The following is a 144,179-nucleotide window of genomic DNA, read 5'->3' on the forward strand; positions in this document are numbered from 1 at the left end:
TAAAGTTGAGCTGTGCTCCTAGTGCATATAAGGTACTGTCCCAAGCTGCTTGTGTGGCTTTTGAGCCTCTGGAGTTTGGTGACTTGTTCCATAGTCCTGGGATAGCTCAACCTAGGATAGCTTGTGCCTATTGTTGGCTGGTTTCTGGGGCTGGTAGTTTGCCTTCTGCACTGGGAATGGAGACTCCACCACTGTACTACTGTATTACTATCCTTTCCTGATATCTTCTCTAACTGTACTGTCTTGAGCTGGAAAATTGTTTTATTCCATCTCTTGTAGGTATTACCCTTCCAGAATCTGTTCAGAGGCTTGATTTCAAGTTGTTTCAGAGATAAACTGGGAAAAATTCAAGCAAATTCCAATTTTCTCTTTGCCAACTTGACTCTATCTTAATTTTTAGTATTTATTCTTTTGAGATTGTAGCTCATTTTATGATTTTATTTTTCACATATTTTCAGAAATGTAATAAAATATAATTTTTCTTTTAAGAACTTTATATTGTTTCTTTTTTTAACCATAATTTTAAAGATAGTTATTTATGATTTTCATGACTTCTTCTTCAACCTATTCATTAATCAAGATGTCATTGTCTCATTTACTTAAATTTCCATTATTCATTATACTATTTATGATATTACATTTTGTAAGAGGACATAATACATCTCTTTGCATTCTAGAAAATGATTCATTTCTCAGTCACTTAGGCCTGTGATCAGGGCAGTGATTTGTTTCTGGGTTTTTTTTTTTTGGTATCCTAATGACTAGCACACATGTCTGGTGTATACACACACACATACACACACACACACACACACACACACACACTATACATGTTGAATAATTTGATTCCTTTATGACTTAACACATGATTTAGTTTTATTGAACAATCTGTTTTGCTCTTTATTTTCCTTTTTTAGTATCTTTTTATTTATTTTTTGGTGAGGCAGTTGGGGTTAAGTGACTTGCCCAAGGTCACACAGCTAGGTCACACACTAGCTATTGTATCTGAGGCCACATTTGAACTCAGGTCTTTCTGAGTTCAGGGCTCTATCTACTGGGCCATCTAGCTGCCCCAAGTATTTTTCTTTTTTTAAAAAAAATCTGTCATGTACTCAGCCTTGAGGGTAATACAAAAATTTATTGTGTTTTTATCCAATTTTCTTAGACACTTCACCATTTAGTGTACATATTTAACATCATTTTTCTTGTCTGTGATGCTTTCAACATTGTTTACTATTTCTAATAAAATTTCTATTTGAATTGTATGGTAGTGCATTTTGTTTTCATATTCATTCCTCCATTCTTTTCTTGTGGACTTTATTCATATTTAAATTTACACTTAATAGTTTTTCTTCCATTATATAGATGTATATACACCTGTCTATATTATACACAAAAATATGCATACATGTGTATATACATGTTGACTTTTGTTGACCACTCTATCCATAAGGTAGGTGTCTAACTTTTCTGATATTGACTCCAGGTCGCACTGATGGGGACTTAGGATTTGACCATTTAGGATATACTTTTACAAAGGAAGATTTATTTCCAAAATATATCAAGAATAAATATACAAATATTCCAACCTCCTCAATTTTGGCGGGAAGGAAAAAGGCATTAGGTGTTAAGGAACAGGTCAATTCTCCAAGAGGCTCCACAGCTATGGATCATAGCATCTGGAGGAGTTGCAAGGCAGGCTTTGCTGACACAAGTGTTTCAGACTGGGAATGAGATAAATTGGAGGCAGAGGGAAAAGGAGAGAGGTCAGAGAACAGCAATTGCCTCTCAGTCTTCTTGTATCATCCTCTCACAAGAGGAGATCCATTCTGGATTGGATCTCCAGCAGCCACTGTCAGGTGGCTCCCATGCATTTCATCAGCTCTCCCATGTATTCCAAAAATTAGGCTTACAGTTTAGTTCAATTCATAGCCTCAGTACCAACTTTCATATATAAAATAAATTATTGTATTCTGATATCTCATGGCTTCCCTGCTGGGGCTATATCCTGCCTCGAATTCTGTCTGCAAAACTGCCATGACTTGATTCAGGTACAAGGATTCCACTGCCTCTCTCTAGAACTTAAAAGGAAAAATGAACACACCCAAAACTTGCTTCATAGAGTCACAAGTCTTACAAGGAAGAGGGGAGAGGGATTTCTTCTCTGAATCCAATCAGTTCGAGGCATCCACTTTCTTAGAAGCTATTATGTGGGAAAGGGAGAGTTTGTTCCCCAGGCTAGTAGTTTAAAGACAGCCTGTTATGGGTATGCTACCAAAGGAAAGAAGCTAATCCTACCTTTGTTGTAGGGGAAGGCAGGGTGATTTTTTTCTTCCCATATAAGGAGGTGATAAAGCCCTGTTACATAAAAAACAAGTAGTTCCAATAGGTGAAAGTTAGGAAGGACAGCCTTTCACGAATGAGGGTGATAAAAAGAGCATAGCATAATTTGGAGTAATATATAATCAGGCTGAAATGAATCCTGGAATTGACTGTGGAGGACTTCAAATGTCAAACAAAGGAGTTAACAAACAAAACTCATTTTCTAGAAATGAGTCAATCATTAAGCACTTTGTAGTAAACCCTTCACTAAGATCTGAGGATACAAACATAAGCAAAACTACCTTCAAAGAATAGAAAGTAAGAGCATTTTTCTGGTTTTCCTCTTAAAATTGTGTCTTTAGAATTTTTTTTTTTTCAGTTTTCAAATTCTTCCTGAGCTGATTTCATTAAAAGAATTAAAAAAGTTATTAAGTGCTCTGATTTTTGGCATAATAGAAGTTTCTTAGTGAATAAAGTGCTAAGTTCAAATCTTACCTCTGATATATACAACTATGTATCCTTGGACAAGTCACTTAACCCTGTTTGCCCCATTTTCTAAATAAAATAAATAAAATGAGCAAACCACTCTAGTACCTTTGCCAAGAAAACATCAAATGGGGTCAGGAACAGTTGCATATGACTGAATCACAAAAAACTTTAGTGACTTGACAATTATTTTTTCCACTTTTCAGTTATCTAGTTTAGTGGCTAAACTAAGGGCTATAACCCCAAAATCCCCAACTCATTCTCAGCTTCATTTTTTTTGTATTACTTGCCTTGAATGGACAACAGAAAGTAACATCTCTATTTTTTTTTAATTTTATTTTTTATTATAGCTTTTTATATGCAAAACATATGCATGGGTAATTTTTCAACACTAACCCTTGCAAAAACTTCTGGTCCAACTTTTCCCCTCCTTCCCCACACCCACTCCCCTAGATGGCAGGTAGTCCCATATATGTTAAATACAATACATGTATACATACTTATACAGTTATCTTGTTGCACAGAAAAGATCAGATTTAGAAAGAAGGTAAAAATAACCTGAGAAGAAAAAACCAAAAATGCAAGCAAACAGTATTTTAGAAAGAGTGGAAATGTTATGTTGTGGTCCATATTTCCATATTTCCCAGTGTTCTTTCTCTGGGTGTAGCTGGTTCTGTTCATTACACATCAACTGTAACTGATTTGGATCTTCTCATTGTTGAAGAGAGCCTTGTCCATTAGAATTGACTCTCATACAGTATTGTGTTAGGTTCTTACTAAATGCTAATGAGACAATGAGATATTAGGTTCTTACTAAGTGCTAAGTCGGAACTTGACAATTCTCTAGTTCTGGCCTTTCCTGGGGAAGAGCTTGCATGCTTAAGAGGAGCAAGTTCATTGGTTGAAGTAATTCTTCCCAGAAGCCCTTGCATTATCCCATGCCCATTCTCTGGGAAGATAAAAGGGCAGCACTCCAGAGATAGGCAGTCTCTGTTCTAGGTCAGAGTTAGAATGGCTCTCTGGAGGAGAGGGAGTCTCTGCTCTAGACTAGACTTGAGGCAGCTCTCTGCAGGAAGGGAAATCACTTCTCTGGACCAGAGTTAACGGCAACTGTCTGGAGACAACGGTTCTCTACAGGAAGAAGAATCTGTCCGAGAGATTTGAGTTGACACAGCAGATCTCCTCCCAGAGAGCAATCAGCAGCTTCTGGAGACAACAGCACCTTACAAATTGGTGTCCACAACGTGGGGCAAGGACTTTTGCTTATCCTGACAAGGACTTATTCTGAGCCCTTCAGAGGAGCTAGACTGGACCATAGCAATTTGGATTTGTAATGTAAGAGGCTATCTTGAGCAAGTAAGAGCAAGTGAGAAAGCATCCAGGTAAGATTTATATCTTGCATGCCCACTCTCATGTGGACTTCCGGGTCCTATTTTTATAGAAATTCAAAGGTAGATTGCCTTCTAACCATGTTAGCCAATACTTCTTTATTTCACGCAGCCCAAGAATCTCATTCTAAATATCAGGCTGCTCAAGCTTTATGTTTGCAATTTGGAATAACAAAAGAGGAAGCTATGAGCATAGTAAAAGACTGTACAGCTTGCCTTCCTTTCCATGTTCCTACACTCCCTCCAGAGAAAAACCCTCATGGTTCAAGACCTAATGAAATTTGGCAAATGAATGTGACCCATTATAAATCTTTTGGTTGTCTGTTTTTTATCCATGTTGTAGTAGACACCTTTTCAGGACTGACTTTTGCAATAACAGCAGCAAAAGAAACTGCCCAAGTGGTCACTGAATTCCTTATAAAAGCTTTTGCAATTATGGGTGTGTCCCAAGCAATAAAAACAGATAATGGACCTGCATATACTTCTAAACATTTTGCACATTTTTGTGCATAGTATCAGATTTTACACACCACTGGCATACCTTTTAATCCTTAAGGACAAGCAATAGTAGAGAAGAGAAAGAGACATCAAAATGTTTCTCCAAAAACAAAAGAAAGGGGAACTCACAGGTAACCCTATAGAACTTTTAAATTTAGCTCTTTACACTATTAATTTTTTGATTTTTGATAAAGATGCACTGCTTCTGGCAGACAGATTTTATAAAAAAAAAAGATACAAACCTCGAAACAAAGGAGAAGACCTAAGAAATATCTGACGCTGAAAGAGCATGACTAATAATAGGACTGTTATAGAACTTTAAAACCCACAGGAATCATTGGATTCTCTGAGATATAAGGTTGTTGCAGGACTTCAAAATCTGCAGGAATCACTGGATTCCCTGACACATGAAGTAGTGGACAATAGCTTGATTTTTTACTATTTCTAGGACTTATGGTTATATATAATTCTTCATGTTGATTCATGTTGTTCGTATCATCATTACTAGCCTGTGTTACTATGTGCTTATGTAATACCTCCCATGTTGACAACTGACTCAAATGCGACCCTTCAGAAACCCACTAATCTGATTTGATTCCCCATTTCCCTTTGGTGTTTTCATCTCCCTTCCTGAATTGTCAGGGAGAACATGATCACCTTTTTTCATGGTGTTTTCAACCCCTTTTCTGAGAAGTCAGGGAGGCCATGACCACCTATATTGTAAAACAAAAAAAAGCAGGAAATGTAGAGTTGAAACTCTGTATGATTGATTTAAACAAGGTGTTAACTCAGTGGAATTGATAAGACAATGGTTATCTAGTTTAGCATGGTGATTAATAGTTCTCTGGTTCAGTATGATTGAATTAATCGAACAACAAATCGAACAATATAATGATTGGCTTATACTCAGTATGATGAATGGATTTAATTGTAATAGAATATTTAAGAGGCCAAAGTCAGATCTAGAGGGGCACTAGAATAGACTTGGGGAAGACAGAGGACTGGAGGCTGGGGCACAAGCTCCCAGACTTAGGGAGACTTCAAGAGAAAGACCATTGTGGTGATCCTCCTGCCTCCCCCACAGAAACCAAGACACATTCCAGAGGACCTCCAGAAAGCTAGCCAGGGCCCAAGGTAAGGAGACAAGACTGTTAAGGAGACAATAAAGACTTTTGGACTTTAACACCTGGCTATTCTCATGGTAATTACTCTGTTGAAACCAACCAGAATCTTAAAATCTCCTTTCCTGAGAAGTCAGGGAGGACGTGACCACTTGTATTCTAAAACAAAAGAAAGCAAGAGATGTAGAGAGGGCAGGAACTCTGAAAAGATGTACTTGAATCAAGGACAGCATGGTGATTGTGGTTGAGCACTTAGTGTGAGATAATGGTTGTCTATGGTGATGTATTGGTTGTACGGGCTCAGTATGTTGTAATGATGTAATTGTACTGAGATATTTAAGGGAGTCTCAGACACAGAAGACTGTCTCAGCCATAGCTCTCAGCCACAGACAGAGAAGACTTCATGTTACAGACTCCAGATTCCAGACTCCATCGAGTCCTTCACTTGCCCCCTTCACTTCTCCACCTAAAGACCAAGGACTCAGTCTGATCTTGAGGTCCTCCAGAAAGCTAGTTCGGACATTACAAGAGAACAATTACTTATGTTCGTGATTTGAGTTTTGCTTATATTTCTAGTATCACAATTAATTATTCACAGGCCTTGATCATCAGTTATCTAGTAAGTTTAGTGTCCTGTAATAGAGTGACTTCATGAGATCAGATTTCTGAAATTCAGAGAAAGGATGGGCATGAAGTCTATGGCCTAAGATTTTAAAAGGGAAATTAGATCAAGAAAGATTTCTAGGAAAAATTTTGACAATATAGTTAAAAATCTATTCTGATCATCAAGAAAAGGAGCAGAAGCCAATACAGTTGCATGGGAACTGTCTGCTAAACTGTGCTATTAAAAAAGTCTTGCTCTCTTTTTGTGGTGGCTAAGAATTAGAAACTGAGGGAATACCCATCAACTGGGGAATGGCTGAACAAATTGTGGCATATTAATATAATGGAATACTGTTGTGCTTATCATGAACAGGCAGATTTGAGAAAAACCTGAAAAGACTTATACACGAATAGATTCTGAATGAAGTAAGCAGTATCAAGAGAACATTATACATAGTAATTGCAACAGTGTGCTTTGATTGACTTAACTCTTCTTAGCAATAAAATGATCTAAGACAATTTCAAATGACTCATGATGAAAAATGTTATCCACATCCAGAGAAAGAATTATGGAATCTCAGATGATGAAATTGAAACTATATCCACTCATATGAAAGAGTGTTCCAAATCACTATTGATCAGAGAAATGCAAATTAAGACAACTCTGAGATACCACTACAAACCTGTCAGATTGGCTAAGATGACAGGAACAAATAATGATGAATGTTGGAGGGGATGTGGGAAAACTGGGACACTAATACATTGTTGGTGAAGTTGTGAAAGAATCCAGCCATTCTGGAGAGCAATTTGCCCAAAAAGTTATCAAACTGTGCATACCCTTTGACCCAGCATTGCTGCTACTGGGCTTATATCCCAAAGAAATACTAAAGAGCGGAAAGGGACCTGTATGTGCCAAAATGTTTGTGGCAGCTCTTTTTGTAGTAGCTAGAAACTGGAAGATGAACGGATGTCCATCAATTGGAGAATGGTTGGGTAAATTATGGTATATGAAGGTTATGGAATATTATTGCTCTGTAAGAAATGACCAGCAGGAGGAATACAGAGAGGCTTGGAGAGACTTACATCAACTGAAGCTGAGTGAAATGAATAGAACCAGAAGATCATTATACACTTCACAATGATACTGTATGAGGATGTATTCTGATGGAAGTGGATATCTTCAACATAAAGAAGATCCAACTCACTTCCACTTGATCAATGATGGACAGAGGTAGCTACACCCAGAGAAGGAACACTGGGAAGTGAATGTAAATTGTTAGCATTACTGTCTATCTACCCAGGTTACTTATACCTTCGGAATCTAATACTTAATGTGCAACAAGAAAATGGTATTTACACACATATATTGTATCTAGGTTATATTGTAACATATGTAAAATGTATGGGATTGCCTGTCATTGGGGGGAGGGAGTAGAGAAAGGGGGAGGGATAATTTGGAAAAATGAATACAAGGGATAATATTATAAAAAAAATTACTCATGCATATATACTGTGGAAAAAAATTCTAAAAAAAAAGCTTTAATTAAAAAATAAATAAAATAAAATAAAATAAATAAAATAAAGATGGAAAAAAAAGAATTATGGAATTTGAATGAATATTGAAGTATATACTCTTTTCCCTTTTGTTCTGATTTTTCTTTCACAACATGACTAATATGGAAATATGTTTAATATGATTTGCTTACTGTCTTGGGATAGAGGAAGGGAAGGAGAGGAAAAAAATTTGGAGCTCAAAATCTTATAAAAGGTAATGTTAAAAACTATCTTTACATGTAATTGGAAAAAGAATAAAATGCTAGAGGAACATAGGATAGTTTACCTCTCAGACCTGTGGAAGAGGAATGAATTTATGTCTAAAGAAGAACTAGAAATCATTACTGATCATAAAGTAGAAAACTTTGATTATATCAAATTGAAAAGTTTTTGTATAAACAAAACTAATGCAGATAAGATTAGAAGGGAAACAATAAACTGGGAAAACATTTTTATAGTCAAAGGTTCTGCTAAAGGCCTCATTTCCAAAATATATAGAGAATTGACTCTAATTTATAAGAAATCAAGCCATTCTCCAATTGATAAATGGTCAAAGGATATGAATAGACAATTCTCAGATGAAGAAATTGAAATTATTTCTAGCCTTACGAAAAGATGCTCCAAGTCATTATTAATCAGGGAAATGCAAATTAATCAACTCTGAGATACCACTACCACCTGTCAGATTGGCTATAATGACAGGGAAAGATAATGATGAATGTTGGAGGGGATGTGGGAAAACAGGGACACTGATACATTGTTGGTGGAATTGTGAATACATCCAGACATTCTGGAGAGCAATTTGGAACTATGCTCAAAAAGTTATCAAACTGTGCATACCCTTTGACCCAGGATGTTACTCCCAAAGAGATCTTAAAGAAGGGAAAGGGACCTGTATGTGCAAGGATGTTTGTGGCAGCCCTTTGTGTAGTGGCCAGAAACTGGAAACTGAGTGGATGCCCATCAATTGGGGAATGGCTGAATAAATTGTGGTATGTGAATATTATGGAATATTATTGTTCTGTAAGAAATGACCAACAGGATGATTTCAGAAAGGCCTGGAGAGACCTACATGAAATGATGCTGAGTTAAATGAGTAGGACCAGGAGATCGTTGTATACTTCAACAACAATACTATATGTTGATCAATTCTGATGGATGTGGCCATCTTCAACAATGAGATGAACCAAATCAGTTCCAATAGAGCAGTAATGAACTGAACTAGCTAACCCAGTAGAAGAACTGTGGGAGATGACTATGAACTATTACATAGAATTCCCAATCCCTCTTTTTGCCCACTGCATTTTTGATTTCCTTCACAGGCTAATTATATACTATTTCAAAGTCCTCTTATTTTTGTACAGCAAAATAACTGTTTGGACATGTATACATATATTGTATTTAACTTATACTTTAACATATTTAACATGTATTGGTCAACCTGCCATATGGGGAAAGGATGGGGAGAAGGAGGGAAAAGTTGGAACAAAATATTTTGCAATTGTCAATGCTGAAAAATTTACCATACATATACCTTGTAAATAAAAAGCTATAATAAAATAATAATAATAAAAATAAAAAGAAAATATCAAGTTCATTTTTGGTAAACATGACAATGAGAATGTCAAATGAAACAGTTTGCTTTTATTTAAAACAAAATGTATTTATACAGTTTTTAAAACAATAGGATATTGAACAATACTGGTAAACCACTTCTTGGATATTTTTTGGCTTATATAGGATTTGGAACTCTCTCATGAGCAACAAGGCAGATTGCAAGAGTGCAACAGGCTAGAAAATGCCAAATTCTGACATTATAGTGAAGGTCATTGTGGCATAATCAATACTAGCTATAACAAAATTATACTTAATTTTACAGACATAAAAAAACGAATTGTTATAATTAGTTTCTACCAAATTGATATACACGGTTTTAAAAGCATATAATTAATGGTGATACTTTAAATCTAAATCCTTTTCCCTAGCTAATCAGTGACACTAATTTTAAAAAACTGTACAATTTTATAAAATTTGTGTTTGTACATTAGTTATACAAAATGCATACTTCATAGACCTTTACTTCATATTATAAGGCAAAAGTTGTATATTTTAGGCAGATAGTAAATATGCTGGTGAATACTGCAAGTATTTCATACAATATGGTATAAGAATAAAAATAAAGAAAATGGAAAAGATTAAGAGAGATAAAATAGATATAATAGAATTAAACATCATCCTTCAAGTTCAAACACAACGACTCTTCCAAAATTTCAGGCCATTTAGGTAGCAATAAAATAAAGTCTAAAACATGCTACTTCTAAATATGAGGACAAATTTATTTATACAATAAAACACATGTGTTAAACATGTCTTTATATAGTTTAAGCCTGGATGGCATTACAGTAAATGGTTTGTATTATAATATGGCTAGCTTAAACTGATCAAATTTAATTTCTGATTGCTCATCACCTTCAATTTTATAGCTAAATGCAGTGTTTATCACATATTATTGTCCATGTATAGTATCATGATTGTAGATTAATGGATGTGCCTTTAGTATACATATTAAGTTCTGATAAGATTAAAAAAAAACTTTTCATGAAAAGAGATACATTTCAGTCTTATTTTATTAAGCAGCATATTCCAAATAACAGCTTTTAAAGTTAAATATTGATAATAGCTATGAGGTTTCATTACACAATATATTCAACTCACACCCAACCACTTGTAAGTTTGTAAAACATCTCTTCATCTAAGCTTTCATTTTGGTCTTTGGCACGCGTTGAGAGGAATATGTAGCCTCCAATGAACTCATGAACTACTTTGCAATCCACTTCAGTACAAATGAAAGACAATCGTACTTCATCAGCAAATTCTACTGTAACCTAGAACAAAAGATAAAAAAAGTTTTAAATAGCTTTGTTATATTCAAATAAAGCTATCCATTAATTCCAATTAATGGAATTTTCCATTAATTAATTCTAACAGCATCTTGATTTATCCTTCCTAATCTGTTTTAACTATAGCCATATAACTTTATTTGCCTGAAGCCAAGAAAAGTTATTGGTACTATTTTTTAAAAATTCTGAACTACATAATGCTGTTCAGTAACTACTAAATTGTGTCCTCTCTGTTTATTCTTTTTTATGTTTTGGGAAAAAAAATGAATACAAAAACATTTAGGTTATTAAATTTCAGCTTTCCAGGTCTTTGAATCTAATTTGGTGATTCAATTAATGAGAAAGTCTCTTGAAGTCTTGGGAGAAAATCTATTTCCTAAGTTCCACTTTACATTTGCTTTAGAAATTTAATCTTTAGGTGTCAAAATATCCTAGAAAGAAGAGCAGTAGAATAGCATTGCTAAGGATTCATAAGAAATCATACTGTGGCACTGAAGGATACTACTACTCTGAAACTAACTTTTCAAATTGTATTTTTACATAAATTGAATATATTTTTAAAATACACATTGTTAAGAGACTTATGAACTCTTGTTGATTTTAAAATACCAATGGATCCCAAATATCAAAGGACTCAGAGTGGTTATGATAGTTATTTTTATCTATTAAAATGGAGAGGAGGAAGAAATTAATCTGGACTATATTTTCATTGCTATAATAATTCACAGGTGAGGAAATTCCCCATATCAAGATGGGTTGGGACCTTCTCTTCAACTTATATTCTTAGTCACCTAGAGCTACAGTATCAAACTTAGAAAAAAAAAAAAGGGTCACTAAATCTATAAATAAGAATTCCTGTAAGCTATATAAACTAAGTTTTAAGGTATTTTTATTTTGTTAAATATTCCCTAATTACATTTTAATTTGGCTTAGACAATGCTCAGAAACATTGTGGGACTCAGAAAGCCTGTGAGTTGCATGTTTCATATTACTGACTTAGAGTACAGAGGTTAAGTGATTTGCTTAGAGTCACACAGACAGAGCATAGAAAACTTGAACTTATAATTTCTGTCTTTGAGGCATCTGTATTCTGTATCATTTGACAATAGAGTACATCTACATTTAAATGAATAGAATTCCTAAATCTCAAACAATGCCAAAAGATTTTTCCTTTATAATAAAAAAGAACTGAGATTTTTACACTTAAGGATATTGCAGTAACAGTCATGAGTATTTAACAAGTTTTTATACTTTACTCTACTTTCCTGCTACATGCATGAGAAAAAAAATTTACTCACCATTTTTATTTCCCAGTTTACATTCCACTGTTTCATATTGCTGAATCGCCAAGTTTTAATTGCATCTCCAGTGCTGGCATCCATCCTAATGAGTCTATTATAGGCAATACCAATCAGCTCTTCTTTTTTGCCCCCTTGAAACCTGTAACATTTGTTTGTATAAGCTCAAAATATCCATATAAAATATCTTATTTTCAGTTAGTAAATAGGCTTGAATAAGTGGACTGCTACTAATAACTTTAAACATTTTATTTTTGTAGGACTAAAGCAAAAATCCTATTTGAATAGAGTGAATTTCTATATACATAAATTCTGTAAAAACCACAGAAACATTATATTTTAATATGGCTTAAGGTTTCCCTGCCCTGAATATAAACAGGAAAGTCAAGAGAAGGTTTGGGAGAAATTTGGGGCATTTTGAGATGGCTAGGTGTCAGCTAGTGAGGTGAATCTGGAGGCCAGAAGGAAGAGAAAACTGGCTCTGTTGATAAATTTGGTAGTCATCTACATAGAAAAATGTTAGTTGAATCTCATGGAAACTAATGAGATCACTAAGAGAGCATGTCAATCAATAAACATTTATTTTAAATATCTGATTCCTCCAATTGCTTATAAAAACAACTTTAAACATTCATTTAAAAAAATGTTGGAGTCCTAAATTCTCTCTATTCCTCCCTTCTCCTCTCCCCTCCAGTAAATCATGTTGTGAAAGAAAACACAGACTAAAAAATTTCAAAACAAAATCCAAGAAATATAAAAAGAAAAATCATTCTTCAGTCTGAATTCAGACCCCATCAGTTCTTTCTCTGGAGATAGATAGCATTTTTCATTCTAAATCCTTGAGAATTGTGTTATATCATTGTTTTGCTGAATAAGTCATAGTTAACTCTTCAACAACAGTGCATTAGTGTCTCATTCCTCTATTCTTTCCATACTTGTCATTTTCCTTTTCTGTCATATTAGCCAATATGATGGATATGGAGTGGTAGCTCAGAATTGTTTTAATTTGCATTTCTCTAATAAATATTGATTTAGAGCATTTTTCTAATATGACCATACACAAACACACATATACAAAATTTGATTATTTTTTTGTGAAAAATGTCTGTTCAGGATCCAACCATTCTGGACAGCAGTATAGAATTATGCTCAAAAAGTTATCAAACTGTGCATACCCTTGGATCCAGCAGTGTGTCTACTGGGATTATATCCCAAAGAGAGATTAAGAGAGGGAAAGGGACCCACATGTGCAAAATGTTTGTGGCAGCTCTCTTGGTAGTGGCAAGCAACTGGAAAGTGAGTGGATGCCCATCAATTGGAGAATGGGAATAATTTATGGCATAGGAATGCTATGGAATACTATTGTTCTGTAACAAATGGCCAGCAGGATTGATTTCAGAAAGGCTTGGAGAGACCTATATGAACTGATTCAAAGTGAAATGAGCAGAACCAGGAGATCTTTATACATGGCAACAAAAGACTATATGATGATCAATTCTGACGGACATGGTTCTCTTCAACATTGAGATGATTCAAACTAGTTCCACTTATGCAGTGACAAAGAGAACCATCTACTCCCAGAGAGAGAACCATGAGAACAGAGTATGGAACACAACATAGCATTCTCACTCTCTCTGTTGTTATTTGCTTGCATTTGGTTTTTAATTTTCCTCTCCTCAGTTTTTCTTTTTCTTCCTTCTTGATGTGATTTTTCTTGCACAATCAGATAACTGTATAAATATGTATAAACATGTTGGATCTAAAATGTATTTCAACATATTTAACATGTACTGGACTACCTGCCAGATAGGGGAGGGGAAAATTTGGAGCAAAAGGTTATATAAAGGTCAATGTTGGAAAAATTACTCATGCATATGTCCTGTAAATAAAAAGCTTTAATTAATTAAAAAAAAAAGAAAAAAGAAAAATGTCTGTCTAAGCATTTATCAATTAGGGATAGCTCTGTTCTTTATAAATTTGACTTGGTTCTCTCTATAAGAAATAAAACTTTCGGGGCAGCTAGGTGGCGGAGCGGATAGAGTACCAGTGTTGAATTCAGGAGGACCCGAGTTCAAATCTGATCTCAGACACTTAACATTCCTAGCTGTGTGACCCTGGGCAAGTCACTTAACCCCAGCCTCAAGAAAACAAAACAAAACAAAAAAACAAAAAAAAGAAATAAAACTTTTATCAGTGACAGTTGCTCTAATTTTTTTCCAGAATTATGATTATGTATTTCCCTCTATCCCATCTCCCCAAGAATACTCTCTTGTTTCACCCTGTCCATCCTCAAAAGTATTTTGCTTCTGCCTACCACCTCCCCCAATCTATCCCTCTCTTTTATCAGTATATACTCCTTTTTTAATCCCCTTTCCCTTTAATTTTTCTGTAGGGTAAGATAAATTTTTATAACCAAATGAATATGTATGTTACTCTTTCTCTCTCAAGAGAGCAAGACTCATATATATTTCCTCATACCTCCACTATATTCTACTCCACAATGAAAGTTCTTTTGTACTTTTATATCAGATAAATTACCTATTCCACTCTCCTTTCCCCTTTTCCAAGTACATTCCTTTTTTTACTCCCTAATTTTATTTTTCATATAATTATGTCATCATATTAAATTCATACCTGTAATCTCTCTCTCTCTCTCTCTAGATATATATATATATATATATACTCCTAAACTATTCTCATAATGAGAAAGTTTTTAGGAGATACAAGTATTACCTTTCATGTAGGGATGTAAATAAAAAGTTTAACTTTATGACTTTAATATTGTCGTATTATAATTACTTATGAATTTTATTTGTGATTATTATTATGACATTGTTAACCTGATTATATCTCTTCCCTGTTTACTTTTTAAAAAATATTATTATAGCTTTTTATTTACAAAACATATGCATGGGTAATTTTTCAACATTGACCCTTGCAAAACTTTCTGTTCCAACTTTTCCCTTCCTTCCCCCCCACTCCCTCCCCTAGATGACAGGTAGTCCAATACATGTTAAACATGTTAAAGTATATGTTAAATACAAAATATGTATAAATATGTATACATATTTAGACAATTATCTTGCTGCACAAGAAAAATTCGATCTAGAAAGAAGGTTAAAAAAAAAAAAACCCAAGAAGGAAAACAAAAATGCAACCAAACAATAACAGAAAGAGTAGAAATGCTATGTTGTGGTCCACACTCATTTCCCATAGTTCTCTCTCTGGATGTAGCTGATTCTCTTCATTACTGAACAACTGTAACTGGTGTGGATCATCTCATTGTTGAAGAGATGCACATCCATCAGAATTGATCATCATATAGTATTGTTGTTGAAGTGTATAATGATCTCCTGATTCTGCTTTACTTAGTATCATTTCATGTAAGTCTCTCCAGGCCTCTCTGAAATCATCCTGCTGGACATTTCTTACAGAACAATATAATATTCCATAACATTCATAGACCACAATTTATTCAGCCATTATCCAATTGATGGGCATCCACTCAGTTTCCAGTTTCTAGCCACTAGAAAAAGGACTGCCACAAACATTTTTGCAGATATGGACCCCTTTCCCTTCTTTAAGATCTTTTTGGGATATATGTACAGTAGTAACATTGCTGGATCAAAGGTTATGCCCCTGTTAACTTTTTTATGCTTCTCTTGAGTCATATTTATTTGAAAGCCAATTTTTTCATTTAGCTTTGGTTTTTTCATCAGCAATGTTTTTGAAAGTCATCTGTTTCACTGAATGTCTACTTGTTCCCTTAAAAGATACTTAGGTTTTCTGGGTAGGTGATTCTTGGTTGTAATTCTGATTCCTAAGCCCTATGAAATATTGTATTCTAAGCCTTCCACTTATAATCCTTTAATGTAGAAACTGTCAAATATTGTATAACCTTATGATGGGCCCACAAAATCTAAACTGTTTATTTCTGGCTGCTTGTAATAATTTCTCTTTGTTCTGGGAACACTGGAAGTTGGCTATAATATTCCTGCCACCCGAAAACTGCTATTGTGGTCACTGATTCAATTGCCTAATAAGGCCTACTGCTGGTTTGCTGGGATGCTGCATATCCTGGTAAGAGTAAACATCTAATTGTCTTGGGCTGGAAAATTGTTTCACAATTTTATGGTTCTGATAGTCCAGGATTTGTTTTGAGGCTTATTTAAAATTATTCAGAGATGTTTAGGTGGGAATAGAGTGTTAGGCTCAGAGGAGTGCCTGCTTTTACTCCACCATCTTGGCTTCCCTCCCCCTCAATTTTTATTATATGTCTAGAATGTACCAAATATTGTGCTAAATGCTGGGGATACAAAGAAGGCCAAAGAACAGATCTTACTCTAGAGGAACATACAATTCTGTAAAGAAGACATGCAAATAAATAACTATGTATATAAATAAGCTAAAAACAAGTAGACATGATAATTGCATACAAAGAAGCTGATGAGAAAAGAGAGGATGTGGAGGGAAAAAAAAACAGCGCAAGATGAAAAACTGAGGTACAAATTCCCATGATCCCATCATCCTGCTAGCTATTATCCTATTATGTTTTCTATCCTTCTCAGCTAAACTCCTTGAGAAAATTATTTATATTAGGGACACTATACTTTACTCTTCTGACTTGCTTCTAATCCTTCAGCAATCTAAGCTTTTTGTCTCATCATTCAACCAAAACTGCTCTCTCCAAAGTTGCTAATGATCTTTTGTAATCATTTAGTTTTTATTTCACCTAAGTAACCTTTTATATTTTCCTTCCCCCTCCTATAGTCATCTCATATAACAAAAAAAATTTTTAAAGGGAAAATGAGGAAATGAAAAAAAAATTGGCAAAAATGATCATTATATTGAAATATGAAAAAAAAAAAAAAAAAGCAATGTTTCAAACCAAACTCTACATATGAGTAGAAAGAATTGTTTTCTGACTTTTTTTTGGGTCATGATTGTTGTTTTTAATTTTAGAGTAATCCCTTTCAATTCTTTTCTGGTGGTTCTTTCTATTTACATTGTTGGTATTTTGTATATTGTTTTCTTGGTTATGCTTACTTCACTCTGCATCAATTTATGTTCCTAGATTCTCTCTGTATTTCAGGCATAGTCATTGTTTCTTAGAGCAGGGCTTTTTTTTTTTTTTTTTTTCCTTTTACATCCACATACCACAATTTATTTAGTCATTTCTCAACTGATAGCATTTACTTTGTTTCCAGTTTTTTTCTACTATAAAAGTGCTATGTATTTATAAATATTTAGTACATATAGGAACTCCCTTTTTATCAATGATTTTTCTGGGATATATTCCTAGTAGTGAAATATTTTGAGTGAAAGTATATGGATAGTTTAGTCATTTTATTTGCATATTTCCAAAAGCAATTCATCAGACCAATGATCCTGTAACCACCTAATGACTGTCTCATTCTTTACCTTTTTTGAATCTTCTGCCCTTTTGAAACTGTTATTCCCTGTCTTTTCCTGAGTGCTCTCTTCTCTTTAGATTTTTATGACAGTTCACTTTTTGGTTCTCCTCCTACTTATCTTCTGCTTCTCAGTTTCCTTTGCTCAAATGGCATTCATATAACACATACAACTCATGAGTGTCCCCTCGGACACTTTTATTTTCCCTCTATCTCACCCATGGATTCAATTATCATCTCTTTAATGTTTCTCCTAATTCACATCATTAATTTATTTTTAGGCATCTCAAATTGAATAGTGAAAAACAGAATTCATTATATTTCCTTTCAAACCTTTACCTCTTCCCAATTTTCTTAATACTTGAGAGTACCACAAACCTCCCAGTTACCGTTGCTTGCAACCTCAATGTCATCCTTGACTTCTTGACCTCATTCATTCCATACAGCCAACATATTAAGCCCATACTCTTCTTATCTCAGCTACCACTCTGAAGTAGTCGGCTCAGATGCAACAAATATCTAACCAATCTCCTTATCTCAAGTCTATTCTTCAGAATGTGAACTTTTTGGGAGATGTGGATCTTTCTATTTCTCTTCTATCTATTTCTACAGGCATGCTGTGCCTGGTACATATCAAGCATTTAACCAATGTTTGTGGACCTGACTGGTTTAGGGGGTGGGATATACAAAGGAGAGTAAAGAGCAGTCAGAAATGGAGAACCATAAGAGCATCCGGCAGAGAAATAAAAAACTATGAAAACTAAGTGAAAGCTATCAATGTTAGTGCTTACAAGACTGTTGGTTATCTTAGAAAAGTTACTGTTGAATTTGGGGGGAGACTCCATAGGAATGAAAAGTAACAGGAATGTCAGGAAGTGGAAGCAAGAAATACCTTTTTTTTTTCCCCCTAATACTTTGGAAATGAAAAGGATCTGATACATGGAAGAATGCCTTGACTGGATTCTGGAGTCATATGAAAGTTTTAAAGTATGAAGAAGATATATTTATTGGCAGTAGAGAAGAAGTCAATATAGAAGGAAACAATGGAAATTAAAAAGAGAGGATGACAGGGAAAATCTGTTAGAGAAAGTGGTTTCAACAGCTCAAGTAGAAGGGATGAATTTTCAAGAAGGCCACCTCCTTTCTTAGAAACAATATGATAGAAAACAGAGAATGGTACATCCCATAGATATGGGATTAGCAAAAGATCATGCTATGGGACACTTCATATTTTTAGTACAAATTCATAATTTTAAAGTATACTGATACTGAGCAGAATTACTAACCTTGCAATAAAATGTGTGATGCCAAATTCTGGTAAAGACTGCCAAGCTTGAATAAATCTCATCTTGGCCTCTATAAGACTCATCTGAGCTACATTTTGATGAGCTTCCAGGATTCTTGCTGTAATCTGCATACAATTAAACATCACTTTACTACTGGTTATTGTTTATCTTTAAAGAATTACTGTCATGCTAAAAATATGCATAACAAGAATATAAACTTATTATGACATATTAATGATATAATAAAGACCCTTGATATTAATTTTTAACACTGAATTGCAGATATTACCCCACAACAAATATGAAAAATATTATGAGACATAGCTGCAGCTTGTGATGTCTATTATAAGAAAAAGTTTGACGATGCTTTTATGTAACATAAAAATATAATTCCATCCTACTAGGTGGTTTCTCAAAAGAATAAATTTGGCTTCAAAATGTAAGTATTGAATAAGATACTGCAATGAAAGTTTCTAGCAGAAGATATTTGTTAGTAGCTTTGCATTATTTAAATATCTAGGAGCATTTTTAATTTTTAAATAACTAGAAAAAATTGTAGATTTAAAAAATATTACACATACAAATATACACATAAAAACAGTGTAGATTCAAAAGTAGTGAAGTTATTCTCTGTATGTGTCTACTTTTAAATACTGTGAACTTACCAAATCTCTTATATAGCCTGGCTGTGGATGGCAATGGAAGGAAAGAAAAAAGAAGCAGGAAAAAAAAAAAAGAATCAGAAAAATGGCAACAAAGCAAAGAAAAAGTCATAGTCAATTGCAAAATAAAATTATAGCCAAAAACCATGCAAAATTCCTTAGGAAGAAACCAAGCAAAATTAATGTAAGCATGGAAATGAAAACAAGGAAGCACAGATCCAACTTTTATTTGAGAACCATACTAAGAACTATATGAAATCATTTAAAAATTTTATGTTACTAAAATAATAAGCTTCTATATGAGCACACATTTGTGGGTAATAAAATATATGAGAAAAAAAACCACACTTCTATTTCATCTCCAAGATATAACTGGCTATAAGAGAACCATTGTTTTCAAAGGGGAAAAATAATATAAATATTCAAAATAATTCATTATCTCAGAGTCAGTGAAAAGTAATACCATCCATGCACTGCTCTTTGGGATAAGTAAAATAAAAAATTCAAGGGCATTAAATATTACAATGAACATATTGTTTCTAAAACTAAAGCAGTAAACCAAAGCCTTCAATTACCATTTGCTTTTTGAATCTTTTTCCTGGAAAAAGGAAAAAAGGCACTATTGTCCAATATTCCAGGAATTGTAGACATAAAAAAAAGTACTCTACTTAAGTAGACAATATTTATCTGATGTAAAAGTAGAGCAACTTTTTTCTTTAGATAATCTGTTTTTTATTACTTTAATATACATATATGACAGGCTTTAGGATGTTAATCATTTTGTGGAATGTGAAATAGATTCAAGAGACTAAGATGAAATTAAAATTCTGACTAAATAATTTAAAAGTGTACAATACACCTCTGGTGAATATGTATTCATAGGAATAGAGTCACAAAAACTAATGGTTTTCAAATTTTTCAGTTTACAAACACTTTGGTGGGTTAAAGCCCTATTAAAAACTGCCCTCCACCTATTACTTACCATTGAGTAGATAAAAATTATCTGGTGGAAAGAATACTATGCCATGCCAATGAAATATAAGTCAATAATGAAAAAACAAAAGAATAAAGGATGTAATTTTAAAAAACATCACTATAAAAAGAAACCAATATCTATGTAACTAGGAGGGCCATTAACATAGACTTTGATTTCAGATCAACTGACTATAATGGCTTTGTGGATAACTATGCCATTTTAAAGATCTATGTGAAAGGGCTTGCATAACTTGATTTGAGCGTCATTAAACACTAAGTAGCTTTCATTATTATATTTACTCTTCTCATCTGATACACATTTGATAATGATATATATGTATGCTAATTGTTAAAAGCTAAGGATATGCCTTGATGATTTTGGAAAACTTATAGAAATTGTATCCTTAAAAAATTTACTTATGGAGCATTTTTAAAAGAATTATAATGAATTTAATTCTTTGCTTTGTTTTTCTTTTTAATACTGAAATCAACATTCCATAAATATGTCTAGGATAAAATTTCTTCCTTTTCTTAATAATTTCCTTACCACATCATGTGAAAATTTCACTGTTGCATGAACCATGTGCAATTACCCAGATGAACGATGAATGTATTTTATTAATTATTATTAAATGGATCATTTAAATCTAAACTAAATGAAACTAAATTTAAGTTTTCCATTTACCTGGCATGAAACTCATTAAAATTTCTAAGTAAATTAAAAAAAAAAAAAAAAAAAAAAAAAAAAAGCTAAATTTGAAATTTAAACACACACACACACACACACACACACACACACACACACACACACACACACACACTCTCACTCTCTCTCTCAAAATGAAATACAACAAAACCATAACTAAGAAGAAATGAATACCTGCTTATTTCTATATTTCTTTAGGTATCGAGGTGACACCAAACATTCAGGATTAATATCAGTTGTGACTTGCTCTGGTATTAACTGGGGATCTGGATTCAAATGTTGCATCTTCAGAAATGAAAGAATGTTCTGAACTTCTAAGTTATAAGAACTGTCTGCCATGGTCTTGCCCTTGGAGGCTAATCTGCAAGCTGCCATCCAGTGTGCATACTGTTTTTCCTTAAATTGCAGAAAAATTTAATAATGAAATTTAAGTAAACATAAGTACAATAAAATTCAAATAAGCATGAAAAACATGACAATAAAGTGTTTCATTGATTATATGGACCCTACATATGAAAGTGAGAACCAAGACTTCTATTGTACTTTAAATGAAGAACTTACATTGTCACAACGAAGCCAGATTTCATTCATTCCCTCTGCAACCGGAATCAAGAGCTTAATATTAAATTTTTGACCAGAAATGTTTACATCTGGAGTAACTTCACATCCTAGAATTTAAAATGAAAAAATTATTTATACTTTTTAAAAAAAATTGCAGATCAATATATTGTCACACACAAAATTCCAAACCTTATGTAAAATCTTTCATTTTGTGGTGACTCAAAATATTTATTATCACTGCTATGGAATGAGATGCTTTAAAGATATCTTAAATTTATATTTGCAGAATTCTGATTTGGTGGGTTTAAGTGATCTTTGGCATAGTTATTTTCTTTGTGAAAGGAATTCTCATTTTACATAAGTATTTATAAATGATTTCTTTAACAGCAATCACTTCCAAAATGTAACAAATTACAAAAAAATTCCAATAGCTAAGTGGCAAATTAGATGGAGAGCCGACATTAGGACCAGGAAGACTCATGAGTTCAACTGGACATTTACTAGCAGTATTACCCTAGGCAAATCACTTCACCCTATATGCCTCAGTTTCTTCATCTGTAAAATGAATGGGAAAAGGAATTAGCAAACCATTACAGTATCTTTGCCAAGAAGGACTCATGAAGAATCAAACATGACTCAAACAAATGAATGACAACAAATTAAACTCATAATATATTTATTAAACAAAATTATATACAACTGCATAAGTGAGAAAGTGGAAAATAAAGCTCAATATCAGAATTTCTTTTTTGGGGAAAACTTTCAGAAACAAAGATTCTGTTAATCACAGGAAATTGTAATATTGATAGCTTAAGTATAGTACAGATATGAAAAGGTTTCAGAGAACAGGCATCAATCAATGTTCATTCCAGAGGCCACACAGGATCGGAACTCTTGTATATGGAAAATAATACTGTACAAGTTCCTATTTTTATAGACATCAGGAAGGAATATATGAATAAATGATGGCAATGTTTCTAAGGAATTTCAGAAAAGAAAAACTTTGAGACAAGTTCAAGAAAAGCTTTATTCAGATATCATAATTCTAATTTTCATCAAAAACTTTTGAAGTTGAATATTCATGGAAAAAACTTAAGAATTTTAACAGATTACTATCTTTAATTCTTCTCTAAAGAAAGTTCAAAGAATATATTCTTTCATTTATAAAAATATATGAGAGATGAAAATACTAAAATCCATCCCTGGAATTTATTTCAAATATTCTAAAAGAAAATAATTAAGTATTTTGGTTAAGATCTACTTCTAATTTGTAGGTCATATAAGGGAGTAAAAATTTTCAAGGAGGGCATTATAAAATGATTATTGATTCAATTTAGTGATGTTAAACAAGAACTCTAAAGTTAAATAAATGAATCAATGAAACAGAAAAACTGAATAAATGATAATGAAAACAACACCACTAGTAGCTAACATTTACATAAGTGCTTATTATGTGCCAGGCACTGTGCTAAGTGTTTTACTATTATTATTTTATTTGATCCTCATAACAATTCCAGATGCTAAGTGCAATTATTATTTCCATTTTACAGATGAAGAAACTGAAGGAGGAAAAAAGGTTAAGTAAGTTTCAACTAAGTAGTTAAGGCTGAATTTGAACACAGATCTTGACTGCCCAAATGGAAGTAACATTCTAATGAAAAAAGCTTGTGGGAATCAGTTAAAAGTATTAATGATGGGAGGGAATTGTTGAAAATTGAGGCAGTAGATGGGAAGCAACTGAAGATTAGAGATACAGAAGACAGGAGGTGAAAGGTTTAAGTGGGGAAATTAGCTTAGCTAAGGAGTCATCAAAGGGTTGTAGTAAAAAAAAAAATTCAAAAGGGGAAAGATGTTAAGGTATTTCAAGAAGTAAAACAGAGAATAGAGAGTATATACCAATGTCTTGCTGAAGGGCCAATTGAAATTATCTAACAAATTTGTAGTGGATATATTCAGTATGGTGATAGATTAAGCCATCATTCAGTATCAGGTGACAAGGAATAGGAAGTAGGAGGTTGGAGTAATTCTAAGTTAGTACTTGAATGACAACAGGACAAAGAACGTAAAAGATTCAAATGCAATTCAAAGAGTATAATATTGAACTCACTAATGATTAGCTCAACTTTGGGAAAGGAAGAAGTGAAAGGAGAGAGAAAATTATAAACTTTGCAGGGAAATAGGATTAAAGGGAAATATACAAGTAATAATAACTATGAAAGTGAATAGGATGAACTCTTCTATAAAACAGAAATAGGTAATACAGAGGATTGAAAACTGGAATCCTACAATATGTTTTACCAAAAAAACATGTGAAGCAGAGACACACACAGACTAAAAGTTAAAAGCTGGAGCAAAATATATTATGCTTCAGCCAAAGTACAAAAAAAGCCAGAGTAGGGTCTGGTTTCAGACAAAAGCAAAAGCAAAAATAGATCTAATTAAAAGACAAGGAAGGAAACTACATCTTGCTAAAAGGTACCATAGACAGTGATGAAGTAATATCAATACTAAACATATATGCACCAAGTGGTATAATATCCCAATTCTTAGGAAAGAAATTGAGTGACAGGAAGAGATAATATTAGTAGAGGACTTCAATTTTCCCCTTTTAGAATATATCTAACCACAAAATGAAAAAGAAGTTAAGGATTTAAACAGAATTTTAGAAAAATCAGATGACAGATCTTGGGAAAAAATGAATATGTATACAAAAGGAATATACATTTTTCTCAGTACATATCACTTAAAAGAAAAACTGACTATGTATGATGGCAAAAAAAAGAAAAAGACCTCATAATGTATCTTTTTCAGATCATGAAGTTAGTTAATTGGAAACTAAATAATCTAATTCTAAAGAAAGTGGATAGAACAAAATCATAGAAACAATTGCCAATTTCATCCAAGAGAATAACAATAATGAGACAACATACCAAAATTTATGGCATGCAGACAAAGCAGTTCTTAGGGGAAATTTTATCTCTCTAAATGCTTACATGAATAAAATAGAGAAAAAGGAGACCAATGGATTGGGGCATGAAACTTAAAAAAAAATAAAAAATAAAAACAGAAAAAGAACAAATTAAACCTTAAGTTCCAAATTAGGTACTCTGAAAATCAAAGGAAAGATTAATAAAACTAAAAGTGAGAAAATTTAACTAAGAGCTGGTTTTATGAAAAAAAAAAAAAAATCCATAGGTAGATAAATCTTTGGTTGATTTAATTCTAAAAAAGAAATAAGAAAACCAAATTATCACCACAAATGAAGAAAAAAATTAAAGAAACATCTTGCCCAGTGCCAATAAATCTGACATTTTAACTGTAATGAATATTTATAAAAATATAAACTGCCCGGATTGACAGAAGAGAAAATAAAATATTTAATCCCATTTTAGCAAAAAATATTTGATAAGTCATCAACGATTACTACTTAATAAGAAAAAATTTCTAGGGCCAAACAAATTCTATCAAGCATTAAAAAATCAATTCCAATACAATTTTGAAAAATATGTAAAGAAAGAATCCAACCAAATTATTTTTACTAAATATAGTGCTAATGCCTAAACCAGGAAGAGCCAAGAGAGAGGAAAAAAAACAAACCTATAGACTAATGTACCTAAAGAATATTGATACAAACATTTTAAATAAAAAGTTAGCAAAGACATTACAGATTATCATCAAAATAATACATTATATCAAGTAGGATTTATATCAGGAATGCAGATTAGTTCAATATTAGAAACAGAAATCATATTATTATTTCAACAGATGCAGAAAAAGCTTGGCAAAATACAATATCCATTTCTAATGAAAACAAAAGATTACACAGGAATACATGAAACTTTCTGTACAATGATATGTAGTATTTATCTAAAGCTATCAGCGTTACATTATCTGTAATGAGGATAAGCTAGAAATCTTCCCAATAAGATCAAGGGGAAATGTGACCATTATCATTAATATTATTCAATACAGCACTAGAAATCTTAGCTTTAGCAGAAGAGAAGAAAAAGAAATTAAAGGAATTGAACTAAGCAATGAATAAATAAAAGTATTACTCTCTACAGATGATGACTCAACTAAAAAGCTACTTGAAATAATTAACAAAACCCAGCAGCAAAAGAAAGAAATTCCATTTAAAATAATTGTAGACAATATAAAATATTTAGGCATTTACTACTAAGACAAACCCCAAAACTCTTAAAAACAATTACAAAACACTTCAAACAAGAAAAGTCAGATCTAAACAACTGGAAAAACATCAACTGCTCAAATTAATTTATTTCTTTAGTACTCTACCAATTAGATTACTAAAAAAGAATTTCACAGAGCCAGAAAAAAAAAATATCTGAAAGAACGAGGAAATTAATGGAAAAAAAAATTTTAATGAATGTGGTTTAGCTCCCTTAAAATTGTGGTTTGCAATCATATATGAGATCTTTTAACTCAATCTAGCAGTTGTGATGTTATGATGTACTAACAGTAAATGTTTTAATTGTATGCCAATTTTATATACCTAAATACCTGAGGGTCATGTAAAAATTTCTCATGAAAAAATAGGTTGTGAATAGAAAATGTTTAAACTCTAATCTACATTATATACTTCAACAACAATACTTTATGTTGATCAATTCTGATGGACGTGGTCCTCTTCAACAATGAGAAAAACAACAGTTCCAATAGAGTAATGATAAATCATCTACACCCAGTGAAAGGATTCTGGGAGATGACTATGAACATATAATTCCCAATCCCTCTATTTTTGTTCATCTGCATTTGTGATTTCCTTCACAGGCTAATTGTACACTATTTCAAAGTCTGATTCTTTTTGTACAGCAAAATAACTGTATGGACATGTATACATATATTGTACTTAATTTATACTTTAACATATTTAACACGTATTGGTCAACCTGCCATTTGGGGGAAGGGGAAGGGGAAGGAGGGGAAAGGTTGGAACAAAAGGTTTTGCAACTGTCAATGCTGAAAAATTACCCATGCATATATCTTGTAAATAAAAACCTATTAAAAAGAAGAAGAAGAAGCTCTGATCTAGTTGTAGCAGATCTGAAACTGTATTATAATGAGGCAATCATCAAAACTAGTTGTTTCTGGTTAAGAAAGAGAAGAATAGTAGAATGGGTTAGATATACAATACACCATAGTCAATAAATATAGTAATCTACTCTTTGAAAAACTCAGATTCCAGCTTCTAGGGTGAGAACTATTTGATAACTGCTGGGAAAACTGAAAAACAGTATCGCAGAAACAAGGCATAGATGAATATCTCATACTATATACCAAAATATGGTCAAAATGAGTATGTGTTATAGACTTAAAGGATGATACTATAAGTACATTAGGAGAGCAAGGAATATTTTGCCTATCAGATCTATGGGGAAGGAAACAATTTATGACCAAAGGAGAGATAGGAAACAATATGAAATGCAAAACGGATAATTTTGATTATATTAAATTAAAAACTTGTACAAACAAAACCAATGTAACCAAGATTAGAAGGAAAGCAAAAAGCTGGGAAACAAATTTTAGAGCCAGTGTTTCTTATAAAAAGGTCTCATTTCTTTCTTTATTTGTTTTGCTGAGGGAATTGGAGTTAAGTGACTTGCCCAGGGTCACAAGGCCAGGAATTATTAAGTGTCTGAGGCCAAATTTGAACTCAGGTTCTCCTGACTTCAGGGCTGGTGTTCTATCCACTACACCAACTAGCTACCCCAAAAAGGTTTCATTTCTAAAGTATATAGAGAATGGAGTTAAATTTATAAGAATACAAGTTTTCCCAATTGATAAATTGTCAAAGGATATGAATAGGTAGCTTTTATGTGTGGGTCTTTTCCTCTTATTTATAATCTATTTGGGATAAAGGCCCAGGAGAGACATTGCTGGATCAAAGGGCATAATGGGTATGCAGAGTTTATTTATTTTCTTAAGACTAGAAAATGGTTTTAATTTCTTCATCTAAAAACTGTCTGTTCATATCCTTTGACCATTGATCAATCAGAGAGTGGCTTGTATTCTTATAAATTTGAGTCAGTTCTCTATATATTTTAGAAATGAAGCCTTTATCAAAATCCTTGGATGTAAAATGTGTTTCCCAGTTTACTGCTTAACTTCTAATCTTGTCTGCATTGGTTTGAATACACAGTTTTTAGATGAAGAAATTAAAGCTATATATATAAAATGATATGAAAAAATGCTGTAAATCACTACTAATTAGAGAAATGCAAATTCAAACAACTCTGAAGTACCACTATCAGATTAGCTAATATGAAAGAAAAGGAAATGATAAATATTGGAGAATTTGTGAGAAAATGGGGACACGAGTTCATGGTTGGTGGATCTGTGAACTGATCCAACTATTCTGGGGAATAATTAATTTGGAACTATGCTCAAAGGGAAATCACACTCTGCATATCCTATGATCCAGCTGTAGCACTGTTAGGTTTATATCCCAAAGAGATCATTAAGAAGGGAAAAGGACCTACATTATACAAAAATATTTATAGAAGGCCTTTTTGTGGCAAAGAATTGGAGATTGAAGAAATGAAGGGGAATGGCTGTACAAGTCGTGGCTAAATGAATGTTAACAATAATATTGTGCTAAAAGAAATGGTGAGCAGATAGATTTCAGAAAAACATGGAAAGATTTACATGAGTTGATGCTAAGTGAAAAAACAGAATTAGAATAGTACATACAGTATCAGCAATATTGTGCTATGATCAACCATGCCTTAGCTCTTCTCAGAAATAAGATGAACTAAGAAAATTTCAAGTCATGATAGAAAAAATGCTATCCACTTTCAGAGAAAGAAGTCTGAAGTCTGAAGTCAGATTGGAGCACATTTTCCTTTTTTTTTTTTTTTACTTTGTCATGATTTTCCCCTTTTGTTCTGATTTTTCTTTCACAATATGATTAATGTGGAAATGTTTTTAACATGATCACATATATTTAGCCTATATTAGATTGCTTGGTGTCTAGGGGGAGGGAAGAAGAGAGGCAAGGAGAAAAATCTGGAACTGAAATTATAAAAATAAATGTTGAAAACTATCTTTACAAGTAATTGGAAAAAAATACTATTTTTAAAAAGAAGTGACAGTTTGAGAAAGAACTGAGGGATAAACTAAAAAGGATTATGAAGAACAGATTTAGCAACTATAAGATAAGGAAAGATAAAATGAACTTGTGATGGAGGTGGAGCCAAGACTCACCTGAGCTCTCCCCCTATAAACAAATTCTCTAAACCTCTAAACAAATTCTAGAGCAACAGCACCAAAAAAAAGAAAAAGAGGACAGAGTGAAGCAATTTTCCAGCCAAAGACAACTTAGAAGATCAGGAGGAAAGATCTGTCACACCGGAATAAGATTGAAGAACAGTCTAAGCCATGCCAGTATAACCCCAGCCCTAGCAAACTAGGAACTCAGAGCAACTGAATCACTGCCACCTCAGTGGTAGTAGGGGTGGTTTCTAGACCTCTCAGTCAATAGATTTCAAAGACAATTTAGAAGATTGGCAAGAAAAGTGTATTGCATCTGTGTGAGAGTGGACCACAGTTCAACACAAGCCAAGCCAACATAGTCCCAGTGCCAACAAGCCAGGAACAGGCTTTGGGAACCAATGAAATCAGCAGTGGCAACTTCTGGAGTTTTCAGTTCCAGACAGGAAGGGGATTGCACAACAATATGGAAGATTACAAGGGTCTCTTTGCTAGCACTGAGGCAAAATTCTGCTGTTTTGCCCATACTCTGATGCAGGTCACAATGCTAGATAGCAGTCCTCAGGTGAGGAGCTTTTAGCTACAGTACAGCAAGCACTCTCCTTACAGTTCCAGGACAGAAACTCAGGCCAGTACTCAGGCCAGAGCACAGGCTAGAAAAGTAGTAAACCTTTCCTTAGATCATGCCAGCATAGATAGATGGAAGATTCCCTGTCAGCAATGAAGAATGGATGACCACTTCTTGTGTATATTATAGATTATGCCTTTTGAATACAGATTGTATTGGATGACCTTTCAACTGACTTTGGGTGATCCATAGTGATATGAAAGTGATATGCACAATGGAAAAATAAATTTTTGGGGCAATTTTATGCACTTAAACAACAGCAAAAAGAAAAATGAACTGGATTCAAAAATCACTAGGAAAATAAGATTGAGATATATGGGATTTGGGAAATTTTTCAGTATGACTTTCAATGAACCCAAAATACCTGCTTCTGCAAAAACCTATTACTAATACCTTATAAAACAAAATTGCAGTAGCTCAAAAGAAATATGAAATGAGCAACTTTAGAGACATTTCCACTCCTAATGTTCACATGAATTATGTGTGCTCAAACCTTCCAAGATCAGCCACTATTAGATACACTGTGTTCTTGACCCTGACATAGTGATGTCACTTTGGTCTTCTTTGAGCATTAAGGACAACCCAATCTCCTGTTCATATGGTAATGACTGCAAATAAAGAAATACCTTGTCTTAAAGAATTACAATTTTTCCAAGAATAAACAGACTGCACATTTATCTAAGGGCAATTGCATACAAGAAGTAGCATTATCACAGAGGTAGATAACCAAAAAAGGATTGAATATTCTCTGGACAACTTACTCCCCAAAGTATGAGAAATCACATAGGATTCATTAAAAGTCTTTTTTTGTTTTGTTTTTTATTAAAGCTTTTTATTTACAAAATGGGTATTTTGCATGGATAATTTTTCAATATTGTCCCTTGCAAAACCTTCTGTTCCAAATTATCCCCTCCTTTCCTCCACCCCCTTCCCTAGATGGCAAGTAGTCCAATACATGTTAAAATATATGTTAAATCCAATATATGTATACTTATTTATACCATTATCTTGCTGCACAAGAAAAAGCGGATCAAGAAGAGGAAAAACAAAACAAAACAAAACAAAAAAACAAAACCTGAGAAAGAAAACAAAATGCAAGCAATCAACAGAAAGAGTGAAAATGCTATGCTGTGGTCCACAACTCAGTTCCCACAATCCTCTGTCTGGATGTAGATGGCTCTCTTCATCACTGAACAAATGGAACTGATTTGAATCATCTCATTGTTGAAGAGAGCCACATCTATCAGAACTAATAATTGTATAGTCTTCTCGTTGTCATGTATAATGATTTCCTGGTTCTACTCATTTCACTTAGCATTAGTTCATGTAAGTCTTTCCAAGCCTCTTTGAAATCATCCTGCTAGTCATTTCTTATAGAACAATAATATTCCATAACATTCATATGCCACAATTTATTCTGCCATTCTCCAATTGATGGAGAGTTTCCAGTTTCTTGCCACATTAAAAAGGGCTGTCACAAACGTTTTTGCACATCTTTCCCCCTTTTAAGATCTTCCTGGGACATAAGCCCAGTAGAGACTCTGCTGGATCAAAGGGTATGCACAGTTTGATAACTTTTAGGATTCAATAAAATTCAATTAATTTCAATAAATATTTAGCAAGAAAGAGAATGCATTAGGTAGTCATGATCTATATTAGTAGAGGGAAGACTATAATGAAATCATAGGTCCATCTAAATGTAAAAGTATAATGAAAGAGGTACACATAGGACCAAGTCCAAATAAAAATACAATGGTTAATTTGTTAATGAAATTATACAAATTCAAGCAGTTTGGAGCTTTGCCAAAAGAAGTTACTAAATTATGTATAAACCACTGATCCAGAGATACATTATTAAATCTATAATGCAAAAAAATACAAGAAAATGGAAAGGGGTACTTACACATGCAATGTTTATAAGCAGCTCTTTTTGTTATGTCAAAAGACTGGAAATTGAGGGTTTGTTCATATATTGGGGAATGGATGAAGAAACTGTGATATATGGATCAAATGTATTGGGACAACTAAATGGTGCAGTACATAGAGCACTGACCTTAGAGTCAGAAGATCTAAAAACCCTAAATATTTAACACTTCTTTGGTTCAATGTAATCATTATCATGATTTCAGAAAACTAATAATGGAGAATGTTACACTGTCTTAATGGAGAGTCGATGGATTAAACATGAAGAATGAGACACAAATTTTTGGACATATCTGGCCAATATGGGAATTTGTTTTGATTATGCATATTTATTATAAGTGTTTTTTCTTTTTTTTGTTGTAGAGGATGAAGGTGGAAATTGAAAAAAAAAAGATAAATGTTTTTCATTGAAAAAATAACAAAAATTGAAGAAGTAATACTTTTATGTAGAATTTTCCCTTCCTCTTTTTGCAAAATAAAACATTAAAAACATTACCAGGGGAATTAATAATAATGTTAATAACAATAATATTCATATAGCCCTTTAAGGTCTGCAAAATGCTTTTCGAATATTTATCTCATTTTATCTTTATAACAACTTTGGGAATAGGTGCTATTATTCTCTTTTTTTATAGATAAGTAAACTGAAACAAATGGAGGTTAAACACTTGCCCAGAATCCAGTAGCTAATAAGTGTCGGAGGAAGATCTGACCTTAGTTTTTCCTGACTCCAAATCTATCACTCTATCCATTGGACTAGCTGCTGCTTTTCATCCTTTTTGATTTTATTTTGCCAGGTGTTTTTCATTGAAAACTATCCCTTTCTCTCCCCCTTCCCCCCAAAGCAAAAAGCTCTATACACACCTCTTGCCTCTCAATAGTTAAATATATTTTGTTAGGATATATGCCATGTGTACTGTTAGATAAACACTTATAATATATGAAAATTGAACATTCAACAAGTACATCTTCACCTGACAATTATAAGATAACAGAAAAGGAAAACTCAGGAAGAAAAAATAATTATCCTGTGTGGCCTTCAACAAATCACTTAATTTACTAGCCTCAGAAACTCAAGTGTAAAATAAACGGTTAAACTTAAATGACCTCTACTTTCCCTTTCAGCTCTTAATTTACACTTTAGTGGATATATGTGAGAGAGAAGTGAAAGAAAACAAGGGTAAAGAAGTGAGAGATTAAATATACATCTAGGCAAGTGTAAATGAAAATTTTCTTACCTCTCAGATTCATTTGATGAGCAGGAGTTCCAGTGGACTCCTCCTTATTTTTATAGCAAGAAATAGATGTATCTTTAAAAGTACACCAGTACTGCTTATAACCTTTTAGTGTCAACTTCTTAGGCCTGTGTATAAAACACAATTCAGGAAATTATAAAAATTATCAGTTTAATAAAAAAGCAAATTCTGCCAGACAAATTTTATTTAAAAAGACACTGACAAATGTTATTTGTTTTCTAAGCTATCTTAGAACAAACTATAACTCTATAGAAAAACTACTTCTTAAAGTTCTAGGAATAAACATATTTTACTTTTTTTTTTTTTAAAGCAAAATTCACAAGGAATGAACAGGAACTTGAGTGGAAATGTTTACCAAAAACCAAATAATATTTTCCTAAATTGAGTGAATATCCATCAGTTGGGTAATGACTGAATAAGTTATGATATATAAATACAATGGAATATTATTGTTCTAAAAGAAATGATCAGCAGGCTGATTTCAGAAAAGCCTGGAAAGACTTACATGAACTGATGCTGAGTGAAGTAAGGAGAACTAAAAGAACAATGTATACAATAAAAACCTATGTTGATCAACTATAATCGATTTAGCTCTTTTCAACAATGAAGTGATCCAAGACAATTTTAATAGATTTGTGAAGGCAAGTGCCAGCCACATTCAGAGAGAGAACTATGTACATAAAATGTCACTCAGAGCACAGTATTTGTACTTTTTTTTGTTACTTGTTCCCCCCACTTCTTTCTTGTGTTTTTTTTTCCCCCTTTTGATCTGATTTTGATTTTTGTGCAGCATGACGAATATTTAGGAAATATGTTTAGAAGTGCACATTTAACCTATATCTGATTGTTTGTTGTCTTGGGGAGGATGGAGGCAAGGGTAGGAGAGAGAGAAAAATTTGGAACACAAGGTTTTGCAAAGGTGAATGTTAAAAACTATCTTCGTATGTATTTGGAAAAATAAAATTCTATTATTAAATAAATGTTTTCCTAAAGCAAGAATCAATTTAAAGGATGATAAAAACAATAGTGAACATTTATACTATGGTATATTTGATGGGTACAAAGCATTTTATATATATTCTTTTCTGATCTAACAATCTTGTGAAGTTATAACTAAAGGTATACCTCCATTTTGCAGAGAAGGAAAAGAAAAGCTCAGAGAAGTTAAATGGTTTGCATTTGATCACAAAATTAGAAAATATTGAAGGCGAGATTTTAATATATGTCTTCTCTGGGTTTTGAGTCTAACACTCTTTCCATTACACTATAAATTCTGGCTGGAAGAATTTTATAATGAAAAGAGGTAAATGATTGCAATAATAATCCAGATAATTTCAAACTTAAATCCCTGAAGGACAATAACAATTTCTAGATATGGACTTCCTACCATACTAAACTTCATAAAGATTATTCCTTTATTAAGAAATTTGATTATTTAACTGCAAAATAAACCTCCAGTGATTAATTTTCTTTAAATTTATAGAAGATAACTATATTCTTATATTATTAAAAAGTATCTAGGTTATTTAGTTCAAGAACAAGATGCTAATACAGCCAAAGTCATAAGCTAAGATACCGAATGAACAAATTATGGTTAAAGAATAGTCTTCCTGTGATTCTTTTCAACAATGAGATGATTGAGGCCATTTCCAATGATCTTGTAATGAAGAGAACCATCTACATACAGAAAAAAGACTGTGGGAACTGAGTGTGGATCACAACATATATTTTCACTCTTTCTGTTGTTTGTATTTTGTTTTCTTTCTCATTTTTTCCCCTTTTTGATCTGATTTTTCTTGTGCAGCACGATAAATGTATAAATAAATATACATATATTGGATTTAACATATGTATATATATATGTATAGAAACAGATATAGATAGATAATTTTTAACATGTTTAATAACAAAGATTAGATTACTTTCCTTGTAGGGGAGAGGGTGGAGGGAAAATTTTGGAACACGAGATTTTGCAAGGGTCAACATATTTTGAAAATAAAAGAAATGGTAAAAAGAAAAAAAAAAAAAAAGGAAAATCAGGCAAAAATAAAAAAATCACAAATCTGTGGGAAGAAGTAATTGAACCTCTACCAGCTGTTCTCTTATGAAGTCTTTTATTCTCTCGGCTGACTCATTTCAGTCCCTAGGCACATGCTTCTAACATAGCTATTTCATGAAGAGGATGGGGGACAGGATACCCTGTAATATTGCTGAAAGGATGGTAGTCTGGTCTGAGAAGTCTTTGTCCTTGGATCACTCTTATAGCTCTTTATTTAGTTCTTTGCTATATTCAGTAATTATGACCAGTGCTTTTTGTCCTGTCTTATCTCTATTTTCCTGACTCCCAGGTTCTACAATCTTTGCTCTTGCTTTGGAGCAAAAGTCTTAAGGACTTCACTTTGTTGGGAAGAGAGGTCTCCCCAGGAAATTACTGAGGAGTTAATTTGCCTAAAATTGCTCATATCATATGGAAATATGGGGTTACCATAGGTCAGCTTCCCAGCATAAAGTATATGTGTATATGGGAAGAAGTGAAAGGGGATTTGTAGTGCCCCAAGGACTTCTATCTTCCCTTGTCACAGGGACCAACTTGCAGATAACCAAGGAGTAAATTTCAAAAGATTCGATCTTGAAGAGCTTCAACTTTGGGGACTGCAGGTCAATCTAGGTCTGCATATAACCTGATGAGTTAGTCTTCAGTAATTTATTTTTTTTCCTGAAAGAAATACCTCCTTCCTTTCTAACCATACTACTTTGAGACTTCTCCACTATGTATTCTTTCCCCAGTTTTCCATCCTCCAAATTATTCCTACCCTCCCTCCAGTTTTTTTGGCTTTCTTTTGAGCTTTATCTTCCCCTATTAGATGGTAGATTCTTTTAAGATGATATGTTTCTTAGTTGAGATTTTTTTATATTAAGGTTTCCTAACTATTTGGGAGTCATGGAGCCCCTCTGGCAGTCTCATGAAACTTATGAACTCTTTTTCAAGAATAACATTTGTTATCTATGTCCAATTAAAGGCAATTTAAGTTAGAGTTTGTGAAAATAAAGATGTAAGATTTTTTTCCTATCCAAATTCATGGACTTCATGAAATCTATGTTTCCAAAATTTGAGTCAATCCTCTCAAGCCCTGCTGCTGTTTTATCAACTAAGTTTATATAGTATTCTTCAATATTTTTGTAACTGAGGCAAAAGGAAGGCCCAAAAAGAGGGAAAGAGATCGTGTAATAGCTGGTTGAGAGAACAGTCAGACTACACCACATTTATTGATTAAATTCACCTTATTATTTTGGCACAGGTCATGGCACCCCAAAACAAGAGCAAAGATCACTGACCACAGATCACCCACCATAACAGATAAAAAAATAATGAAATTCTGAAATGAAAGAATTACTAACATATGATATAAAGGCAAGATGTGAACATATGCTATTGGAAAAATGACACTGGTAGACTTGCTTAATGCAGGGTTGCCACAAATCTTCAATTTGTAAAAATAAGAACAAACAAAAAACCCACCCTACAATATCTGCAAAGCACATTAAAATGAAAAACAATAAAACAAGTTTATTCCTCTACTGTGGAAAAGGGGGCTAGCCTTTTATACTTCTATAACCTACTATTATCTATAGGACAGGCTGAACCTAACTGAAACAATAAGGAACCCTGAGAGAGAGACAGAATAAGCATTTGCCAGAAAATTCACTGTCAGGGAATGTCAATTTCACTCCAATTGTTTCTAACCCTGCCAGGATTCATGAACTCTTGCTGCAGGCCAACATCCTGGAAAGTAACCTTTATGGGATTTACTACTTCTGCAAGTGCTGATACTATAATTTCCTCAAAACTGCTACTGAAAGCTACTGAAGAAACTGCCTTACTAATAGTTTTGCTGTTGCATCCTAAAGTATATTTTCACCTGAATTACAGTTGAAATCTTCTTTATGTGTTGTCTCCTACATTAGAATGAGTTCCTTGAAAGCTGGAATTTTTTCCACCTTTTCATTTGTATCCTCAATATTTAGTACAATATGCTGGCATGCTTAAGAAATGTTTCTTTTTCATTCATGTAGTTTAATTTGGCTATATGTCAAGTATATACTTATTTTCCTCTCTGCTACTTTACTGTTTTCTGAGGCAATGCTATTACTAATATACTACAATCCTTTCTAGTCACAATTTAACATTTTTCTTTAGTTTGTACCCTATAATAATTCTCCTTTTGTCTGCCACTTTTCTCTAATTGGCAAGATAATCAAGAACTTGCTGGTTCAGACAACATTTGTACTGTTTTGGTGTATGAGTAGCATTGGAATGATTGTTCAAACTTTCACAAAATAAATTAAATAAATTTGATAATTTATTTAAGAAATGGTAATAAAAATAAGTATTTTCACCTTTTACATTTTTGAGCATCAACAATGTGTTTCTTTAAATAGGGCAGATAGATCTTAAAATGTTGCAATTCATAATTTTTTTCATCTTTATTCCTTTCTTGGAATTTGCAACTGATTCTGACCTTTGCTCTTACTAGTTATAAGTAACTGTTATATAACTTACCAATTTCCTATTTCCTGTGAGTTAAGAAAGTAAATTTTACCCTTCATAATGATGTTTAGTCTTTGCCACATCTAACACCTGCTGGTGTTCTTCCTGAATACAACTGGTGATGATGAGGTCTTCAATATTCTTCCTCTGTGGCTGTCAGTTCCATTGGCAGCAAGATTTTAAAATATTGATATTGTTTATTTTATCTAGTAGTATATATGCTAGTTATTCATTGCATAAATATCTTGCATTTAAGTACCAACAATTAAGTTATTGTTTACAATCTGAAAATTCTATGATTCATGACCATTTGCTCTCATTTCTGCCATTCTGCCACTGTCACTAAAAAAAGTAGAAGGGAACTCTTGCAGTTTTTTGTTTGCTTCGTGAGTTGTCAAGCAAAAGAATTCATTAATCAATCACTGGTAATGAGTAACTCCTTAGTACCACCTAACACAATAAAAGGTTTCCAATTCTGCTCGGTGGAAAGTTCTTTTACCAATGAAATGATATATCACTGATGCATCAGCAATTTGATAAGTAATATGATTTGCATCAGCAATTTGATAAGTAATATGATTTAAAAGTTATAATTAAGAGCATTTTTCTTTTTCCTTATTTCAACAATTATTTTACAGATGTACTGTCAGCAAAACAATAGATTAATCTCAAAAACAAAGCAAAACAATTTTACTTACTTGAAAACTTTAATATAATCAGCCAATTCAGGAATGGAAGTGATGTCTCCCTAAAAAGAAAAATTAAAACAGCTTTGTATAAGTTTGAAATTTAGTTATAGTTTTCTGGCTTCTAAAACAATATTGCATCTGATACAAGAATTATCTCAGACACAGAATTTCATACAAGCTTAAGTGCATTATAAGATTCTGAAGATACAATGAAATGGGGTTTTTCCATGAACTGCATTACTTTAAATGTTAAGATTCCTTTCTAAAACAGAAAAAAAGGGAAGTTAACAGCGAAAATTTCATGGATTGGTTATTTCCATGATACAAAGTAATATAAGAGTATTTCAAAACTTTAAAATTTTAAACTGAATTTGAATTTTTATATTAACAAATCAACATATAAGCATTTATTAAATATTTATGATTTGATAGACACTGTGTTATGGGTCCTAAAAAGATCCAAAAAGAGTAAAGTGAAAAAGTCACATACCTCATGGAGTATATTCTACACAGGAGATGAATAATCAGATCACTTGGGAGAATAGACACATATTTTAAACTAAAAGCTTAATTTTTTTTTAAAAATAGTTTTTATTTACCATATATATATGCATGGGTAATTTTTCAGCATTGACAATTGCCAAACGTTTTGTTCTAATTTTTCCCCTCCTTCTCCCTGCCCCAAATGGCAGGTTGACCAATACATGTTAAATATGTTAAAGTATAAATTACATACAATATATGTATACATGTTCAAATAGTTGTTTTGCTGTACAAAAAGAATCGGACTTTGAAATAATGTACAATTAGCCCGTGAAGGAAATCAAATAGAGGGATTGGGAATTCTATGAGGTGGTTCATAGTCATCTCCCAGAGTTCAGTTCATTACTTAAAAGCTTAATTCTTAATTAGTGTTTTCTAAGTGTCTAAAACTGCAAGCTGACATAATCCTTAAAGTTTTCTCATTTAATTAATTTTATTTTCTTACAGTGGTTAAGATCTACAGCTCTTTCAATTGGGTGAAATGAAGTTTTTGCCTGCAAAAATTAAGTTTGATTCAAAGGATATTCAATTTATGAGTAAGTGTGTTAAACATGTTGGAAACATGCAGAAATAATAAGACTTTTGGAACATTCCATATCAGCAAGGTATCCTCTATGAGCATACCTTTCCTTCTTCCTTGCCTAAAGAATTTAAGCTGCCCATGATTTAAGAGAATAGGACTTTTAAAAAATTAAGATTTTTGGGACAAGTAATTAAAAATCAAGTCTAAAGGATTTGACTAAGATCTGCCCAGGAAGATTAATTCTAAAGTTCCTGTTAATAATAACAACTAGAGCTAAACCATAAGAATTTATTTATGAAAATGGAAGAGCTTAGATGGCATTTCAAGATCAGTCACAAGACATTGTAGCAGGATTATCCTTATGGATCCCAAAATGAATGATCAATGCAGATAATGCAATGAAACAGTAAACACTATGCTAAATTTATGCTGCAAAAATGTAATACTTTGCAAAACCCAGATTGCCTGACTAGAATCTTTCATGGGGTTGACACTACAAATCCTTGTACTACAGTTACCAATATCTTACTTGCTGAATCTATTGGACTCTTTTCAATTTTAATTCTTTAATCAATTAATAAATATTTATTGAGCATCTGGATACAATATGAGGCAAAATATAGTCTCTACCCATAGGAAGCCTACAATCTAAAGGAGAAAATATGCAAAGAAATATATACATATAAAGTAAGCTATATAGGTTAAATAGGAAATAATTAATGGAGAAAGGTATTAGAATTAAGAAAGATTAGGGAAGGTATGAAATCAAAAACTAGATTTTGATTAAGATTTAAAATAAGCCAGGGAAGCAGTAGGAAGAGCTGAGGAGAGGAAGGGTTCCAATTATAGAGGAGAGCCAAAGAAAAATTCAGGAGACAAGAGATGGAGTATCTTGTTTGTAGAAAAGCCAGGAGGCCAGAATTACTGGATCAAAGACTGGAGAGTTAAGGAACAATTATGTGAGACAATGGATAAAGTGTCAGGCCTGGAGTCAAGAAAATTCATCTTCCTGAATTCAAATCCAGCCTCAAGACATTTTACTACCTGTGTAATCCTGGGCAAGTCACTTAACAGTTTCCTCATTTGTAAAACAAGATAGAGAAGAAAATGGTGAATCATTCCAGTATCTTTGCCAAGAAAACCCCAAATAGAGAGTCACAAAGAGTCATATATGTGCAAAACAACAGAACAACAAAAGGGATGTAAGGAAACAGGAAAGGTAGAAATGAAGGTTATGAAGAAATGTGAATACTAAACAGAGCATTATTTTGTATTCGATTCTAGAGGACAGGGAGTCACTTAAGTTTACTGAATGAAAGTGGGGGTAAGAGAGCAAAATGATCAGACCTGTGTTTTAGAAAAATCATTTTGGTGTCTGAATGGAAAATGGATTAGAGTGGAAAAAGACTTACAGCAGGCAGATCTACCAGCAGGTATTACAACAGATAAGTATGAGATGATGAACTAGAAGCAGTGTCAGATGAAAGAAATGAAGGGGGAGAGGGGAGATATTTGAGAACTGGGAGAATGGTGCTGTCTTTTACTATAATAATGAAGGTAGAGGAGGAGAAAAGTTTAGAGGAAAAGATATTTAGTTCCATTTTGGACAGTCTGACTTCAAGCTGTTTATTAAACATCCAATTTGAAATGTCAAAAGGCAGTTAGAAATGCAAGATTAGAAGTCAACAGATTTTGGGGTATGATAGGTAGGTAGATTTGAGAATTACCAGCAGAAAGACAATAATTAAACCTATGGGAGCTAATGAGACCCCAAAATATGGATGACATAAAGAAGAGAACCCAGAACAAAATCCTGAAGATGTAACCTGGAAGAAGATATGGCAAAGGAGACAGAGAAGGAATAGTAAGATAGGTAGGAGAAGAAGCAAGAATAGCATCCTAAAAACTTAGAAAGAGTAGCAAAGTAAGAATGATCAATCAAGAAAAATGGCCTCAATTTTTTCAGCAAAATATGAAATAAGGTGCTTAGCAGAGAGACCGGTGAAAGGGAAGCCATAGCAAATTTGAAAAGAAATGAAAATATATGGAAGAATTGCTGTGAAAAACAAGATAGTGAATTAAGAAAGGAGGGATAGTAGGATTACCTAAGAATTAAGAATTGCCGAATTGAGGGCAACAAAAACTTATAGTGGACCTGTAAACATTTGTATGATTTCTTTTCCTATTTTTACCCAGAAGTTTATGTGCAAGAGTAAAATAAGGCTGAGGCATAGCTGGGCATAATCAATGATATAAGGGGAATGGGGACTCAAGAGAAGAGAATGGCATAAAGTTGAACTGGTTCATCAAGGAATCAAGCTGGGAGAAAAAGGATAAAATGACTTGTTCAGGGGAGCCGGCTTAAGAGAGAAGAGAAGAGGACAAGGAAAATAAAGAGAAAGGTTTTAAAAAGAGAGAGAGCCAAGTAAAAAGCCAACAGATAATGGTCAGATAAGGGATTTCAGAATTCTTGAATGTGGAGGTGGTATATATTTATGGGTGATGGGAAGCAATTTCCCTCCTATCTCCTCAGTGTTCCAAAGAACATCTAAAATAAAAGAATGGCAAGACTTGGAAAGAGTTTTAAAATATTTTTAATAGATATGGCCATACCTGATACTCACAATCTCTGATCTACCTGCAGTGGAAAGCTTTCAAACTGAAAAAGCACTAAATGTACATATTATGCCAATCATATTATCAGCACTGTGCTTTCAGTCAGCTTATAGAAAATGGATTTTCATAATTTTATTGGGTTATAAAGAGCAAGTAACTTTTTTTCCTACTTGCTACATAGTGAAAAACAAATTAAACATAAAAAAACAAGATAGCAACTTTTCTCAGTAGCACGTTTGTCTGAACTTCACTGAAATAAGTTGAGAAGAATCAGATGATAATAATAACAGCAATTATTTAGCACTATAAAGTTGCAAAGTGCTTTATATGTTATTTCTTTTTCATTTGATCTCACTGCCAACTTGTGAAGTTGTATTATGATCTCTAGTTTATAAATGAATTTATTAAGGTTTGGAAAAGGTAAGGAATATCCCTGGCCACATATCTAGTAAGAACTCTAATTAGTGTGATGACTAACCATGATTCTGGAAAACCAATGATGAAGCATGCTACTCCATTCTTAAGAGAAAGGTGATGGTCTCAAGATGGGGCATACATTTTTGAATATAACTAAAGGTTTTACCTCACTTGATAATACATTTGTGGATTGTGGAGTTCATTTCTATTTAAAATTGGCATGGTGGAAATTTAAGAGAAAAAATAAATTGGAAAAAAAAAAAACCAAAACAATCCAATAAGAAAAATCATCAAAGGTATCAAAGGTAGAAATCAAATCTTATCCTCTCCTTAGTCAAATGCTAGTGCTTTTTCTCTTAATCAAGACTGTATCACAAACACATATAAGCATAAAATACAGCAAAGTTCTACAGAAAAAAAGCACAGCGCTGTGTATTCATAATCAATTTTACACTGTTCAAGTAAGCAAAATTCACACATACCAGAATAGTTGATGTTTTGCCTCCTTCCAAAGTGATCTCCAAGTCAGACAGGGCAGCATCTACTTCATCAACTTCTTTTTCACTGTTGTTCAAATGATTTTCTGATGACATGATTGACAGCTTATTGATATGATACTAAGAAAAAAAATTATATATATTATAATTTCCTTAATACTTAAAAAATAATCAAAATAATCCCACTATACATATCATGTGTTTCTGTTTCCAAAATATACAGATGTTTTGTGATTTACAAATTGTTTCTAAATCAGTAGAATTTAAAATCAATTCAGGAATTTTAGGGTCAAGAAAGGAAATTAAAGGACAAATACCCTAAACATATCGTCTATCTGAAAGATTACTGGGAATATTTTTGGGAGGCTTACGGTGTAAATAGAGACAAGCAACTTATAATAGCTAGCATTTATGTAATGCTTTAAAACCTACAAAGCATTTCACAAAGGTGTAAGGAGAGGAGAAAATAGATGAATAACATAGGCTAGTTAAATAGCATATTTTTATATTACTTATTTATATAGTATATAGATATGAAAAATGTTTTATAAATATTATCTCATTTTATCCTCACAACAACCCTAAGGGGTAGGTACTATTATCCCTCTCATTTTACTACTGAGAAAAGGGAGGCAGAAAGAAGTGACAGACTCCCACAATCTGAGCTGAATGTGAATTCAGGTTTTCTTGACTCCAGGTCCAATACTTTATCCCATCAACTACAATCTACATGAGAAGTTTCAAGAAATATAAAAAACTCCAGGAAGAAAATGTAGAATGGAAATAGCCCAATTATTTTACAAAGGATTACCATACTTTAACAATACTTCTTTCAGAAAGGCAAAACCTCCTGCCTTGATTCACTTTTAATTCAATATAGAAAACATTGTTATCAAATGAGATTTTTCTTAGGATATTATCAACTAGATGCAAAAATGGTCATTTCCCTACAAACAAAAGTGTGAAAATTATTTTAAAATTGGGGGAGATATTTCATATGCAAATCAGCACTTTTTTATATCTTTTAAATAACCTCTCCAAGTAAAATGACAAAATGAATAGGTCAATTTATGCATTAAAATGCTCAAATTTCTATTCAGAAATAGGTCATATAGAACCTTATCTTCAGATTCATTAATATCTAATAAAATATTTAAAATGTAGTATTTATGTCACAAAAATGTTATTTTTTACACCATTATCCTACTCAAGACAAATAAAAGGTCAAGTTTAATGACTTTTTAAAAAAATGCTACACATTAAAAAAAAAAGTTTCTTGTTTCTACTTACAATTCTCATAGCAAAAGAAGAGAAACAGACCCAAATATTTAAGATCATTCTTGCAGGTTAAAAAAGTAAATCAAAGTGACCCTGGGCAAGTCACTTAACCCCAGCCTCAGGAAAAAAAAAAAAAAGTAAATCAAAACAAAGGGTAAATATTAGTCATTTCTCTCACCTACCTGTAAGGCTGCAAACATCATCATTTCTTCTTCTGTGCATTCGATTTCTTCTAGGAGAATAGCCCATTTGGACTGTTCATAAAGTTGGTTGATTCTAATTGCATCGTACTGTAGTAAATGAAAATACATTTAATACATTAAATTAAAAAGGTATGCAAGGACTTTATAACTAGAAAACCTAACTTTTAAAAGCCAGTAGGAAGGTCAGATGTGTTTCTTCTGTCTGTTTACTAACTGATAAACTAACTCTTTTGGGGAGAATGTGCTTTCTTTGATTTTTATTCAATATAAACTATTTGAAATGTTAAGAAATAGCCCCAAAGTTTCCTAATACATGCATATGTCCTCCACTTGTCTTTTTGCCAAAAAAAAAAAAAAAAAAAAAAAAAAAGGACTATGACACAAATTGGCTAAAATGTTAGTTTTGTTTTAAAACTTGTTATAGCTTTTGAAATTTTAGCTATATTTTTCCATGAGTTGATCATGACTCTGTGAAGAAATGTGGCTTATGGTAACAGAAGTACAACCAAAAATATTAGCATAATTGTTGACTTCTGGAAACAAATATCAATAGCTTACCACATTAGAATGAAGCAATGAATGGGAATTGATTAATGATTTTTTGAAAAGTCAGTGCAAACTATGAAAATGCAGAGACATAAAACAGGCTCTTGAAACAGCAAACAACAATTAATCAGAATATAGGCTATATTTATCTACACAATTTATTACTAAAGTAATAATAACTTTAAAAGCAATTTCACTTTAGAATCTGAAAAGACACATTTCTGTGTATATATATATATATATATATCTTTATATGTGTATGTAAATTGAATTCTGACAAAAACAACATTGATTTTAATTTAATATAATACTAGGTGCCCCCCAAATTCAGTAAAATTATTTTGTCAGTCACTTTTTAATTTTGAGAATATAAAATACAATATGATGTATACATATATTGGATTTAACATAGACTTTAACATATTTAACATGTATTGGACTACCTGCCATCTAGGGGAGAGGGTGGGGGGAAAGAGGTGAAAAGTTGGAACACAAGGTTTTGCAAAAGTCAATGTTGAAAAATTACCCATGCATATGTTTTGTAAATAAAAAGCTATAAGAAAAAAAATATACAATATGGAATATACAGTATATTATATTGTATTATATAATTACATTTATTATGCTTTTTATTTATGTATTATATATAAGTATATGTTATATATTCTTGTTACATAAGAATATGTAATATGGAAAGCTATAAAATAAAAATTATTACCAACATTGATAAAACTATAAATTATACGTTTTATCCTATTTTTACAAGTACACGTATAATTTATGCAATATCTGAATTGCAGTTTGTATAGGTTATTTTAGGGAAAGAGACTTATAGCAGATAAAATGTGGGCTTTGGAATAGGGAAGATCTTTCTCGTTTAAAATCTGGTTTCTGAAATATATATTGGCTTACTGGACTTTCACTAAGTCTCTTAAATTCTACATTTAAATTTCAATTTCAAAAGGCAGATCTCCAAGACTGAAAATTTCAGAATAGCTACAGTTCTTCATTGGGGAAGAATTTATTCAGCAAGAACTTATTAAACCAATAAAATTACAGGTCTAGTCCACTTTAGTAAAAAAATTGTCCAAAATGAAATCTAGTTGTTTTAAATAGGTAGGGGTAGAGATAATGGGAAGAAGGAGTCTTCCAGAATGACTGGGAAGTACAAAATGAAGATATGCTGGTATGAAATGAATAATAAGTAAATCAGATTCTGATATCTGGCTCTAACTCATATTTTGTTGGAGAAATAAAATGGTAGCATTTGACAGAAGGGATAACTTTCTCAAAATGTGTTTTTTCCCTAGATGAGAGAGGCAAAATAGATTTTTTTGCATTTGCAATACAACTTCAGTATTATAAGTAGTTTCTAGATGACTATAGAAAAATATCTTTATAAAAAGCAGCATTCTGTAATGGTAGGAATTCAAAATTAAATGGACATAAATTTTTTTGATAATTTTTCTTAGCCTATATATAAAAACATGTAATATTAACTTTAAAATTATACATTTCCAAAAAAAAAACTATAACAGAAGCACTATAAATCTAATTATTTGCAAAGAAAAAAATAACATGCCCATATAAACTAAAAGGTAAAAACTTTACTATTAATATTTTGGGGGAAGATTTTGGGAAGATGACAGAGGCCAGAAAAACCCCTCCATTAAATTTCTCCATTAAAAAAAAAAAAATCACACCTCGGAGTGAACATAGGTCAGTGAGGATATGGGGGTAGAAAAGAATTGGTGTCTTCTAGGGACAACCCAAGAAAACCTCTAGGAAAGACCCTAGGGCTGAGCTTTAAGTAGGATGTGAAGCTTAAACACATTGCTGCTTTGTTTTTTGTTTTTGTTTTTGCTAAGGCAATTGGGGTTAAATGACTTGCCTAAGGTCAACACAGCTAGGAAGTGTTAAGTGTCTGAAATCAAACTTGAACTCCGGTCCTCCTGACTTCAGGGCTGATGCTCTATCCACTGTGCCACCTAGCTGCCCCTATATTGCTGCTAACTGGTTCCATGGGAGCCTCAGCCTGCACCACAGAACTTTATCTTCTGAATAGTGCAGAGGTGGAGGTATAATTCTGGGAACACTGAGGGGAACCCCAGCCTCTGTTGAGAAGGAATGCCAGACCTGGCTAGAAACTGTAAAAGCAGTGGGGCAATGATGCTGCTGACTACAGACATTTGCATGAGGGTGGAGTTTTGGCTTGTGGGGTTCCAGATCAGAGGGGAGAGCTGAATGAAGAAAGAGGCATTAATCATCTCTCCCCCATGTCCCACAGTAGAGGTAGTTACTAATAAACTCTCATTCAAAAAAAAAGGAAAGATCAGGCAAAGGAGAAAGAAACCAACCATAGAAACTTAGTATGGCAATAGGAAAGACTGGGGTTCATATTCTGAGGAGGATATTGAAGTAAAAATAATCCTCTCCTATCCCAAAGAGTAACTTTAAATGCTACATACTCAGAAAGAATTTATAAGAGAACTCAAAGGAGAGAGATTGAGGAAAAATTAAAAATAAGAACCATCCAAGAAAAAGATTATGGGGAAAAAAAAAAAGTTAACTAATTAGAAAAAGTGATCCAGAGTCTTAAAAAAGGAAATGAATTTTTCAAAATTAGAATTAGGCTAAAGGAAGTCAGTGAAGCTTTAAGAGATCAAGAAATAAATAAATAAATATGCATATAAAGAATAAAAAAAAAAAACAGAGAATGTAAAATATCTTATGAGAAAAACAACAAATTAAGATAAAACATAAGAATAAATGGACTACCTGAAGACTGATAAAAATAAAAAAGAACCTTGCTACAATAGTAAGAAATAATAAAAAAAATTTTTTTCTAGAAGTTATTGAACATGAGGAGAAAAGTAGAAATGGGAAAAAAAAAAATCCACTGATCACTTCCTTAAAGAGATTCTATAAGAAAAACACATAGGAACATTGTTGCTAAAATTTGAAACCCCCAGATCAGAGTAGATTTAATAAGAAACAAACAAAAACAATTCAAATATAATGACACTTAAGATGGAAGGCCCTAGAATAGTGAAAATCAAAATAATTAGGCCCGTGGCCAAAAATATCATATCTAACAAAACTAAGCATAATTAATAAATGAAAAAAAAATTGACATTCAATAATTTTGGGGATTTTGGGGATTTGTCTCAACCAAACCTTAATTACATTGAAAATTTAATATAAGAGCCAACTTCAAAGACTAATTTTAAGAACTCCACAAGGACAACTTATGTTTCAAACATGAAAAGGTATACTAATATGTGTCAGAGTGACATCAATAATTGGGTACAAAGATTGGGACAGAGCTAAGTATGATTTTACTCTAAAAAGCAAAATCAATTAGGAAAAGATAAAATAGTCATTATGCTATACAAACAAGATGGAAGAATAAAGAACCACCACAGAGGCATTAGAAGGGAGAGGACTGCTATCTACTCACATCAAGAACGAGTTAAATAGGGAACAACATACACACACACACACACACACACACACACACACACAAACATGAAGGATACAGCACCTTTCAAAATCTGTAAAGGAATAAGAGGGGAGGAAATATAATAAGGTAGTGAGTATAGATTTATGGCTGTGGGACAAGATAAGGAGATTAAAGAGAAACAGAAAAAGAGGCAGAGAAAAGGTGAAATGAGAAGATAAGGGAGTGATCCATGGGTGGGGAAAAGGTTAAGTCACAGCAAGGCAAGTTAAAGAGTAGAACTAAAGTAATAGAATTAGCAGAGATAGGAAGTAAGAAATATATACAAAGAACAAGGATCAGGATAGAATTTATTAGGAAAAAAAAAAGTAGGGCTAGTAATCATTCTTCTCAGTCAAAAATCACACTTAAAGATCCAATCAAGAGAGAAATCTACAGTTTATGCAGCCATAATAATACCGTTTTAGATGCATGTCTATGTGTAAATGTATATGTATGCATATGTGCGTACATGTGTGTGTGTATACACACACACACACACACACACACACATATATATATATATATATATATATATATATATGAATATATTAGTGCTTAACTATATAACCTATAAAATGAGAGAGATAAAATGGAAAAAAAAGAATAAAGTAGAATGTGGACAGCAGAGAACAAAAAAATAACCTACAAGAAAGCAAAGATGGGATAATCATGAATGTAATCCCTTCTATTTATGTATGCTTTCTTGAAAGGGAAATTTATTCTTACCTATTTTGAATCCTCCCTGATGTTCTGTTGATACATGACAATGTTTATTTTTTCTTTTTTCTTTCTTTTTCTATTTTAATTTTTTTTCAAAAAAAGTATTTTGTAAGTTAACCCTCAATAAATAGTCTAAGAATATGAACAAAGTAATCAATATGCATAATGAATACAATGTAAATAGAAATAAAAATAGTACATTCAAAAATAGCTTTTACAAACAAATCATAGTGAAGTTTTAGGTAAGGAGCAGCTTTAGGCTATGTACTTGTTAGCAAGGTACAACCTATGGATCTTAAGACTTTGGAACTCAGTTGAAGTTTCTAACCTAATATGAAAATTGGCAGGAGAATAATCAGAGTACGAATCCAGATCAAAGAGAAGCTACTATTCTGTCACTACTGTTCTGTCATTGTTAGTGGCTGAGTCTATTAGCCTACTCAAACTTCAACAGAGAAAAGCTCATTGGCCAAAGCCCAGACCAAAACTCAGGTAAAGAACTCATAGGGCTCAGACCAGGGAATAGGAAATAGATTTTTCCCTACATCAGACCACATTAAGAGCACTAAAAGCTAGTGCTAGCTAGTCCCTAAAAACCTGGAATAATCAATATCCCAAGAAAGCAGCAGAATGATCACCCTAAATATTCCCTTGAGAAGTACCACAAAGTCTGGCACTAACAAAATCCAAAATCAAAAGTAGACTGGAAGAATGAACAAACAAAAAATAGAATTTCACCATAAAAAGCATCTACAAAATAAAGCCTTAAAAAAAAAAAAAAAAGTTGTGTTTGGACATAAATTCAACTAGAAGGAATATTTATTATTGTTTCATAGGAAATGATGAGCAGGTTGATTTCAGAAAAGCCTGGAAAAGACTTACATGAACTGATGCTAACTACAGTGAGCTGAATTAAGTAGAACCATTGTACACAGTAACAAGATAATGTGAAGATCAAATGTGATGGATATGATTCTTTTCAACAATGCAGGGATTCAAAGCAATTCCAACAGACTTGGGAAAGTACCATATTTTAACTTTTTTGGTCTTTTTTCCTTTCTCATGATTTTTCACTTTTGGTCTGATTTTTCCTGTACAATATGACAAACATAAAAATATGTTTAAAAGAATTACACATATTTTATCTATACTACTTTACCCTAAATATGCTTATTGCTTAAGTACACTCTTACAACATAACTACCTTGAGAAAAGCTGAAATTGTTTAACAGTTATAGTCTTTATTCACTTGGTTATTACATCCTAGGTGAATATCTTTCTGTGTTCAAAAATACTGAACCTAAAGTTTTTAAAACAATCCTTTGCATATATCACAAGCTTGTATTGCAAAACTGTAAAACTTTGTTTTTGTTTGTTTTTCTTTAAAGAAAAAAAAAAAAGGTTGACCAAGAGTCAGTGATCAGGATTACATTCCCTATCCATCACTCATACTGGACATGCCAGACATCACTCCCATTTTGTTCACTCCCATAGTGTGCACAGCAGGTATTGCCAGACTTTGTTAGTTTTGCTGAATTTTATTCCTCTTTGTTTTTCCTTACAATGAATAGCTCTCTGGAAGGGATGACAGTAGATAAATATGAATTAGTAAATGGAGATGAAGTAAAATAAACTATACCTATACAATTTTTATAAAAGTGTTTTGTGTAAATATTTTTACTTTTTAAAATTTATTGAAGTGCAGATCAAGATTTGATTTGTAAAATCTTTCTGGTACTACAATAATCACATAAAATGGCTCTTCCCCTTCAAAAAAATTCTGAATACCTTGGGATTCAAATCAAAAAAGCTGTAATACTTGAACCGGAGTAGTAAGGCTTCATTTTCCTTCACATCTTGTTCCATGAGAGATCTTGATGAATCTAGCCATCTATAAGTTAACAAAAAAGGCATGAAAAGTCAGAATTATTAAAACATGGTAATTCCTATGCAAGGAAAATCTTATCATTTACATATGGTTTCAAAACTTACCCTTGATTTATTTTTGCCTTATCAAGAAGAGCTTGTGGTTTGAACATTTTTGCCAAGATTTCTGGTGATGTGATTGGCTGACTGACAGCAAGTATACCAGGATTGCCTTCTGATAAAGCACTATCACCAAACCAAGCTGAAGTTGGTGACAAAGGGCTTCCATCATGAGCATCATAAGTTGGAGTCATTGTCTTACTATAGAGTCCTGGGCTTGAATATATGCTTCCTAATAACAGAAAATAAATCATAAGTGGTAGGTACAGAATTTAACTTTTAACATCAATTATTCACAAGTATTTACAGAATAATAACATTTTCCCCGCAAAGTCAAAGTATTTTACCATTCTTAAGAAATTTACTTTAATTATACTTACTTATAAATTATGTAAATGTTGGAAACCTTAAAAACAAAGATAAGTTATGGGGAATTATAACAAGAACTTCAGTTTTAAAAGTATCAGAAGGGAAGGTATATCAAGAGGATAGCCATAGTTAACAGAGGCCAAGGAGATTTACAGTAGTTAGTTAGGCTCACCTTTCAGAGGGCCGATGTAAAGAACATCAGGGCCTACAGGAAAGGAAAGAAAGGAATTCAGAAAGCAAAGAAAAGAGAGGACAGAATTATCCAGTGATAAAGAAAGTGAAAGAACAATCATAAAAATATTATACAAATACTGAACAACTTTTATCCAATAGCAAACAAAATTCAAATTTATCAGTTGGGTTTAAGACCAAATAAAAGGTAATCACAAAGCTACAATAAGTCAAAAAGATTTTATCAGATTTAAAGTTGTATTCCAAATCAGTTTTTTTCAAGAAAGGTGTTTTCCAATATTAATCTTCTAAGGTAATTATCCAATATTAATCTTCTAAGGTAAACATATATCCATACATAACCTAATAAATTTATATAAATTAAGGGATTATTTTGCATTAACTTATTTTTAAGTAGGTAAAACATGTTTAATCAGAAACATAATTAAAATTAAAATGTAGTTAAAATAAAAGTACATGTACATACATACACACACACACTTTACAGCCAATAACTATAATCTCTCACCAAAAAAAAAAAAGGAAAAATATAACTATAGAGAGGAAGTGTTGAGAACATAATTTAAGAGATGTGATGTCATCAGTGTGTGTACTCCCTTCAATGGTGCTGATTTCAATCCATCTATGCCTTCTCATCCTTTTCTACGTCTAGATATTGAACCTCTATTGAACACGAAAGAAAACCCTCTTCTGACTCTATTTCTACATGACAAATCTATTTCCTTTATTAGTCATCCAGTTGATGGATATCTTTTGTAACACTTACTGAAAGCAATTCATTGATGGTAATATACTACAAGCCATGTAGAACAATTATACATATTTCTTTTGTCTTTTTAGGTGCCTACAACTTTAATCTTTAGTTGTTCTTTTGTTCTTCAAAACAGGTGAAGCTTCTCTAAACATCAGAAGGATAACACTGGTACTAAAAGAATGGCTTCTCCTCTATTTCTCACTTAAGCCAGAATCATCCTCCAGATGCACCAGGATTTGGATCCTCTGGATGTACCAGGGGTTGGGGGAAAGGGAGAGAAGGTTAGGGTCCCTCCCCATCTCAGGGACTGGAAAATGGATAGTGGGTGTCTTAGAGAAAAAGGCCACGAATATCATTATAAATAACAAAGGTGTACATGTCTGTAGTGCTTTCAAGTTCCCAAAGGACTTCAATGTTCACAACCTTGGGAGGGAGATATTATCATCCCATTTTACAGATGAAGAATCTGAGATAGGCAGGTCCCTGTTCTTTACTTGGCTAGGCTAGTCTTTGAATTGCAAATATAGCCTCTCACTAATTAGAACCATAATAAAAATGTTTCTCTTCGGTAGAACCTCCAAAATGTTTGTCACACTACCATAACCTTATAGAAACAAAGATTTACTTGCATGTTATGAAGAAGGATAAGTTTAAGTCTTTTGAGGAGTAAGTTGTAGGAGCTTAAAAAGTAAAAATAACAAAAAAAAAAAAAAAAAATACCACAAAGCACCAGAAAATGAAGTCAACACTTTAGGGGATTATCACTTTTTTTAGCCCATAAAACACTCCAATGTCACTCAATTAATCTGGTTCAAAATAAAAAAAATTAATAAATTAGCATTAATCAGTTATATAGAGTTCATCTTTGTTTCTAGAAGCTGATCCATTAAAGGCAGAAATGCTATATAATACTTGTAACTTATTCAGTAATTTTACTTGGAATTAAAAACAACCAAGATAACAGTTAGCTATTTGTAGGAATATGTAAAAAACTTACAAGCAGTTCATCATAATTAATCAATAACAGATCTTTTCTGAAATACTGATTCTAAAATGATTTTGTCATATATTCAATTCAATAGATTTAGGTTGTTCCTACACATAAAGCATTATGTAAGTCACTAGGAACATAAAAGCCTAAATCAATAAAATTTTTATCCTCAGGGGCTTACAACTTATGGGGGGAGAAGGGGAGGTAGCTAGATGGTGCAAGTGGATAGAGCACTGGTCCTAGAGTCAGGAGGACCGAGTTCAAAGCCTCAGACACTTAACACTTAATAGCTGTGTGACCCTGGGCAAGTTACTTAACCCCAGTTGCCTTAGGAAAAAAAAAAGGACATAAATACGCAAGACATCTTATTCTATATAAAATGTATATAGGCAAAAACTAAATTGTTATTAAAAAGTCTGAGGAAAAAAGATTACATTTAGTAGAGGAAAGTTAGAAAAAGCAGAAAAGGAAGATGAAGAACCAGAGATGAGCCTTGAAGAAAGAGAATGATTCCAATTTACTCTCTAAACTGCAAAATAAAGAAAATTATACTTATAGTTCCTACTTCACAGAATTATTAGAGGGAAATTAAATTAGTATGTAAAGCACAATGTAAGCCTTAAATATTGGATTATTATTATGTAAAATATGACCCATTTACGAGAGACAGCAGAGATGGATAAACTTAAGATGAAATCAGTAAACAACCATCATTTAAGTTTCACTAGAACACATCAAATGAAATGAATTAATATAAAAATAAGTTTCTAGGTTTGAGCTACTTTGTAAAGATTCTGTAAAGTCTAGACAAGGAGTCTGAACTCTATTCTGATTTAAGCCAGTGATTCTCTGGGGATTTGTGAAGTTAAAGGGATTTAAAAATAATATTAATACAATTTAATTTCTAATGTAGTAAAATTCATAGATATATAACCCATATGAACCCCTGAGGGAAAGGGGATCTTGGATGAAAGCACAATGATTTTTAAAAGTATAAAATCTTGGTGGAGCCAAGATGATGGAAAGTAGACAGGTCTTTGCCTGAGTGTTTTCTGGCTTCCCTCAGAATCAATACCAAGTCAAGCCTCTGAACAGGTTTTGGAGTACAGAACCCATAGATATTTGGAGTGTAACAAATTTCCAGGAGAAGATATCTTGGAAGGATTTCAGGAAAGGTCTCTCTCAATTGAGCAGGGAGGGACATGGCTCAGCACAGGTGCAGGCCCAGAGTAGAGAGTCTCTATGTGGGGAGTCTAGTGAGAGGCTCTTAGCTAAAATATAGCAGTGATGGCTATTCTGTCCTTATTCAAATGTCAGTAGATCAACAGACTAGCAGTGAAATTTCTAATACAACTACAAAAAGTAAATAGTGAGCCCATGAACCTCAGCATAGCAAGTGGGTCTTAGCCATGTCCACTCAGCACAGGAAGGAAGCTGGCAGCACCATCCCCCTGTTGCCCTTTAGAGGAAGCTTTGGACAATTTCCCTTTTGTACTAGGAGCAGACCTCAATCTTTAAAAATAAGCAAAAAAGTAAAAAGAGCTCTGACCATAAATAGTTATTATAGGGAGAGGGGAGAACAGATCTCAACCCTGAGGACACTAAAGGTAGAACATCTCCAGATAAAATCTCAAAGAGATATGAGTTGATCTCCAACTCAAAAAAAAAAAAAAAAAAAAAAAAAGCTTTGCAGGAGAGTTTGGAAAAGAAAACAAATTTTCTGAAGAAAACAACTCCTTAAAAAGTAGATTTGGCAAAATGGAAAAAAAAAATTGAATGAATAAAACAACTCATTTAAAAGTTCAATTGATCAAATGCAAAAGGAGGCAAAAAAGCTAACTGAGGAAAATAATTCACTAAAAATTAGAATTGAACAAATGAAAGTGAATAAGACATCAAGAATCAGTCAAACAAAACTGAAAAATAAAAGAAAATGTAAAACATTTCATTGGAAAAACAACTGACAACTATATCCAGCCATTCCCCAACTGATAGACTTCCCTCCAATTTATAATTCTTTACCTCCAGAAAACAGCTGCTATAAATATTTTTGCAGATAACAGATCCTTTCCTTTTTCACTTTCTCTCTTTTGGGATACAGACTTAGTAGTGATATTGCTAGGATGTAGTTCCAAATTGTTCTACTGAATGGCTAAATTAGTCACAACTCCATCAACAATATAGTAATGTCTTATTTTTTCCATATCCCCTCCACCGTTTGTCGTTTTCCATTTTTGTCCCATAGGCCAATCTAAAGGGTATGAACTCACAATTGTTTTAATTTGCATTTTCCCAGTCAGTAGTCATGACAATGACAACAACATCTCAACAAGGAAATGATTCAGGTCAGTTACAATGATTTTGTGATGAAGAGAGAAATCTACATCCAGAGAGGTCTGTGGGAACTGAGTGTGGCTCACAACATAAAAATTTTCATTCTTTTTGTTGTTGTTTGCTTGCATTTTGTTTTCTTTCTCATTTTTTTTCTTTTTAATCTGATTTTTCTTTTGCAGCAAGGGGAAAGAGGGAAATTTGGAACACAAGGTTTTGCAAGGGTCGATATTAAAAAATTGTCCATGCATATGTTTTGAAAATAAAAACTTTAATAAAAAAATTAGTGAGTTAAAGAATTTTTTTTCCATATGGTTATAGATAGCTTTGATTACTTAAAAAGAAAACTTCATATGGGAAATTTTCTTTGTAATTTACTGAAAAAAATTTGAGATTATTTGTTGGTTCATTTCTTTCTTCCTCTTCTTTATCTCATATTATCAGGATGCATTCTGCCACTATCTCCCTCTTTAGCCATATCACATGATGAAATGGCCATTAAATCCAATATTAACAGTATATTATCCCCATTCTTTCATTTTTCTTCAACCTCTCACTTTTTTATTAGATGCTTCTGAATTGCCTGCAAACTGCTGATGTTTCCATTATTCTAAAAAACAAACAAATTAGCTATTGGCTAATTATTATCCCCTCTCCTCCCATTAGCAGCAAAATTCCCTTAGAAAGACATCTGTTAGGAACTTCTATTTGCTTATTTCCAAATCTCTTCTTTACTCTCTAAAGTAGAGTAAACCTGACCTCATTATTCAAGTGAATCTGATCTCTCAAATGTTAACAAAGATCTCTTATCTTATTTGGCAAAACTAATGGTTTTTTCTCAATCTTCATTCCTTTTTGACCTCTTTATAACCCTTGACACTGATAATCACTCTCTTTTTTTGGATAGTTTCTTTTCTCTAGTTTTTCATGACACTATATTCTCTTCTGGTTCGAGTACTAGTATAACTGCTCTTTTTCAGTACTGCTGGCAGAATCTTCATCCAAGTTATATCTGTCAAGCATTTGTGTCCCACAGAACTCTGCCTTAATCTTTTTCTCTTGGCCTTTATTTGCTGATCTCATCTCTTCATGGATTCAATTATCATCTCTATACTGAAGATTCTCAAAAAATTATTTAGTCCTCATCTCTTTTCTGATCTCTACTCTTTATTTTTTGTTTTATTTTTAGTTATACCCTTTATATTCATATTTTTTACATTTCCATGAGTCATGAGAGGAAAAAAATTCAAACAAAAAAGAAAAAAAAGCATGAGAAAAAAATAGAAGGAAAAAAAAGTTGAAAATAGAATGCTTCAATCTGCATGCATTCTCTATAGTTCTCTCTCTGGATACTGATGGCATACTGTAATGTTCGGGCTAGCTTTCTGGAGGGCCTTGGGATCAGCCTTGGTCTTAGCAGGATAAACACCATGAGAATGGGCAGGAATAGAGTCCAAAAGTCTTTATTGTCTCTTTCAGTCTCCCAATCTGAACCAATCTCCCCCATAGTGTAGGAGGCAGGAGAGCCAACACAAGGCTGATCAAAGATTGAATGTCTGTGGCTAACTTTGTCCTCAGTTTAAATACCCCATTACAATTACATCAACTGTAGAACTATTACATCACCATGCTAAGTACTAAGTATATGTAAATTAGATAACCATTATCTCATCAATTCCAATGAGTTAACACCTTGTTTCAAGTATACCTCTTTCAAATATACTTCTCCAAAGTTCTGTCCTCTACAATTCCCATCCAAAGTTTATTGGAATTGTCTTGGATCACTGAATTTCTGAGAAAAGCCAAGTCTATCACAGTTGATCATCACACAATCTTACTGTTGCTGTGTACAATGTTTTCCTGGTTCTGCTTCCTTCATTCAGCATCAGTTCATGTAAATCTTTCAAGGCTTTGCTAAAATCAGTCTGTTCATCATTTCTTATAGAGAAATAATATTCCATTATATTCATATGCCATAATTTATGGACATCCACTCATTTTCCAGCTCTTTGCCACCACCAAAACAAAACAAAACAAAAACTTGCTACAAAATTTTTGCACATGTGAACTCTTTTCCCTCTTGTATGATCTCTTTGGGATACAAACTCAGTAGAAACACTGCTGAATCAAAAGATATTCACAATTTTATAGCCCTTTGGGCATGCTTCAAAATTGCTTTCCAAAATGACAGAATGGAACTGTCAGTTGACAGTTCCACCAATAAAATATTGTATTAGTGTTCCAATTTTCCCACATCTTCTTTCAGTTATCATTATTTGTTTTCATCTCAGCCAATCTATAGATGTGAAATGGTACCTCAGAGTTGTTTTAATTTGCATTTCTCTAATCAATAGTGATTTAGAGTATTTTTTTTCATGACCATAGATGGCTTTAATTTCCTCTGAGAATTTTTCATATCCTTTGACCATTTATCAACTGGGGAGTGACTTGTATTCTTAAAAAATCAAGTTATTTCTTTACATATTTTAGAAATGAGGCCTTTATCAAAAACACAGGCTGTAAAATTTTTCACCAGCTTTCTGCTTCCCTTCTAATCTTAGCTGCATTGATTTTATTTGTGCAAATTTATTATCAAACAAATTAGCTACTGGCTATCCAAAGATCTGACAGGTGAATTATCCCTCATTCTCCTAATTTGTTTAACGATGTCTACTCTTTAAAATTTCAACTCCCTACTATCTTAAATACAAATCTTAATTAAAACCTCCCCTATCCCTAACTTTCCTATTGCTTTTGAGGGTGTCACCATCTGCTCAGTCCCCCAGGCTTCCAACCTTAGGTTTTATCCTTATCTCACTCTTTCATGCCCTTCTGTATTCAATCTTTTCTTAAGCTTTGTCAATGTTACCTTCATAACACTTCTTTTATACTTTCCCCAACTCCACTAACAACACTACTATCCTGTTTCAGGATTATCCTATACGTGAACTAGTGTAATAATTACTGACTGGTCTCCCCATCACAAGTCTTTTCATACTCCAGTGTCTCCTATATTCTGCTGTTCAAGTTATCTAAACTGCAGGTTTGGATTAACATCACCATCTTACTTTAGCAAAGTAATTTCATCACACCCCAGGATCGAATATAAAATCTTCTGCTTGGCATTCAAAGCCCTTTGGAAACCCTTCTTCCCCCACTATCCTCTGTCCAGTCATATACTTAATGATCTAGCATTTTCACTGGTTGTCACCTAAAGTGTAGACCTGATCATGGTACCGACTTTACACAAAATCCAAAATCAAATAAAAAATCTTTTTTTTTTTTTTTTTTTTTTTTTTTTAAAGCATTCAAAGCTTCCTGGAATCTACTCCCCTGTCCCATACTCACAAATACTCTGATTTTCACTAGTTGTCCTCCTCATCTCTGCTTCCTGCCTTCCTTCAAATTTCTGGTAAAAGTCACTTCTTCTACAGGAAGCCTTTCTTGATTTCCCTTAATTTTAGTATCTTTCTTCTGCTAATTATTCCAGTTTTTAATGTATTATACCTTGTTTGTGCATAGTGCTTTTCATGTTGTGAGCTCCATGAGAGCAAGATCTGTCTTTTTACTTTGCATTCCCAGTGCTTAGCACAAGTTCCTGTCATATAATAGGTATTTAAGTGTTTACTGACTAACTCATGAAAGTCTCATTTCCAAGATATTTAAGGAACTGAATCTAATTCATAAAATAAGAGATTTCGTAATTGATAAATAGCCTAAAAAAAATGAAGAGACAGTTCTCAAGGGAAGAAACCCATGCTATTTATAGTTATATGAAAACATGTTCTAAATCAAAATGTGGAGAAATGTAAATTAAAAGTAATTCTGAGCTTTCACCTTATACCCATAAATACTGGAAAATGATAAATGTTGGAGGGACACTATGATAAAACAGGTATACTGATACACTGTTAGAGCATAACTATTCCGTAAAGGAATTTGAAATTAGATATCAAAAATTATTCCTTGATGTTAGGATGTTAGATTCTTACTAAGTGCTAAGTTGGTTCTTAACAATTCTCTAGCTCAGAATTCACACCTTTAGTTCAAACCTTTAAAGGAGTTTTCACCTTTGAAAGGAACACTTTAAAGAAGCAAGTTCATTGGTTGAAGGAGTTCCCACAAGCCCCTGAAGTACCCACAAGCCCATTCTCTGGGAGGATAAAAAACAGGCAACATTGAGTGTGAAGAGCATTCTGGATTGGGTCAAGGAGAAGACGTCCTGTGGATTCGCAATCCCACACTTTTGCAGGGGAAGAAGAGGATTTGAGATTCTACCTTCGCTCTGGAAGCTTCCTAAGAAATTTGCTCACAGAGGAAAAGATTATACAGAAAAGAAACCTCCTCCCAGAGAAGGATTAAAATTGAGAGATGACAGGATGTTACAATTTGGCGCCTACAACGTGGGGCAAGGACTTTTGCTTATCCTGACAAGGACTGATTCTGAGCCCTTCAGAGGAGCTAGCTCGGACTTGACATTTGGCTTATAAGCAAAAAAGATTTTTTAAAAAGAGGATAAAGTCTTCCCATGAAAAAAATGATGATACAAATTCTTTTTAGTAGTGGAAATGAAAATTGATATTCATCAACTGAAAAAAAGGCTGAATAAATTAAAGTACATAAGTGAAAGGGAGTCATGATATAAGATTATAATGATATAAGATATAAGATGATGATATAAGAAATTAGGAAACAGTGATCTCATAAAGACAAAAACATGGAAAGAAAGCAAAACCATAAAAAACATAAATATAAATGATTATCAAGGACCTTTATAAACTAACAAAGACCTTTTGAAATAAAGAATGAATTAAAGTAGAACTAGGAACAATTTATACAGTAACAAAACTACAAAAGCAAACTTTTAAAGTTATAAAAAATATGAAAAATAATACAATAACTATCATTTCAGAGGATGGATGATGATAGGATACAGATGTTTTTGTATTATGCCATTGTTTTTCTACCATATGCATATTTGTTTGAAATCTGTTTTTCCTTATATTAACTAACTGATATTTTTTTACAAGAGACCTTTTATGAAGTGGGAAAGATACATAAATGTTATGTAAAAACAAACAACCACATCAATTAAAAAAATTAAAGAAAAAAACAAAAAAAACTCGGCTTCCAAGTCAAGGATGGAAAGGAACAGCCAAAAGAAAAATTCACTTGCCAAGGAACCAAAGTAAGATAGCTGCTACTGATAGGGTTGAGGTCCCTTTAAGCTAGGATATTTTGATTCACAAATCCTGATCCTCCCCACCCCCATCTGAGCAAACTTGGGTTTTCCCAACCCCCATGGCTGACCTTTGATTTACAAATCCTGGTCATCGGGCCTGTCCCAGCCCCCACAGGATCTGAGCCAACTTGGGACACCACCCATAAGCCCCTTTAGGTATAAAAGAGCTAAACTGGAGCTCTCTCTTGGCAGGAGCCCTTCTCCCAAAACATGGTATCCTTCCGGCCATGTAAGGGTTCCTATCTACCCAGCAACCACCTCTGGCCCTGGTGTCTTTCTACCTTTAATTTTGCTTCCAAATCCCTACAATAAACCTTTTTATCAATCTAGGTTTTCGGGCCTGTAAATTCCTTTTACAAGGGACTCTGCACCATCGCGTGACTATCGTTGCGCTGACCCAAAAGGGGGTTCCCCTTCCCTAACTCTCATCATGTGGTGGCCCTGTATGGGGGCCCCAAAAATTGGTACCCCGAAAACTAACCTTAACCTTTTCAGGTCTCTCAGAACCAATCTGGGTTCTTAGTTGCTTACACAATATTCTTCCAAGAAATCTGTATTCCTACCAGGGAATCTGGAACTCTGGAGAAGGTAAAAGACTTTTTTTCTCTTCCCTGTCTTGCAGTGCACATCCAAGCCATTTCAGGCTTGGGTCATTATTAGAATTCTACCTCCCTCGGGCACAATTCCTTATGAATTGCTGTGAATTGACAAAAGGTTTCTTTTTATCTCACTCTCTGTCTTTAGAGATGAGAGAAGCTGCAAGAAGTTAGAAAACTAAACCCTTTTTCCTGTCCACAATCTAGATACATCTGACTCCAAAATTCTTCCTTAGCAGATGCTGGGTTTGGAGAAGGCCCCTTCCAGAGACAAAAGACCTTCTTTTGCATCTCAAGGCATTTCTAATCCTTTTTCTTTCCCCAGAAAGCCAGCCCTGAGGCCAGAATGCTGACACAGGGGAGAAAGTGTCTTTTCTTCACTCTCCCCCCCACCATGTGGCCGTTCTGAGGACCCCATCCCTCTTGGGGGTCCCATGCCAGGAGTCTCCTTGATCTGTTCTGGGGGAGAAATCTGTGTTTGAGCCCCTCTGGCACTCCACTATAGTGGTCAGGCTGTGGCCATGAGGAGAAAGGTTTCTGGATCAGGATGAACTTGGAGATGTGTCTCTACCAGAACTCTTGAGCCTTTTAAAAGAAAAGTTTTAAGAACAGCCAGATGAGGAAGTGTGAGGAAAAAGAGGAACATGAAGGACAGGTTAATAGGAATATCACCAGAGGGCATAAGGACTTAAGTGAACTTTAAGGGAATGGTGATTCTCACTCTCACAGCCTAGCTTCAACCCTGCCTACAATGGAGCAGGTCATTGACACACCCCCATCAACTTCACTTTCCAGAGGAGAGGGAGGAGGAGTGGGAGGGACAGTGATATCACCAGCACCTCCCTCCAGCAATAACCCCCTCCTATGACTAGATTGCAAAAGGCAGTACTTAAAGTCACAGAAGAATGGCAGAATACAGCTGATTTGAGAATAGAAATGTATCCTGTGATTCAACAGTTTAACTCTTCAGGTCAAGAAAGTAGAAGATACACTCAATTTGATCTAGAAATCCTCAAAGACCTGAAAAAGGCTTACACTCTTTATGGGGCTACATCATCTTATATTAAGATGTTATTACAGAATTTGGCTTATGAAGTCTTAACCCCTAGTGACTGGAAATCTATAGCAAGGATATGTTTAGAATCCAGACAAAACTTTCTGAATATAGTGAACTCTGTAGGATACAAGCCAAACGAAATAGCCAAAGTGGAGTTAATATTCCAATCACCTATGACCAACTAACAGGTGTAGGTTCTTATGCAAACATTTCAGTACAGATTAATTACCCCGTAGCAACATATGAGAAAATTGCTTCTGGGGTTTTATTCCAGGTGAACAGGACAAGGAAGAGGCCTTCACAAAAATAGCACAAGGGCCAAATGAACACTTTGCTAATTTTGTAGGACATTTGCAGATAGCTGTGAATGCAGCAACAGACATTATGAAAAGGCAACTTGCTAAAGAAAATGCTAATGAGGTATGTAGAAGAATTATACTAGGACACAAAGATGCTCCTTTAAATCCTCTAAAGATGCTGTGCCTCAGTGGGCACAAATACCTTTTATAGCCAAGCTATGATGCAGACTTCTCAAGAGCCAAACATGGGAAGACAGGGTCCCTTTTGGCAAGGAACTTCCAGAGAAACTCTTCAATGCTTTCAATGTTGTAAAGTAGGGCATCTGAAAGCTCAATGTTGGCATAGAGACAGAGTGAGAAAACAGGGTGGGAGAACAAGACCCCAAACCCCATGTTCAAAATGCAACAGAGGACTCCATTGGGCATCAGAATGTAGACTGATTCAGGGAAATGGGATGTGGGGTCAAGCCCCAGGACCCAAGGCAAAAAATACTTGGGGCATGATGACAGCCGATGCTACACTCAGAAAGCCTTTAGAAGTTCCAATACCCAGACATGACTAATCAGCCAGGAAGCAATCTGATGGGGGAGAGGGATTACAATTGGGGAGAACAGAGTTGAATGCAGCTGGGACAATTGAGATAGCCCATAGAGAGGTGAAATCTATTCCTCTCCAGCCTATGGATCCCTTGACTCCAGGCACAGTAGACTTCACCATTTCACCTCCAGAGAGTACCTACAAAACAGTGTTCATCCATACACTGATATGGGAAACTGGGGAATGTGTAGATAATATCCCAGTCATGGGTAGATAATGTGTGACTTATCAACCAGGAGAAGTAGAAGCATCATGTTTACTGATACAGACTCCTAATAAGCAATCTGGTCATAGTTGTCCAGATTCTGACTCCAAGCAACAAAATCCAGGAATATATTGGAAAGCAGCTGTGACAGCTGACCTACCTATGCTCACAATCTATATAAATGGCATACCATTAGAAGGACTGATAGACACAGGTGCAGATCTTATAGTGATTAAAGGTGCCCAATGGCCCAGCCACTGGCCAAAGATTAAGGAAGACACCTACATGTCTGGCGTAGGAGGATCAATAGCAGCTAAAGTTAGTGCTACCCCTTTGAGATGGACTTTTGAAGGTGAAACAGAGGAGTTTTTCCTCCTTTTATAGTTGAAAAAATCCCCATCAATCTTTGGGGAAGAGACATTTTACAGCAGTTAGGATTAAACATGAGTACTTCAGTTCCTTAGGCAGGGCTGCTGTTGAAGGCCTGCCAACACTTTCACCTGTTCCTATACAATGGAAAACTGATACACCAGTGTAGATAGAATAGTGGTCCTTAGGTAGCGATAAAATTCAGGCCTTACTAGACATAGTACAGGAGCAACTTGACCAAGGATTTGTTGTAAGAAAGAAATCTGGAAAATGGAGGATGTTGATTGATTTAAAAAAGACAAATGAACAGATGGAAACTCTATGGGAACTCTTCAGTCCATCTCCTACTCAATTGCCTAGAGAATGGCCTCTGTGGGTTATAGACATTAATGACTGTTTCTATTCTATTCCTCTAGATAAGGAGGATATGAAAAGATTGGCCTTTACAGTACCCAGTGTTAACTTAGCTGCCTTATAAAAGATATGAATGGACAGTTTTGCAACAGGGAATGAAAAACAGCCCTATTATGTGTCAAAGGTATGTTGCTGCTGCTCTTACTCCAGTAAGAAAAGCATTTCCAAATATAATGTTATTACATTAAATGAATGATATATTGGGATATGCACCTAAGGAACAAATGTTAGAAGCATGTCTACGAAAGACCATGGAAACACTAAGGAACTACAAATTGCACTTCAGAAAACATTCAAAGACATGCTCCTTTCCAATATTTAGGATATGAGGTATACCCTAAGGTGCTTACAGTACAAAAACTCTCCTTAAGAACAGAGAAACTGAACACCTTAAATGACTTTCAGAAATTGATAGGAGATATCCAATGGATGCGTCCAGTGTTAGGCTTGAGTACCTGTCAATTGCAACCATTTATTATGACATTTTAAGGGGAGACAGTGCTTTAAACTCATCACGCCAGCTTACAAAAGAAACTCAAGAGGCTTTGAGAGAAGTTAAACTGGCTTTATCCAATGTGGCTGAAAGAGTCACTCAAAAACTCTTGGAAATATCAGGTTTTGCTACACAAGAGGCACCCACAGCAGTCCTTCATCAAGGACACAGTGTGATAGAGTGGGTGAACCTTCCAGCACAACCAGAACAAAGCCTTCCTCCTTACCCAGTGCTTGTGGCTAGAATTTTATTAAAGGCCATTAAGTGAGCAGTACAATTATCTGGGATAAGACCTGACAAGATATATACAATTTTTTATACTAATGCACAAATTAATGTATGCTGTGAAATATGCTATTCCAGAGTGGCAAATTTTATTAGCCATGGATCCAAATTTTACCCATGGGTCTCCATTAAAGATAACCAGACTATTACATAATTGGTGATGGATTCTTGAAGAAAAGGTTTCTAAAGTTCCTCTTAAAGGACCAACTATCTTTACAGTTGCATCCAAACATAATATTTGTGCTGTATACTCTCGTGACTTAACTATTAAGAAAGTAGTCAGAACTCCTTTTCAGTCCACTTTGCAGAATGAATTGTATGCAACTGTTCTAGCTCTTATTTATTATCCAGCAGATATAAATATAATATCTGATTTGGCTTATTCAGTAGGTATGGTACACAGAACTGCCACAGCCCAATAAAATTTGTAGCCTCTAATATATATCAGCTCTTTAAGGAACTTCAAGAGCAAGTGAGAAAGCACTAGGTAAGATTTATATCTTAATTGTCCACTCTTATACTGGACTTCCAGATCCTATTTTTGATGGTAATTGAAAGGCAGATAGCCTTCTAACCATGTTGGCCAATACTCCTTTATTTCAGGAAGCCCAAGAATCTCATTCTAAATACCATCAGGCTGCTTGAGCTTTGCATTTACAATTTGGAATAATAAGAGAGGAAGCTAGGAGCATAGTAAAAGCCTGTACAGCTTACCTTACTTTCCACGCTCCTACACTCCTTCCAGGGAAGAACCCTCTTGGTTTGAGACCCAAGGAAATTTGGCAAATGGATGTGACACATTATAAATCTTTTGGTCGTCTCTCTTTTATCCATGTTATGACAGACACCTTTTCAGGATTCACTTTTGCAATACCAACAGCAAAAGAGACAGCCTGACTGGTCACTGAATTCCTTATCCAAGCATTTGCAATTATGGGTGTTCCACAAGCAATAAAAACAGATAATGGACCTGTATATACTTCAAAACGTTTTGCATATTTTTGTGCATAGTATAAGATTTTACATACCACTGGCATAACCTTTTAATCCTCAAGGTCAGGCAATAGTAGAGAGGAGAAACAGAGACATTAAGATGATCCTCCAAAAACAAAAGAAAGGAGGAGCCACAGGTAACCCTAGAGAACTTCTAAATCTAGCTCTTTATACTATTAATTTCTTGATTTTTGACAAAATACACTGGCTCCGGAAGACAGGTTTTATAATCCATAGGAAGAGCAGTGTCCAGTGCGAGTAGCTCCACTATCTATAAATAATCATCAGGTGATGTAAAGAGACCCAGAAAGTGGTGAATGGAAGGGACCAGATAGGTTAACTGCTTGGAGGAGAGGGTTTGCTTGTATCTCTACAGATGGAAAAGGATTCAGATGGGTGTCAACGATCCATATTCACCTTGTCAAGAGGAGAGAGTCGGAGCAGACCTTTGACATGAAAGAGAAGACCCAAGAAACATCAGGTGGTTCCACTGCTGACTGTGCCCACCACTGAAAGAACCTGGCAATTATCGCATTTGACTCATGGACATCAAAAATTGTTGGACTTGAAAATCCTCAGGAATCATTGGATTCTCTGAGGCATCATAAGAATGTTGCAGGACTTCAAAACCTGTAGGAATCATTGGATTCCCTAACATAAAAAGACTGTTGCGGGACTTCAAAAACTTGTGGGGATCATTGGATTCCCTGACATGTGAAGCAATGGACAATATATTGGTTTTGGACTATCTCTAGCTACTGAAGAAGACATATGTGTGATTGCTGTTTACATACCCTCCTTCTAAGACTCCTGGAAATCTTTTACAACACCATGTTGATTTATATTGTTTGTTATATCACTACTTGCATGTACAATTCATGTTTGTTATACCACACTGAGCCTGTACTGGCTGTGGGGAGAATCATCACTAATAGCCTATGCTTTATTTCTAGCTGTTTGTGTAATACCTCCCATGCTGATGGGTTTGTGTATACCTGTTTTTAGTAAGACCCTTCAGCCCAGAAACCCACTAACAATATCTGGCTTGACTCCCCACTTCCCTTTGGTGTTTGTCATCTCTCTTCCTGAGAAGTCAGGGAGGGCGTGATCACCTACCTCCTTTTTGGGGTTCTCACCTCCCTGAGAAGTCAGGGATGGCTAATCACTTGTGTTCTAAAACAAAAGAAAGCGGAGATGTAAAGGGCTGAAATTCTGAATAGGTGCACTGGAATCAGATAACCAAGCACTTAAGGCTAATTATCTATTGGACAATACTCTATAAACATATGCATGGAAAATGGCCCTTCTCACTATTCTGTGCTGGCTCCATCTTTTGGTATATACACATAATTGTAGGAGGGATTCGGGGGTGGAGTAAGAGAAGCCAGAGTCACTTTGGAGGAGGACAACAAGAAGGGAGGTTAATTGGTGGAGAGTGTGTGGCAGTTTGTCTGTCCCCTGCACTTCTCCCCCTAAAGACCAAAGACTTTTGCTTATCCTGACTCTGGTTGATTCTGGGGCCTCCAGGGGCTAACTCGGACTTCACATAAAACCTTTATACAACCTTTCTTAGAATATTTTTAAAAAGCATACTATATGTATTTATATGTTACCAAAAAAAGCCAATTATATTCGAATATACCCATTAAAGTGTTTTAAAAAATAAGTAAGTTTACAGACTTCAGTTTAAGAACTTCTGATCTAACTCCAATAACATCTAGTGTATATCTGTCCGCAAGAATAGTACAAAAATCTTTCATAAGTTTATTAAAATCTAAGAAAGCTTTATCCATAGCCTTATCTTATGTACTTGCTAAATAATCATGTAATCATATAGGTAAATAGGTAAAAAGGAAAAAATTTATTAGCTTCATTAACTTCCTATGTGTGTCAGGAACTGCACTAGCTTTTAGGGATCCAGATAAAAGAAAAAAAGAAAGTACCTACCCTCAAGGATTTTACATCATGTTATAGAAAGAAGACAGGAAAGAAAACTGGATTAAGACCAAATGAAAAATAGGGATGAGAGGTAAAATAGATAATTTTGACTACATTAAATTATAATGGTCTTATGCAAACAAAACCATTGTAGTCAAAACTAGAAGGCAATAGAAAACAAGGAAAAAAAATTCTTTACAGTAAGTATTTATGACAAAAGTCTAATTTCTCAGTTATAAACCGAAATGAGTCAAAATTTATAAGATTAAATGGTGAGAGGATATGAACAGGCGGTTTTGAGAAGAAGAAATCTATGCTACCTATAGTCATATAAAGATGCTCTAAACGTTAAATTTGATTAGAGAAATGTCAAAACACTGTATAACTTTCACTTTGTCCTCAAAGTCTTACCAGATCCAGGAGTGATTAGTGGTCCCTCTAATTCAAGTGCCTCATCTTCAGACTGCTCATCTTGTTTTTTCTTTTTTTTCTTTGTTGGATCTCTAGGTTTTTTCAAGAGAGAGAGTTCTTCAGGATGTCTGATATCTAATAAAGGAAAATACAAATTAAAATTCTTTACTAAAACAAGAGAAAGCTTATACATTTATAAGTTTAATAATCTATTATTAGTCTGTGTTACAAGAAGGTATTTTTGTCTTAAAAACTTATGCAAAATTTCCTGTTGTTTTCCCACAAATCATGTGTTTTTTAAAAATTCATTGCAGGGGATCAACTAGACTTAATAGGCGTTTCCATATTCTAGAATTCTGATTAAATTTTACTATATCTATGCATATAGTATGTTTTCTATACCTATCTTTTAGTGGAAGGAGAAGCAGAAAAGAAAATAAAGAGATCTGAATAAATATAATTTTTGTGAGTGATAGTAATGCCTTTTGTCAAAGTATAGGTGAACTACACACCACTCAGACTGGCTAAGATGACAGGAAAAGATAATGATGAATATTAAAAGGGATATGGGAAAACTGGGACACTGATACATTGTTGGTGGAATTGTGAATGGATTCAACTATTCTGCAGAGCAATTTGGGACTATGCCCAAAGGGTTATCAAACTTGAATACCCTTTAACCCAGATGTGTTTCTACTGGTTTTATATCCCAAAGAGATCTTAAATATCTTAAAAAGAGTTCCCTCCATATGTACAAAAACGTTTGTGGCAGCCTTTTTTGTAGTAGCAAGAAACTGAAAACTGAGTGGTGCCCATCAGTTGGAGAATAGCTGAATAAGTCATGTCATATGAATACTATGGAATATTATTGTTCTATAAGAAACAACCAACAGGATGATTTCAGAGAGGTCTGGAGAGACTTGCATGAACTGATGCTAAATGAAATAAGCAGAACCAGGAAATTATTATACACAGCAACAAGAAGATTATATGAGGATCAAGTCTGATGGACCTGGCTCTCTTCAACATTGAGATAATTCAGACTAGTTCCAATGGTCTTGTGATGAAAAGAGACATCTACACAGAGAGAGAGAGGACTGTGGGAACTGAGTGTGGTTCACAACATAGCATTCTTACTCTTTTTGTTGTTGTCTGCTTGCATTTTACTTTATCATTTACTTTTCTGCTTTGATTTTTCTTGTATAGCAATATAATTATATAAATATGTATGCATATATTGAATTTAACATATATTTCTACCATGCTTAACATGTATTAGAATACTTGCCATCCAGGGGAGAAGGGTGGGGAAAAACTAGAACACAAGGTTTTGCAAGGGATAATGTTGCAGAATTATCTATACATATGTTTTGAAAAATAAAAAGCTTAAAAAAAAAGTATAGGTGAGTTTGTTATTTCAGCATTTGTGATAAAGCTGTCTTATTCTATATAATTATATATACTGCTGAACTATATCCACATTGCCCATTTGAGATGTAGTCCAGTTGTATATAGCTCATGTTTCTCCTATTCCTTCTCTTCATCTCAAAACCCCTTGATATCCAGATCCGGGCTCTTTTCTGAATTTTAGCCTTGTATCACCAACTGCCTACTAGACAACTGCCATTGGCCAATATAAATCTCATTAATTTTCCCCTGAAACTTATACTTCCTCCAAATATCTCCATTTCTGTTCAAGGCATTATGATTCTTCTAAACCTTCAAGTCTATAACTTTGACATTAATCAGGCCTCCTTATTTTGCCACAACTCATTGATCCAAATCTTTCTATTTCTATCTCTACAACATCTTACACGATCAACCCTTTATCTTTACTCAGCTATCATTTTCACTTCTCACTTAAATTAATGTAAGAGCCTACTGGTTTATCCAAGTCTCTTCCTCTTCTAGGCATCCTCCACACTGCTTGCTTAAGTGATCTTTCTTAGGTACAGATGTGACCATGTGACTCTCATACTCAATAAATTCCAGGGACTTATTACCTTTAGAACTGAATATAAACTCCTCTTTTTAGTTTTGAAAACTTTTCACAACCTGGTACCACCTTATCTTTTCAGCATTATTGTTCATTGCTTCCCATATCATATCGAGAGCCAACCAAACTGCCTCCTCCCTGTTCCTCATATATGGCATTACACCTCTCATCTCTGTCTTTTTGTACTGCCAGTCTCCCATGCTATAAATGTATTCACTTTTTACTTCTGCCTCAAAAAATTTCAAGATACAGCTCAAATATCACATTCTACATGAAGCTTTTCCTGATTCCCTCTCAAACTACCCTGTGTTATATGTATGTATATACACATACATATATTTTATCTTTTCTGTAAATACATATATTTTATTTGTTCTGCATATACTGCATATACTAAACAACAATTCAATTCAACAAAAAATTTTGAGCATTTACTAGTGCATGTGCTGGCTTAGGCTACGTGCTAGGGATAAAAACAAAAACAAGCCAGTCTGCTTTCAAGGGAGTTAGTCTTTTTGGAAGAAACATACAGATAAATAAATAGAAAATGTATGCATATTAAATATAAAATATTTAAGGGAAAGATACCAACAGGTGAAGTTTTGCACTGAAGGAAACTGAGGAAAATATTAAAAATAAATTAGAAACCAAATAACAATCCTAAAGAAAATCATATACAACAGATAATTTCATTTAGGATTTTGACAACAATGGAACAACACAGCAAAATTCATAGCAGTCTTTAAGGTAAAGTATATATTCTACCTTTAAACACTTTTAATAGGTCACAAAATTACCCATCACACTTAATTAATTAAAATTTAAAAATAACAAATTGAAATTCTAAAAATCAAAAAATAAATAAACAAAATGGAAGGGAAAATAACTACAAAATTAATAAGTGGGTACTTGGGTTTTTGTTGTTCAGGTTTGTATTTTGAGGGGGGAAGGAAAATCAGATAAACTACAATCAAAAAATGAAAAAAGTGAACAAATGACAATATAAATGAAAAGGATGTATGTATATAAAAATATGATATACATTATTTTGAATCAATCTTGAAAAAGAAATTATATAAGTCAAAAAAGAAAGCTCCCAAAGTGGGAAAAAATATAAGACCAGATGAATTTAGAAGTGAATTCCCTGAGACATTTAAAAACTACTTGGAAAAAAAAAAAAAAAAAAAAAAAAGGAAAAGAAAAGATTCTACCAAAATCCTTCTATGACAGAAATATGGTCTTCATATCTAAACTAAGAAAATTTCAAACCGAATAAATATTGAAAGAATTTAAATACTCAACAAGAACACTGTAGACAGCAACATATCACAAAATAATATATTGTGACCAAATTGAATTTATACCAGGAGTGAAAGAATGGTTCAATATTTTTTGGGAGGGACAGTTAGGTGGCACAGTGGATAGAGCACCAGCCTTGAATTCAGGAGGACCCGAGTTCAAATCTGGTCTCAGACACTAACACTTCCTAGCTATGTGACCCTGGGCAAGTCACTTAACCCTAGCCTCAGGGGAAAAAATAATAATAATATTTTTTGGGAAAAAAAAAACTAATCATAATTGACCGTGTTAATAACAACAAGAAAAAATTTACATCGAACAGTACACCAAAATGCTAATAAAACCTTTATGAAAAATGATGAGAAACATTTTATCTGTAATGGGGTAACTAGAAAATAAGATCAATAGTAAAGCAAGGGTATCCTCTTCAATGATAGATGTTGACTTTAGCAAAAGAAAAAGAAATTGAAGGAATGACAAAAAGAAAAAGTGGTCACTTTTTGCAGGTATAGTTGGGGTTTAGAGAACTCTAGAGTCAACTAAAAAAACTAATTGAAATAACTTTACCAAAAATGTAGGATATAAAATAAACCACACAAATCATCTACATTTCTATATATTACAAACAAAATTCAGCAAGAAGAGATAAAAAAAATTACATTTAATAATACAGAGTATAAAATGCCTCAGAATCTGCCCACCAAGACAACTGCATGATGTGCATGTGAGGAGGCCTTTGAGCTACGGGGCAGATCTTTATTGACACTGATTCCTAAACAGTTGATTAAGGGGTTGGCCTAATGCTCAGAAGCCTAGAGAGAATCATCAAAATTGTTTTGGGGACCAATGGAATTAATGGAATTTCTCTGATGCCTGTAATTTACTTATTTTTTTCGATAGTATCTTATTTTTCAAATTACATTTAAAGATATTTTTAATATTTACTTTTTAAAGATTTTGAGTTCTAAATTTTTTCTTCCTTCCTAATCTTCCCTGTCTCAAGATAGCAAGCAATCTGATTTACGTATGCATGTACAACCATTTTAAACATATTCTATTTTTGTTATTTTGCCAAAGAAAAAAAAAAGGAAAAAAAAAAAAAACATGAGAAAGAAAAAGCAAATAACAATAATAACAAAAGTTGAAAATATATGCTTCATTCAGTTTCCATAGTTCTCTCTGAACAGAGATGGAATTTTCCATTCCAAGTTTATTAGAATTGTCTTGGATCACTGTATTGCTGAGAAGAACCAAGTCTATCATAGTTGATTATCACATAATCTTGTTATTACTTTGTACAATGTTCTCCTGGTTCTGTTCACTCAGCAACAATTCATGTCTTTCCAGGCTTTTCTGAAATTAGCCTGCTCATCATTTCTTATACAAGAATATTCCATTACCTTCACAGACCACAACTTATTCAGCATTCCTCAATTGATAGGCATCCACTCAATTTGCAAATTCCTTGATACCACAAAAAGAAATTACTACAAACATTTCCCTTCTTTTATGATCTCTTTGGGATACAGAGTCAGGAGTGGCAGTACTGGATCAAAGAGTATGCAGCTTTATAATCCTTTAGATATAGTTCCAAATTACTCTCCAGAATACAGCTCCAAGAACTTGTCATCATTTCCTGTCATCCTTAGTCAATCTGATTGATGAGAGACATTGTTTGAAAGCTGTTTTTATTTTCATTTCTCTAATCGATACTTTTGCATATGACTGTAAATGGTTTTAATTTCATCTGAAAATTGTTCATATACTTTGGCCACTTATTAACTGGGGAATGATTTGTATAAATTTGATTTGGTTCTCTATATTTGAGAAAGGTTATTTCTCACCTTTCTGCTTCCCCTCTAATCTTGGTTATATTGCTTTCATTTATGTAAGAATTTTTTAATTTAATGTAATCAAATTGTGCATTTTGCATTTCATCATTTTCTTGATTTCTTCTTTGACCATTAATTTCTCCCTTCTCCAAAGATCTGGCAGGTAAACTATTTCTTTTTCTCCTAGTTTTCTCCTAGTATCACCCTTTATGTCTAAATCATGAACTCAATTTTTACTTTATCTTGGTACATGTAAGACATTGGTCTATGTCTACTTTCTTTTTTTAATTATAGCTTTTTATTTTCAAAATACATGCAAAAATAGTTTTCAACATTCATCCTCGCAAAACTTTGTTACAAATTTTTCTCCCTCCTTTCCCTCACCCCATCCCCTAGATGGCAAGCAATCCAATATATGTTAAATATGTGCAATTTTTCTATACATATTTCCACATATATCATGTTGCACAAGAAAAATCAGATTAAAAAAGGGAAAAAATGAGAAAGGGGAAAAAAGCAAGCAAACAACAACAAAAGTGAAAATACTGTGATATGATCCACATTTAGTTCCCACAGTCCTCTTTTTGGATACAGATGGCTTTCTTCATCAGAAGTCTATTGGAATAAGCCTGAATCATTTCATTATTGAAAAGAGTCACATCCATTGATTATAACGTAATCTTGTTGCCACTATGTATGATGTTATCTTGGTTCTATTTACTTCAATTACCATGGGTTCATGTAAGTCTCTCTAGTATGCTTACTTTCTGCCACACTATTTTCAAGATTTCCTGGCAATTTTTGTCAAATAGTGAGTTCTTATCTCAGAAGCTAGATAATAGATTACTATAATCATTGACTATTGTGTCTTCTGTAGCTAAACTATTCCTCTGATCCACCACTCTATTTTTTAGCTAGTACCAAATGCTTTTGATAATTGTCGTTTTATTGTACAGATTTAGGTCTGATACAATTAGGCTACTTTCCTTTACATTCTCCCTTCTCCCCCACTAATTCCCATGATATTCTCGACTTTTTGATCTGCTAGATGAATTTTGTTTTTTCTAATTCAAAAAACAAAACAAGGGGGCAGCTAGGTGGCGCAGTGGATAGAGCACCATTCTTGAATTCAGGAGGACCCGAGTTCAAATCTGGTCTCAAACACCTAACACTTCCTAGTTGTATGACCCTGGGCAAGTCACTTAACCCCAGACTCAGGGGGAAAAAAAAAATACACTTTTTTTTTTCTTTTTAAGCATTTTAATTAGCAAGGCACTGAATAAGTAGATTAATTTAGAAAGAATTGTCATTTTTATTACACGAGTCTGGCCTACCCATGAACAACTGATATTTTTTCTAATTGTTTAGATCTGACTTTTGTATAAAAAGTTTTTTTGTAATAAGTCTTTTGTGCTTCTCCACGTGAGGTAATTTACCTCATTTTCCTTCCCTTTTTCTAACCCTAATTTTTTTTTTAATATAATCAAAATAGTCAACTTATACCTATATCCTTTGTCTAAGTATACCCCTTCTAACTGCCCTGACAATAATACATTTATCCAGAATTATACATGTCTTCCCATGTAGAAATGTAAACATTTTAACCTCTAAAAAAGTCCCCCCCCCAATTTGCCTTTTTACACTTCTCTTGAGACTTGTATTTGAAGATCAAATTTTCTGTTCTGCTCTGTTTTTTTTCCATCAGAAAGGATTGAAAAAAATCTCCCATTTTATTGAATATTTATCTTCCCCCACCCCAAAAGATAATGCTTAATTTTGTTAAGTAATTAATTCTTGCTTATAGTCCAACTACCTCCTTTCCTTCCAAAATATTATATTCCAAACTCTCTGTTCCTTTAATGTGGAAGCTGCTAGGTCCTGGATAATTCTGATTGTGGTTCCTCAATATTTAAATTGTTTCTTTCTAGTTGATCATACTATTTTCTCTTTGACCTGATAATTCTGGAATTTAGCTACAATTCCTTGGAGTTTTCATTTTGAGATCTCTTTCTGGAGGGATAGGTGGGCTCTTCCAATGACGATTTTACCATTGGTTCTAGAATACAAGGGAAAATTTCTTTGAATATTTCTTGAAAGATGTCATCCAGACTCTTTTCATCAAGGCTTTCGGAAGCCCAATAATTCTTAGATTGTCTCTTCTAGATCTCTTTTCCAGGTCAGTTTTTCCAAGGAGGTATTTTACATTTTTTTCTTTTTTCATTTTTTCAGTTTGTTTGGCGGATTCTTGATATCTCATTAAATTATTCTTTCTAATAAGTGTAAACTGTTTGCATTTTTGTCTTTCTTCCCAAGTTATTTTTACCTGCTGAATCCAATTCTTCCTGTGCAACAAGAAATTCAGTTCTGCACACACATATTGAATCTAGGATATATTATAACACATTTAACATGTATGGGACTGCCTGTCATCTCGGGTAGGGGGTGGCGGGAAGGAGGGGAAAATTAGGAACGGAAGTAAGTACAAGGGATAATGTTGTAAAAAAAATTACCCATGCATATGTACTGTCCAAAAAAATTATAATTATAAAATTAATAAAAATAAATAAATTATTCTTTCCATTTGTCCAACTCTAATTTTTAATGAATTATTTTCTCCAGTAAACTTTTTTACCTCCTTGTGCATTTGACTAGTTGTTTTGTTTTGTTAGGTGGATTTTTTTTTCCTATTCTGACAATTATTTTTTAAAGAGTTGTTCTCTTTTTCCACTTCATTAGTTTTTGATTTTTTTCCATTTCGCCAATTTTCTTTTTTTTTTCTTCACTAAATTTATTTTTTAAGGAGTTGTTTTCTTCAGTCAATTTCTAAGTTTCCTTTTCTAAGCTGTTGGCTTTCCCCCACAAACTTTCATAATTCTCTTGAGTAGCTCTTATTTCTTTCCCCCATTTTTCTTCTATCACTCTTTTAAGAGTCTTTCTGAACCAGAAACCAGTTCATCACTTGCTCTGAGGCTTTACTTGAAGGCATTCTGCCTTTGCTGTTCTCTTCTAGATTTATGTTCTGATCATCCCTGTCTCCACAGCTCTTTTTGCTTTTTTGCTCATTTTTAAAAGTTGAGTTCTGCTCTTAGGGCACAGGGGAGATTGTTCCAAATTTCTTTTGCAGGAGGACAAGACCGCTCACTGCACTGGGGTCAATGGTGCTGCAGAACATTTCACTGCACTGGGTAGGCCTAAGTACATGTTCCACCTATTATATTGGGATTTGGGGGCTCATAATTTGCCTTCAGTTATTGCTTTGAAGGTGTCATAGCTAGTCTTCTGAACTAGACTAGGGTAACCAATGCTACTGTACTTTGGCTAAGAATTTGGGTTGAGCCTGTGTTGGGCTACTCTCCTACTGCCTAATTTAGATACTTTTCCTGAAGTCCTTGTAAAATATCTTAAGCTGGAAGTTTGTTGCACTTTGAATATTTGTGCTTCTGTCACTCCAAAGTCCATCCAGAATCTTGATCTTAGCATTGATCCTAATGGAAGCAGGGATAGCTCAGGCCATGTCCTGTCTTCTCTCCGTCATCTTAGCTCTGCCCCCCAAAATAAAATTCAAGAGTTACAAGTATCATCTTCCCATATAGATATGTAAACAGTCTAACCTTTAAATAACATTTTTCCTCCTTTCGTGTTTACCTTTGTATGCTTCTCTTGAATATTGTATTTGAAGATTAGATCAGGCTCTCTGTTCAGCTTTGGTCTTTTCATCAAAAATGATTGACCATGGCTTTCAAGTATTCAAATAATTTTTAAATTATCTTTCCTGGAGCTTTTTTCCAGATCAGTTGTCTGTCCAATGAGGTGTTTTACACTATTTTTTCATTTAAAAAATTTTTTGTTTGATTCAATATTGGTGTCTCATTGAGTCATTAATTTCCCTTTGTTTGATTCTAATTTTTAAAGAATTATTCTCTCCAGTTAGTTTTTGTACCTTCTTTTCCATTTGGCTAATTCTACTTTAAAGGAATTGTTTTATTCAGTGGAATTTTTTTCCCCCATTTTGCCAATTCTATTTTTAAGGAGCTGTTTTCTTAAATACAATTTTTGTGCTTCCTTTTCCAAAATGTTGGCTTTTTCCCCAACTGCTGACTTTTTTTTTTTTTTATATATATAAAATTCTCCTGCATACCTCATTTCTTTTCTCAATTTTTCTTCTACCTCTCTTACCTGACTTTTAAAATCCTTTTTGAGTTCTTCCAAGAAAAAACTTTTTAACTTGTACCCAATTCATATTCCTCCTTTGAGCTTCAAATACAAGCATTTTGCCATTGCTGTGGTTTTCTGAGTTTGTGTTTTGATCTTACTAGTCACCATAGTAGCTTTCCATGGTCAGGGCTGTTTTTGTTTTTTTTTTTGTTTTTTTGCTCATTTTTAAAAAGCAGAGTTCTGCTCCTGAGGCACAGGAGAGACTGTTCCAGATTTCTTTTGCAAAAGGAGCAGGGCTTCACACTGGCTTTCCAAACTGGGGGGCCAGAGATACTGCCTTTCCCACTGCACTGGGTTGGTCTGACCTAGTCAAGGCTGTTGTGCCAGGGTTTGGGGACTCACAATTTGCCTTCTGTGTATGGATTCAAGGTCTCATAGCTGGTCTGCTGAGCTACTGGCCCACTGAGTCAGACTAGAGGGTCCCTGGCTGCTGGTTTTTATGGCTAAGCACTTCCTATTGAATTCCCCACACCATGGCCGAGCTGCGCCACGTTCCCCTTATGCCTAAGTTAGAAAAATGTTTTACTCCAAATTTTTACTTCTATTGCTGGATTCTGATCCATTTAGAGGTTTCATTTAGCATTGCTTCCGAGGGAGACTAGGGAGAACTCAGGCAACATCCTGGCTTCTATCCACCATCTTGGCTTCTCCTGTCTACAATTTATTTAGTAGTCACCATTATTAATAGAATTTAAAATATAATATTCCAAAAGTCAAAGAACCTACATTTACAAGCAAGAATCACCAGACCTTTAATGAAATATAGAGGATTCTCAAACATTTCTGATGAAAAGACCTGACCTAGGCTAAGGTATTTTTCCCAATACCTTATGCAAAGATAGTTTTCAATATTCATGTTTGTAAGACTTTGTGTTCTAAATTCTTCTCTCTCCATTCCTTATACCCTTTTCCCCTCAAAACAGCAAGCAATCTGGTATACATTAAATATGTGCAATCCTTTAAACAGATTTCTAGTTCTGTAATGAATAACTTTTCTTGAAATTTGGATTCAGGATTCTGGCTGGTTTGTTTTCTAGATTTCTGTGAAAGAAGTATGATGGAGAAGCTAAATTGTGCTTTTTTCTGCTACTTTTGAACTCTAACAATTATTCTTCACTACATCTTATCTAGTCTTATCTCAAATAATCTAACCAATAGAAAAAGCCATTTAAATCCCTAAATAATCCACCAAAGCAACATCTTATTCCATCAAAATATCCAATGGACTGAAATAATAAAATTGTGAGAGTAGTTCTGTATATGATAACAATGAAAGATAACTTTTTATCACTTTAAAATTTGTAAAATTTTTACATGACTTCATGCTAGTCATTTATCTCTGTTCAAATCATTTAAACTTCTGGGATCCTCAGTTCTCTCCAGTGTACAGTAAAAACGTTGGACTAAATTATCTATGACATCCCTTCTATCTCTACACCCTATAAGCTTTTTAAATTTAAAAATTCTTATTACCATATTTAGTTAGTCTCTCACCTTTATTTTTCATTTTTAATCTGACTCTAAATCTGACTCTATCTCCACTTAACACTCTTCCAAGTATTATGTATATCCAACATATGCTCTTGAACCAATAATAAATTTTAATTTAGTTTCCTCATTTCATTCAGTCAAAACTGAGAAGCCACCTTTTGTAGACCTAACCTAAAATTAAACATGCCAAATGAACTTTTCATATTTTATATTTTTTATAATTCAAAGAATTTTTATCAATTTAAAAGAATAAATACCAATAAATAAAAGCTTGGGGAACTCAAAAATTTAACAAATTAGCCACTAGCCTTTAAAATTTAATGAAGGAAGAGAGCAAAGGAATGTGTACAAGTTAAAAAATCTAATGTGTAGTATTTCAAAAGGTTTAATCTTGGGAAGGATTGCCTTCTCACACTTCTACCTGCATTATAGCAAGAAAAGTGAATAATAAATAAGTCAAGCAAAAAGAAGAATCTAACAAGTAGTTTTCAAAGGGAGTTGCCAGTTTGGAAAGGATATTAAATAATTTAATTTCATTTTAAAAACATTTATATTAAAAAATTAGTAAAAAATTAGAAAATGCCAACAATTAATATGAATGTAATTAATATATCACATCTATAAAGTTCCCAGTGGCTAACATCATAAGGAAGGAATTAAACAAAGTAAGACATCATATATGGCTTTTTGAATATTCCATATTCCAATATATGACTGTTTAAATTCCAAAATATGACTAAATAAAAACTACACATCTTTCTAATAAGCATTTTTTGTCAAAGTTCAAATATGCAAATAAGACTACTTAAAATTCATTTGAAACAAAAGGACCAATGTATTGGTAGATGACAAAAAAGTTAAGCAGCTATTTATATTGAAACCAGATTTTCATCATGATAAACTTTTGATTGTGGAGAAGCTTGTAAATGACAAGAAAATCCCAAAATCTCTTCAAAACACAACTTAAAATGCTAAATTTTAGTACTACAACTAATGAAATTCTAGGGATTACCAAAAGTGCACTGCTATATTTATATTAAATTATGCAGAACATTCCTTTACTTTTTGCCTTTTTCAAGCACTGAAATCCAAGAATGCTAATTAAGTTTAGAAAACAACATTAATTACACCAGCCACAATACTAAATTCACCTAAAACTTTCATTTCTGCTTTTTCCTTACCCAATTATGAAGTGCCTTGATCTCTTGTCCACAAAACCATTCAGTTGCCTTTCCACACCAACAGTGGCCTGAAGGAGAGAAGCCTTTATATTTTTTCCACCTTTCTATGGAAATCTAAACTCAGTATACAATTTAGTTATGATCTTCCTTTCCATGAAGCTTTCTATAATAAACAATCTGTTTTTGCCAATTTGAGTAAACTTAACTGTCTAAAGAAACACAATACGATTTTCCTCCCAAATAATATAGCAAAGCTACCATTCATAAATACAAAGAGTTCTTATGAAAGTGTTTGGGTTTTTTAGTATTCATGTGAATAGCATAACCTCCTAAAGTCAGTGATAGTTGGATTAAATTGTAGGCAAGTAAAAACACTGGAGAAAATTTAGGTTGTCTGTATGGGAAATTACAATTCAAATGTAAATTCTACACAATAAGAAATGATTCTCATGCCAGAATTTGGGTTTACAGGTTTACTCTTGTGCTTATTTAACTCAGTTGATAAAAAACATAACTCATTTGTCAAAAGATGGAGGTACACCATTGTATTCAAGGAAAATATAACTTAAAAGTATCCCTGAAGACTTCGCCCAGAATGGTAAAGAGCACCTCAAGCTCCATTCTCTTAGGTGTATTTTATCTCTGTAGAGCACAGACACTTCTGTATCAAAAAAAAAAAAAAAAAAAAAAAAAAAAAAAAAAAAGTACACTGGCAATATTTTGTTTAATGTCACATTTCTCTTCTTCCTACATGGAAATCTCAAAAAATGCAATACATGTCAACTATGATTATTAGTAGAAAAGTATTCTCTTTTCAAAACTTCCTTTCACATACATTTTAGAATTAACTAAGCATAGACCAACATCTCACATTCTATATATACCAAAATATTTTGAAATGGATTCATGATTTAGACATAGTAATATTATAAGCAAATTAGGAGAGCAAGGGATAGTTTACCTGTCAGATCTCTAGAGGAGGAATTTATGATCAAAGAATAGAGAACATTATAAAATGTAAAATGGATAATTTTTATTACATTAAATTGAAAAGGTTTTGCACAAACAAAACTAATGCAAACAGGATTAGAAGGGAAACTGAAAAGTGAGAAAACTTTTAGAGCCAATGTTTCTGATAAAGCCCTCATTTCTAAACTATATAGAGGATTGAGTCAAACTTACAAAAATACAAGCCATATCCCAATTGATAAATGGTCAAAGCATAAGAACAGATAATTTTCTGGTGAAATTAAAGCCATCTTAGTCATAAGAAAAAAAAACTCCAAGTCATTATTGATTAGAGAAATGCAAATGAAAACAACTGAGCAACCACCTCACACATATCAGGTTGGCTAAGATGACCAAAAAAAAAAAAAAAAAATGATAAATCTTGGAGAACACATTAAAAAAAAATGGAACCCTGATGTAATGCACTGTTGGTAGAGTTGTGAACTGATAGAGTCATTCTAGAGAGCAATTTGGAACTATGCCCAAACTATGCATACCTGCTTTTCTAGCAGTGTCACTGCTGGATCTGTATCCCAAAGAGATCATAAAAAAAGGGTAAAGGGCCCACATGTATAAAAATGTTTGTAGAAGCCTTTTTTTTGTGGTGACAAGGAATTAAAAATTGAGTATATGCCCATCAACTGTGGAATGGCTAAACAAGCTATGGGATATGAATATAATGCATGCAAGCTGATTTCAGAAAACTCTGGAATGAATTACATGAACTGATGTTGAGTGAAGTGAACAGAACCAGGAGAACGTGGTACCCAATAATAGAAAGATTATATGATAATCAACTATAACACTTAACTCTTTACAGCAATACACTGATCCAAGACAATTCCATTAGACTTAGGATGGAAAATGCCATTCACATCCAGAAAGAGAACTATGGAGATTGAATGTATCTAGAAACATATTATTTTTACCTTTTTTTATTATTTGTTTTTTTCCCCTGATTTTACCTTTACAACATGACTAATAAGGAAATATATTTAAAATGATTGTATAATGAACTGATGATGAGTGAAAGGAGCAGGACCAGGAGATCATTATATACTTCAACAACAATACTATATAATGATCAATTCTGATGGATATAGCTCTCTTCAACAATAAGATGAAACAAATCAGTTCCACTTGTTCAATAATGAATATAAGCAGCTATACTCAGTGAAAAAACTCTGGGAAATGAGTGTGAACCACTACATAGCATTTCTAATCCCTCTGTTTTTGGCTGCATGCATTTTTTATTTCCTTTACAAGTTGATTGTACATTATTTCAAAGTCCGATTCTTCTTGTGCAGCAACGTAACTATATGGATATGTATACATATATTGTATTTAACATATACTTAACATGTATTGATCTACCTGCCATCTGGGGGAGGGGGGGAGGGGAAGGAGGGGAAAAATTGGAACAAAAGGTTTGGCAATTATCAATGCTGAAAGAAATTACCCATGCATATATTTGTAAATAAAAAGCTATGTAAACTTTTTAAAAAATGATTGTATGACCTATACCAGGTTGCTTGTTGTCTTGAGGAGGTGGAGGAGGTAAGGGAGGGAGAGAGAAAAAAAATTTGGAACTCAAAATCTTACATGAAAGAATGTTGAAAACTAAAAAAAGTGGATATTACATTAGAAGGGTTTCATAATATTTGTAGTCATTCATTGCAAAATATTGTTAAATGTTTCAAAATGTATAATAAGTTTTGTGTAGTAATTGTTTTTCAGTAAATTACTACATGTAGCATTATATATTGCTATATATAATATCTAAAAACATTGTTAAATGAGATATTTTTTGAGAGGAAAAATACATTCATCAAATGATTATTAAGTTTCTGAATAATAACTTATTTTTTTTTTTTTTTGAGGCTGGGGTTAAGTGATTTGCCCAGGGTCACACAGCTAGGAAGTGTTAAGTGTCTGAGACCAGATTTGAATTCGGGTCCTCCTGAATTCAAGGCTGGTGCTCTATCCGCTCTACCACCTAGCTGCCCCCATAATAACTTATTTTCAAAGAATGTAGAAATTGAATGCTAGCTCTGAATTTAAAGATTATAATTCTTTATGTGAAATTTTTTTAAAATTCTAATTTATAAAGGTATTTTTTTCATATTTGGTCTTCCCATGTAATTTTTCAGCTTCTTTCCATCAACTAACTTTTGTTTTATTAATGTTTTCTTTAAAAAAAGAATTTGTTACTTTTCAATTACTCTCCCTATTCAAAGAAACTTCTTTCTTAACAGATAAGTAGAGTTGAGCAAAACAAATGTATGTACTATTTACATCTGAAAAGGTATAACTCCATCTGTACCTGTTGTCTAACAACTATCTGTCAGTGGGTGAGAACACTTCATCTCTGGTGGACTTTCTCTTTTAGTTTTTCCTAGTCTAGATCTTCAATGTAGTTTTCTATGATCTTGTTAAAAATAACTCCCTTTAAACCCCCCCCCCAAAAAAGAACCTATATGGGCGAAAATAATTATAGTTGCATGTTTTGTAGTAGTAAGAATTGGAAATATGTGGGTACCCATTTGAGAGAGGAATAAAAAAATAATGAATTACAAAGGTAATATGATTACAAACTATTAGATTCAGAGACACCTGAGATTCCAGGGAAAACTGAGTTAGAAGCATGGAAGTATTGTCAGACTCACTGTTTCATATGTAATCTTTTTTCTAGGAAAAAAAAAAAAAGCCTTCCAAATAGGAAAAAAAAAAAATCCCATTTGTAATTCAAAGAGAAAGAAATTTGTTTACTTTAAAACATTTATATAGCTAATTAAGTTTTCCATATATTAAAAAATAGCTAGTAGAAAATGAAAAACCATGTCACATAATATAGCTGAGAGTTTTATATACAGAAAGGAAACAAAAAATTTACTCTTAACAAAAGTTTCAGTTCTCCAAACATAAGGAACTGAGCCAAATTTATAAAAATAAGAATTCATTCCCGAATTGATAAAGAGTAAAGGAAACGAACAGTTTTCAGAAAGAATAATGAAAGCTATCTACAGTCACATGAAAAATGACTCTATATCACCTTACTCCAGCAATATCACCACTAGGTCCATACGCCAAAGAGTTCAAAGAAAAGGAAAAAGGACTCATTTGTACGAAAAATTTTATATGAGCTATTTTATGGTGTCAAAGAAATGGAAAATGAGAGAATGCTCATCAATTAGGGAATGGCTGAATAAAATGTGGTGCATGATTGTGATGGAAAATTGTTATGCTATAAGGAATGACAAGCAGGATGTTTTCAGGAAAATCTGGAAGACTTAAATGAACTAATGCAAAATAAAATGAGTAAAACGGAAGAAGTATACATCTTAATCAATATAATGATCCAAGACAACACTAAGGACCCATAATGAAAAATGTTATCCATCTTCAGAGAGAGAACTAATGAACTCTAAATGCAGACTGAAGCATACTTTTCTCTTTCTTTATCTTCTTTTTTTTTTTTTTTGCTTTTTTTCCTAACATGACTAATATGCAAAACATATTTTTATGTTTTGCATGACTTCACTTGTATGATACAGATTATATTGCTTATCTTCTCAAGGAGTAGAAAAGGGATGAAAAGGGAGAGAGTACTCAAAAAATTTTTAAAGAATGTTTAAAAATTTTTTTAAAAGAAAAATAAAGCGTAGCCATTTGCAATAACATGGGAAGTGGCATTTACAATGTTAAATATTTGCCTCCTGTCTCAAAGAAAATAAATGTAGGCTTAGAATCTAGATTTCTTTTTCTTGTACATGAATTGCTAATTAAGAATATTCTCTAAGTCAAAAGTGTTTTGCCATAATATAAATTCCTTCTCTTTTTATCAATTTACCCATTAAAGCTAATATACTATGTTCTTCCTCCACCTACATAATAAATACTAGATGAACAAGAATGAGTTTCAATTGGATTTCAAAGACTTCTCTTAAAACTGTGCAGAATTCATATTACACCAAAATTTGTCATCAATGACATTCTCCTTGTTCCAGTTCTTTAACTTAGTATTATGATTTTATATTATATTAAAGACTTTTCTAAATTAGAAGAATACTTAACTTGATCTTAAAAGAGGATTTTTTTTTGTTTCTCATATACAATTAATCAGACATTTTAGTAGGATTTAGTATGATATAAATAATAAAAATCACCATGAACAACTCACTAGAGGCTAAAGAATAAAAATCATAAAATTAGTTATATTTTAAAGCCCAAAAGAACAGCTCTTTACAAAACTACAAAACTTACTTTTAGTTAGATAAAAAACAACAATTTTCAATAGAGGGTAACTACAGTTATAGCTCATATTTTCTTTATGGCTAAACATAAAATTTTTCTTTTTGCAACATGCATTTTTGGCATATGTGTGTCACTGTTGCTTCTATTTACATTGTTGTCATTCTGTATATTCTTTTTGGCTCTGCATCTGGCATCAATTCATGTACATGTTAACATGCTTTAAAGAAATTTCATTCATTATTTCTTACAATACATTAATATTCCACTGTAGTTATATACTACATGACTGAGTAAGCCAAAAGCAATCTACATTTCATTTCAGAATTCTAATTCCCATTCTCTGGTTAAGGAAAATGGCATATTAAAGATCATTTCCTTTAGAGCTATTCTGATTTTCAATTTTAAAAAGAGACAAAAATTCATCCATATCATGAAAATCAAATTGTCATATTTGAAGAAAGTAGTACAAAGATCACATCCCTTTTTCTAAAAGTAATCCCTACACAGTAATTATCAAAATTACTAACATTAAAGGAAATCTGCAAATAAGACATCCAATGGAGCTGTAATTAGTGTAACAGCCAAATTAAATTTATAAGTCTGATTTCAAATCCATTATTTGCTTTAACTCTCACTAAAACTGTTAGGCAGGTAAAATAGGTTATTTATTTCTACTTTAAAAATGAGAAAACAGCCAATATGATAAAAATGACATTGCAAAAGTAAATTTATACTTTTAATTCTAAACCAATCATATTATAAAAGCAATACTCTACAGAATTTGGATACTCAAAGATCCAAACTAACAAGGGAAAAATGGAGGACCAAAGAGGCTAATTCTAGTAAGTAAACTATATTCAAAAGTAGAAATAATCCCATCATCTAGTATTGATTAAAAAAGAGAAGTAGGACAAAGGAAGAAGACATTTAAACATAGACAAGAAAAAATTATAAACAAAAAATTATAAACTCAACCCAGTGTTCCCTAAAGCAGAAAACATAAATGACTGATTCCTATTTGATAAAAATGCTCTAAAAATTGCAAAGCAAATGCACAAACAAAAACATAAATACACACACATTTGTAATATATAAGTGCCACATATATTTGTTACATACACTTTTCATATACATAAATATGCATATGTATACATATATATGCCATTCTCCAAAAAATAAATGATCAAAGGATATGAATAAATAATTTTTGTTTGTTTTGCTGAGGCAATTAGGGTTAAGTGACTTTGCCCAGGGTCACACAGTCTGAGGTCGCATTTGAACTGACTTCAGGGCTAGTGCTCCCTCTAGCTGCTCCAATAAATAGTTTTTAAAGGAAAAATTGCAAACTATTAATAACTTCATAAAAGAATGCTTCACAATTTGGAACTATACCCAGAGGGCTATAAAACTATGCATACCCTTTAATCTAGCAGATTACTACTGGATCTGTATACCAAAGAAATCATGAAAAACAGAAAAGAACCCACATGTGCAAAAATGTTTTGCAGTGGCAAGGACCTGGAAGTGGGTGGAGTAGATGAACATCAACTGGGGAATAGCTGAACAAGTTATGGTATATGAATGAAATGGATATTATTGTTCTATAAGATATGTTAAGCAAGCTGATTTGATGCTGAGTGAAGCAACAGAACCAGGAGAACTTTGTACATAGTAATAGCAAGATTATATGATAATTAACTGTGATGGACTTGACTCTCCTCAGCAACACAGTGATCCAAGACAATTCTAATAAACTTGGGATGGAAAATGCCTTCTGTATCCTTATTCAAAGAGAGATCTATGAAGGAGGATCAAAGTATACTATTTTCACCTTTTTGTTTGTTTGCTTTTTCCTTCTCATGGTTTCCCCTTTTGGTCTGACTTTCCTTGCACAACATGACAAATATGAAAATATGTTTAAAAAACTATATATGTATAACCTATATCAAACTGCTTGCTATTTTAGGGAAGGGGAAATTAATGGAGAGAGGGAGAAAAAAATGTGGAACTCAAGGTCTTATAAAAGCAAATGCTGAAAACTATCCATACATGTATTTGAAAAAATAAAATAATAATAATCACTAATAGTAAGAGAAATTCACATCAAAAATAACCCTGATTTTTTACTTTAGAAACTGCAAAGTGACATACATGACAAAAGTCACAATAGTTAAAGCTGAAAATAAGTACACTACTATACTGTTGTTGGAGCTGTGAATCAGTAAAAGCATTCTAAATAATTCCAAACTTGTTTTCCAAAATGACCACTGATAAGAACAAAGTTCCTATAAAACATCAAATATTTATAGCAGAATTTTTTGTGAGCAAAGAATAGAAAACAAAGTGACACCTAGTGATCAGGCAACAGATAAACTACTGTGATACATGACTGTAATGGAATATTACTGTACTATAAGAAATAGCAAATGTGATAAATTTAGAAAAGCATTTTGACATTTACATAAACTGATACAATGAAGCAGAAGCTAATAAAATAATATACACAATGACCATAATACACATACACATATAAACCAAAAGTGAATGCTGCAAAAAAGTCCAATTCAAAAGAGATATGATTAGACATTACTATTCCACCAATTGCAGAAGAGGTACACAAGTGTGACACAGATTATCAGGCTTTTTTTTTTTTTTTTTAAATATACTGATCAATTAATGTTGATTTTTTTCCCCTGTTTTCTTTTATAGTTTTAATGTTGTTTATTATATGAGATGATTCTCTGGGAAGGAGATAATGATGAATGCTAGGGGAAACTATGATATTAAAATGCAAAATACATCAACAAAAACATTTATTTAGAAAATTCAAGGAAACTGAAGCTCAAGGAAGTTAAATAACTTACCTAAAGTCACAGCTGACACACTTGAACAGAGGACTTTTGCTTCCAAATCCATAATTCTTTGCACCACAGTTTACTGAAATTCATACTACATTCCTTGACTTTTCACCCTCCTTCAATAATCATTTATCTTACATTACAATAAAGAAATAAAGGAATAGGGTCAAAATCCAACACTTAGAAAAAGTATATTTTTATACTTTAATTTCCTCAGGATATTTCTGAAAGGATTTCTTATCTCCTGAGATCCAAACTCATGACTTCATAATATCTATTCACAAAACTATGTCTCAGAGAGTAATCTGAATCACTGAGAAGTTAAATGACCTCCCTTTAGTCAAACAACCATTCAATTGTGAAAGTAAAGACTTGAACTCAGTCTTTATTGGCTTTCTATCTTCTATTCCATGATACTTCTCCATTAAAAAGATGTCAGCTAAATAACACTTGGCAGACAAATACAGAATATTGATATTAGAGCATTTTAAACAGAGAAATGAATCATACTTACTAAAAGTCTTACAGATGTCAGAAACAGCTTTGAACACTCTATCAGAGAAATTCACTTTCACCTTCACATACTTCATGTTTGGGAGTTGTAAGCGAAGCAGTTTGTGCTGAGGAGTAAACTGGAGCTTAGCATCAGCTTGTATACCATACTTATCCAAGGTCCAATGAGTCTTAAGTAGCCAAGTCCTTTTCTTTTCCCACCACAAGGCATGATCTGACCAATCTTTTTTTACATCTAGAAAATAAAAATAAGACACCTAAGATCATTAATATTATTTCATAAAAGAGAAATCAATATCTCAGAAAAGTAACTTTTAAAACCCTATTTATTCCAATGATGACAATTTATATAAAGTTATATACAGTAAGTACACTTTCTTCACAATTCTATAAGATATGTAGAACAAAAACAATCCCCATTTAACATGATGAAATTGAAGCGTGTTATTGAAGATTATGAATCATAATCCTGTAAGTATTAGGTAGGCAAAAAAAAGCCGTCTTTCTAATTCTAAGTCTACTGGTCTTTTCCCTATATTAAAAATAAGTATTACTGAGTCACTACTAAAAACAAGGAATTGTAATCTTAGTGGATTAGTAGCATCTTCAATTATGTTTTACAAAATACTTGATGAGGGATAGCTGGTATATAGAGCACAGCCCTGCATTTAGTAGGACCTAAGTTCAAATCTGGCTTCAGACACTTAACACTTTCTAGCTGTGCAGCCATGGGCAAGTCACTTAACCTAAACTACCTTGCAAAAAAAATTAAAAAAAAAAAATCTCAAATTTTCCCAGATATCTCCCACCTTCCCTTTCTATAACTTTATAGATAAAATGTTCAATTTGTAATGACCCTCTTTGAACATAGTTAGCTAATTCTCAAACTTCAGTCATATGTGAGCCCATATATTTAAATATTCAATTCTTTGTGAACCTATTTGGGGTTTTCTTGGCAAAGATACTAAAATATTTTGCCATTTCCTTCTGACTCATTTTCAAATGAAAAAATGGAAGAAAACAGTGTTAAGTAATTTGCCCATAGTGATACAATTAGTAAGTGAGGACAAATTCGAACTTAGGTCTTCCTAACTCCAGGCATTTTATATATTTTCCCCCACATCTCTCTTTGTCATTTAGCTACCATCCTTCCTTTTATCCAGGTTCACAAATTCTGAGTCCTGGAGTCTGCTCTCTCTTATTCTACATCCTATCAGTTGCCAGATATTGTTAATATTATTTTCATATCTTATAGACGTTTCCCCTTCTCTATATTCACACAAGTCACCACCTAGTTCAGTAGTATCTCAACTCTCAACTGAACTATTATCATAGTTTCCTAATCTCCTTCCTACCTCAAGTTTCTCTCCACCCACCCCAATCTATTTTCCACAGAGCTGACAAAATGTTTTACCTAAAACACAGCTGTGACTATTTCACTCCCCGATCAAAATGGCCAACTTACTGTTCCTTGAATTTATAATATTCTTACTCCTATTTCCACAATTTTGTGAAAGGGAATTCATTTGTCTTCAAATATTAGAAAGGTTATCATATGGAAAAACATAATAAATACAGGGTCATTTTTGAGGGGGAGAAGCTCATATATTCAGAGTATCATATAAATATCTGTTTGCACATTTATTCTTAGATAACTTTAGCCAAAAGTGCCAGCCTCAAACTTTCATGAACAAACACTTTACTACTGATATCAAAATCTGAGGTTTCTAGGATTCCTCGAAAATTTAGGCTACTCTAGGGATTTAGGTTTCCAATTAATTAAGTCCTCTAATGAAATTTATGGCAAGATAAGAATGATTAGCCTGTAAGACAATGTTTGGATGAGTTTTAATTTCATTCGAGGGAGAGGTTCAAATTTTGTTTTTACTTTAACTGGAAAATCATCTAATCAATAATTATTGAAAACTTAATTATGCAATTTTTCCAAGCTAAAGTTTGTATACTATTTTGTTCAAAATAATCCTAATATTTTGTTCAAAATAATTTAAAAAGATAGATGACTTGGGAAAAGCAACATTTCATAATGAAGAACTTGATAAAAATGTGGGTAACTGATGACTATGAATTCAAAGTTTTCAAAATTGAATGGATTGATATCATTACTACTTTTCATTTTAGGAAAGAAGTTTTATCTGGGATCCATATGGATAAACTGAATAGTAACCAGAGTAATAAAGTGTTATGGGCCAGAACTTGAAACAAGGTGCTAATGCTTATGTACTTAGTTCACACCTTTAAAGGAGTTTACACATTAGAGTTCACACCTTTAAGAGAGTTCACACATTAGAGTTCACGCCTTTAGAGAGCATATATAAGTTAGGAGCCTCAACTAGGACTGACGTCAGGAGATTCACAAGACAGAAGCCCACAATCACACTCTCAGAGGCGGAGTCAGATTCATTCCAATTTCCACTTTTGTGCTGGCTGAGACATTGGGAAGGCTGAAGCTGGTAGAGACAAAGGACGAGCGGCAAAATTCTCAGATCCTTTATTTCACTGAAAACATTTTGTTGTTGTTAACAACTTTGTTATAGCCTGACTCTAAAACCACAGTTAAAAATTCTATTTTGAATGGTACTTTTGATTAAAGGCTTTAAAAATCTTTATGAATCAAAAGAAAAAAAAATTAAATCAAATAAGGATAGAAGGAAAACGAATGGGGGAATGAGAATGCAAGAAAATAATTAAGAAAACATATTTAACAATTTGGTAAAAGAGATACAAAAAAATAACACCTGTGGAAGAGGAAGGAATTTATGATCAAAGAAGAACTAGAGATCATTATTGATAACAAAATAGAAAATTTTGATTATATCAAATTAAAAAGTTTTTGTAAATGCAGTTAAGATTAGAAGGGAAGCAATAAACTGGGAAAACATTTTTATAGTCAAAGGTTTTGATAAAGGCCTCATTTCCAAAATATATAGAGAATTGAATCTAATTTATAAGAAATCAAGCCATTCTCCAATTGATAAATGGTCCAAGGATATGAACAGAAAATTCTCAGATGAAGAAATTGAAACTATTTCTAGCCATATGAAAAGATGCTCCAAGTCATTATTAATCAGAGAAATGCAAACTAAGACAACTCTGAGATACCACACATGTCAGATTGGCTAGAATGACAGGGAAAGATAATGCACAATGTTGGAGGGGATGTGGGAAAGCAGGGACACTGATACATTGTTGGTGGAATTGTGAATACATCCAGCCATTCTGGAGAGCAATTTGAAACTAGGCTCAAAAAGTTATCAAACTGTGCATACCCTTTGATCCAGCAGTGTTACAAACAAATCTTAAAGAAGGGAAAGGGACCCTGCAAGAATGCAAGAATGTTTGTGGTAGCTCTCTTTGTAGTGGCTAGAAACTGGCAACTGAGTGGATGCCCATCAATTGGAGAATGGCTGAATAAATTGTGATATATGAATATTATGGAATATTATGGTTCTGTAAGAAATGACCAACAGGATGATTTCAGAAAGGCCTGGAGAGACTTACATGAACTGATGCTAAGTGAAATGAGCAGGACCAGAAGATCATTATGTACTTCAAGATGATCAATTCTGATGGATGTGGCCCTCTTCAACTATGAGAGGAACCAAATCAGTTCCAATAGAGCAGTAATGAACTGAACCAGTTATGCCCAGCGAAAGAACTCTGGGAGATGACTATGAATCACTACATAGAATTCCCAATACCCCTATTTTTGTCCGCCTGCATTTTTGATTTCCTTCACGATTTCAAAGCCCGATTCTTTTTGTACAGCAAAATAACTGTTTGGACATGTATACATATATTGTATTTAATTTCTACTTTAACATATGTAACATGTATTGGTCAACCTGCCATCTGGGGGAGGGGAGTGGGGGGAAAGAGGGGAAAAATTGGAACAAAAGGCTTGGCAGTTGTCAGTGTTGTAAAATTACCCATGCATATATCTTGTAAATAAAAAGCTACCAAAAAAAAAAAATAGAGCCTACAATTCTATGACTCTGAACCAACAAAGCTTTACAATTCACTGAGAGGGGATTGAGGCTAGTGGCAGTCTACTGTTGTTTAGACCTGTACCCAGGTCAGGAACTTGTAGAGCTCTGACAAGGTGAGTGACAATCAGACTTCATTTTTGATCAGATCTCTAAGACAATTTCCACTAACCTATCTTTTTATCTGTGTATCTCCTAAACTAAAGGATTCTTCATTACCTTTTGCTATGTTCCACATAGCAAATTATGCTAGAACTTTCACTAGGGAAATTTTAACTAGTAACCACTGAATAATAATACCAGAAAGGGAAATAATTTTTTTTTATCATATACCAAACATCCTATGCAGTTGTACCAACCACTTCAAAAATTAGCTGTTATATTCAGTCAATTTTATCATTTTTTATGAAATCAACTACTTATACTCAGAAACTCAATCCAACTTAGCCCTTTTGAATATTTATTTTAAAAATCACATTTTAACTACTCTTTCCTCTAAATTTTTCAATAACTTTTATCCCAAAGCTAAGATTTGACCAAATACACACAACATATAAAATTAAGTGTTCCCTTAGGGAAATATATAGTGCCAGGATGCAGAGGATAAATAGACACCTATTGGTGGAAGACAGTAACCCACAACAACTTCAGGTAAAGCCCAAAAGGATTAACAACAACAACAACAAAAAGTCTTGGCTGATTCAAGGGTATCTGGAAGAAATAAAACAAGAAATACAAAATGTAGTAAAGAATGGCAAGGAGACTGAAGGCCTTCGAACAGATGGTGAAAAATTCCACCCAGAAGTAAATGCCTTGAAAATTAAAATAGGCCAAATACACCCAGAGAAGGAACACTGGGAAGTGAATGTAAATTGTTAGCACTACTGTCTATCTACCCAGGTTACTTATACCTTCGGAAGCTAATAATTAATGTGCAACAAGAAAATGGTATTTACACACATATATTGTATCTAGGTTATACCTGTCATCGGGGGGAGGGAGTGGAGGGAGGGAGGGGATAATTTGGAAAAATGAATAAAAAAAAAAAAAAGAAAAGAAAATTAAAATAGGCCTCAAAATGTTAAGGGGATAGTGGGAGAGGAAAAAAATATAATCCCCCCCCCAAAAAAAAAACAAATAGTAAACTGCTGTAACTTCTATGTTCACCTCACAGATAACCATAAACCAACCATAAAATCAAAGCCTAAGACACTTTAGTGGTACCAGCAAGGAGATGAGGTGAAACAAACTGTTAGCACAGGAAACTTAAAAGATTGGTAGGAGAGGTCTGTCTCAGATTAAGGAAGGAGAAGGAAGAAAGAGAGGAAGGGTAATCATCAGTCCAGGACAGCTCCTCTTTAGTAAACCAGCAAGAGATTCTAAGATCCAGTGTAACTCTAATACCAGGATTTCCCTCCCCCCTCCCCAAGTACTTTGGCATAGCCAGGGTAACTAGCAGACTCTTGGGAATCACCAAGTGCTGTTTTGATGTAGCCTCAGGTAGGCAGCTTCCTCCAACTTCCAGATGTGCTTCAGTGCAGCCCCAGAAAAATGCAGAAACATCCCACTGAGCCTTACTTATTAGCACATGCCATTTACCACCACTAGAACCCTGCTCAGCACCAGGTAGGCTGCCAAACCAGCACAGCTTCTAGAAGTACCAATCACACTCCACTGCACCACTACAACAAAGGACCAGAGCAAGGGTGGACCTTGAAGCAACATTAGAGCAGCACCAAGTAAACAGTCAGGGCCTGCAACCACTAGGACAAGAAGCCTGAGACAGTACTTTGAGAACAGAGTTCAAATCCTCACCCCCCCCCCAAAAAAAAAAAACTGAGCAAAAAACAAAGAAAAAAAGGAACCTAACCTTAGAAAGTCATTATGGGGACAGAGAAGACCAAGACAAAAACTCAGAAGAGGACAATGTAAAAGCACCTATGGGCAAAACTCAGTGTTGAAAAACTTATACTTGCATATGTTTTGAACATAAAAAACCTCAATAAAAAACTTTTTAAAAGAGGAAAAAAATCATATAAGAGAGGTAGACTAGTACTGAGAAAACAAATTAAAATGAGATAAGAGCACTATGGAAAAAAAAAAAACAGCTTGGGAAACTGTTTAAAAAGCAGAACTGACAACTATAGCAAACTAGTGTTTGACAAACCCAAAGACCCCAGCTTTGGGGATAAGAATTCACTATTTGACAAAAACTAATGGGAAAATTGGAAATTAGTACGGCAGAAACTAGGCACTGATCCACACTTAACACCATATACCAAGATAAAGTCAAAATAGGTTCATGATCTAAACATAAAGAATGAGATTATAAATAAATGAGAAGAACACAGGAAAGTTTACCTCTCATAATTGGGGAGGAGGAAGGAATTTGGGACCAAAAAAGAACTAGAGATCATTATTGATCACAAAATAGATAATTTTGATTATATTAAGTTAATTAGTTAAATTTAGTTAACTAATTTAATTAGTTAATTAAATTGATTAATTAGTTAAACAAAATTAATGCAAACAAGATTAGAAGAGAAGCAATAAACTGGGAAAACATTTTTTTACAAAGACTCTGATAAAAGCCTCATTTCCAAATTATGTAGAGAATTGACTCAAATTTATAAGAAATCAAGCCATTCTCTAATTGATAAATGGTCAAAGGATATGAACAATTTTCAGATGACGAAATTGAAACTATTTCTACTCATATGAAAAGGTGTTCCAAATGATTGTTGATTAGAGAAATGCAAATTAAAACTCTGAGATATCACTACATACTTGTCAGATTGGCTAAGATGACAGGAAATGATAATGACGAATGTTGGAGGGGATATGGGAAAAAAAACTGGGACACTGATACATTGTTGGTGGAACTGTGAACAAATCCAAACATTCTGGAGAGTAATTTGGAACTATGTTCAAAAAGTTATCAAACTGTGCATACTCTTTGACCCACCAGTGTTTCTACTGGGCTTTTATCCCAGAGATATTAAAGAAGGGAAAAGGATCCACATGTGCAAAAATGTTTCTGGAAGCCCCTTTTGTAGTGGCTAGAAACTGGAAACTGAGTGGATGCCCATGAATTGGAGAATGGCTGAATAAATTGTGGCATATGAATGTTATGGAATGTTATTGGTTCTGCAGGAAATAACCAACAGGACAATTTCAAAGAGGCCTATAGAGAGCTACATGAACTGATGCTAAGTGAAATGAGCAGAACCAGAGAAGATCATTATACACTTCAACAACAATACAATACAATAACCAATTCTGATGGATGTGGCTCTCTTCAACAATGAGATGATTCAAACTAGTTCCAATTGTTTAGTAATGAAGAGAGTCAGATACACCCAGAGAGCACTATGGGAAATGTGTGAGGACCACAACATAGCATTTCCACTCTTTCTGTTGTTTGCTTGCATTTTTGTTTTCCTTCTCGGTTTTTTCTTTCTTTCTAGATCCAATATATAGATATATATACATATATTGGATTTAACACATATTTTAACATATTTAACATGTATTGGACTACTTGCCATCTATGGGAGGGGGTGGGGGGAAGGAGGGGAAAAGTTGGAACAAAGGTTTTGTAAGAGTCAATGTTGAAAAATTATCCATGCATATGTTTTGTAAATAAAAAGCTATTTCAAAAAAAAAAAAAAGTTAATTGACCAAATGGAGGAGATATAAAAATTCATTGAAAAAAAAATTGTTAAAGAATTCAATTGGTCAAATGGGAAAGTACAAAAACTAATTAAAGAAAACAACTCTTTAAACATCGTAATTGGGCAAGTGGAAACTAATGATTCCAATATCAAGGATCAATTAAACAAAATTTAAAAGGATGAAAAAATGGAAGAAAATATAAAATACTTCATGGGAATAACAAATGACCTAGAAAACAGATTCAGGAGACACAATATCAGAATCACTGGACTATCTGAAAGACATAATCAAAAGGAGGGCCTACATAGCATCTTTCAAGAAATTACCAAGAAAAACTGTCCTGAGGACCAGTGGAACCAGAGGGCAAAATAGATACTGAAAGAATCCACTGATCTCAAGAAAGAAATCCCAAAATAAGAACTTCAAGATACATTATAACCAAATTTCAGAACTATCAAGCCAAGGAAAAAATACTACAAATACCCAAAAAGAAACTATTCAAATATCAGAGAGTCACAATCAGAATTACACAGGACTTATGTAACAATTAAAGGGTTGTAGGACATAAAACATGATATTCAGGAAAGCAAAGGAGCTACAACTACAACCAAGAATCATTTATCTTGCAAAATTAAACCAAAGGGAAGGGAAAGAATGATCATGGGAGGTAACAGCAGGAGGAATAAGGAAGGAAGAAAAGCAAGCTTTGTGTCTGAATCTTTAGCTATGAAACTCAGAATTTAATTATGGCATATCATCTTTATCTCCTTTTAGCTTGACACTCTACAAGAATATGTGTTGGTTTTTTATTTTTTTAGGTTAAATGTGTAATTCTTCTAAACATATTTCCACATTTAACATGCTATATAAGAAAAATCAGATCAAAAGAAAAAAAAAGAGAGAAATGAAGCAAAAAAATAATAATAATAATAACAAAGGTGAGAATGCTATGCTTTGATCCACATTCAGTCTCCATAGTCCATTCCCTGAATGTGGATGGCTCTTTCCATCCCAAGTCTATTAGAATTGCCTTGAATCACCTCATTGATGAAAACAGTCAAGTAGGTTCTTGGGGGGCGGAGCTAAGAGAGCAGAGAGGACACATACATCTTCTTAAACTCGCCTTTTCTCTCAATCTATTTCAATGATATTCAGCTTCAGAATTAGTGCTTTACTGTCAGAACTCATGAATATTGGGAGCGTAACACATTACCAACGGAAGATATTCTCAAAATTCGCCAGAAAAAATCTGTTTTGCGTATGTGCAGGGGCAGAATGGGATTAGACCAGGCACAGACCTCAAGAAGGCAGTGAGAGCTTGAGAAACAGCACCCACTGAGCAGAGCAGAGGGGGGCAGGGCTTGGTCTCTGCTGGCCGAAAATCTGCATGGGAGAACTTTACCAAAGTATCAGCTACTCTGCCCCAGCAATAAGCCAGTAGATCAGCAGAGAAGCTATAAATACAGAGGGTAAAGACTATAACCCCAAAAGCTAGACTCTCTTAGCATCTAGCCACAAGCACCCAGCACGCAGTTACTCAGTATGATCTTAAGGGCAGTAGTTGGTCCCAGCAAAGCCCACTGCTTCTGCTTTCAGCAGATGACTATTTTCTACTAACCATAAAGATATTGGCACTCTTTATTTATTGTTTGGCACGTGAGCAGGCATAATTGGCAATGCCCTGAGCCTTCTTACTCAAGCAGAACTTGGTCAACCCGGAATTCTGATCAGTGATGAGCAAATCTACAAAGTAATTGTCACAGCCCACGCCTTTGTAATAATTTTCTTTATAGTAATACCTATTATAATCGGAGGCTTTGATAACTGACTAGTACCACTAATAATTGGAGTCCCTGACATAGCATTCCCTCAGATAAATAATATAAGCTTTTGACTACTACCGCCATCATTTCTACTGCTACTAGCATCTTCAACAGTCGAAGCAGGTGCTGGAACTGGATGAAGTTTACCCCCCTCTAGGAGGAAACCTAGCCCATGCCAGAGCATCAGTTGATCTAGCTATTTTTTCACTTTATCTAGCAGGAGTATCTTCTATCCTCGGGGCTATTAACTTCATTACAACAATTATTAACATAAAACTCCCTGCAATATCCCAATATCAAACACCAGTCTTCGTTTGGTCAGTAATAATTACAGCAGTTCTGCTTCTCCTATCTCTGCCAGTCCTAGCTGCCAATATTACAATACTTGTAACAAACTGCAACCTAAATACAACATTCTTTGATCCTGCTGGGGGAGGAGACCCAATTCTTTATCAGCACTTATTCTGATTCTTTGGACACCCAGAGGTATATATTCTGATTCTACCAGGTTTTGGAATTATCTCTCCCATTGTTACATACAATGCAGGCAAAAAAGAACCTTTTGGGTATATAGGAATAGTATGAGCCATGATATCAGTTGGATTCTTAGGTTTCATCATATGAGCTCACCATATGTTCACTGTTGGTCTAGATGTTGACACCCGAGCATATTTTACATCAACTACAATAATCATCGCCATTCCAACTGGTGTTAAAGTTTTTAGCTGATTAGCCACCCTCCACGGAGGAAATATTAAATGATCCCCTGCAATACTATGAGCCTTAGGTTTCATTTTCCTATTTACAATTTGGAGGCCTTACAGGAATTGTGCTTGCCAACTCATCCCTAGATATTGTTCTTCACGATACTATGTAGTAGCCCTTTTCCATTATGTCTTATCTATAGGCACCGTGTTTGCAATTATAGGAGGCTTCGTTCATTGATTCCCACTCTTCATAGGTTACACACTTAATGATATATGAGCAAAAATTCATTTCTGTATCATGTTTATAGGAGTTTGTTAATTCCTGCGCAGTAGTAGCTGTCCCACTGCCCCCTCACTGTCACTTCCTGTTGTCTGTAGAGGCAAATTAAAAATACCCCACTGCCCCCCATAAGCAGACCATAGTTTTTTGTTTTTTCAAAATGAGCAAAAAGGCAAAGCAGGCAATAACTACTGATAGCTTCTATACAGAAAGAGAGCAGACTTCAAACCCTGAGGAGACTAAAAACAGTTTGTCTCTAGATCCAAAGGTGGATAATGACTTTGTCCCCATCACACAAGGCTCTCATAGAAGAAATTTAAAATGATCTTAAAAGAGAATTAGATGAAAAATGGTGAAAGGAAAGGAAAACTTTGCAAGAGAGTCAGGATAAGTCATTAAAAAATAGAGTGGATAAAGAAATTAACTCTATGAAAAACAGAATTTGCAAACTGGAAAAGATAAACAATTCCCAGGAAAACAGATTTTGTGAATCAGAAAAAGAAAACAATTCATTAAAAAAAAAAATGGCAAAATGGAAAAAAATTCCATAGAACAAAACAACTCATTTAAAAACTCAATTGGACAATACAAAAAGAAATTTTAAAAGTAAATGAAAATAATTCATTAAAAATCAGACTTCAACAAATGGAAATGAATGACTCAAGGAGACATCAAGAATTAGTCAAGCAAAACCAAAAAAATGAAAAATTAGAAAAAAATGTTAAATACCTACTTGGGAAAACAACAGACCTGAAAAATAGATCTAGGAGAGATAATCTAAGGATTACTGGGACTCCCTGAAAATCATGATGAAAAAAAGAGCCTAGACACTATTTTTCAGGAAATCATCAAAGAGAACTGCCCAGATGTTATAGAAACAGAAGGCAAAATAGACATTGAAATAATTCTTCGATCACCTATAGAGATGCCAAAATCAAAACTCCAAAAAATAATCTGGATAAATTCCAGAACTATCAGACCAAGGAAAAAATACTACAAGCAGCCAGAAAAAAACGATCCAAATACCGAGGAGCCACAATATGGATCACTGAGAATATACCAGCATCCACATTAAAATATCTAAGGGCCTAGAATGATATTCCGAAAGGCAAAAGAATTTGGTATACAGCCAAGAATAAACTACCCAGCTAAACTGATCATTTTCTTCCAGGGAAGATGGACATTCAATGAAATAGGTGAATTCCATTTATTCCTAATGAAAAAACCAGCGCTAAACAAAAAGTTTGACCTCCAAATATAGGACTCAAGAGAAGCATAAAAAGGTAAAAAGAACTCTTGAGAACTGTATTTCTGTTATGGGTATACATAAAAAAGGAACTAGAAGTGGAAAGGAAATTGTATCAGAAAAAAGCAGAAAGTGGAGGTAAAAAGAGGGAAACTACATCTCACAAAGAGGCAAAGGAAACCTATTATATCTGAGGGAATGAAGGGAGGGGGATGAACATAGTGTGAATCTTACTCTCATAAGATTTGGCTCAAAGAGAAAATATTAGACATATTTGGTTTACATAGAAACTTTTCTAACCTCATTGAAAAGTGGGAGGGGAAAAACAAAAGGGAAGGGTTAGGGTAAATAGAAGGGAATAAAGAAATAATAAGGAAAATGTTTAAGAAAAGGGGAGGAACATTAAGGGGAGGGAGGAATATTTTTTTTTTTAATTTTTTTTTTTTTTTTTTTAATTTTTTATTTTATTTTATAATTATAACATTTTTTGAAAGTACATATGCATGGGTAATTTTTTACAACATTATCCCTTGCACTTACTTCTATTCAGATTTTTTCCCTTCCTCCCCCAACCCCCTCCCCCTGATGGCAAGCAGTCTTATATATGTTAAATATATTACAGTATAATTTAGATACAATATATGTGTGTAGAACCGAATTTTTTGTTGCACAGGAAGAATTGGATTCAGAAGGTAAAAATAACAGTTTACATTCATTTCCCAGTCCTTTTCTGGATGTAGCTGGTTCTGTCCATCATTAATCAATTGGAATTGGATTAGCTCTTCTCTATGTTGAAGAAATCCACTTCCATCAGCATACATCCTCGTACAGTATCATTGTTGAAGTGTATAATGATCTTCTGGTTCTGCTCGTTTCACTCAGCATCAGTTGATGTAAGTCTCTCCAAGCCTCTCTGTATTTCTCCTGTTGGTCATTTCTTATAGAACAGTAATATTCCATAACATTCATATACCATAGTTTACCCAACCATTCTCCAATTGATGGACATCCATTCATCTTCCAGCTTCTAGCCACTATGAAAAGGGCTGCCACAAACATTTTGGCACATACAGGACCCTTTCCCTTCTCTAGTAGTTCCTTGGGGTATAAGCCCAGTAGTAGTATGGCTGGGTCAAAGGGTATGCACATTTTGATAACTTTTTGGGCATAATTCCAGATTGCTCTCCAGAATGGTTGGATTCTTTCACAACTCCACCAACAATGCATCAGTGTCCCAGTTTTCCCACAGCCCCTCCAACATTCATCGTTATTTGTTCCTGTCATTTTAGCCAATCTGACAGGTGTGTAATGATACCTCAGAGTTGTCTTAATTTGCATTTCTCTGATCAATAGTGATTTGGAACACTCTTTCATATGAGTGGAAATAGTTTTAATTTCATCATCTGAAAATTGTCTGTTCATATCCTTTGACCATTTATCAATTGGAGAATGGCTTGATTTCTTATAAATTAAAGTCAATTCTCTGTATATTTTGGAGATGAGGCCTTTATCAGAACCTTTAACTGTAAAAATTTTTTCCCAATTTGTTACTTCCCTTCTAATCTTGTTTGCATTAGTTTTGTTTGTGCAGAAACTTTTTAATTTGGTGTAATCAAAATGTTCTATTTTGTGATCAATAATGGTCTCTAGTTGGGAGGGAGGAATATTAAAGAGGGAAGGCTGCGTGAGGCAAGTAGTGCCCATAAGTCTAATAATTGGGAAGGGGGTAAGAGGGAAAGGAAAAAAAAGCATAATTTGGGGATAATAAGATAGCAGGAAATACAGAATTAGTAGTTTTAACCATAAATGTGAATGAGATAAATTCCCCCATAGAGCGGAGGCAGATAGCAGATTGGATTAAAAGCCAGAATTCTACAATATGTTGGAAGCACACTTGAAACAGGGCGATACATACAGAGTAAAAATAAAAGGTTGGAGCAGAATCTACTATGCTTCAGACAAAGCCAAAAAAGCAGGGGTAGCCATCCTGATCTCAGATCAAGCAAAAGCAAAAATTGATCTAATTAAAAGATAAGGAAAGGCACTATATCTTACTAAAGGGTAGCATAGGCAACAAAGCAGTATCAATACTAAACATATATGCACCAAGTGGCATAGCAGCTAAATTCCTAAAAGAAAAGTTAAGAGAGCTGCAAGAAGAAATAAATAGCAAAACTATAATAGTGAGAGATCTCAACCTTGCACTCTCAGAACTACATAAATCAAACCACAAAATACATAAGAAAGAAGTTAAACAGGTAAAATAGAACACTGGAAAAGTTAGGTATGATACATCTTTGGAGAATACTGAATGGAGACAGAAAGGAGTATATTTTCTTTTCAGCAGTTCATGGAACCTGTACAAAAACTGACCACAAATTCAAATGCAGAGGGGCAGAAATCGTAAATGCATCCTTCTCAGATCACGAAGCAATAAAAAGCCAGGGGAAAATTAGACCAAAAAGGAATTGGAAACTAAATAATCTCATACTAAAGAATAATTGGGTAAAATAGCAAATCATAGAAACAATTAATAATATCAGCCAAGAGAATGACAATAATGAGATGTCATACCATAATGTGTGGGATGCAGCTAAGGCAGAAATAAGGGGAAATTTTATATTTCTAGAGGTTTACTTGCATAAAATAGAGAACGAGAAAATCAATGAATTAGGCTTACAATTTAAAAAGCTAGAAAAAGAGCAAATTAAAAACCCCCAATCAAACCCTAAACTTGAAATTCTAAAAATAAAATGAGAGATCAGTAAAATTGAAAGTAAAAAAACTATTGAATTAATGAATAAAAGTAAGTGGGTTTTATGAAAAAACCAACAAAATAGGTAAAACCTTGGTAAATTTGATTAGAAAAAGGAAAGAAGAAAATCAAATTAGGTCTTAAGAAAGAAAAGGGAGAAATTTCCACTAATGAAGAGGAAATTAGAGCAATAATTAGGAGTTACTCTGCCCAACATCATGCCAATAAATTTGATAACATAACAAAGAGAAATTCCATTCAAAATATCTGCCGATAATATAAAATATTTGTGAATCTGTTTACCAAAGGAAAGTAAGGAATTATATAAGCAAAATTATAAAACACTTGCCACAAAAATAAAGTCATATTTAAATAACTGGAAAGACATTAAGTGCTCTTGGATAGGCCAAGCAAATATAATAAAGATGACAATACTCCCTAAACTAATCTATTTATTTAGTGCTATACCAATCAGACTCCCAAGAAACTATTTTAATTTTAATGACCTAGAAAAAATAACAACAAAATTCATATGGAAAAACAAAAGGTCGAGAATTTCAAGGGAATTAATGAAAAAAAGAAAAATATCAAATGAAGGTGGCCTAGCTGTACCTGATCTAAAACTATATTATAAAGCAGCAATCACCAAAACCATTTGTTATTGGCTAAGAAAGAGACTAGTTGATCAGTGGAATAGGTTAGGTTCACAGGACAAAATAGTGAATAACTATAGCAATTTAGTGTTTGACAAACCCAAAGATCCCAACTTTGGGGATAAGAATTCATTATTTGACAAAAACTGCTGAGAAAACTGGAAATTAGTATGGTAGAAATTAGACATGGACCCACACTTAATACCATGCACCAAGATAAATAAGATCAAAATGGGTTCATGATTTAGGCATAAAGAACGAGATCATAAATAAATTAGAGGAACATAGGAAAGTTTACCTCTCAGACTTGTGGAGGAGGAAGGAATTTGTGACCAAAGAAGAACTAGAGACTATTATTGATCACAAAATAGAAAATTTTGATTACATCAAATTAAAAAGCTTTTGTACAAACAAAACTAATGCAAACAAGACTACAAGGGAAGTAACAAACTGGGAAAATATTTTTACAGTGAAAGGTTCTGATAAAGGGCTCATTTCCAAAATATATAGAAAACTGACTCTAATTTATAAGAAATTAAGCCATTCTCCAATTGATAAATGGTCAAAGGATATGAACAGACAATTCTCAGATGATGAAATTGAAACTATATCCACTCATATGAAAGAGTGTTCCAAATCACAATATTGATCAGAGAAATGCAAATTAAGACAACTCTGAGATACTATTATACACCTGTCAGATTGGCTAAGATGACAGGAACAAATAATGATGAATGTTGGAGGGGATGCAGGAAAACTGGGACACAGATACATTGTTGGTGGAGTTGTGAAAGAATCCAACCATTCTGGAGAGCAATCTGGAATTATGCCCAAAAAGTTATCAAACTGTGCATATCCTTTGATCCAGCAGTGCTACTACTGGGCCTATATCCCAAAAAAATACTAAAGAAGGGAAAGGGACCTGTATGTGCCAAAATGTTTGTGGCAGCCCTTTTTGTAGTGGCTAGAAACTGGAAAATGAATGGATGCCTATCAATTGGAGAATGGTTGGGTAAATTATGGTATATGAATGTTATGGAATATTATTGTTCTGTAAGAAATGACCAGCAGGATTAATACAGAGAGGCTTGGAGAGACTTATATGAACTGATGTGGAGTGAAATGAGCAGAACCAGGAGATCATTATACACTTCAACAACAATACTGTATGAGGATGTATTCTGATGTTAGTGGATATCTTTGACAAAGAGAAGATCTAATTCAGTTCCAATTGATCAATGATGGACAGAATCAGCTACACCCAGAGAAGGAACACTGGGAAATGAGTGTAAACTGTTTGCATTTTTGGTTTCCTTTCCAGGTTATTTTTACCTTCTGAATCCAATTCTCTCTATGTAACAAGAGAACTGTTTGGTTCTACACACATATATTGTATCTAGGATATACTATAACATATTTAACATGTATAAGACTGCTTACCATCTAGGGGAGGGGTTGGAGGGAGGGAAGGGAAAAGTCGGAACAGAAGTGAGTGCAAGTGATAATGTTGTAAAAAATTACCCAAGCGTATGTTCTGTCAATAAAAATTATAATAATTTTTTTAAAAAAGAAGTCATATTGCAAAAGAAAACATATATTTCTGTCCCCTACCTGCTTCTTCCCAAAAATCCTCAAGAAAAAAAAAAAAAAAAGTAAACTTCAGTCTATTTTCAGATACAATCAGTTCTTTCTCTGGGTGTGGATAGATAGTATTTTTTATTTACACCACTCCACCTCTCTTTCCCATTTTCCCAATACATTCTCTCACCCTTTGATTTATTTTATTTTTTAAGCTATTATTCCTTCTATTATTGTTCTGTAAGAAATGACCAACAGGATGATTTCAGAAAGGCCTGGAGAGACTTACATGAACTGATGCTGAGTGAAATGAGCAGGACCAAGAGAGCATTGTATACTATACTATACTATATGATGATCAATTTTAATGGATGTGGCCATTTTCAACAATGAGATGAACCAAATCAGTTGTAAAATTACCCATGCATATATCTGGTAAATAAAAACTATTATAAAAAATTTTTAAGAAGATATTATTCCTTCATTAATGAAAAAAAATGCAAAGGAAGGAAGCTGGTCTAACTGTATCAGACCTAAAACTTTATTGTAAAGCAGCAGATATTATTCCTCTATTCAACTTTTATACTTGTGCCTTCTATCTAAATGTATATATACTCCTAAATGCTATAATGAGAAAGTTCTTGAGTTACAAGTATCATCTTCCCATATAGGAATGTAAACAAACAAGCCAATCTTTTTAAGTCCCTTATAATTTCCCTTTCTTGACTACCTCCTTATGTTTCTCTTAAGTCTTGCACTTGAAAGTTAAATTTTTTATTCATCAAATCTTTTTATCAGGAACTTTTAAAAATCTTTTATTTCACTGAAGATCTAATACCTCTCCTCCTCCCCAAAGATTTTTTGCTCAGTAGGTGATTCTTGGTTGTAATCCCAGCTTCACTGCTCTCTGAAATATTATATTCTAAACTCTTCTTCCCCACTTCCCTCTTCCCCCATCTTATAATATAAAAAACAATGGATTTCTTGCTATTTCTAGAACAAGACAGTCCATCTCTTGACTCCACGCACTTTTAATATCACTCATGCATGGAATTCTCTTCCTGTCTTCACCTCCTAACTCCTGGCCCCTGGCTCTCTTCAAGTCCCAGCTAAAATTATATCTTCCTCAAGATTTTCTTAGTTGGTCCTCTTAGTACACTGCTTCTTAAGTTATTTTAGGGCAGAGTCAAGATGTCAGAGAAAAGGCAGGAACTAAGCTCTCCCAAATTACTCTCTTAACAATTTTACATATTGCCTCAAAACAAATTTGAGAGCAGCAGCAAAAACCATACATGCAGTGAAAAAATTTTCTAGCCTAAGACAACTCAGAAAGTAACTAGAAAAGGTCTGTCACACTATGTGTATGTTAAGAGTGGAGCACAGTTTAGCACAGTCCATCTTGGCAAATCAGCAGCAGACCATGCCTGCCAAGCCCTTTGGGCTTTGACCCAGCAAAACCAATTCAAGGTCTATATCCCAAAGAGATAACAAACAAAAACGAAAGGGATATATATGTAAAAAATATTTATAGTAGCTCTTTCTGTGGTGGCAAAGAATTGGAAATTAAAGGGATGCCCATTAATTAGGAAATGGCTGAACATGGTATGATATATAACTATGATAGAACATTTTTATATTATTTTAAAATGATAAGAGGTATGGTTTCAATAAACTAGTAAAAGATCATATGAACTAAATGAAAGTAAAAATGAGCAGAATCAAGAGACTATCCACAGCAATATTTTAAGAATGATTAATTGTGAAATGACTTAGTTATTTTCAGCAATGCAATAATCCAAGACAATTCCCAAAGGACTTCTGAAGAGGAACACCATTCATCTCTAGAGAAAGAATTAATGGAGTCTGCAATGCCAAAAAACTTTTTAAAACTCATTTATTTTTCTTGACTTTGTTTCCTGTACCTCTCTCCAACAACATATCGAATATGGAAATAGGCTTTGCATGAATGCAAATATATATAACATATCAAATTGCTTTCTCAATGAAGAGAGAGGGAAAGGAGGGAGAGAATTTGAAAATCAAATTTTTAAAAAAGAATGTTTAAACCTGCTTTTATACGTAATTGGAAAAAACTAAAATATTAAATAAAAAAGAGAAAATTAAATGTTTAATTTTATTATCTACTACAAAAAATAGCTGTAGGTCTACAATCTGCAGTTTCCCACCCACGCTGATGTTTATCATGTTCTGCATGACTATATGAAAAACTTTTCTTTCCCTTTTCAGAAAGACAATATAACTACATTTATTTTTGGGAATCTCACTTCTAATCAAGACATTTCTAACTATAAATACAATATTCTTTATACTGCTAGTATGTTACAAACTCCAGAGTTCATTTGTCTTTTTTCCCATCAAAATTATTGATTTCGGTCCATTGAAGGATTTTTTTATAGTAACACATTTCAAATTCTATAATGTAAATCAAAGAGAAAATCAAATATTATACTAAGAATTTAACTCTATGATTATTTATAGGAGCATTATTCAAAAGTTTGGCCTATCCATATAAGAAAAATCATGTAGGTTTAAAAACAATGCATAGTACTCTAGCCCATTATATTCAGTTGTATATAAAACTTAAAAAGTATTTGTGTCTTGGAAAAGATATGAACAATGAACCCCAGAAGCAACAGGGAAAAAATTAGCTGGACTACTTTTTAGATAGTGTATAGTTCTATTAAAAACTCCAAGTTTCTATATGAACAAAGACCCTCCTTTTCAACATCAGTATTGTTTCCCATGAAGATGTATGTATGCAAGTCATAAGAGTATAAACTTCTCTAAAAATTAAGCTGTTCGGGGCAGCTAGGTGGCACAGTGGATAGAGCACCAGCCTTGAATTCAGGAGGACGCGAGTTCAAATCTGTCTCAGACACTTAACACTTCCTAGCTGTGTGACCCTGGGCAAGTCACTTAACCCCAGCCTCAGAGGGAAAAAAAAATTAGCTGTGAGTCATTCAAAGGAGTAATAAAGAGTCACATTATAACCAAGTATGTTTGCAATTATTCTAAGTGACAAACTGCTGGACAAAAGGCCTAAAAAATCATTAGAAGATTGTGCAAGTAAAAAAGGAAACGGGCCAGTCATATGATATGAAATATAACCAAGGGGCAGTTGATATACTTTACTTACGTCTATGCAATATTAAGTGATTTATTGTAAGCCCCTATCCTATAGGGAGTCTCTGTTGGGGATAAGCCAAAGTCAGTCTCATTGATACCGATGAGTTACATACATATTTTGGAGGGTGTTACCCAGTTAATTTGGTTCATAAATTCAATTATGGGAATACAGAAAATTTTGAATCTTGGAAGGAATCAGAATAAACTATAAAGAAGAACAGACTTCCAAGTCAGAAGTCCTGGGATAGGATCTTTAATCCCACTTTTGCTAGTCATATGGTCTTAAGTAAGTGACTTTCTCTAAGGTTTAATTTGCCTTTCAGTAAAATGGAGATAACACTCCTATCACTATGTATTCTATAAAATGCTATATGTGTATTTATTTCCACTATTTCATATCTTTCTTTGTATTCTCAGTGCCTAATCATAATGCAGACATTTTAAAAAATGCCTAATGATAGTCTGATAAATAAGTGAATTTTAATTATTATCATTATCCTCTGAGTTAAAATTGTAAAAGAGAGCATTTCATATTAATTAACAAAAAATTATCCAAGTTCCTATTAAATAAGAAATCATTGCTAAATATAATTTATTTTGGTTGATCATTTAAGTGAACAAGTGCTTCCATTTATGCTATGGATTATCATTTTGCTACAAAGCCATCTGAGGGGTTGATGACAGAATAAGAAAAGTCTGTCTCATATCAAGGTATTTTTTTGTGAACAATAAATTCCAGGTGGATAGAGCACTGGCCCTAAAGTCAAGAAGGCAGAAGTTCACATTCAGTCTCAGACACAACACTTACACTAACATTTAACTAATATACAGCTAGTATGACCCTGGGCAAGTAAGGTAATTCCAACTGCCTCACTAAAAATAACAATAATAATAATAAAATTTAAAAATTGATATCTTTAAAAAAAAAAAAACCCACTGAATTCCATTGGATATGTCTAAAGTAGGATTATAGTTAGTTATAGCTCTAGAACAAATGACTTCTTAAATAACTGTGCAAACTAAATGTCTAAAGACATTTCTTTTTTCATTAGTTTCCTGGACTTCCTTGCAACTCTGTCCTAAAGAGATTACTATCATGAATGTTCTTCCTTAGCTTCTGAGATATAACATCTCCTAGTTGTCCTAAACCTCTAGTTGTTCCTTCTGTTTCTTTTAGTAGTCCTCTTCTTTCTGACTCTTTAGAAATCATAATGTCTCTTTCTTCTAACCTTCTAATTTCATATAAATAAATGGTCTTCTATGTTCACATCATTGGAGTTCTTTTTTTACTCTTTCCATTCTCATCTAATCATGTTTCAAATACTGTCAACTCTACTTCTACATCACTTATCAATTACTCACCAAGGATTTTCTGAGCCCTTGCTTCATACTAGGCATTGTACTTAAGCAGTGAGGACACTAAAAAAAATTTTATATATATATATATATATATATATATAGATCTATCTATCTATCTATCTATCTATCTATCTATCTATCTATCTAACTCCTGTCTCTAAGAACATATTCTAATGGGAGAGATAACAGGCAAATAACTGCACATACAAGGTATAGTCAGTATAAAGGTAAGGTAATCTCAGAAGGAAATCACTAGCAGAGGGTGTTAAGTAACTTAAGATAGGAGTTAAGCTGAGTCTTAAAAGGAGGCCAGGAAAACCAGGAGGCGCATTTAGGGTTAGGGTAAGGAAAATGAACATTTGAAACTTGGGGCAGTACAACCAGTAAGAAGGCAGATTTGGGAGATGATGTGTCATGTTTGAAGAATTAAGCCAATGTGGGTGATTCGCAGAATATGTACAAGGGAATAAAGTGTCAGAACCTTGGAAAGTTGGAAAGAGCTGTGTTGTGACTGACTAAATGCCAACTAGATCATTTTATATTTAATCCTTGATATAATAGGGAGCCATTGAAGTTTATTTTTTTTATATTATATTCTTGTAAAAATGGAGGACTAGTTTGGTAGATACGTTTTTGAAATTCCAAAGGCAATGTTTTATTTCTTATCCTGAACCACAAGTCCCTCCCCTGATTCCCCATTAATTGGGATACAGAATCTCTACTCCTTATTACATAGCCAGTCCCTGCTCCCAAGGAGCTTACATTGTTTTGGGGGAGATAACCTTCACCCTTTATTATTTTTTTTATATTCTTGTGAGTTTCAATTTTCTAATTTAAGTTTCACTTCTCTAATTTAATTTTCTACTAAGGAAACCAAATAAAGCCCATCCATTTCTCATAATTTCCCTCCTTTTTTAAAAGTAATTTGGTTTCCACATCCTTTTCTAACCCCTTAAATCTGGCTAATACATTTTACATCCCACTTCATAAAAGTTTCTTAACCTCTGCACAAATCTGCTTACATAGGATGGATAATTAATCCCCAATTTCTCTGCTAATTCTTCCAACAGGGTTATATTAAGAGTGTCCTCCTCTGCCTGCCAATAACCTTTCTAAAATCATTCTACTTTCCTATGCCATTCTGCTAGTGGCACCTAACTATTCTGCTTTTCCCTTCACTGCCTCTCTGGTGTAACTTATCCAATAATATTTATCCGCCAGAGTAGGAACGACCCAAATCCAAAACTTAGTAGATTTCTACCCTTGAATTTATGAGTTACTATATTTGACTTTCTTCTTTGAAAGTTGGGGTAAAAGAAATAGCGTGGTCCACAGGCGCCCACTCAGTTCCCAGGCAAAGCAGTTTTGAGAGTACTGCCTCCACAATACTATCCAAGGTTTGCTTAGAGTGTGCTCATACCTGAGAAATTACCGGAGCTACCCAAAGTTACGTTACAAATTAAGGTCTTTCACTCTTTCATGAGAGGCAAGCTGATTGATCTCCAGAGCCGAGGGCTAGTATAGCCTAGTTTATTCCCTCACAGAAGAGACTAGCAATCCTGAGATTTAAGACAATCTTTTTGGCAGTTTAGTTGAGGTGGAGTGGATTACAGTAAGAGATACAGGAAGGTTATAGCACAGATTAGATTCAAATAGTTTGTATGAATATCTGATGTGAAAATGTCTCTAAGTTTGAACATCTCATATTTCTTTTGAGCTACTAAAATTCTGCTTTGCTCATAACAAAGCACCATCTTAGCTTCAGGAATGCCATCTTGGATTCTTCAGTGCCACTAGATCTCCATTTATAGTTACAATCATAATCACCAATATTTTAACCAGAACAATTAAGAAACATAGATTTTAGGTTGACATATCCTAGATGTTAGATGTGAGAAGATATTAGGTGAATTTCTTTAACAGAACTTAATAAAATCAAATTTCTAAATGGTCACATTGCATATTTGTTCTAATACTTATTCTTGGAGCCCACTTAAAAGTATTATCATTACAAATGAGTCCACCTTGAACTGTGAATTGATCCAAGCAATTTGGAGCTGTGCCCAAAAGGCTACCAAACTGTATATATCTTTTGATCCAGCAATGTCTCTACTGGGCTTATATCCCAAAGGGATCATAAAAAAGGGAAAAGGACCCACATGTACAAAAATGTTTGTGGCAGCCTTTTATTTTAGTGGCAAAGAACTGGAAACTGAATGGATGCCCGGGGAATGGCTGAATAAATTATGGTATATTAATGTGAAGATATACTATTGTTCTATAAGATACAATCAGCAGGATGATTTCAGAAAGGCTTGGAGAGACTTACATGAACTGTTATTAAGTGAAGTGATTAGAACCAGTACACAGCAACAAGATTATATGATGATCAACTGTGATGGACGTAGCTCTTTTCAACAATGAGGTAATTCAGCCCGATTGCAATAGACTTGTGATGAAGAGAGCCATCTGCATCCAAAGAGGACCATAGGAACTGAATGTGGATCACAACATAGTGTTTTCATTTTTGTTTTTTGCTTATTTTTTTAAATCTTATTTTCCTTTGAGCAGCATTAAGGTGGAAATATGTTCAGAAGAATTGCACATGTTTGCTTGCTGTCTAGGGGAGAGGTGAGATAGGAAGGGAGGAAAATTTGAAATACAAGGTTTTGCTAGGGTGAATGTTGAAAACTATCTTTGAATGTATTTTGAAAAATAAAAAGCTACCCCATCAAATGGAGAATGGCTAAAAAAATTATGGTATATGAATATTATGGAATATTATTGTTCTGTAAGAAATATCCAGCAGGATAATTTCAGAAAGGCCTGGAGAGACTTACATGAACTGATGCTGAATGAAATGAGCAGAATCAGGAGATCATTATATACTTCAACAACAATACTATATGATGATTAATTCTGATGGACATGGCCCTCTTCAACAATGAGATGAACCAAATCAGTTCCAAGGGTATGTCTCTTCTGAGTATAATATACTCTATAGGGCAATCTCTTATCTTACAAAGAAAAGATCTTCTTTCTACAATCTAACAGCAATAACAGCAGTTCATATATCCCAAGTACTATTTGGTTTACAATGTTATAACTGAGTTTTTGGCCCCTCATCTTTTTATGCATTTTTGATTTCCTTCACAGGTAAATTGTATACTATTTCAAAGTCTGATTCTTTTTGTACAGCAAAATAACTGTATGTACATGTATACATATGTTATATTTAACTTATATTTTAACATATTTAATATGTATTGGTCAACCTGTCATCTGGGTGAGGGGGTAAAGGGAAGGAGGGGAAAAATTGGAACATAAAGTTTTGCAATTGTCAATGCTGAAAAATTACCCATGCATATATCTTGTAAATAAAAAGCTATAAAAAAAAGCTATTACAAAATAATTTTTTAATTAAACAAAAAAAACAAATTGAGTCCACCTTGTAAAAAGCTTCTTTTGACATTTCTCATCTTTCCCGGTTTTGAGCTTGTCCACTCTCATCTATGCCTTCATTTAACTAGTGCCTTATTTGCAGAACAGACTACTCTCCCCATCTTTAACTAATATTTTTCAAAGGTATGTCTCTTCTGAGTATAATATACTCTATAGGGCAATCTCTTATCTTACAAAGAAAAGATCTTGTTTCTACAATCTAACAGCAATAACAGCAGTTCATATATCCCAAGTATATTTGGTTTACAATGTTATAACTGAGTTTTTGGCCCCTCATCTTTTTATTCCATGAAGCTTACCCTGATAGTACCAGCTATAACTAATTTCTCCTTCCTCAAAACTTTTAAGCACTTTTATTTAGATTTCTCTCTACCAATTATGTTAATATGTATTGTATTTATTTTTACTCATACCTCATATCTTCCCTCCTATATTATAAGCAGAAAACTGTGTCTTATGTCATCTTTAAATGCTCAAGGATACAGTGTTTTGAAAAGGCACCTAATGGTTGTTGAATTAAATTAATATTCCTTGAATGTAATTTAAAACATGCCCTATGCAGCATTAAGAATTAGTCAGGTTTTAATGTGCTGAGAATTCAGTAGACTCCATTCAGTAGACCCAACAATTTCTAATTTTCAACCTTCATACATACAACTTACTTGTTATGACATAAAGTCATAACAGCACTAGTTATTCTATCACAATTTGCAAAATATACTAGAGCATATACATACATAGAAAGAGGGGAAGAACATAAAACAAAACTCCTTAAATCATAACTTACTCAACATTGTGTTTCAGATAAATTTTCAAACTTAAAACAGCCTCAGACAATTGTTGCAAAACCAAAAGATTCCTAAATGTTATGTAGTGTGGCCTTTCCAAAGTCCCTTTAATTCTGTCAAGCTAGTTTGGGTCTGCAAAGTTATTATTAGTTTAAGGAACTCTTGCTTATCTTATTTAATGTGTTATACATCTTCAATGTATGCAAATAAATATTAAGTACCCACTATTATGTTCATCAGAAAACAGTATTTTCTTATGTAAACAATATTATAAATTATGGTTAAATGAAATATTATTTGTGGTACTCTACTTCAAAGGTATTATGCATTAATTTCTGAAGAAATAAAAATATGTTCAGAAATGTTTCTGTTGAGAAATGTGTCCCAAGTTCCAAATATCTGACTTACCATTTACTTTCTAGGGCTAGTGGGAGAAAAAGTACTAGGGACATATGAACTGCTGTTATTGTTATTATACTTTGGAAACAAAACTAGGAGATTGCCCTATAGGGTGTATTATACTCAAAAGTGAAATAAATGCTAAGTATCAAAAAAGAGTCTTTGGCAGAGGTGGCAAATCCTTACATGAATAACTGGCAGAGTTTATCTGCTGCAGTGACTTTGATGTTGAAACAACAAATACTTAATATCTATGAACATCAGGTTCCATAAATTGAAATTAAAACTGGATGATATCTAAGTTTTCATCAGATTCTAAATGTTATTCTAGTAAAAATTCAGAGAGATTAGCAGCTTATTGAAAGCACCTACTGCTACTATAGTGGTCAAACACTTTTCCATCATTTCTAAAATAGATAAAACATTTTAAATACACTAAATCACTGCCTTAAATCATTGCCTAAAATCACCTATCATTAAATTTCACATTTTGGAACTGAAATGAAACACATTAAGTCAAATTACACCAATATTCTAATCCATGAAAACAAGAATTAAACAAAAATAAAAATCCTTTTTTTATCTTTCTCAAAATTAAACATTTTTGAGTTTTTCTTTTAACATTAGAGGAAAAGTCTTAAACAAGCAAATGAGATCTAGAATCAGTTATTTCATAGTGTTAATACTAATTAGTTAAGAGAAGTAATTTAAATACAAAGAACATTGAGTTTATTCCTCATGGGGTGAGGAAAACAAAGAACACTATTCATAAATAAAGCCTAAATTAGCATATTTGTATAAAATACAATTAAAATATACAATATAATAATAATATACAATTAAGATATACACCCCTCAGAACATATTTCAGAGAGCCAATAAAACTATCCTTCTCTGACCTTCCCCGCCTTAAACACACACAAAAGAGGTATTCCAGCTTCTCCAATCTTTCAACATACACGCTTAGAACACGGACAGACACAATTACTTCTGGCCTTTCGTACAGACATAACTTACCAAGTTTTTCCACTAACTTGAGCATCACCCCCCCAATATGAACCTCCCCTGTAACTCTCAGGGTAACATCACGGTTCAGGTCTGTCACATGGACACTCAGTTCCCACGTCCCATCCGCATAGCAGCCATCTGGCATCCTTATCCCGTCCAGAGCCATAGCTCCTTCCTGTGAGTGAAAAGGAAATGGCACTCGTAAGAGTTACTCTCCAAAAGAGGAGAAATCCCATTGAGCCCTAAAAAGGCAAGGTGGAGGAAAACGGGAAAGGGAAGGTAATACCAAAAGAAAAATCACATTAAATGCCGAAAAGAAGCACTCTATCCTCTCTGCTTTAAAGGGCTGTCTCTAGAACTATGTGAAAAAATGGGTCAGGAAGCAGGAGCATAGGGATTGCCAGTCCCGGCGCACCCTTCCCCCAAAAACCATTCCTTCAGTACTCTTACTCTGACCAGCTCTCTGGGAAGGGCTACCCTCAATCCTCCTTTCTAACACAACCCGGGAGGAGTATGTTTTCACCCGGGAGAAACAGGGAGCAGGGCCCCAGCCCCGCCCGTTTCTTCCCACTGACAGAAGCCCGATCAGACTGGACTCCCCAAGTCTCATTGGAAGCCACAGGACCCGCTCCGCCTCCAGCCAGAGCCCGAACCGTTGTGTTCACCTGTTTGCCCCACCACCTCCACTTCCACCTCCCGCCGCAGCACAGCAGCAGCCGCAGCCTCAACCCCCGCCCCAACCCCAGTCCCCAGGGCCGAAGAAACAGCGCCCGAGGCTGAAAAAATCCCCCAGCACTGCGCCCCCCCACCTGCCCAACCACACAGTTGCAAAAACATAAAACTCCAAACAAAAAATCCTAAAACGCGTCTCCTCACCCTCTGTATCCTCCAGCTCTCAGGCGACACTCGGCAAACAGGAGGTCGGGCGTCCAGGGAGCTGCGGGGCCCACGGTCGTCTTCTGCGTCCCCTCCCCACAATCCCAGATGGCTCGTCGAGTTATCTCCTGGCCGGAGGAGCTAGTTAATGGAGTCTGGGAGTCCCAATCCCGTTCCTCTCTCCTCCCAACCAACTTCAGCGGCTCAGCTCCACCTCTCTCCTCCCACCTCTTTCCTCCCTCTGGATGTCTGGCTGCTGGCTGGGCCCTTTCTTTTCCCAAAGAGGACAGAGAAGCGACTTCAGCGCTGGACACCGACGTGGTCCGGCGTCGTCCCCCACCCCCCCGACTGACCAGTAGAGGGAAGGAGTCAGCTGGTTTAAGGGCGTAGGGGGAGGGTGGAGTGGTTTGATTGGGAGCTTTGGGAGTTAGTTCTAGGGGAGGTGGGAGGAACGAGAGACTGGAGGGAAAGGAAGGGGGGTGGGGGGGATTGGGAACGCGGGTAAGCTGCCTGCAGCCGCAATCACAGTCAGACGAGCCACTGCCCTTTTATGGAAATGAAGGACCCAGTACAGGGAGGGAGTCCAACATCCGGGCTTTCGGCAGCTGGATCTTGAGGGGAGGGGCGTGGAGGTCTTCGCTCTAGGGTGGGTGGTAAAGAACCTCCTCTAGCTTTTCACTATTAGTGTTAAGGATTCGCCAACTCCTGCTTACACCCATATTTGTTCTTCCAAAGTATGTGGGGGGAGGGAGAGAGGAGAGAGCTTATCTGTGAGAAAAAGCCACAGAAAATTCCCAGGATAAGACTTCTGTTAGGAACAAAATTCTCTCGTTATATCCAGTTTCCCAGTCCCCCAGTCTTTCCCAACGTAAATTTCCTGGGCCATAGGCGGTGTCACGCCCATGATGGTGCCACGCCCCAAAAATCCAGAAAATTAGTAGGGGGGCGGGGAGGGAAAGAAATGGTTTGTCCTTTTGAATAGTCTCCACATGCTTTCTTCTGAATCTCTAGAGCTAAAAAGCAAGTGATCGATTGCAAATCCTAATTAGAAAATTTTCTTTAGCCCATTCTGGAAAGGCTCTGAAATTTGAGAGATCTGTGAACAACAGAAAACTACCACCTGACTAATGTACTGCATAACCTCCACTAGGAATTCTAAGAAATTTGCGTTTGGCTTTAGCTCTCATTCAGAATCCCCAAACTGGAATATTCATATAAAAACCCTAATGACTTCACTACTGAAAGTATCTATTATGTCATTCAGGTGGGTTCTTCCATTAACAAAAAATACTGCATCCTCTTTAAAAGAGGATGTTTAAAACTTTGTTTAAACAAAGTTTAAAGCTTTGTAGATAGTCTTCTAGAATTATTTTAGCAGGAAAAATTCAGCATTCTGTAGCTGACATGATGAGACAGTTTTTGGTCACAGCTAAGCTGATTGTAAGACTGAAAGGATCTGGAAGACTTTCTATGGGTATAGCCTTCCAAAATCTACCTTTTCTTTTGTTGACCCATCAAAGTAGGACTTAAGACACTCTGCCATACTCTTGGTTAAGCAAAAAACAAGTACAATACACTCTTAAATCAGTTTACCCAGTACTTCAAGCATTTAGAAAAAGAGAGGAAAGAAGCATTTATTAACCAACTACAATCTATCAGGTACAATGCTAAGGTCAAGCCCCTAAAGATAATAAGACCCTCAATTCCCCCATTCATACTGTAATGCCGCAGAAACTGAGGCAATATAGAGATTAGAGAGTTTTAATATTTTATTTGAAAGGGAGAGATTGTTTTGGGGGTTTGCTGCTCCCAGGGCTGATGTCCAAAGCATCCAGCAGTTAATGTGTGCTTCCCGCGAAGTAAGTATACACGTGGTGAGCCAGAGCTAGATCGAGGCAAGAGCAGAGTCAGAGCACTGAGAGGGGAGCAGATTATCAATCCAGTTCTGATGGGGTGGGGGGAGGAGGTACCGGACATTTTGATAAATAGGGAGGGTCTGGAGTCATGATGCCTAAAATGGAAGATCTTTCTCCTTACCGAACATCCTGATGATTAGGAGGAAGGGGTGGTGTTGCAGTATGGAGCAGAACAATTAGGAACTGAGGCAGAACAATTCAGGGAAACCGAGTCAGGAAAATTAAGAAACGGAGTCAGGACAATAAGAGGGAACTGAGGGACAACATTCCCTACTTCATCCCAGTGATTAGATGATTCCCAATTGCCTAATCCTTTATTTCCATTCCCCACGATAAACCCCTTTCAATGTCCCACTGTTTCCTCTATGCTCTCTGTTCCACTAACTGCTTTCATCTGAAATCTTTTCCTTTTCCTCCAAATCTTCTGGATGTCCTTGAGACCAGGCTCCCTTCTCTTAACATAGTCTTCTTGCACCTCTCCCTTCCCCCACCCCCATTGGTTGAGATGGGAAAATTGGAATACTCCTTGCTTCATATTGGCATTTCCAGTTTTTTATTTCTACTATCTTTAGTCTGTAATCTCTCTTCATTCAATCTGTATTTGGTAGCTGTTATTTTAGGACCTCCAAGACACTCTCCGTTCTTTCCTCAATGAATTCAAGGCTTGCCTGGTTTATAGTTTTTCTCTCCCATGCAACCCTTGCCCTCATATTAGTCAACATTCAGATGGATAATTCCTCAAATACCTTTATCACAATTTCTCAATTTACTCATATTCAAAGATCTACTCCTCTACTGTATCTCAGCCCCTCACAAAGATGGTTATGTCCTAGAACTATGTCATGAACAAATGTTTAATTTATTTATGACCACTGAAATTCTCTTAACTGATAATAATCCATTGTCATTCCACCTCTCCCTCTGCCTTCTAAATCCAAATCCTACTTTTGTCCATGTGGTAAATCTCCAATCTCTTGACTTCTCACTTCTCTCCTATATTTTCACCCATGAACTAGCAGCACTCTCCTTTCCTCATTTTGACTCCTCAGTGAACAAGTTCAACTTTACACTATCCTCTTTTCTCCAATGTTTGATGCATCGACATTCTTATATCAATGATATTTCCAAAGTCTCAACCTTGAATTTACCACCTATACTCCTACACATGTGCTACTGAATGAAACTGGAGAAAATTTCGAAAGTTGCTATGATTTTATGTTATATCACTTCAACTGGGACCTCACTGCTGCAAGACAATTTTTTTATATCTCCATAATTAACTCACTATCCCACTTTTAAACACTTTTACCCCCTTTTCTCACACTAGCTGAGAACCTTGCCTCATATTTTACTGGAAAAGTTGAGGCCATTGGCTGAGTGAATTTTCTTCCCTCCTCATTTCAGGCATCCCTGGTGCCTTCTTTCATGATGTCCTCCTTCACCTCAGTCTCATCTCCTGGACAAGGCAATTCCCTCTACATACACAAGTAATACCATTTCATTCCATCTTTTTTTACAGATTGGCCCCTGTATTACTTATTTTAAATTTCTTCCTATCTTCTTTACTGCCCATTGTCAGGCTTTATTTTTTCTAAATTCAAAAAAGAACTTGATCTATTCATCCTTGCTGGTTAAAATATATCTCTCCTTTCGTTTGAGGCTAAATTTGAGAAGCTCTTCCTCTGCCTCCTTTCTTCCTACTCTCTTCTTAACTCTTTAAAGTCTGGCTTCAGACTTTATCATTATCATAAATGCCATCATGACATTTATGGAAAAATTGAACTCTTCAAAGTAACTAACAATTTCTTAATTACCAAGTCAAGTAGGTTTTTCTGGATTCTTAGCCTTCTCTTCAGACTTTTACACTGTTGTTCATGTTCTTCTCCTTCATTCTTTTCTATGTTTACATGACTCTAGTATTTCTCCTACATATTTGTCACTCCTCAATTTTTTTTGGATTTTCAGTTAGTTCATTCCTTTCCACGAATGCACTGCAGGTGTCCTACTATTCTTTGTCCTAGGCCTCTTTGTTTTTTCCCTCTATTCCTATTCCTATTCTACTCCCTCCCTTTCATTTGATACTCTCATCAGTTTCCATGGATGTAATTCTCTTCTCTATATTGATAATTCTCAAGTCAATGTATGCAGCTCTAACCTCTCTATCGAGTCTTGAGAAATTGATTTATTGGGGACACTATTCAAACTCTAATCAGTATTAATCAGTCTGTTATGATTTTATGGGGAGCAATTATTGTTGTTAATTATTCATTTAGTAATATTATTTAGTCAATCATCCAATAGTAAGTATAAGAATAAGTAATTGATAGTTTGTATAACTTATATAGGAATATAGATTCATAGGCTTTTTGCAGACCTCATGCTTACATAATAGAAATTATTTATGAGGTCTACTTGTGTAACCATAATACCATAAGAACACTTATATAAAGAATCTTTTTGTTGTTATTGTTGAGGCAATTGGAGCTAAGTAACTTGCCCAGAGTCACACAGCTAGGAAGTGTTAAATGTCTGAGGCCTGATTTGAACTCAGGTTCTCCTAACTTCAGGGGTGGTGCTCTATCCACTGCACCACCTAGCTGCCCCTGCATGAAGAATCTTTATCTGGTTTCACTCACATTCGATGCTAGGATGATGGAAAGCCTCGAAGGTCCCCCTTAAAATGTTCTTGGGTATATGCTATCTTTGATTGCCCAATCCAAGGGATGGCTCCTCTATCTTATGATCAGTGGAATGCACCATCTCCCCTTGCCAAATCCAAAAGGTAGAATATCTATCTTATAATCATCTAATAAGCAGAAATATTTCCTCCACTGCTGTTATTCATATTTTAGTCTATGCATTTTATGGTAACTAATGAAATGTTGTTCTATTTTTAACATACTTATAACCCTACAAAAATAGAGCCCTGAAGAAAGGTGTCCTCAGATCAAGAGGGAGGTTGGGGGTCAGCTTGGTTAAAGAGGATCCCGATTCCTCTAATAAAGTGTGTTTTTGGCTCAGACCTTTGCCTCAGTTTCTCCTTTTAGTTGTCTGGAGTGGCTTTTTTCCTGAGTTGTCAGATTCACATCTCCAACTGCCTATTGGATATCATGAATTGGATGAATTGCAAACATCTTAAATTCAGAATATGCAAAGCTAAACCTGTTTCCACCAAAAGGTTTTACCTTTCTAAATTTTGGTTACTTTCATCACAATCCTCCAGCTTTACAATCTAAGAGTTAGCTCTCAACCTCTCACACTGTCATTTCCCATATCTGATCTGTTGCTAATGCCATTATTCTGATACAGATCCTTAGTATCTCATAGTTGGACCATTTCATGGTTGTACTATCTTACTACATGGTCCTTAGCAGTCAAAGTGAGCTTCTTAAAGTGCAGTTCTGACTATAATATTCACTCTACTCAATAAACTCCAGTGATTTCCTATTACCTTCAGAGTTAAATTCAAAATCCTCATTATTATTATTAAAGATTTAAACTTTTCATAATCTTCTGCTGTCATACACACACACACACACACACACACACACACACACACACACACCCTCCCTCCTTTTTACTCTTATACCTTACCTTACCTTTGCCTATTTCATCAGTGATATTGACCTCTTTGCTGTTCCTCAATCAAAATATTTTTATCTACTGATTCCAGGCATTAAAATATTCTTCCTTTCTCTTAGCCTTTTCCCCTTCTACTTCCATTTTCCATACTTTAATTTTATTAAGTCCTTTATGATTCTTTCTGGTTTACCTTTTTAATGCTTCTCTTGAGTCTTATGTTTGAATGTAATATTTTCAATTCTGTTTTGTTGTTTTGATCAGGAGTGTTTGAAAATATTCTATTTCATTACACATCTGTTTTCCTCCTGAAGGATTGTTATTATTACTTTGCTACAGATATTATTCTTTTTTCAGTTCTAGTTCTTTTGCCTTCTAGAATATTATATTCCAAGCGTTTTACCTAAAACTTGTTTACCTAAAACTGCTAAAACTTGTGTGATCTTATGGCTCACATTTAAATAATTTATTTCTGGATCCTTAATAAATTTTTTCTTTGACCTGCAAGCTCTGGAATTTGACTATGATATTCCTGGGAGTTTTTGTTTTGCAATCTCTTTCAAGAAGTGATTTTTCATTTTCTATTTTGCCCTCTAATTTGAAGATATTGGGCCAGTTTTTCTTTATAATTTCCTGAAATATGATGTGTAATATTTAATCTACATCAGATTGCTTGCTGTCTTGGGGAGGGGAGAGAGAAAGGAGAGAAAGAGGAAAATTTGGAACACAAAGTCTTGCAAAAGTGAATATTGAAATATTCATATATTTGGAAAAATAAAATACTATTGAAAACAAACAAAAAAGAAATATAATGTGGAGGCTCTTTTTTGGGATCCAAGTAATCCAGTAATTCTTAAATTATTTCTTCTTGATCTATTTCCAGATTAGTTAAATTTTTTTATGAGATTTTACATTTTCTTCCATTTTTTTTTCATTTTCTTACTTTGTTTTATTGTTTCTTGCTTTTTGTTGTTGTTAATTTCCACTTGCCAATTCTAATTTTTAAGGAATTTAGCCAATTCTTTTTTTTCTAAGGAGTGTAATGTTCTCTTTTCTAAATTGTCATTGTTCTCTTGGAGCAGATTTCTTGGGGAGCTTCTGGAGGCAGTTTTAGTTTCAGTTCAGTTCAATAATCCCAAATGCAGCCAGGAGTTAAAGTCCAGATCCTTTATTTTCTCCTTCAAGTTTTGTCTCCTTTCTTGGATCCAGTTAGCTTTCTTAGAGGCCTATCTCTCTCCTTGGTTCCTCAAGAGCTCTTGTCGCTAGTCCTTTGTCTCTGCCAGCTTCAGCCTCTTGTCCTCCCAATGTCTCCAGCCAGTGCAAAGGTCGAAGTTGGAATGAATCTTTACTCTGAATCTCCCGAAGTTCTCCTTGGCCCTGAGAGCTTCCTGCTTATATATTGCTCAAATCATTTCATTACTAGGAAACCATTATTTGCTGTAGGCTTAAATCAATGCCAAATGAGATTTAACCATTGTCTCCTCAATTCCACTCTGTACCTTGTTTCAAGTTCTGGCCCATAACATCTCCTTGTAGGGTCAGATCAATCATACTGAACCATGCTAAATTAGATAATTATATCCATTCCAGTGACTTAGCACCTTTTAGAATCCTAACATCAGAGTTTTTTTCAAGTTTTTTCCCTTTAGCATTTGTTCAAGTCTTCTTTTTAAGAAATTATTTTTTTCATTGAGGTTTTATATCTTTCTAATCATTTTGGTAAATTCTCTTTATGAAGATGTTATTTTCTTCATTATTTCTGTTACTTTAACCAAACTGTTAATTCTCTTTCCATGATTTTCATGTTTTACTCTCATTTCTTTTCCCATTTTCTTAACTTCTCTTATTTAATTTTTTAAAAATCATTTTTTAGCTCTCTTATAAGAAAAATCTTTTTTATGCTCTTCTAAGAATTTTTTTTTGGTTTTGCTTATAGATATTTTCATATTATTGTCTTCTTCTGAGTTTGTCTTTCACTTCCATCTCACCAGAGAAACTTTCTATGGTTTGTTCCTTTTTTTTTTTTTTTTTTTTTTTTTTTTAATTTTTGAGCTTGTTTAGAGTTGGATTTTAATCCCCAGAAGGTGGGGGGGTGGGAAGAAGGCAGTGAGAGGTGGGAGTGAGGGAAAGGTGATGAGAGCTTAGGGGAAATCATTATCCCAAACATCAGGCTTTTTCATCCTGTAGTTTTCACAACCAGTTCTGAGAGTCTTTAAAGTTTTCAGTGCTTCCTGGGAGTGTGATCCAAGGAGAGATGAGGTCACTGCTCTCCTGGTCTGCACTCTAGTTATTAATCAGATAAGGGTCTTTATTCTGCACTTTAATCCTTACTCAGGTAAATCTGAGGATGGAATGTAATATGAAAGGAATAACAAGAAAGATCAGTTAAATATAATAATAGTCAACACTTTTTTAAGTCTGCAAAGGGCAGCGAGGTGGTATAGAGTGCCTCACAATCAATCTTTTTGGGAATAGGGTGTTAGATCCTAAAAATGTATTGAGTTTTTGGACTTGTGTTGCAAGATGTCTCAAAAGAATTTATATGCTTAAATTATCTTCGATATAGTTTTACTTACTCAGGTAAGAATTAGAGTGCAGGCCAGGCAAGCAGTGATATTTGACAAATGGACTAACCCTAAAAGGAGTTAGCATCCTAAAAGGACTTAGCTATAGCAAAGAGAAAGATATCATAAGGAAGGCACAACTAGTTCCTGGAGAACTTGCTGCCATAAGGCAAGCACTTTCTAATGAACCAGCAAAGAAATAGGGTGTCAGTAGGTTCTTTTATAGAAGAAAAATAACTTGAGGGGTAGATATAATTTGGTTTTCTGATTGGATACAGTATTTGTGGGGTCAATACAAGGAATTCAATAAGGAATTATAAAATAATCCTGTCAATACTGATTCCTGATTGCCTCAGCTCTAGGAGGTAGTAGCTACAGGAATTCAACTAGGTAGGGTTCACTGCAACAAAGGCCTATTTAAATTTCCCTTAAATTAAATAAAAACCTGTGCCTGTAAACAGTTCACTATGACCCACCTAGATAGACACTAGATTGCCAGAACAGACATAGCTTTTCACTAGTGTCTTATTCATCCCATCACAACCTCATGTACTTAAAAGAAAATGGAGAAAGAGCTTTGGAAAAGGAAACATAGAAATTGTCAAAGAAAACAACTCCTTAAAAAATATAGTTGGTGGAATGGAAAAAAAAAAATTAAAGAAAATCATTTCTTAAAATATGCATTTGAGAAAATGGAAAAAGAAAACAACTCCTTGAAAAACAGAATAGGTAAAATGGAAAAAGAGAACAACTCTCTAAAAAAAAAATTAGAATTGGTGAAATGGGGAAAAAAATCCAATGAACAAAATAATCATTTAAAAGTTCAATTGGTGATAAATGGTCAAAGGATATGAACAGACAATTCTCAGATGATGATGTTGAAATTATATCCACTCATATGAAAGAGTGTTCCAAATCACTACTGATTAGAGAAATTCAAATTAAGAGAGCTCTGAGATACCACTACACACCTGTCAGATTGGCTAAGATGACAAGAACAAATAATGATGAATGTTGGAGGGGATGTGGGAAAACTGGGACACTAATACATTATTGGTGGAGTTGTGAAAGAATCCGACCATTCTGGAGAGCAATTTGGAACTATGCCCCAAAAGTTATCAAACTGTGCATACCCTTTGATTACTGGGCTTATATCCCAAAGAAATACTAAAGAGGGGAAAGGGACCTGTATGTGCCAAAATGTTTGTGGCAGCTCTTTTCATGGTGGCTAGAAACTGGAAAATGAATGGATGTCCATCAATTGGAGAATGGTTGGGTAAATTATGGTATATGAAGGTTATGGAACATTATTGCTCTATAAGAAATGACCAGCAGGATGAATTCAGAGAGGTTTGGAGAGACTTACATGAACTGATGCTGAGTGAAATGAGCAGGACCAGAAAACCACTATACACTTCAACAACAATACTGTATGAAGATATATTCTGATGGAAGTGGATATCTTCAACATAAAGAAGATCCAACTCACTTCCAGTTGATCAATGATGGACAGAAACAACTACACCCAGAGAAGGAACACTGGGAATTGAATGTAAACTGTTAGCACAACTGTCTATCTACCCAGGTTACTTATACCTTCGGAATCCAATTCTTAACGTGCAACAAGAAAATTGGATTTACACACATATATTGTATCTAGGTTATACTGTAACACATGTAAAATGTATGGGATTGCCTGTAATCTAGGGGAGGGAGTAAAGGCAGAGAGGGGAAAATTTGGAAAAATGAATACAAAGGATAATGTTATAAAAAAAATTACTCATGCATATGTACTGTCAAAAAAAATTTTTATAATTATAAAATTAATTTTAAAAAAAGTTCAATTGGCCAAATGCAAAAGGAGGTAAAAGGCTAACTAAAGAAAATAATTCCCTAAAAATTAGAATTGAATAAATGCAAGTGATTGACTTAATGAGACATCAAGTATCAGTAAAGCAAAACCAAAAAAAAAAAAAAAAAAAAAAAGAAGAAAAGGAAAAAAAAAAGAAAAAACAGAAGACAATATAAAATACTTCAATGGAAAAATAACTGACCTAAAAATAGATCTAGGAGGGACAATCTAGGAATGATTGGACTACCTGAAAACCAAGATGAAAAAAGAGCCTAGACGACATCTTCATCAAGGGAAAACTGCCCTGATATCCTAGAACCAGAGGATAAAATAGCCACTGAAAGAATCTACTGATCACCTCTTGAAAAAGACCCCAAAATAAAAACTCAAAGGAATATTGTAGCTAAATCCTAGAATAATAATATCAAGGAGAAAACACTGCAAACAGCCAGAAAGAAACAATTCAGATATCAAGGAGCCACAATCAAGATTACCCAGTACCTAGCAGCTTCCACTTTAAAGGATCAAATATCCTGGAATCTGATATACTGGAGGGCAAAGGAGCTTGGACTGCAGGCAAGAAACAACTACCCAGTAAAACTAAGCATTATTTTTCATGGAGGGAAATGGACATTCAATGAAATAGTGGATTTTCAATTATTTTTAATGAAAAGACCAGAGCTGAACAGAAAATTTGATCTTCAAATACAGAACTCAAGAAGCATGAAAAGGTAAACAAAAGAAAAAAAAAACTTTTTAAAAAGTTAAAATGTTTACCTTCTTACATGGGGAGAGGAAATATGTAACTCCTGAGATGTATATCTTTGTTAGGGGTAAATTTAGAGTGTGTAAATATAATTTGACTTTATTGTAATGATATAAAAAAGAAACTAGAGGTGGAAAGGGGATTGTACTGAAAGAAGAGGAAAGAGGAGGTAAAACAGGATAAATTATATCACATGAAGAGGCAAAAAAAAAACCTATTACAATTGAGGGAAAGAAGGGAGGGGAGATGAGCATTGTCTGAATCTTAATGTCATCAGATTTGGCTCAACTAAATATAGACATATTTAGTTTGTTACAGAAACTTGTCTCACTCTGCAGGGTGGGGTACCCCTCTGTAGGAGGGGTAAGGGGAAAGGAAAGGGGGAGAATATAAGGGAGAACAGAAGTAGAAGGATAAAGGAACAAGAAAGGGGGAAGAAGCTGAAAAAGGGTAGGACAGATTGAGGGAAGTGGTGGTCAGAAGCTTTAAAACTTTAAAACCCTGAGAAGGGAAAGGAAAGAGAAAAGTATAACTTGGGAAAAATAGCATGGGTGGAAATAATTTTAACTGTGAATGCAAATGGGATGAACTCTTCCATAAAACAGAAGCTGATAGCAGATACATTTTTTGTAAGAAACACATTTGAAGCAGAGGGATACATATAGAGTAAAGGTAAAAGGCTGGAGCAGAATCAATTATGCTTCAATAGAAATAGCTGTTTTAAAAAAGCAGGGATGGTGATCCTTATCTCAGATCAAGCAAAAGCAAAAATAGATCTAATTAAAAGAGATAAGGAAGGAAACTACATCTTGCTAAAGGGTGCCATAGATAATGAAGAAATATCAATACTAAACATATATGCACCAAGTGGCAAATCCAAAATTCATCCAAATTCCTAGAGAAATTAAGAGAGCTGCAAGAGAGCTCAACCTCCCTCTATCAGAACTAGATGAATAGAAACACAAAATAAACAAGAATTAAGTTAAGGAGGTAAACAGAATTTTAGAAAAGTTAGGTATGATAGAATTTTGGAGAAAATTGAATGGGGATAGAAATGAATACATTTTTCTCTCATTGGTACATGGAACCTACACAAAAATTGACCATGTCAATTTTAGGACATAAAACTCTCAAAATCAAATGCTGAAAGGCAGAAATAGTAAATGTGTTTTCTCAGATCATGATGCAATAAAAATTATATGTAATAAGGGGCCTGGGAAAGATAGACCAAAAATTAATTGGAAACTAGATAATCTAATTCTAAAGAATGAGTGGGTGAAAGAATAAATCATAAAAACAACCAATAATTTCATCCAAGAGAATGACAATAATGAGACAACATACCAAAATTTGTGGAATGCAGCCAAAGTAGTTCTTAGGGGGAATTTTTTTATATCTCTAGATGTTTACTTTAATAAAATAGAGAAGGAGAAGATCAATGAATTGGGCATGTAACTAAAAAAATTAAATTCTGAAAATAAAAGAAGAGATTAATAAAATTGAAAATAAGGAAACTATTGACCTAATAAACAAAACTAAGAGTTGGTTTTATGGAAAAAAACTAACAAAATAGATAAAATGAGCTGGAGAAGAAAAGGCCAACCATCTTTGCCAAATAGGGTCCACAGGGTTGGACACAACTTAAAACAAAACAAAACTTAAACAAAGTTTGTAATGTATAATATATAATTATATTATACTATATATATATATACACATACATATTATATATAATACATTACATATATACTATACATAATATGATGTGTATGTATATACATGCATATATATATATATATATACATACATATATATATAATATAATATGATGTATATACATCTCACAACAGCCCTCTGAGAGCTAATGATGACCTTGAGTCTGAGAGGTTAGGGTCAAACAAGCAGCCAGCTTCTGAAGCAGAATTTAAATTCTGGTTTTTCTGATTCAATTTGGCACTAGTTAAGTCAGTCCTTCCTATCTACTTTATATAATTACTGTGAAGTTCAATTGGGATAATACAAACCACAAAAGTTAAAGGCTTACACCAGATTTTAGTAGCCATTTAAAATCTTCTCTTCAATACATTCCACATATATCTTCGACAAAGAGAAGATCTAATTCAGTTCTAATTGATCAATGATGGACAGAATCAGCTACACCCAGGGAAGGAACACTGGGAAATGAATGTAAACTATTTGCATTTTTGTTTTTCTTCTCAGGTTATTTTTACCTTCTGAATCCAATTCTTCCTGTGCAATAAGAAATTTGGTTCTACACACATATACTGTATCTAAAATATACTATAACATATCTAACATGTATAAGACTGTCTGCCATCTAGGGGAAGGGGTGGTGGGAAGGAAGGGAAAAATCAGAATAGTAGTGAGTACAAGGGATAATGTAAAAAATTGCCCTTACATATGTACTGTCAAAAAAAAAAGTTATAATTATAAAATAAAAAAAATTAAAAACAAAAAAAATACATTTCACATACAGCTATTAAAATTCTTTCTTCAAATACTGTATTATGCTAAAATCCTTTTTAAAAAGGATCTATGGTGACTCTTTATTTCCTGTTCCATCTAAATTCCAAAGTGTTGGAGTTTGAAAATGGGAAAATGTTTTTGTTTTTGTTTTTTCTGAGGCAATTGGGGTTAAGTGACTTGCCCAGGGTCACACATCCACAAAGGTTATGTGTCTGAGATCAGATTTGAACTCAGGTCCTCCTGACTTCAGGGCTAGTGCTCTATCCATTGTACCACCTAGTTGCCTCTTACGCTTTCTTTTCAAAATAAAAACAAAATACCTATAGCACTCACAAAGTTTGTGTTTTGTATATGTCTGCATGTGTATACAACATTTTAGAAAACTTGATAAAAAGTTAATTGCCAATTAGAGAATGTCATTATTTCCTTTCAATGCAAGATAAAAATTCCACTCTCATGACTTTTCTATGAAAGGAAGATAATGGGGAGAAAAAAGTATGAGAGACCACTTTACTACTTGTAGAGGTAGATAGTATTTAGAAAGGAGGTGGGAAAAATTGAGTGCAACAACCCTTCCTCATTCCACAGGCCAATGGAACATTCTCAGTTGTCATTCTTGGGAACAAGTGGATGTTTAGGAAGCAGTTTCCAGACATATATGAGTCACTATTAAAGAATTTGAAGTGAAAGATGATAAATACCCAGAAGGGCCAAAGATTTAATAAAAATTTAATAGATAAAATTTAAGGTGGCATAATGGATAGAGCACCAGCCCTGAAGTCAGAAAGACCTGAGTTCAAATGTGACCACAGACACTTAATATGTCCTAGCAGTGTGACCCTGGGAAAGTCACTTAACCCCAATTGCCTTAGCAAAAAAAAAAAAAAAAAAAAAAAAAAAGAAAGAAAGAAAGAAAGAAAATTTAATGAAAGATCAATTTGCCTTTTCTACTTGTCTTTATGTGCTTCCCTCTTTTACCCAGCCTCCATGCAACTGTCCTGTAAGCACATTTCCTGGGCCTTAGGAAATTGCTTATGTGTATTTATTTTGTCCTCATGTTGAGTGGATAAGTATTGCATGGTAGACATGTGTGGAAATAGCCATGATTTTGTGAGTTCCAGAGATCTAGGGGTTATGAATCACACTGGGTTGGAATTGACTGGCAGGAAAGGAACCTAGGGAAGAGCACTGATAGGATCATCTGGGTCTTAAGAGAACTTTTTGTTCTTTTTTTGGGGGGAGGATCAAAAAGGATTCATGATTTAGATATAAAGTATGATACTATAAGCAAATCTTAAAAAGTTTACTTTCCTTTTTAAAATTATGTATTTAAATAAGCTTACTACCCTGGTAACTTTGAGCCCAGCCAGAATTTCGCCCATGTTTTTATTTTTATTTTTTAAAAATAATATTAACTTTTTTATTTTTCAAAATTCAAGCAAGGATAGTTTTCAACATTCACCTTTGCAAAAACTTTGTGTTCCAAATTTTTCTTCTTTCCTTCCTTCTTTCTTCTCCCCTCTCTCCTAGACAGCAAGTAATCCAATATAGGTTACACATATTCAATTCTTCTAAACATATTTCCATATATATCATACTGTGCAAGAAAAATCAGATCAAAAGGGTAAAAAAATGAAAAGAAACAAGCAAACAACAACAAAGATGAAAATACTATGTTGTGATCCACATTTATTCTCCATAGTCCTCTCTGGATGCAGATAGCTCTTTCCAGCACAAGTCTATTGGAATTGCCTTGAATTGCCTCATTGTTAAAAAGAATCAGCCCTTTTGTTTTTAACTAAGCCTCTTGTTCCTTGTCCAAAATCATCATAACCTCATAATTATAATATCCAATCAGAAAGCCACATTATGGCATCAGCCTCAAGGTTATATTTCCCTTATAAAAGACCAACTTGTACTGTAAACTCAAACTAACTCCTTTTTAGGATTAGTCCCTGCTGGACCCACATATGCAAAAAATATTTGTGGCAGCCCTTTTTGTAGTGGCCAGAAACTGGAAACTGAATGGATGCCCATCAATTGGAGAATGGCTGAATAAATTATGGTATATGAATGTTATAGAATTGTAAAGGGCTAGAACTGAGCAAATGCACTTGGATAATGGAGCACATGAGACTAATTGCCAATTGGACAGTTCCCTATTAACTTGTTTGAAGGATGACCCTCCCCAACTATTCTGTGCTGGCTGGATCGGTGGGTGTGGACAAAGAAGGGGAAGTGACATGAGTGGGTGGAATAGGAGGAGGAGAGGGATTGATTTCTCCTGGCAGTGGAGGAAGAGGAAGGAAGTGTGGAGATTGTTAGATCTGATCCCCTGACCTCGACTTCAAAAGACTAAGAATAAAGACTTTTAAATTTAATTATCCTGACTCCACCTGATTCTAAGAGATCCAGGGTCCCAACATTTTGGTGTCCAATGTGGACCAAGCACCCTACCTCCACTGAAGTCCTCCAGTGACGAGGAGATTAGGTGAGTATTTTAATAGACAAAAAAGGAACTTACTTTGTTAAGGGCTAAACCAGCAATCCCTTATAGCTGAAATGGGGCAGATGTTAACTAAAGATATTCCCTCGATCTCAGCCCACTCAGCCCCAGCCCCAGCCCCAGCTCCATCCCCACCCAGGAGTGGTGCTATAGAGAGTATAATTAAGATAATTGAGGAGCAGAGTTTACTTGTAACCTGGGTACAGATTGCTAAACTCTTGGGACATTAAAACGCACGTCCCCTTGGTTCTTAAGGAAGAAAAACTAAGTGTAGACAATTGGAAGCTAGTGGGACTTCAACTGAAAGAATTCCACACAAAAAATGGGCATCGTTCAATTTCTACAGAGGTATTTTATATATACAACGTAATTCAATTGTCCTTAAACTACCGTGCAAGTTGTAGAAAAAGGAAAAGTTTTTAAAATGTCCAGATGAGGAAGTGTGAGGAAAAAAAAAAAAAAAAAGATAAGTAGTCTCAAGATCTTGCATGAGGGCAACGGGATTTAGATGAGGATAAAGGATATGGTGATTCTGGTTCTCTTGAAGCAGCTTCAACCTCACCTAGAGAGCAGATTATTGACAGGCCCACATCAACTCCACCTTCAGGGATGGAGGGAAGAGGAGTAGTGGAAGGGGCAGTGATATCACCAGCACCTCCCCTCCAGCAATCACTAACTCCTATAACTAGATTACAGAAAGCAATTTTTAAAGCGACAGAAGAAGGAAAGGAGATAGCTAGTGATCCGAGACTTCAAATTCAACAGTTTAACTCTTCAGGCCAAGAAAGTAGAAGATATATTCCTTTTGATATAGACATCCTCAAAGATCTGAAAAAAGCTTGCACTCTCTATGGGGCTACATCAGCTTATGTTAAGATGTTGTTACAGAATTTGGCTTATGAAGTTTTAACTTCTAGTGACTGGAAATCCATTGCAAGGGTGTGCTTAGAACCTGGACAAAACTTGTGGCTTTCTGAATATAGTGAGCTCTGTAGGATACAAGCCCAACAAAATATTCAAAGTGGAGTTAATACTTCAATCACCTATGACCTACTAACAGGTGTAGGTTCTTATGCAGAAGCTTCAGTACAGATTAATTACTCCATAGGAGCATTTGAGCAAATTGCTGTTGCTGGTATCAAAGCCTGGGCTTCTCTCCCCAATAAAAACAACAAGGGTGAGACCCTCACAAAAATTGTACAAGGACCAAATGAACCCTTTGCTGATTTTGTGGGACGTTTGCAGACAGCTGTCATACGGACTAATGGTGAATACAGTAACAGACACTTTGGTAAGGCATCTTGCTAAAGAAAATGCCAATGAGGTTTGTACAAGGATTATACTAGGACTACACAAGGATGCTTCTTTAGAGGAGATCATAAGACGCTGTGCCACAGTGGGCACAAATACCTTTTATAGCCAGGCTATGATGCAGACATCCCAAGATCCCAACATGGGAAGACAGGGTCCCTTTTGGCAAGGGACTTCCACAGAGACTCATCAATGCTTTCAGTGTGGTAAAGTAGGGCATCTGAATGTTGGCATAGAGACAGAGTGAGACAACAGGGTGGGAGAACAAGACCCAATATCCCATGTCCAAAATGCAACAGAGGACTCCATTGGGCATCAGAGTGTAAACTGATTTAGGGAAACGGGATGAGGAACCCAGCTCCAGGGCCCCAGGTAAAAAACACTTGGGGCATGATGGCAGCCGATTCCACACCCAGAGAGTGCCTAGAAGTCCAATACCCAGACATGACCAATCAGGAAGGAAGCCATCTGATGGGAGAAAGGGACCAATCAGCCAGAAAGCAACATGATAGGAGAAAGGGACTACAATTAGGGAGTATAGAGCTGTATGCAGCTGGGACAACTGAGATACCCCCTAGAGAGGTAAAATCTGTTCCTCTCCAGCCTATGGATTCTTTCCCTCCAGGAATAGTAGGCTTGACCATTTTACCTCCTGAGAGTACTTACAAAACAGTGTTCATTCATACACTGATGTGGGAAACTGGGGAATGTATAGATAATATCCCAGTCACTAACACAGGTAGACAATGTGTGACTTATCAACCAGGGGAAGTAATAGGATTGGGTTTATTGATACAGACCCCTAATAAGCAACCTGGTAATAGTCACCCACATTCTGACTCCAAGCAGCAAAACCCAGGAATATACTGGACAGCAGCTGTGACAGCTGACCTACCTATGCTTACCATCTGTATAAATGGCATACTATTAGAAGGACTGGTGGACACAGGTGCAGATCACAAGTCATTAGAGATGGCAAATGGCCCAGTCACTGGCCAAAGACTAAGGCATACACCTACATGTCTGGGGTAGGAGGCTCAATAGCAGCTGAAGTTAGTGCTACCCCTTTAAGATGGATATTTGAAGGTGAAATAGGAGTTTTTACTCCTTTTATAGTTGAAAAAATCCCCATCAATCTGTAGGGAAGAGACATTTACAACAAATAGGGTTAAAAATGAGTACTTCAGTTTTTTAGGCAGGGCTGCTGTTGAAGGCCTGCCAACATTTTCACCTGTTCCTATCCAATGGAAAACTGATACACCAGTGTGGATAGAACAGTGGCCCTTAGGTAGCAATAAAATTCAGGCCTTATTAGACATAGTACAGGAGCATCTTGACCAAGGACACTTACAACCTTCTCTAAGTCCTTGGAATTCCCCAGTATTTGTTGTAAAAAAGAAATCTGGAAAATGGAGGATGTTGACTGATTTAAGAAAGGTAAATAAACAGATGGAAACTATGGGAACTCTTCAACCTGGACTTCCATCTCCTACTAAATTGCCTAGAGAATGGCCTCTGTGGGTTATAGACATTAAGGATTGTTTCTATTCTATCCCTTTAGATAAGGAGGATATGAAAAAGATTTGCTTTTTCAGTGCTCAGCGTTAACTTAGCTGAGCCTTATAAAAGATATGAAGGGACAGTTTTGCCACAGGGAATGAAAAACAGCCCTACTATGTGTCAAATGTATGTTGCTTCTGCTCTTACTCCAGTAAGAAAAGCATTTACAAAAGTAATGTTATTACATTACATGGATGATATATTGGGATGTGCACCTGAGGAACAATTGTTAGAAGCATGTCTACAAAAAACCATAGAAACACTAAGGAATTAAAAATTGCACATAGCTTCAGAAAAGATTCAAAGACATGCTCCTTTTCAATATTTAGGATATGAAGTATATCCTAAGGTGCTTACAGTACAAAAACTCTCCTTAAGAACAGAGAAGCTAAACACCTTAAATGACTTCCAGAAATTGATAGGAGATATCCAATGGATGCGTCCCGTGCTAGGCTTGACTACCTATCAGTTGCAACCATTATATGACATTTTAAGGGGAAACAGTGCTTTAAATTCACCATGCCAGCTTACAAAAGAAGCTCAAGAGGCTTTGAGAGAAGTTAAACTGGCTTTATCCAATGTGGTTGAACTCAAAAACCCTTGGAAATATCAGTTTTTGCTACACAAGAGGCACCCAAAGCAGTCCTTCATCAAGGAGATAGTGTGATAGAGTGGGTGAACCTCCCAGCACAACCAGAACAAAGCCTTACTCCTTACCCAGTGCTTGTGGCTAGAATTTTATTAAAAGCCATTGAGTGAGCAGTACAATTATCTGGGATAAGACTTGACAAGATATACACCTTTTATATTAATGCACAAATTAATGTGTGCTGTGAAACCATCCCAGAGTGGCAAATTTTATTAGCCATGGCTCCAAATTTTACCCATAGGTCTCCATTAAAGATAACTAGACTGTTGCATAATTGGCGATGGATTCTTGAAGAAAAGATTTCTAAAGTTCCTCTTAAAGGACCAACTATCTGTACAGATGCACCAAACATAATATTTGTGCTGTATACTCTCGTGACTTAACTATAAAGAGAGTAATCAGAACTCTTTTTCAGTCCACTCAGCAGAATGAATTGTATGCAATCATTCCAGCTCTTGCTTGTTTTCGGGAGACATAAATATAATATTTGATTTGGACTATTCAGTAGGTGTGGTACAAAGAATTGCCACAGCCCAAATAAAATTTGTAGCCTCCAATATATATCAGCTCTTTAAGGAACTTCAAGAGCAAGTGAGAAAGCATCCAGGTAAGATTTATATTTTGCATGTCCACTCCCATAGTGGACTTCCAGGTCCTATTTTTGATGGTAATTCAAAGGCAGATAGCCTTCTAACCATGTTGGCCAATACTCCTTTATTTTAAGAAGCCCAAGAATCTCATTCTAAATATCATCAGCCTGCCCAAGCTTTATGTTTACAATTTGGAATAACAAGAGAAGAAGCTAGGAGCATAGTAAAAGCCTGTACAGTTTGCCTTCCTTTCTATGCTCCTACACTCCCTCCAGGGAAGAACCCTTGCGGTTTGAGACAATGAAATTTGCCAAATGGATGTGACCCATTATAAATCTTTTGGTCGTCTCTCTTTTATCCATGTTGTGGTAGACACCTTTTCAGGATTCACTTTTGCAAAGCCAGCAGCAAAAGAGACAGCCCGAGTGGTCACTGAATTCCTTATACAAGCATTTGCAATTATGGGTGTGCCACAAGCAATAAAAACAGACAATGGACCTACACATACTTCTAAACATTTTGCATACCTTTGTGCACAGTATAAGATTTTTAATCCTCAAGGGCAGGCAATATTAGAAAGAAGAAACAGAGAAATTGAGACACTCCTCCAAAAACAAAAGAAAGGGGGAGCCACAGGTAACCCTAAAGAACTTCTAAATTTAGTTCTCTATATTATTAATTTTTAAATTTTTGACAAAGATGCACTGGCTCTGGCAAACAGGTTTTATAACCCAAAGGAAGGACAGTGTCCAGTGTGAGCAGCTCCACTGTCTTTAAATAATCGCCAGGTGGAGAGACCCAGAACGTGGTCTATCTCTACAGATGGAGAAGGAATCAGATGGGTGCCAATGAGCTGTATTCTCCTTGTCCATTGGAGAGAGACGGAGCAGACCCTTGAAATGAAAGAGAAGACCCAAGAAACATCGGGTGGTTCCATTGCTGACTGTGCCCACCCCTGAAAGAACCTGGAAGTTATGGCATTTGACTCATGGACATCAAAAATTGTTGGACTTGAAAATCTTCAGGAATCATTGGATTCTCTTAGGCATCATGAGACTGTTGCAGGACTTTGAAACCTATAGGAATCATTGGATTCTCTAACATATAAAAAGACTGTTGCGGGACTTCAAAAACTTGTGGGGATCATTGGATTCCCTAACATGTGAAACAATGGACAATAGATTGGTTTTGGACTATCTCTTGGTTGTTGAAGATGGCATAAGTATGACTGATGTTTACATACCCTCCTTCTAGAACTTCTGGAAATCTTTTACAAGACTGTATTGATTTATATTGTTTGTTATATCATTACTTGCATGTACAATTCATGTTTGTTACACCTCATTGAGCCTGTACTCACTATGGGGAGAGTTATCACTAATAGCCTCTGTTTTATTGCTATGTGCTTATGTAATACCTCCCATGCTGATGGGTTTGTGCATACTTGTCTCTAATAAGACCCTTCAGACAAGAAACCCGCTAGCAATCCCCACTTCCCTTTGGTGCTTTTCATCTCCCTTCCTGAGAAGTCAGGGATGTCGTGACCACCTGTGTTCTAAAACAAAAGAAAGCAGGAGATGTAAAGGCTAGAACTGAGCAAATGCACTTGGATAATGGAGCACATGAGACTAATTGCCAATTGAACAATTCTCTATTAACATGTTTGAAGGATGACCCTCCCCAACTATTCTGTGCTGGCTGGATCGGTGGGTGTGGACAAAGAAGGGGAAATGACATGAGTGGGTGGAGTAGTAGGAGTAGAGGGATTGATTTCTCCTGGCAGTGGAGGAAGAGGAAGGAGGTGTGGAGATTGTTAGATCTGATCCCCTGACCTTGACTGAAAAAGACCAAGAATAAAAACTTTTAATTATCTTCACTCCACCTGATTCTAAGAGATCCAGGGTCCCAACATAGAATATTATTGTTCTATAAGAAATGAGCAGCAGGATGATTTCAGAGATGCCTGCAGAGACTTACATGAACTAATGCTAAGTGAAATGAGCAGAACCAACAGATCATTATACACTGCAACAACAAGACTATACAATGATTAATTCTGATAGACGTGGCTCTTTTCAACAATGAGATGATTCAAAATGATGTAAATTGTGTCCCTTTTAATCTGTAAAAGAAGGGTGATTCATGATTTCAAGCTCTCCCCTAGGAAAAGCAAACCTTTCCCAGACAACGCCCCAAGTTAAGTGGTCTCATTCAGTTGGAGATCTCAGCCTGATATTCCTATTGAGTGGCCCAAACCCCCAATTAAGTAATTTTATTCAATTTTAAGATGAATTTAATTGAATTTAAAATTAGTCTCTCAGAAGTTGGTCCCATCCCCAGTCCAAAGATCAAAGCAAGATCCAATATATCTAAGGCTACATGCTCAGATATCTTTGCAGAAGTCCTAAACAGAATCATGCTTGCCAAAGAAGCTGTCTTTTTTGTCCATTGGTGAAAATATTCTCTTCTCAGGGTTAACCTTTGCTTTCCTAACAAGACCTTTTGCCCACTAAGAAGTCTGTCTATATAACAAGTTGGCTTCTCAGTGCCAATAAATCCCTTTTTGCCACACAGATTTCAGGTTTGCAAATTCTTTCACTCCTCTGACCAGAGAGGATCTCCCACCCCAATTCTCATACCTCATCACAATTACTACTAACCTCATCAAAACCAATTCCAATTGGAATTCAGTGATGAAGAGAGCTATCTACACCCAAAGAAAGGATCCTGGGTGGTAAGTATGGACCACAACATAGCATTCTCCCTCTTGTTGTTATTGTTTGCTTGCATTTTGTTTTCTTTTCCAGTTTTTTTTCCTTCTTGACCTGATTGTTCTTGTGCAGCAAGATAACTGTATAAATATTTATACATATATTGGATTTAACATATATTTTAACATATTTAACATGTATTGGTCTACCTGCCATTTAGGGGAGAGGTGGGGAAAGGAGGTGATAATTTAGAATGGAAGGCTTTGGAAAGGAAGGGTTGGTGTTGAAAAATTACCCATGAATATGTTTTATAAATTTAAAAAAGCTTTAATTAAAAAAAAAAAAAAAGGATTAGTTCCTGCTTGTGGAATCAAAGGTTCATTAAAAACTTCACATGCTTCTTCCTCCTTATTAATTATGAGTTCCCCTAGGGAACATTTCTTTCCCTTTCTTAATTGCTAAAACCCCCTTTTCTTGCTGAAATATGGATTTAGTCCACTCTTAGCTGTGTAATATAACCTTTGCCTTTTGATTTGGAGAAGAACTAAGTCTACAAATTTTTTATATAATATTTTTATTTTTCAAAATACATGCAAATATAGTTTTCAACATTCATCCTTGTAAAACCTTACATTCCAAAAATTTTTCCCTCCTTCCCTTCTTCTCCCTCCCTAAAACAGCAAGTACTCCAATATAAGTTATACATGTGCGATTCTTCTAAGCATATTTCCACATACATCATACTGTACCCCCTCAAAAAATAAATCAGATCAAAAGGAGAAAAAATGAGAAAAAAAACACAAGCAAACAAACAAAAAAACAACAACAAAGGTGAAAATACTTTGCTGTGATCCACATTTAGTGGATCACAGTTCATCTGGCTCTTTCCTTCACAAGTCTATTGGAATTCCCTTGAATCATCTCATTGTTGAAAAGAGCCAAGTCAATCACAATTGATCATCATATAATTTTCTTGTTGTGTACAATGTTCTCTTATACATTCACTTAGCATCAGTTCATGTAAGTCTTTCCAGGTTTTTCTGAAATCAGTCTGCTCATCATTTTATATAGAACAATATATTCCATTACATTCATGTACCATAAAGTCTCCAAATTTTTTAGAGACAACTTACACCACTGGCCCAAGACACCAGTATTCTTTTAGAGTACAATTGATACATTTGATAATTTGAATATTACTCAATATTACTTTTCTTTAGAAATGGGACATAAATTGATATTTTAAAGTAAAGGGCCACTGTTGTGTTTCCCAAATTTGCTGGCATATTGAATGAAACATTTTAACAACATCATCTTCTGAGTTTTAAATAACTCAGGTAGAATTCCATAACCTCCACAAGTCTTATCATTAGCAATGCTTGCTAAGGCCCACTTGCCTTCATTCTCCAGAGGGTATGGCTCTTAACCACACCATCATGGTTATCAGTAATTTTGTGATCTTTCTTGTATAGTTCTTTGGAATATTCTTTTTTCCTCTTTTTAATCTCTTCTGCTTCTACTAAATCCCTATCATTTTTGTATTTTATCAGGACCATTTTTATATGAAATAGTCCTTTGATATTTCTAATTATCTTGAAGAGATCTTTTATTTTTTCCATTTCATTGTTTTCTTTTATTTCTTTGCACTGCTCGTTTAAGAAAACCTTTTCTCTCTTTGTTATTCTCTGGAATTCTGCTTTCAGTTAGCTATATTTCTCCCTTATGGCTTCATTCTTTCCTCAGCTATTTGTAAAGACTCACCAGACAACCACTTTGCTTTCTTGCTCTTGTTTTTTCTTTGGAATGTTTTTTGTTGCTGCTTCCTATACTATATTGAAAACTTCTGTCCATAGTTCTTTAGGCACTATACCTATCAAATTTAATCCCTTAAATCAATTCAACTCTACTTCATATTTTAAGGGGTATTACTTAGATCAAATTTAATCCCTTAAATCTATTCATCAACTCTACTTCATATTTCTAAGTGGTGTTACTTAGGTCATACCTATGTGATCTGATGATTTTCCCTACTTTCCAAATTTAAGTCTGAATTTTGCAATAAGAAGTGCATGATCTGAGCCACAGTCATTTCCAAGTCATGTTTTAACTGATACAGCGGTTCTCAAACTATGGCCCGCAGGCCAGATGTGGCCCGTTGAGGAAGTTTATGGCAAATGGGCTGAGGAGCAGAGACAGAGTGCGAGTTTTTGTTTTTACTATAGTCTGGCCTTCCAACAATCTGAGGGACAGTGAACTGGCCCCCCATTTTAAAAATTTGAGGACTATAGAATTTCTCCACCTATACAGATAATCTAGTGATAGCCATATATAGAGTCACTTTTTGGGTTGTTAAAAAAGGTTTGCTATGACCAATATGTTATTTGGAAAAAACTCTATTTGTCTCCATCAGCTTCATTTTGTATTCCAAGGCCAAACTTGCTTGTGATTTAAATTATCTTTTGATTTCCTGCTTTAGTAGTTCAATCCCCTATGATGAATGTGACATCCTTTTTTTGGTACGTTTTTTTCTTTTCTTTTCTAGAACATGTGGGTCTTCATAGCACTGATCAACTTTAGCCTCTTTGACTTCAGTGGTTAAATCATTGTTGAATCATTTGCCTTGGATTTGTATATCATTGTCATTTTTGAGATTATAGTCACAGATTTTCTCACCTTTTTATGACGGCTACTCCATTTATTTTAAGGAATTCTTGCCCACAGTAATATATGTAGTGATCACCTGAACTAAACTCACCTGTTCCTTTCCATTTAAGTCCTAATTTAGAGAAAAGAACATTACATCTCACCATTCAGAATTGCAAATTCTTTCAAAAAGAATCAGTCACACTGATCAGAGGATCTCTCAGCCTTCATTTCTCACACCTCAACACCTCTACCATGACAAGGCAGTGATGCTAGAGGGGGTGTATTTGTTTACATATTCTAATAATGCATAATTTCTTTGGTTTTGGGTTCTGTTTGGATAATGGGTTTTCCTTCTACCTGAGAGTAGTTTTTATGTACTAAATATTTTGTGGGAATGTAGAAAACTAGCAGAGTAAGCTAAAAATTAAACTCCCCTTGTAATCAGTGAACATAGTTTTTATTCTGAACCTCAAAAGAATTGTAATATTAGTCTACAAATATTTTAGTGTACTAAATGGATACAATTCTAGCCTAATACTAGTCTTATAAAAATACTCAAGTGACAGAGCCCTTTTCTAGTTCTCCACAAAGACAAATAAAATTCCCCTTTAGAGATAGGCCAGATATCAGATTATATATCCACATGGCTGACAAAAGCCTTCCATTTTATATTAGCTATTGATATCTGTATTATACTTAAATTGAGAAAGCATGTTCAGGAAGGAGCAAGACTATAAAGGGCTTTAAATGCCAAACAGAAGATTTTATATTTGATCCTGAGTTTACTAAAAGGGAGGAATAACATATTCAGAATTTTGCTTTAGGAAAATCACTTTAACAGTAGTGTAGGGGTTGGATAAGAATAGAAAAGATTTGAGGCACTGAGATCAAGATGAAGATTATTTTTAAATATTTATTTTGTTCTGAACTTAATAAAATAAGTATTTCCATAACAAAGTAGGATAGAAAAACAAAGTACTGTACCTGAAATTGCAGATCCATTATGTACAACTTACCATTCCTTTCAAATATACAACAATCATGCGACTTTTTTCCTTCTCCCCCATTTTAAACTTTGAGATGGCTATCATTATACACAAATCTGTGCATATGTGTGTATACATACACATACATATATACATACATATATGTCAGTTCTTTTTCTGGTTCTATAAAATAATGTTTTCGTAGTTTGATTGATATAGCACTGAACAAGTAGGTCAATGTAGGCAGAATTGTCATTTTTATTATATTTGCTTGACCTTCCATGAACAATTGATATTTTTCCAATTGTTTAGATCTGACTTTATTTGTGTGAGAAGTGTTTTGTAATTGTGTTCCTATAATTCTTGAGTTTCTCTTGGGAAGTAGACCCCCAAGTATTTTATTTTGTCTACAATTCAATTCTTTTTCTGAATTCAAACACCATCTTCCTTCATAGGCTTGATGAGGTTTGAATGCCTATAATTATCCCCAATTTAATTGAATTGCTTTGGAATTTTGAAATGACCAATTGCCAAATCCCCAACCATTATTCCCAATGGACTTTCCTAAAGCTGCAACTTTGGCCAGAGTTGGAGACTATAGGAAAATCAGACTTTTAATTGCTGGCAGGGGTATAGAACGCCAATCAAGAAAAATAGGAGATAATATGCTAGGAGCAAAAAGTTAGGTAGCTACAAGTGAGAGAAAGCATGCTTCCTATAGAGTGTTCACAGGAGTATTTTGAAAAGGTAGGCTGTGTATCTCTCCCAAAGAGTAATTTAGGCTGATTTAAGCTTAGCAAAAAAACTGAAAGCAGTTTGGAATCCCCTTTCTTTCCAGACAGCAACATGAGCATGCAAAAGCATAGTTTTGAGGCCTCTTCAATTAAAAAGGGCTGTGATAGGAGACACTGCTCTAAGGCAGGATGACCAAATCAGGGAAACCAAGTCCGGTTTTAAAATGTATGGATAATCATGCTTCCTGAGAGGGCTGGAAGCTATGGCTCCTTTAAGAAACAGACAAAGGAATCTGGGATGGGCGTGGCCCTGCTTGTCCAGACTGCCAGTAAACTTCTGTTAACCATGCAACCATGCAATTTAAAAGTTGGGTGAAATTCTGGAGAACAATTTGGAACTATGCTCAAAAAATTATCAAACTGTACATACCCTTTCATCCAGCAGTGTTGTTAATGGGCTTATATCCCAAAGAGATCTTAAAGAAGGGAAAGGGACCTGCA

At 34.2% G+C, this 144,179-nt stretch overlaps 1 protein-coding gene across 4 annotated transcripts; it reads right to left on the reverse strand.

Moving 5' to 3' along the window:
- Window positions 1-9,596: 9,596 nt before the first annotated feature.
- On the reverse strand, window positions 9,597-117,173 carry FERMT2 (FERM domain containing kindlin 2). Of its 4 annotated transcripts, XM_074290559.1 has the most exons (17): window positions 116,822-117,173; window positions 115,955-116,120; window positions 89,063-89,296; window positions 68,415-68,549; window positions 51,419-51,451; window positions 50,884-51,109; window positions 50,680-50,782; window positions 44,103-44,210; window positions 42,628-42,762; window positions 38,056-38,105; window positions 32,791-32,915; window positions 21,772-21,878; window positions 21,385-21,606; window positions 19,533-19,553; window positions 18,868-18,992; window positions 12,171-12,312; window positions 9,597-10,857 (listed from the first exon to the last, which is right to left on the reverse strand). In XM_074290559.1, the coding sequence occupies exons 2-17, from the start codon at window positions 116,109-116,111 to the stop codon at window positions 10,684-10,686; spliced, it is 2,097 nt and encodes a 698-aa protein (XP_074146660.1). In that variant the 5' UTR covers window positions 116,112-116,120; window positions 116,822-117,173; the 3' UTR covers window positions 9,597-10,683. The 4 variants fall into 4 exon arrangements, with proteins under 4 accessions (XP_074146660.1, XP_074146662.1, XP_074146661.1 ...); XM_074290561.1 differs by lacking the exon at window positions 51,419-51,451; XM_074290560.1 differs by lacking the exon at window positions 19,533-19,553.
- Window positions 117,174-144,179: the final 27,006 nt, after the last annotated feature.

The sequence above is a fragment of the Sminthopsis crassicaudata genome, chromosome 2 (genome assembly GCF_048593235.1).
Source record: "Sminthopsis crassicaudata isolate SCR6 chromosome 2, ASM4859323v1, whole genome shotgun sequence".
Taxonomy (NCBI): Eukaryota; Metazoa; Chordata; class Mammalia; order Dasyuromorphia; family Dasyuridae; genus Sminthopsis; species Sminthopsis crassicaudata.

Bases quoted from the DNA above. Each gene is read 5' to 3' on its own strand.
- FERMT2 (XM_074290559.1), bottom strand. From the start codon at position 116,111: ATGGCTCTGGACGGGATAAGGATGCCAGATGGCTGCTATGCGGATGGG. The intron at 38,106-42,627 runs GTATGTGTGAAT...TTTTCTTTTTAG, and splicing joins GCAAAACATCAACTATTCTG to GGAGACATCACTTCCATTCC. The intron at 21,607-21,771 runs GTAAGTTCTTCA...CTGCAATTTAAG, and splicing joins TCTGGCTTCGTTGTGACAAT to GAAAAACAGTATGCACACTG.